At 32.2% G+C, this 127,856-nt stretch overlaps 11 protein-coding genes and 2 long non-coding RNA genes across 17 annotated transcripts; 8 read left to right on the forward strand and 5 right to left on the reverse strand.

Moving 5' to 3' along the window:
- Window positions 1–4,940: 4,940 nt before the first annotated feature.
- On the reverse strand, window positions 4,941–19,633 carry LOC113392253 (serine protease inhibitor 88Ea-like). 3 transcript variants are annotated; one of them, XM_026628575.2, is made up of 8 exons: window positions 19,358–19,633; window positions 11,693–11,993; window positions 10,705–10,872; window positions 9,017–9,278; window positions 8,737–8,835; window positions 7,888–8,018; window positions 6,244–6,370; window positions 4,941–5,706 (listed from the first exon to the last, which is right to left on the reverse strand). In XM_026628575.2, the coding sequence occupies exons 2-8, from the start codon at window positions 11,984–11,986 to the stop codon at window positions 5,546–5,548; spliced, it is 1,242 nt and encodes a 413-aa protein (XP_026484360.2). In that variant the 5' UTR covers window positions 11,987–11,993; window positions 19,358–19,633; the 3' UTR covers window positions 4,941–5,545. The 3 variants fall into 3 exon arrangements, with proteins under 3 accessions (XP_026484360.2, XP_064076934.1, XP_064076935.1); XM_064220864.1 differs by lacking the exon at window positions 19,358–19,633 and adding an exon at window positions 14,733–14,782; XM_064220865.1 differs by lacking the exon at window positions 19,358–19,633 and adding an exon at window positions 14,558–14,580.
- A 6,201-nt stretch (window positions 19,634–25,834) lies between these two features.
- Cndp2 (Cytosolic non-specific dipeptidase 2) lies at window positions 25,835–32,872 on the reverse strand. The gene is made up of 9 exons (XM_026628741.2): window positions 32,465–32,872; window positions 32,190–32,387; window positions 31,854–32,115; window positions 30,613–30,760; window positions 29,729–29,829; window positions 28,065–28,195; window positions 27,053–27,175; window positions 26,787–26,945; window positions 25,835–26,393 (listed from the first exon to the last, which is right to left on the reverse strand). The coding sequence occupies exons 1-9, from the start codon at window positions 32,864–32,866 to the stop codon at window positions 26,343–26,345; spliced, it is 1,575 nt and encodes a 524-aa protein (XP_026484526.1). The 5' UTR covers window positions 32,867–32,872; the 3' UTR covers window positions 25,835–26,342.
- A 427-nt stretch (window positions 32,873–33,299) lies between these two features.
- LOC113392696 (nicastrin) lies at window positions 33,300–39,724 on the reverse strand. Its single transcript, XM_026629237.2, has 15 exons — window positions 39,541–39,724; window positions 39,298–39,399; window positions 38,955–39,150; window positions 38,654–38,866; window positions 38,196–38,297; window positions 37,757–37,847; window positions 37,474–37,543; window positions 37,236–37,340; window positions 36,594–36,829; window positions 36,102–36,366; window positions 35,411–35,565; window positions 34,450–34,680; window positions 34,277–34,379; window positions 33,985–34,207; window positions 33,300–33,735 (listed from the first exon to the last, which is right to left on the reverse strand). Exons 1-15 carry the CDS (start codon window positions 39,590–39,592, stop codon window positions 33,711–33,713), a joined length of 2,169 nt encoding a protein of 722 aa, XP_026485022.2. The 5' UTR covers window positions 39,593–39,724; the 3' UTR covers window positions 33,300–33,710.
- A 2,366-nt stretch (window positions 39,725–42,090) lies between these two features.
- On the forward strand, window positions 42,091–47,904 carry LOC113392697 (uncharacterized). The gene is made up of 7 exons (XM_026629239.2): window positions 42,091–42,277; window positions 43,878–44,093; window positions 44,203–44,328; window positions 45,007–45,144; window positions 45,596–45,716; window positions 46,213–46,325; window positions 46,409–47,904. Exons 1-7 carry the CDS (start codon window positions 42,254–42,256, stop codon window positions 47,354–47,356), a joined length of 1,686 nt encoding a protein of 561 aa, XP_026485024.2. The 5' UTR covers window positions 42,091–42,253; the 3' UTR covers window positions 47,357–47,904.
- A 5,790-nt stretch (window positions 47,905–53,694) lies between these two features.
- On the forward strand, window positions 53,695–60,946 carry LOC113392693 (uncharacterized). The gene is made up of 3 exons (XM_026629235.2): window positions 53,695–53,842; window positions 58,103–58,231; window positions 58,489–60,946. Exons 1-3 carry the CDS (start codon window positions 53,720–53,722, stop codon window positions 60,931–60,933), a joined length of 2,697 nt encoding a protein of 898 aa, XP_026485020.2. The 5' UTR covers window positions 53,695–53,719; the 3' UTR covers window positions 60,934–60,946.
- A 1,715-nt stretch (window positions 60,947–62,661) lies between these two features.
- Window positions 62,662–65,423, reverse strand: LOC113392698 (mitochondrial chaperone BCS1). The gene is made up of 7 exons (XM_026629240.2): window positions 64,982–65,423; window positions 64,692–64,831; window positions 64,369–64,581; window positions 64,163–64,301; window positions 63,827–64,021; window positions 63,578–63,715; window positions 62,662–62,839 (listed from the first exon to the last, which is right to left on the reverse strand). The coding sequence occupies exons 1-7, from the start codon at window positions 65,302–65,304 to the stop codon at window positions 62,719–62,721; spliced, it is 1,269 nt and encodes a 422-aa protein (XP_026485025.2). The 5' UTR covers window positions 65,305–65,423; the 3' UTR covers window positions 62,662–62,718.
- Window positions 65,424–67,111: 1,688 nt separating this feature from the next.
- LOC113392695 (uncharacterized) lies at window positions 67,112–75,153 on the forward strand. Its single transcript, XM_064220799.1, has 8 exons — window positions 67,112–67,402; window positions 67,484–67,705; window positions 71,353–71,505; window positions 71,727–71,886; window positions 72,873–73,016; window positions 73,434–73,590; window positions 73,920–74,106; window positions 74,235–75,153. Exons 1-8 carry the CDS (start codon window positions 67,173–67,175, stop codon window positions 75,151–75,153), a joined length of 2,172 nt encoding a protein of 723 aa, XP_064076869.1. The 5' UTR covers window positions 67,112–67,172.
- LOC135194824 (uncharacterized) lies at window positions 67,846–69,368 on the forward strand. The gene is made up of 3 exons (XR_010309998.1): window positions 67,846–68,080; window positions 68,471–68,608; window positions 69,243–69,368. It is a non-coding gene; the product is annotated as an uncharacterized LOC135194824 (long non-coding RNA).
- LOC135194825 (uncharacterized) lies at window positions 69,977–71,146 on the forward strand. Its single transcript, XR_010309999.1, has 3 exons — window positions 69,977–70,085; window positions 70,616–70,742; window positions 70,871–71,146. It is a non-coding gene; the product is annotated as an uncharacterized LOC135194825 (long non-coding RNA).
- Window positions 75,154–86,395: 11,242 nt separating the features above from the next.
- LOC113392699 (homeobox protein OTX1 B-like) lies at window positions 86,396–91,458 on the forward strand. The gene is made up of 3 exons (XM_026629241.2): window positions 86,396–87,237; window positions 89,420–89,543; window positions 89,687–91,458. The coding sequence occupies exons 1-3, from the start codon at window positions 86,879–86,881 to the stop codon at window positions 90,338–90,340; spliced, it is 1,137 nt and encodes a 378-aa protein (XP_026485026.1). The 5' UTR covers window positions 86,396–86,878; the 3' UTR covers window positions 90,341–91,458.
- Window positions 91,459–92,237: 779 nt separating this feature from the next.
- On the reverse strand, window positions 92,238–98,080 carry LOC113392534 (transcription termination factor 5, mitochondrial-like). Its single transcript, XM_026629021.2, has 8 exons — window positions 97,862–98,080; window positions 97,555–97,792; window positions 97,308–97,468; window positions 96,884–97,224; window positions 96,372–96,503; window positions 95,515–95,633; window positions 94,004–94,234; window positions 92,238–92,570 (listed from the first exon to the last, which is right to left on the reverse strand). The coding sequence occupies exons 1-8, from the start codon at window positions 97,995–97,997 to the stop codon at window positions 92,303–92,305; spliced, it is 1,626 nt and encodes a 541-aa protein (XP_026484806.2). The 5' UTR covers window positions 97,998–98,080; the 3' UTR covers window positions 92,238–92,302.
- A 1,468-nt stretch (window positions 98,081–99,548) lies between these two features.
- Window positions 99,549–103,424, forward strand: LOC113392527 (transmembrane protein 43 homolog). Of its 2 annotated transcripts, XM_026629014.2 has the most exons (8): window positions 99,549–99,567; window positions 99,682–99,786; window positions 99,936–100,162; window positions 100,360–100,553; window positions 100,704–100,879; window positions 101,204–101,432; window positions 101,956–102,061; window positions 102,704–103,424. In XM_026629014.2, exons 2-8 carry the CDS (start codon window positions 99,682–99,684, stop codon window positions 102,831–102,833), a joined length of 1,167 nt encoding a protein of 388 aa, XP_026484799.2. In that variant the 5' UTR covers window positions 99,549–99,567; the 3' UTR covers window positions 102,834–103,424. The 2 variants fall into 2 exon arrangements, with proteins under 2 accessions (XP_026484799.2, XP_064077039.1); XM_064220969.1 differs by lacking the exon at window positions 99,549–99,567 and having other exon boundaries at window positions 99,660–99,786.
- Window positions 103,425–105,088: 1,664 nt separating this feature from the next.
- On the forward strand, window positions 105,089–114,994 carry LOC113392427 (beta-galactoside alpha-2,6-sialyltransferase 2). 2 transcript variants are annotated; one of them, XM_026628857.2, is made up of 6 exons: window positions 105,089–105,500; window positions 105,576–106,035; window positions 112,598–112,695; window positions 113,805–113,950; window positions 114,082–114,212; window positions 114,416–114,993. In XM_026628857.2, exons 1-6 carry the CDS (start codon window positions 105,261–105,263, stop codon window positions 114,655–114,657), a joined length of 1,317 nt encoding a protein of 438 aa, XP_026484642.1. In that variant the 5' UTR covers window positions 105,089–105,260; the 3' UTR covers window positions 114,658–114,993. The 2 variants fall into 2 exon arrangements, with proteins under 2 accessions (XP_026484642.1, XP_026484641.1); XM_026628856.2 differs by having other exon boundaries at window positions 105,089–106,035; window positions 114,416–114,994.
- The last annotated feature ends 12,862 nt before the right edge of the window (window positions 114,995–127,856 follow it).

Below are 127,856 nucleotides of genomic sequence, written 5' to 3' on the forward strand. Positions count from 1 at the left end.
TACATAATTTGTAACAGTATTAATAGTCTTTATGATTTAAAAATAGAGTGAAAGTTTTAACTATTTAATAATTAATGCGTGATCAGCATACGAAATATATTTTAACAAAAACTTAACAACGATGACTTTGCATGAAACATTTTACTAATTAGCTAAATACTATTGGAAGCCAATAGCATCACGAACAAGAATTATAGATAACTACTTGAGTTAGAAAAAAAAAGGTAAAATAAATCGCAAAAAATATATAATTATGGAAGTCATTTTCAAACCATCAGCGGAATAAAACAATCTATTAAGTAAAATGTATAATGATATAACGGTAACAAATGCAAAATAATAACACAAAATTATACAGCTATGTATGGCTATAGCACACTAGTACGTGGATGGTATAAATAATTCGCTTAATCCTATTGTGATAAAAGTAAGACAAGTGAACAAAAGGCGCATATAAAGTCAGATAGCAAGTCTCCGGCGCGGGCGGGCATTGTTTCGGCCGTGTTCCGGCCGCGGCGTCCACACGTCGTAATTAGCTCCATTGTGGGCAGAGCGATGCTATCGACAACGCTTCCGATGGATTTACCTATGTAAGTAACCGCTTTCCACTCATTGTTTCAAGCCTCAAGCTTATTCTATATCTTCGCCATAAGTGAGTAAATAAAAAAAAATGTAATCTTTTAACAAGTATTTAATTTCTTAAATGTAATAAAATGTAAATTAACTTTCATCAAATTGTACGACTAGACTAAAGTTTCACAACCGGTTTTCTTACTTTTGTTCAATTAAAATTAAATTATTATGTTATCTTAAGCCACTAAAGGAGTATCGTGGTAATTTAATGTGTCAATACTGATTTATGTTAATGATCAAGTTATTAGACACATAAGGTGACATCTTCAGGAGTGTCGTCTTCATAATCAAATGGCATTTTACTGCTGAGAATCTACTATCAGTTTAATTTTCCAAGAGTAATTGGTAAATTAACAATGATAAATTTGCTGACCGAAAGGGGTATTTTGTTCATTATGTATAAAATTATACATTTCCTTTATATTAATCGTCAATATAGTATGTCTATGGTCAGACAAAGAATATGTTACTGTTTAATTATGGTTTATTTCTTTTTATTTACACGTATGTAGAATTTGAAGGAGCCGAAATGGCCCAGTGGTTAGAACGCGTGCATCTTAACCGATGATTTCGGGTTCAAACCCAGGCAAGCACCACTGAATTTCATGTGTTTATAATTTATCTCGCGCTCGGCGGTGAAGGAAAACATCGAGAGGAAACCTGCATGTGCCTAATTTCAACGAAATTCTGCCACATGTGTATTCCACCAACCCGCATTGGAGCAGCGTAGTGGAATACGCTCCAAACCTTCTCCTCAAAGGGAGAGGAGGCCTTAGCCCTCGTGGGAAATGTACAGGCTGCTAATGTAAAAAAAATGTAGAATTTAGTATATATTATAATTAGAAAACTATATTTTATGGACATATACGCTATACCCTGCAGTTTAAATCGTATTAAATTGGACCTAAGAATATGTCTGTTTTATATTTAAATGATAAGAGTAAAGACTAATAAATAACGTTGTCATTCAATTGACGTTATATCATTAGTCAAGATCTTGAATAATCTATGGTATTCATTGTGGATTCGTGAAAAAAATAACGTATTGAATGTCAACGAAGTTCTTATCGGAATTTTGGAAGTAAAATTAAATTGAAAGTAAGTATTTAAGTGGAATTGTGTTGTATTATAAATACAGATATATTAATCAAGAAATGTTTCGTGCATAATATACCTAGGAGTGCTGTTAGTAAATCGCAAGGAATATTTAAATCTAAAGTTTGTTTATCTCTACCCATGTGATTGGAATAGGCTATATATATAACGTTGTAGTTACTACTCCTTTAAGTAGTAGCGACTAGGTTTATAAACTGGCTATCCGTCAAGCTTTTGCACAGGTTAAAAAGGGGTATAAGCATTGAAAGTTTATATAGAAAGACAAACATACAAAGCAAAAAATCTTGTTTATTTGGAATAGGAACGTTCTCGTGCGTATAATAATTCAGCAAATTTCACTATAATCGCATGAATATATTAGGAGTGCACAGACAAAGGATAAACTTACAAAGATTCATTCAAAAATCAAAAGTCGTTATTTTACAAAACTATATTAAGTAAAGCTAACACCGGTATAAAGATTCTACCGAGAAAAACCGGCAAGAAAATGAGTTGTTACTCTTTTCTAATATTTCAGATACATTATGTCAGTTAAATACAGTTATAATATATGTATATAGTATATCCTGCCTGAAACGAGTATTAGCTACACGCTTTTTATCATCTATATAATAAATATTTTATTATTGCTTTATTTATTAAGGTTTTTTAACAAATGGTTTTAATTTATATATTGGTAAAGATAAAAATATTTTATTATAGAAACGAATACCTTGCCCTAAGAAGGATTTATTGACTTTGCGGAGTCGGTAACTTGGCGTTATAAGTTTATCTTTACGTCTCGTCTACATACAATAATTTTCATTGATTCTATCAAAGTGATCAATGTTACTGTGAATATACGTAACATATCTATAAATATATTGTGACGCAACTGTGAATTATTTACTTTGTTAAAAACATCCCGAAGAGAGCCCAATTCCAAGAACTTTTATAGACTGGACAGCTCTATTTGTAAAAAAAAACACAGATTCACTATCTGTAGTGTTATCCCAAGTAATATGTCATATGACATAATTCTATGAAACTAAAAATATACTGTTAACTTTTCTAACCGCGTAAGCTGCAGAGCTGAGTCTAAATTTTTAATTTGTATCGATGACCTTCCTCAATAATCCGTTTATTACCGTCTATAAAATAAGACGAATATAATTATTTTAATTACACTGGTAGTAATTGTGAGTAGCGCGTGCAAGTACACAAACTTTCCAGTTTTTAAATGTAAGCAAGCCCACAGTTTGACAGGCGTTAAAGCCAAGTAAAAAAAATGAATGTGCACTGTCCACACAAACCATATGTATATAATGTAGTTTCATGAGGGTCTAGGGACATCAAGATGAATAATAATTTGTTTAATAAAAGATTTTACAAAAAATAATAAACGTTCTCGTCAATTATAGGATGATTTTGGATGATGATAGACTACAAACCTTATCAATAAATGGCTTTACCGTATTAAAATAAACAAACTTTAGCTTTATATATTTATGTATATATGTAAATATAGATCAAACATCCTTTTATCGATGCTTATGCTACCTTGTACCTTGGTGCATGTACCAATAATTATAATGTAGTTTTACTCAGCAAGTGCTAACGCAACGCATATTAGTTCAATCAACTGTTGGAGGTGCTAAGGTATATCATTTGATGCTATTCTAATTGATAATAACTTCAAAATACTCTTAGGTACCACGATAATGTTTGTAATAAATGGAAATAGCGACTTTTTCAGAACATATCTGATTTAAGACCTTGTAAATACATCAATGTATACTTGTCACTTAAATGCATGCCGCGTAATGCATGAAAGCAACCGGAAACGGAACCTTCATTTGTATTTATCTCCTTACGAAGACAGTAAATGTAAATAACAAACAAACAACACACTGGACAAGTGAATCGAGCCACGCACGCTGCATCTATAAGATATATAACCTTACGAATGCTTGTTAAAAGATGTAAACAGCCGTTTGTGATTATTATGAAGCACGCAAACTTTCTAAATGCGATGGGTCGTCAATTTTATAGCAAGAGATTTTCCACTATGTAATCAGTAGTTATTAGTAAGGTCAGCTCCGGTTAAAGGAACATATTTTTTAAAGCAAATGATGAATGATTATCGCATTTCGCATACAACGATGCTAATGGAGTTTAGGAAACTGATTGCTCCGACTCAGTAAGTAACCGGCGAGTTAATTACCTCTTAAATTTTTATGAAAGTCTATTTAGTTTCTCATTCATTGACTTGGGTATTTTTAATTATAATGAGTATTCAAATTATATTTGAATACTTATCTATGTACGTTTAGTAGATTAATGCACAGTACGCCCCTATAATGTACGATTGATTCCAAGAAAGTGTTCTCAAAATGAAATACTATTTGTTCTAAGGTATTTTAACATGGAACATATGAAATATAAGACCAAAAAATATTGAGAAAAAGAAGTCGGACAAGTTATAATTTGGTTTTTTTTTTATAAAAATTGTAGATTTAATTTTATTGTAACTATACACCTCTTTTCTATTTACATAAGAATTAAAAATAGTTTCTGTATAAATCATGACCATGTGGAGTGGTGACAGGAATAGCATTAAATTAGGTTGAATTAATTTCATTATTGAACATCTACCTGATTATCGTGTCATTATAAGATATAAAGGCCTTAGATTAATATGCTAAAGGAGAGTATCTACAATATTTGCATCGCCTAATAATCTCTATGTTTTTAGAATCTTAATCAGAAAACGATAAAACTTCTAAATGCCAATAATAACTTTTAAAATCAAGGTCTACAGATTATAATGTTCAATATATAAGTTATAAAAACTTTTTTTTTTTTATTTGAATTGAATTTACTTTTCAAGTGTTAAACAAAGCCAGAGTGGACAGAGAAATCGTTTTATCTCATTAATGCAATTATTATTCTAATGCGACCAAACTTGTTCTAGTACAGGTAGGCGGAAATTTAAATTTTGAATATTTCTTTTAAAGTGAGCGTGTAATAAATTTAGTTGTACAAACTATATTAAGTTACAAGATAAATATTCTTACAAAACTGAAACGCAATTGTAAAGACTTTTCTATTAAGTATGTCAGTTATATAAATTTAAATGATGAATGAATTTGTTATCTGTGATATGTAAATTGTACGTGTAAAAAAAGGATTTTGAAAAAAATAAAATTGCATTTGTAAAAAAAATAAAATGTCATTTATTTTAGTTTTTAAAATTATTATTTTCTAGTTTATAATCATCGCGTTATAATAATTTACTACACTTAAAACTATTTTTACTTGAATATATTTATAAGATAAAAAACATAATTTTATTTCGTAATTAACAATAACAACACAATGTCGATCGCTAATAAATCCAATGTCATATCAGAGTTAAAATAAAAATAAATAAATATTACTCTCAATCTTAAAAGTAACGAATATTTATTTAACTCGTCAACAGGTAACACTGCTAAAAACTCCAAAATATTTTTCCAAAATTCAGCCTTACAAATATACAGCTAGGTTATATTTAAATTAAATTATCATTAAAGTCAAAATAGCGAATTCTTAAATACGGAAAACTGAAAACCTTGAAACGACGATTAAAATAAGGCTACAGACATGATTAGCTCGAGATAAAATGACTCAGGCAGCAAAAGAACTAACAAAAAATAGGTATTTTTAACATTTTTTTGTTAAGAAGTACCTACAAATAATTCGCACGACATCGAATTTAGTATTAAATTGTGACTACGATAGAACTGGAATGTCACCATCGCCCGGTTGCGTTCGTTTACTTCTTGGGGTCTCGGTAGACGCCCATGAACAACACGGAGTTGGTGGGTCGCTCATAGATGATGTACACGAAGGGGAAGTTGGCGATGAACACGCTCGGCTCGGCCGGCCGAGACGACCGGAACCCGAAGATAGCAGTTGCTGCCGCCGCTACTGTTCCTGCAAATTTTTAAATACACGTTTTATACATGTATTATATTATTTCTTCTACCATTAAGAACGAGTGCCACGAACCACTTGACATGGATAACGAGCGACGCGTTGGCTTCAAAACGGTATATCGGTAAAACTTAAAACGTGGCTTGTAATAACTACGGTGTAGTTGTGAATGTTTCTAATATCATTAATAAAGTTTTTGAATAGCAATATCTGTCCAAAAACTCTATTACGTATACTTTTAGTGCTCAAAATTTGTATTCACATACATTATTTTACGTTATGTTGTTACCAAAATATATCCATTACATTTATATAAAAATAAACGGGTTTTTATGTTTTTTCTTGTTTCTTGATTATTAATCATATAAATGATATTTTCAACATGCAGAAGGACTCATTTATCATTTTTGATGTTAGTAAGTTTTTTATTGTGTCTAATATTGAGCTAAAACTTAGCATACACTTTATATTAGGTAAATACAATAAAAGTTTTCCATTTTTAAATATATTATATAAATAAAATCTGGTACAACTCACCTTCCTCATCGACCTGAATTTTCGCTTTGTGAACGGCGTCATCGAAAACAATGCCGTGGTCATCAGACAGCGTGCTGAAGTCCGCCGATGAGTTAAACAGGTCACCCACGCCCATTGTGTTTAGGATCTGTAAGAGTAATAGTTAAAAAATGTAGTCCTGAACTACGTCATAACCTAAGCACTCGTCATGCCTCGGAAATATCGAAACACTTAAAACACGTGCAGTAGAGTATCCAATATTACAGAGAGTACTGTACATGTGTTGATTATTAGTGGTTCCCACGTGTGGGTTAATGCCCACTCTTTGAGGACAACTTACTGCGTACTTTTTATAGTGCACCTAATATATTTCAAACATGCATTTATCAAGAACGTCTTTGATTCCACAATATATAAAGATTTTTACTTTGACTTTGTTATTTTTTTATAAATTGGTAAAAAATGTTATGAGTGATTCAAATTTTAGCGCTTGTTCCAACGATTTATATCGAGTGTTTTTAAATCTGATTTAAGTGTATCAATTTAAATCCACAATGTTAATAATACTTTTGTAAATATATTTATTATATTATATTGAGAAATTTTATTTAATCCAGAATAGATAAAACAATATTCACAAGATGTGTAGTTTAACGAACGACAAAGAGATAAGAGACTCATTGAAACATATGATAATTATTAAACCGTGACATTTCTTCGATCGCCAGACATCTCATGATGTTTTTTTTTTTTCTACGAACGATTTTAATTCATAAATTAACACAAGAAAAGCATAGATTTGGTCACGTGATCTTCGGTTAAAGTCCGTGTGAAATAATTCAGAGAAAAACATATTTAAATAGTAAAATACTTTTATGCTTTACTAACTTACATCCTGCTTCTGAATCGCGTTTTAATTTTTTATTACATTATAAAAATAAAATAATACGACTGCTTATTGCATAGAAATAGCATTTATAATAGCCACTAATTAATTCAATATCATAATTATGTGTCAATCAATCATTATACATTCATATTCATATAGATATATATATAAATTTATTATGTGTTTCTCTTTACAAATTAGCAAGTCACGTTTTGCAATATATAATAATTATATTTGAGAAAGCATAATACAGGAAAAAATATAGATAAAAATAAAATGATATTTGTTTATTTCCTCTGAATTGTGATTATTGTTTAAATCGTTGTTTACGTTAATAAAACTAGAAAAACATTAATTAAGCAAAACTAATTTTTGGATAAAATTACCGAGAAAAAAATATACATATTTCCACGTCCCGTAATTACGTTTATGTTCGCAATACAGGAGAAACATGCATGTTCGAGTACCGGCCAAGGATATAGGCTTTTTAATTCATAATGGGTTGAGATGTGCTTTATTGCTATTGATAGTTTTATAATTTTCGTGCGGGTAGAACTTTGTATGAGACAAAGCAGACCACATGAAAACTCCATTCAGAATGTCTGACGATACGCACAAAACGAACACACAGACACGATAGCCTTTAGATATATTTCTTATGCGATCCCATAACCTATATTAGTAAATTAAATGATATAAGGTGTAATTAATGAACTAATTACAATATTACCACTATAAATAAATATATATATAACAGAAAACATAGAGGCTCTTACCGATCTTAGAGGCAGATGCCGCTCGATGGTGAACTTAGGTATTTCGACGACAACCTCACGGCCCATGTAACTTTCCTCCACAACTGCTGAGAGACGCTCCGGGGTCAGGTTGGCGATTATATTCGACACTCCTACGAACAAGAACAAATTATATTCACTATTAATTTTGTCGAATTTCAACTTATTTCTGTTTTTTAGATATAGTTAGGCGAACGAGAAAATGGGCCACATGATCGTAAGTCACACACACGCCATAGACATAAGCGCTGTAATAAATATTAACTGTAACTTACATCGGCAAAGCGCCACCAACCTTGGGAACTAAAATGTTATGTCCCTTGTGCCTGTAGTTACACTGGCTCACTCGCCGTTTAAACCGAAACACAACAATACTGAGTTTACTTTCTTACCCATACCATACAATTCAATCTAAATTCGATACTAACCATAATAACATAAATAATTACAACGATAATAACAGGTGAAATATGAGTACATAACAAACAAAGTTGGAAACACGGTACTTTTCGTGTACATGTTTTATGTTTGTAACCAAACACATTTTACGGAAATATAATAAAAATTAAAATGTTATTTAAAAAATAAACACGAAAATCAATAAAATTACATTAACGTAAACCGTCAGGCAAACATATAATTTTTTTTTTAATTATAGTTTATTTGGAAGAATATGTAGCTAAAAAATTAATCCAATACGAATATTCCACATCTAAATAAATAAAAAATTAACGAGCTCTATTAAATAATTTGATTTAAGTTAATTTAACTGAAACTGGAAAGAAACTATGTCATTATTTCATTAAGCACGTAAATTTGTTTGTTTCTAACCTTCCTTCATTGAGTATGGAGGGAGCAGGATGTACATGCTGATGTCGTTGCCTTTGTACGGAAGCTCCAAAATCTGCGCGCCGAGGTCATCGCTAACCGCTGCAAACAAAGTATATAATCAATAATCGAACTGCAAAAACTTTCTGCTTTTAATGTTTAAAAAAAAACTCATACTTAGAAATTGTATTGGCAATAAATAAGGCTATTATTATTCATTAAAATGAATTTCTGCCACTATTCGTAAGTATTAAAAAAAATAATAATGAAAAAAAATAGTTACTGTAATGGAATATCCCTTTCTGCCTCATAAAAGGTACGAGGGTCTGGCGCGTTTCAGACACGAAAAACACTTGTTTCTTCGTCCTCTCTGCTGGGAATTTATATGCCCAAACGCCTTTGAAATATGCAGCGTTAGCCAGAACGAGTTTCGTTGTGTCCATGATACCATCTACAGGTATTAAGTCCTTAATATTGTTCTTCGTGATGCGAGACACCCAATTATTTATATATTGCCGCGACTGTTCAGGACTTTGCCGGAAGTTCTGTAAATAATATAACATACGGGTTAATATATGCCATATTGTCTGCTTTATTTAACACAAGAACATTAAATTCACGCTTGTCACGTCAATAGTATTTATTTAATACTACAATTTAAATATAAATTTTTAAAACATTGCTGTATCTTCAGTAATAAGTTTTATTTATGTTTGTTTGGAAGATATTTCAGTAAGACATCATGAGACGTCTTCTCATTAATTGGTATATTATATACAAAAAATGACAAATGATTACTATGAAGGCATGCTTATCGCTTAAATTCCAGGAAACACAACAAACCAGTCATTCAAAAAGAAAATGATAAGAGATAAACATGTAAAACCATCGATGATCAATGAATCGAGTAATATGAACTTTGATTATACAGAGTAACTTCATTTAAAATAAATAGGATTAATAAAAAAAATAATATCGTTTGATGGTAAAAAGACTTTTGAATTCTTGTCAATAAGTGACGGGTAGGGTAGGTAGCACAAGCTACTAAAGATTTCAAGTAGAAATATCATAAAACAGACATATTGGATTTGAATTGTAATTTTCTTTACTGTAGCCTATGAGTAAAATTAACATTATTTAAAGAGTTTTGCACTCAGTGATTACTAGAAAACAGCTTTGTTAACTCAGCCTAGTGTGCCTTGAGTGCAGTGTGTCGCAAGTATAACGAAGTCCGAATTTGAATCTTTCTTGCTAAAGCAATTGAGATCTAAAGGTCTCTATAGAATAACGACAGATAAAAATTTAATAGTTAAATAAAGTACTACCGATTTCACATTCGACTCTCTACTTATTTCTATATTTATTTAAGTATTTAAATTATATCTCGTCTAAGATATGTATCTAAGGCTTCTAACAACACTTGCTTTTATAATCAAATTTTACAAAACATAGTTGTTTTATATTATAATAATTTGAGTGGTTACACTTTTGCTACTAAAATAAATAGAAGTATTATTGTGGTATAATTGTTTCAAAAGTCTATTAGAACTTTGATAGACTATTTATCAACGAATAAAATAATTATTTAATTCATAAATACTATTTACGATATAGGTACGTATTTGGTACTTTAAATAACCAAATAAAATATATTTATTTCAAGTAGGCTCCTTGAAACACTTTAGAATTCAGTACTTAATTTTTTTCTCAAATAAAACTCCATAGTCTACCACATAGAACATTATAACTATTACATTTAAATTTGTACATAATATCCTGTAAGAGAATCATAACTCCATAACATTTATTACAATTATATTTGTAGTAGTACTAACCAATAATTCATTAAAAAGCTAACAAATTTTTATGGTTCTGTGACTGGATAAACTTTCAAATGAAGACAAGAAGTAATTAAATGTATAAGTAGTTAATTGAAAAAATAGGGGGAACATTTATATATATTTTTATTACCAGAGTCTCGAGTTCCTCGCCAAGTAGGTCAAGCAAGCACTGGCGTAAGTGAAGTTCTTTGTCAACAAACATCTTGTTAGCGTTCGTGAACTCGTAGCTGTCGCTGTTGTTGTTAAACGCGCGCGACCGCTTGTCAACTTTGTATGCCATCAGCAAGTTCACCTTGTCCTGAAAATAAGGCATAGCATGAGCAAACATTTATTATCTTCCATTTTTTTACATTATAGAATTAACTGAACTGAATTGAACATGTACACAACAAATACTATTGTCAATTAACGCAAAAAAACTAAAAGTCTAAAAATATATTTAGGTACTTGTATTCATTCATAGTTTCTACGTATTAAATTTATTTGCACGTCAAAATATATATATCGCCGTAGAATTGTAAATACCGTTAGATTGTAATCTATCTCGCGAGATTGTAAACTGCGTTAATATTTTGAACGGTGATTTTACTCAAAATAAAACATCGAAAATTTCGATAGTTAATGATATTTCAGTTAGGTTAGTGTTTATAATTTAACTGAAATTACCCACTTCGATAGAGTATAATCTAGAGAAAAATAATGCGTTAAATTATAAGCAGTATGTTACGGTTCACAATCTTTCGACAGTTCACAATCTCGCGAGATAGATTATAATCTAACAGTATTTACAATTTTACGGTGACATATATAAATAAATATTGTATTAAAAAATTCATATGTATGAAACAATAAAATAAAAGCTATATAAATACTTGGCAGAGGCCTCATCTTCTCGTAAGAAGGTTTGGAGCTTATTTCACGCGGCTCTAGTGCGGAGTGAAAAACACTTGTGAAAAAATTACTCAGGTTGTTTTCCTTCATCGACCGAGAATAAATATAAACAAATTAGGCACATGATAACTCAGTGCAGGCTGGGATTTTAATCCGCGGACACGACCAGAACATAGTGTTTACTGGACCAGCTCGTCCTAAAAACAATGTAAAAATTAAATAATTACCATTGTATCAGATATGCGTAGAGACTCTTTCAAAGATTTCTCCGTTTGCCCACCCGCGGCGAAATAGCCCAGAAGTAACGCGTGGTACACCGAAAATGGTGAAAAGAAAATGTTGTCGTCAGGAACAGCATTGTTTATAGTATTAAAAAGATTCAGCGTGAATTCCAATTGATTTTTGTATAAACTTGAACGAGCAGCTGGGTCGGGTTTCTTAGCGGAGTCATCTTTGTAAAAACATTGACTGTTTACAGATGTTGATAGAGCGAAAAGCAATAGTACGCCTAATTTCAGCATCTTGGTTCTGAAACAAAATATTATACGTTGATTAATTTACAAACAATAAACATTGTGTACAGATGAAATGAAATGTTATATAATAACTCTCGATTCCTTTACTAGCATAATCCTGTCTTCAAACTCGATACGATCTGAAGTTCAAACTTGAGACCAACGGCTTCAATTATTAGGTCTCCCTAATAATTAAGTAATAATTAATACCTTTCAGAATAATATGAATGTACATTTTATTGAAATTATGTTATCAAATTGCTTATAAAATCGTTAATAGACAAAATCTTATAACAAGCGTTGTTGAAAACAGCATTCTAATCTTATTGTGATTTAAAATACTAAACACTCGTAAGTTTGGGAATATATAAAATCCCCCTTTATTTTTCTACATATTTGAGTTTATTCGTTCAAGTCGAAATATTAATATTCTAGTTCAATAACTCCAAAGAGTTTAAGTGAGAAGAGAAAATTAGATGAAGGCGTTCCCGTATGTATTTATGTACATTATATATATATATTAATATATAATGTACGTAAATGCATGATGCATACTGATATTGCGTAAAATTGCCACTAAAACATTACATTTTAAATAGACAGTAACCATATTATATCTTTAAAGATATTACTAATCGTTTATTTCTCAAAATTCAAAATAATCATAGTGCACTACTACTATGCTTACAAAAATTAGACGTTATCTTAAAAGTATGATATAAGAATACATTGTTTTCAATTACTAAATAAGACATTTCAATTTTGGTAAAGTACAATTCACAAGTTTGGAGATTTTCTGTAACACAGCTGATATGACTTTTCTTTATCTCATTCAATGCAAATATTTTCAAGTTATTTGAAAAATACGAAAGATAGGGAAAATGAGGCTTGGCTGTATAAAACCTTGTTATTTTTACAATAAAAAAAAAACAAGGAAGTGTCAAAATAAGCTTTTGGCTTTTTTAAGTTAGACACTTTCCTTGCGTCTCCATAAAAACTTTCACTGATGCGAATCGCACACTCCTCCGTGCAAAAGCCTTAAAAAGGGGCACCAAGTTATCAAAGTCAAAGTCAAAAATCTTTATTCAATATAGAAGTGTTTACACTTGCTTATTAATAGTCAAAAATCTACCACCGGTTCGGAATTTAACACCTCGGACCTGAGAAGAACCGGCGAAAGAAACTCAGCGGGATATTTTTTTCCATTTTGCATGTACAATATAATTATATTTTACTTATTTGAAACAGCCTGGAGGCGATCATTTCATTCCCAAGGTGTGCAGTCAACTAAAAAGTCATTAGTGTTGTAATATCCTTTAGCACACAAACAATCTTTAACGATTCTTTTGTATTTTATAATTGAATAATTTTGAACGTTTTCTGGGATCCTGTTGTAAAAACGTATACATTGCCCCAAAAAAGAGTTACTAACCCTGTGTAATCGGGTACTTGGAGTAACAAGTTTATTCTTGTTCCTAGTGTTAATAGAATGTACGTCACAATTTCTCTTCACGTATTAATATATAGATGACAAAGTAGCAATGTCAATTAATAATATTAAACCATTTGAAAAAGTTAAAACTTTTTTCCAGTGCCGAATTGAAGTAGTTGTGTTCATCTCGTCTTTAACATTTCATAGTCACTTTCTACTGATGTCGTGTTACGATGCGTGGGGGGCGTGGGGTAGAGACTAAGATACTGAATCATAGCATTATATTAAACATAAAAACGTTGTGCTATTGACGCTTTAACGTCAAAGTTTTGATCATGACCTTTTGTGAGTCGTCTTTACCTTCGTCCCCATTTCTAGCGCAAGGAATAGTTTGGACTACTAACTTCAACAAAATTATATATAAAATGCCGCCTGAACAACCTGAATATTATTCTATATTAGATATAATTACAATAAGGAGTAAACAAAGATAACAGTACAAAACGTCACAAGTAACCTTTATGGTGCATTTGTAGAAGATTTGTCACGATACATTAGTATCGCCACGGTCGCGTTAACCCTGAGCATTACATGGGAAATCCCATCCGAGTCGTGTCCACGTTACGTATGAATTTTTAATTAATTATTAACTATGTCGAATTCTATTTACACTTTACGTACGATACTGACACACAACAGTTTTATTATAGTAAACATTAAAGTTTTATTTTAAAAAAGTACGAGAATACTGATAATGTGTTTTTACAAGGATAACTGTTTTCATCAACAAATAAGCATTAAAATTGTACAAGAATGTGGAGAAGAATACCAGAACGCTAGAACCCAGAACGATCCTGCTACTTTCATCGTTATGCGACAAAGCGGCTCGTGTATAGTTGAGCTATTGAGCGTACAGAATTGATTGTCGTCAAATCAAATTATGTCATACGCTATGATTTTAATTTATTAGATAAATATTAGTAAATTTGTTCCGAAGGTTGACAATAATACATATAAATTATTACACTGATTTAAATGAAATAGAATTACAAAATTATTAAGATTATTGTTATGAGTCGAGCATTATTTATTGTTCCTTATTAAAATACTTAAAATATCTTTTATCCATTCCAAATTATTTTCACCTTCGCATATCTTTATATACGAAGCAAGTAGATCCGGTCAGACTATAATGATACAAGGATGCGTCATTATTTTGAATATTCACGCATGTTTCAACGGAAATAGTACATTAAAAGAAGGACATTTTTAAGTGTTACAATTACTCTTTAATACACTGACAATGACACTAATACAAACAGGGAATCCCAAACATCCTTGGACAATAGCTTCATAATGCACGTATTTCCCTTGGTGTTGCAGATCAGCGCGCGGAGAAAGTCAACACGTCACCGGCACATTCGTTACACAACAACCGGACCACAAAGCGTGTCAATACTTATTATATTCAATCATAACTAGTAAAGGATTTAGCCATTTTCTGTATTAGCAATTCGACATCGAGGAAAAATAAAATCATTTTGTGTATTTTTAAGTAAAATTTTGTATTTCATGAATTTTTTTTTTTATTTTAAATATGTTTCAATTCGCACTAAACTCATTCATTAATACTATGTTGTATACTGATTATTATAAATAACTCTTACCCACCGGCTTCTTTCCACGAGAATTATATTTTAATAAGGTTTCGTTTTATTTAATAATTAAGATTATAGTCTAAACTGTTTTATTCGACGACAACTAGACGTAGCCAAACTAAATCCATGTTTGATAGCCGTTTCGTTTGGTTAACTTCTCTTTTTAAATAAAAATATATTTCTTCTTAAAATACGTTGAAAAAGTATATAAAATTGCATTGAAGTAAACACTTTCAAAAAAGAGAAAAATTATGTTATGCCAGCTCCGTTACAAATTAACCGTTGCTTGTAATGTGATTTAGCAAGTATTAAACTGTCAATAACATACAGTAAAAAAAAAAAAAAAAATTGTAAACTTACTGACACACATACGTATATAGAGAGATGGGCTACTGAAAATAATTAGTTATATATGGTAATTAAATAATATAAAAGAATGATGGCACAAGAACAACTTGCCCTTGACCTATTTTAATTGTGTAAAAAATATGTTTATACTTTAATTCATGTTACATTTCAATAAAACAATAACACCGTGAAGTTTTAGAATAATATCTAGATTATGTCTATATTTATTTTTACTTCACTAATTATATCATATAACGCTTTTATTTTTAATTCAGTAGAAACTAAAGAAGATTCTTGTTCAGCTTACGCACGCTATTGAGTCCGGGCGTGTTTGTAATACTTGCATAAGAGCGATGCCATGGACAATACCTACGCAAACTGATTTACAAGTAGTCTCGATGGGTTTGGTATACGTTGTTGACGTCGAATCAATAGCAGACATAGTTGTTTTTTTTAATTATTACATCGTATGTCGGTGACATTATTATTTTGACTGCTGTCAAAAATGCTGAAAAAAAGTTCGGTACTTAAATTCAAATAGTATTATTTGAATATTTGTCATATGTGTAATTATATTCTCATGGAATAAATGATTACGTAGGTTACTTAGTACAAAACTACCTAGCCCTTAAAAATGTGAAATTCTTGGGAATATTCGTAAATTCAGTGTTACGAAAATCTGTTGAAATAAATGCAGCAGAAAATAACTTCATATTATTTATATTTATATAAAATGCTATACTTAGTCGACCGAACAAAACTCGTCAAATACATAAGTTTTGTGTAAATTGAGCATTACCAACAATTTTTTTTTCTTTAAATATCGATTACATAAAATAAGCTTCGCAAGTGTGTTGGGCGTATTTATGCTGTGTAATGTAAATGTAGTAATAATAACTATAATTATTATTATCTATATTTTTTGCCTTTTTATTTTTACACATTATCGTAAAAATTGTCTATAATAACCACCTTCTTTGGAATTATATAGGTAATCATAATTATAATGGTTACGTACGTAGTCATAAATAATAATATGTCAAACAATCTAATTCAACGTTAGTAGCTATTCCTTGCTCGTGCTTTTCATATTAAAAAATCCGTGATATTTAATACGTATTTTTATCACATAGATGCAATGCATGATGACTTTGATACGTCGATATTGATCTTACCTTTATTTACAATTTACTAATCTTCAGACACAACTAGAAACTGTTAGAATAACGATAAAAATAGAGCAAATAAAATACGACTAAATTATATGCAAGTTCTTCACTAGTAACACTGCATTTTATTGGTTAGGAAGCTGGATAATATTTGATTATAGGATTCGCTCATGTAGCAGTAGAACTGATACTATAAGAAAAACTTAGGACCGCCCCAGCTTCTATAGTAGCACAGCGTTTCTCATAACTGACAGCGCTTCGAATTTGTTTAAAAATTAGCGTTCTATACGATTTAATTATGTCTGCTTCCGAATGTCTTATTTTGTGTTAAAAATCTTCCTGAAAATATAAAAACTCGTAGAAACAATTGTCCCAGAATCTGACTTACTATTGTAGTAAATAGAAATTTCAAAATGTCAACGAATGTTTCGTCTGTTTGTCCAGGAAATAAAAGATTTGTGCTACACCTTTCCTATATCTTATCTTACTTGTAAATTAAATTAAATGTCAATTACGATATTTCTAAAAATCAGTACGCTTCTAATATCTCTATGTTCATACTAATTCATTAAGTTTTCATTAATTAACGGAAAAAGTTAGAAATTCAATTCATAGATAAAGTAATTTTAATATTCTACAAAATATTTGACATAAGCAAGTAACAAGAATATACCTAACTTGTCGAACTGACTATACCTCGAAAAAAATAGCATTTAAGTAAAAGTTATAGTAAATTAATGCCCTACAAAAAGGTTTTAACTTTTTTTATCGTACCACACAGCGCTTATGAGAAATTTGCAAAAAAGCATTTTGGCAAGATTTCGGTTGACAGTTGGCAATCGCTTGACAAGAATTCACGGATTTACACTATCAGGCTTTTAAATTCACCTAAGACTTTACTTGACTGGACCTAATCGATTGATAATAATCTGAACTTTAATCCATATCGTTATGACGAACGAAAGATAAGTAAATCATATACAAATCTTCCTAAACACAGTTTTTTTTAATCACTTAAAAATGTAATACCTTCTTACAAAACGTTTGTTATTTAAAGGGACTAAACCCGTTAATTATGAAATTGCAGATTCTACGGAGCTCAGTATGAGCTTCTGCGTCATCAATAACTTTAGAAGTGTGACAATCACACCCAATCTGTCAGCCTTATAGCATATAACAGATATAACAGAAGCAGCTATAGAACAGCCATGATATGAAAAAACTAAAGGCGCGTGAAGATATTGAATTAGCTCATCAACTCTGCATTTTAATGCGATTGAGAAATTTAATAATAACACTTTTTGCCAAATTTTCCAAAGCATGTCTTGACATGCTTACTTGTACCTTCTTAGAAACTTGAGATATTGACACCTAGCTTTAGCGTGGATATAATGACAGACGGATTTGTGGAGGAACAAACTGGATGATTGTTGTTTTTTAATTCTAGAATGCACAAAAGCTTCACAAAGTTAGCCAGCTCTTAAGAGTATCTGAAATCAAAGAATCCAAAAAACTCCATGATAAAATAGGATAGGAGATTACTTCCCGTTGAAAGGCCAAACCGAATGGCATTATAAGATTACACACACAGATTGTTATATAGAAAACAGGATATTACTCGTTATTATCTACTTATCTAAATACCAAGACATTATACAAAAAAAACTTACAAAGGTAACTATGCATCATGCAAGTTTTGTCGAGAAATATATAATAAAAAAAATAAAAAAATCGTAAATTTTGAACGTACATAACATACTAAATTCCTACATACTTTTTTATTAAAATGATTTATATCGCTTAACACCCAATAATTCGAAATATGTATTATTATTATTATAACTACCTATTACCGTAATTCAAAGGTTTAAAACAGCAAAGTTTGAGAAATGTTAAAAAATTTTTGATGTTTGATTACATACAAGTTGTTTAATATTATGTATATTAAACAATATGTATGGAATAAAATATTTGACAATTAAAAACGATGATAAATCATCTTGATTTATTTTTAAATTGTTTTTATAAAAATCTACTTCGTAAATGTATTATCTCTAAAACTACTATCTATCGTATCCGTGATTGTAAAACAAACTTCAAAGTAAACACAAGTGAAGTATTCAAAGTATTGTTAGTACATCTAATACCTATATGATTAAAGGTATAAAATATCGAGCGGGGATAGTGGTTGCGGCACACTTTCCACTCCTACATTTAACATACATATTTCGAAGAAAAATACAGCTATTTACTGTAACGTAACTCATACTATTACGTTATTAGGCCCGTAACAGAATCCGGTACAAAAACTTCACCAAACATTTGTTTTTCAAAAAGTAATTCGCTCTCTTTTTTTGGATTTCTAATATTTTTGTACTTACACAAAATATAGAATATGTAATATTATGTTGTAATAATTAACTGTAATATAATACGTCAAAGAAAAATAGAAATCGTATACGTATACGGTTAACGCTATCAAACTTAGAAATAAACTATATTTTAAGTAAATAATAATAAGAAATATCAGTGTTATTGTATGGTAGGTTATCTAAACCATTACTTCAATAAGGCTCAAGTGACACATTCTGATAGTGAAACAAGCAGCACAATGACTCAAAATTATAGACGTTTGCCTCATATTTTCGAATAAACAAGCCTCTAACAGATGATATAAAATTATTTATATGGTCTCATATTCAAGTCACATAGTATGAAGAAACTCAATAAATATTTACATAGATATTACAAAAAAAAAAACTGGACTCACCGTTGTGCAGACGACGTTTTAATTATATTACGTTTAAAATAATAATTCCATAAAATGTGTAACAAATTTGTTTGCTGAAATGTTAATCCACAGGTCGGTTAGTTTTTTTTTTCTTTCGATTTAGGATTAGATTTAATGGTACAAATCTGTGATATTTTCGCACGAAATTAACGTCTTGTTCGAGTGAGACTCTGAAGCAGACTAAATGAGGACCAGCCGCTATTCTCTTTTATTAGTGTTGGTAAACTGGTATTGCTCGTGTTCGAATCAACTGCGCTGCGCTGGCTCCAATGGCAACACAACTGAACAGCTGAAATAAATTCCTTTTTTTAATCAAATACTTCAAATAGTAAATATGTGAACGATTATGCACATTTAATATTGCTCACTTAGACACGATATATCGTATCGTATCGATATATCGTGTCTATGTGAGTGATAATCAAGTCCCTTTGACCCAGTTTCAATATAATTCGAGGAAAACCCCTTTAACGGAAACGTATCTTTAATATCATTAAGTATACCTATACTTCATTTTAAGTTTTTGAGTTATTTTAAAATAAAAACAGTATTAAAATTTCTCATAACAAACATTAAATTACAAGATTTATGTTTACATATGATTTTACAATATCTACAAAAAGTTAAGCCTTAACAGTCAAAATCAGTAAAACGAAAACTTAACTGAACTTCTTTTTGAATTAAATAAAAAGCATAAGATTTGAGCATGGTTTCTTGTGACAAACTGAATAACCAAGTAAGTAAAATAACCTCATATGTGAACAAAATATTGGTAGATAAGTAGGTTTAGATAGCCAGTTATTTTTTCTTAATTTAAAAATCTCCATCTTTTTTACTTTATAAGCGTCTTAATACAAATATAAATCAATTGTATGAAAAAATCAAGACATGAAATTCGACCCCCTAATGATTTAAGTATTCGAACTAGTAGGTCATCGCGGCCAAACAAAGCAAAAAACGATTGAATGATCTGGACGTGAAAGTACGGTAGTTATAGCGTAAACAATAACATAGTATATTTTATTAAAGTGGATTAAGCCAATCAATAGGTCCAGAATTATAATTTTTTGATTTTCTTTTTGTGATTTTTTTACTTTAAAAACCACCAACAACAATATATGTAACATTAGTTGTTTTTCTAAACTTGTGTTTTCGTGGATAAATCTCTTTTCACAGTATTTTTTTCATATATATGTAAATAGCAAAATAAGTAGCTATTATGAGTGAATTCTTTAATAAGGATAATTTTAAATTGAAACTAACTAACCATGCATTTAATCAAATAAACAATGAAACGCTAAATTAATTACATACAAAAAATCATAAATATGTAGAAGAATATTTCCATCATTACAGTACCTACTGTATTCGGTAATATTAAATTCGCATACCATAAACATGAAGAATAGATCGTCTTACTTCTGACCTTAGTGTTAGTGGAACGCTGACATTCACTTAGAAAAGTTAGAAAGTCCGCGATATTCGCGTGATTGATCTATTGTTAGTTCTCTTATCAGACTCCAGGTTAACAGCGACCTCATTGTAATTACAAAAGATGCAATTGTGTTGCCGTTAAATAATATTGTTGATTTTACCTTAATCATGATAAACTAACCCCCGTTGAGATATTGCTTGTTAGTAATTAGGAAACTAATAAGTACTACATGTTATCCAGGAAAGATAGCACTTAGATATAAAACCACATAGCAGATTCTTTTTTTTTGTGACTTTGTGTTATTGTAGGCGAAGAATGTTTTGTATTAATCTAAGCGTAACACCAAAATAGAGAAAAGCGAGAATTAGCCACCATCTTAATAAACGCCTTTATGAAAATGTTGAGTAATGCTTTTAATACTTACTTTAAAGGAAAAAGTTATCAAACATTTTCTGCAAAAAAAGAATTTTATATTATTTTTTTTTCTTACGATGCACCGTTTATTTTATATTTTAACAGGGTCACCTAATGTTGAGTGATCACTACCGCCAATAGACGTATCTATCTACGGTATAAGAAATATGTATTAATATTCCTTATATTGCCAATGCGCCACCAACTTTAGGAGCTAAGATGTTATGTCCCTTGTGCCTGTAGTTAGGCTGGCACCGCAAATTGAGTCTGCACAATTGCACTTATATATTCCGATGAGACAAGAATACATTACGACCGTACTGAGATCGAGCAGGATTGCTCTGGACAGCTACTGAGAATTTTTTGCCAAAAAAAATCAATTGGTTTGACCTAACTTTAATTTTGAACCCATGACCTTGTGAAAGTTCCAAGACCGATAAAAGATTTATTCAATTTCAGCCCATTCTCTATAATTATAATAAGTATATAATAACGATTATAATCGTTGGCATTGCTATGTTTTTAGGGTAAATATGTCTCTGATGCCGCGACCAGTTTTTTATCAGCCTGTGTCAAAGGAACTTACGTTTAAGATATAACCACTTCTGAAATAGGCCAAAGGGAAAAAAGAGTATACAAGTATGAAAAAAAAGTATTTATTACAATTAAAAATGCTTTGTATTTGTATAATATATTGAACTATTTATTATTCGTGTTAATTTGTTATTAAATATGCGTTTGTTTATCTTAATGCAGCTGAATTCCGGACAAACAAAAAGTAAACGCGGATATTGCGAATTAAATCTTTATTATAATTATCATCAGTATATAGTAGTAATCTATTTATTTTTTATGTTTATCATAAAAATATTTTATCAGTTACCTAGATCTATGTACATTAAATAAGACAATATATATATATATATATATTTATGTATATATAATATCGTAAGTACAACGTTTCCTACTTAATTTTTGTGCTAATTTATTTGATGTAATTGAAATATTCAATTAAGCCTTACTGTACTTATTTGCTTAATAAATTTGTTAAAGGAAAATGATTGCCCAGACAAACATAAAAAATCCTATATCCTTATTTTATTCTCGTATTAAAATACTACTGTATAATTTATATTGTTTCCAAGTACTGCAACATGTTTTAAAAATAACATTGAAGTATGTTGGTATGCAATTCACTAAACTTATAGATAATAGTCGTTCTAGTTATTCGGTATTTCCCTGAAAATCTTGCCATACATCAACGCCGCGTAATCGTATACAGTAATAACCACAGAATATGTATGAACTAATGTTCGCTATTTATGATAAGAAATCTTATTTTGAGATTTTACCTACGAAATGTTCATGTAAATGCCATATATATAATCTATCGTATTATTGGTCATTACTGTCGCTACACTTAATTAGAAATTAATTGATGATCTACTATTAAAATCATATGAAAGGCATATCTAACCGCCTCATCGGATTTCATCGGAAATTAAGAAAAAAACTGTTAATCTATTGTACCGAGGTTTGGTAAGTTCCGCGTCGGAGTTTCCAGTCCTTAACATGGCATTGTTGATCGAAGTTATCAATCCATTCAATAGTTTTAGTTTGGTCCATGGAGCGGAGTGTTGACGAACCTCGTCGTGCAGGAGTGAACAATAGCAATTCACAATTACGGTTGTTTGACAGTGAGCTTGAACATCATCATTTGCAATTCTTCACAGTACACTTTTGAAGACATTGTTATGTCAAGTCTATTAAGCCAGTACAGGTTCATCAAATAAACTCATCTACTAACCAATCTGTTAATATTAGGGCCCCGTTGTAGCTTATTAAGCTTATACTAAGGAAAGGAATACTGTTGTGTATTCGTCAATAATGTCTAGTGCTTCCTTATTTAAAAGTTTTTCATTCGCATTAACACAATTATTGTTACTATCTATTTTTTATTTAAGCTTACATTTATTTATGCATTAAACACTGGCTTAATGTAAGAGCCCCCGCAGACCACCGATTACTTATCGGCCGATAGTTTGGTCGGGTGCTTAATGGTACTTGGTGCAGATGTAGGCAAGTGCGCACACTACGACGATTTGGTATCGACCGATAAACAAGTTTGATGGGCTTCCCGATTCAATTCAAACTAAACTATCGGCAAACTATCGGCCGACTTTATAATCAGTATTGGCTCCCTACCACCCGCGCACACACGACGATTTTTCAGTCGGCCGACTAAGCCGATAGTTCACTTCGCTCCGAGCTTTGACAGCGAATGGTCGACAGCGGCGAGTGTTTTGCAAAATGGCGTCGCCCAATTCTCAATCACTTATTGCGGAATCTTCGATATTAACTTTGATCGAGGAAGTCGAAAAACGTCCTGCACTTTACAAAAAAAACCTCAAAGAGTACTCTGACATAAATGTAAAGAAAAAACTGTGGGGGAAGTTTGTGAAGCTGTTGTTCCTGATTGCAATGAGCTTAGTGCCCAAGATAAAATAAATCAAGGTACGATACATTTTTTAGTACTTTATTGACGTGGCCAAGAAATAGGCAAATAATGGTAGAAGTGGTAGATTATTGGTTTGAATTCAATAATATCTCCATAGTTCTTTTCTCAAAAAATGCATCGAAATAATATTTACTTACGGTAGATAGATACGACAGCAGAATTTTCAGTTCTGGCGCCATTCGCGCGTTCCTTTTCATGGTGATACCCGATCTCGTGATGGTCATTTTCATTGAGAATGTTTGAATTGTAAGGTTTTTGTAATAATAAGTAAAAAAAGTAAATACTTACAAGAATATTGAGTCATTTTAGTACTAAAAAAAATATGAATGTAAATTTTTAATCCGAAATAAATGATTTTTATTTTATGCAGTTATTTATTTCATGCGTGAAATGGAACGCGCGATTCCCCTGTTTGTTCTGATATCAGGTGATGACGCCATGTATTGCCGCACATTATTCATATTATTTCTTCCTCGGTTATTTCCATTTGTATTGAAGTTATTCATGGTACAACTGTAGAGTGACTCTAAAATGTATTCCATCTTTGATTCGTACATAACTGTGTAGGACACAACAAGCTTTAATAATTTTAACACAGAAAATAATATTTACGTCAATTGGACGGTGAAAAATACGCCATTTGTTAGCTAGAATCCCGAAAGTACATTCAACAATGCGTCGAGCTTTTCTATGTCTATAGTTGAAAATACTTGGTGTAGTTTAAATTTATTTTTGCATAAGGGCGTAATATATGATTTCCAAGTCCAAACGCTTCATCGCCTACGACAGAGAATGGAATAACATCTCCGATATCATCATTAGGCAATTGCCTTCCAGAAGGAAAGCCGTTTACCCATTTCTGATGTTTTAAATATTTCCGAATCACTAGCTGTTCCATAAGAACCAACATCAATGTACACAAATTTATAATCGGCATCTGTCAAAGCCATCAAAACGCAGGAGAAGAACTTTTTGTAGTTAAAATATGATGAACCGGAATGTTCTGGCTGTATCATCCGTATATGTTTGCCATCGATCGCTCCAATAATGTTTGAAATATTTGTGCAACTGTAGAATTCGTCTGCTATTTTAATCCAGTCATCTCCTTGTTTGGTTGGCATATATAACGGTTGAAGCATATTCCATATTTGCTCACATGTACTTTTTGTAATATCAATAACAACAATTACAGGCTTATACACCAGATTCTACACCGTCCCCCACCATAGCACAAACAACCATTCAAAATGTTTCATCGCCAGCTGATTCCAACATATCAGCCCAGTCATATTAATCAAATTTTTCAGAAGATTCCCAAATATACTTGTAAACTTGGCATTTGAATTTAAAATAAAATTGAAAGTATGTTTTGTGGTTTATCTTACCTTATCGTAACGCTCAATCTCTCCTCCACAGGTATAGATAGTCTTAATAGTCTTTGTATCCTCCTTCGCTATTCCTGGTCCAATTAATTTGACAAGTTCGTTGAAGCCAGTTATGCTCATTCGATAAAAGGCGAAAAAAATTTTCGGGTAATCGAGTAATTTGGAATGCATAGTGTAAAACTTTCCGTTTAATAATCTATCACTAAAGATAGGATGCACCCAATACTGTCGGGCTCTCTTTTTAATTTTCCTCCTCCGGTGTATGAGAGCAATAATAACAATTCTATGCAATATTTTATTAATTTTCATTGTGCGGTGCGATGCGACCATTCTTTTCAACAGTTGGTTAGAAACTAGCAAATAGTTAAAGAATAGTCGGCCGACTGTTGGATAGTTTGCGCACTCATCACCGATTGAACTGTTTAGTTGGCTCGGTGTGCGTACTAGCAGGCCAACCCGACCAAACTATCGGTCGGTATAAAGTCGGTGGTCTGCGGGGGCTCTAAATGTACGCTTTTGTAGTACATTGATACTAAAAAGCAGAGTATTGTTAGGATTGGCTCATTATATCGATGGTCGTCTTTTATCAACTAGTCAACCTGTATGTAGAAGTGGTTTGAACGAAAAGTACCACAAAACGTTAATATAGTGAAGATAATCTTCTAAGAGTTGTTGTCTAATGTCAAAAAATAAAATATCATATCTAAATTAACAAACTTTATTATGCAGAATAAAATAATATAAAAATACAAGGTTCTTAACCAAGTAAAGCGAAAATCATAAAAAAATATTATGCAAACAGTATTAAAACACATACCAGTGGTCGCTTAGACCAAATTATTCAAATAAGCCTTTTTAGACCGAAATAGTAATGCTCGCCTTTATTATGAAGTTCGAAATTACAAACAATACGTTAGATTTTAAAATATTAATCGAATACAGTCTTAATGTCATGTTTATATTATGCTGATAAATAAGGCACTCCGCTTTCCGTTTGAAAGTAAAATGCGAACAGAATTTCTTGTACTTAGTAAGGAATGTTAAGAACATTTCACGGTATATATTTAAAACCTCCACGGTATATGTAAACTGACACTAAATTGATACAACAATAATCATAGAAATATCAAAGTATTGGACGAAAACACGATATTTATATTTAAGTGTTCACCGACTTCAATACAAAATGATACGAAGAGAAGATCTCTTCGATTACTTTGGAAGAATTCCAACTTCGTACAGGTAAGCAGCAAAAAGTTTGATCTGAAAATAAAAATGTCTGTATGTATTATGAAAACGTTATTTTTATACTAAAATTTAATGCGTATAAAGGAAGATTATCGAATCGGTTTCTTGCATATATGTATATGCAAATTTTAGTGTAAGCAAACAAAATGTGCATTTGCGTGAAGTCTCGATTACGATGGCACAAAGATTATTAAAAAATATTTTTAAAAACTAATCTAACCGTATATGTAATAAATGTCGAATTGAAGTGGATGTAAAAAATTAATAAAAAAAGAAAGGGTCATTGACTTTTATTTGATAGCGACGTTAACTACTAGTCATCTCTACCGATATCGCTGTAAATAATCCACAAGGGTCAAATTAAACAGTAAAGCATATTATTAATGAAGTTATAAATATTGTACTCACGCCCTCGATGTAGTTCCGCACATTGAGTTTCTCGTTCTGCGAGTGCGCCATGTCGTCTCCGGCGCCCATGGGCAGCAGCAGCACGTTGCGAGAGCTGGCCTCCTGCAGTGTGATCGTCACCGGGATGGAACCGCCCTCACGAGACATGTCGGGATCCGTCTACATGGTAATATATTTTTTTAATTTATAACAGGAATACCAGAGCAAACGCCAAGTCCCTTAATGCAAAACTTTAAAATATCGACGAGAGTTTAGTCGGCACTGACCTGGTAGATGAGCTTGGTGGCACGAGCGGCGGCCTGGTAATGCGGATGGTTGGGGTTCTCGGTCCACGCGCGACCACTCTGCGCCGTGATGCGCATCTTGTTGGGCGACCCACGCTCCGCCCACTGGTCACACCAAGCCGTTTCATAATCATGTTTAGTGTAAAGCGTATCGAAACATGGAGGTTCATTCCATGCATTTAATCATACTTTACGACGTTCGAAGGTATTGTAAGTAGTCGGTAGTTAGGTTCACCATATTTTTTCTTTATTTAATAGTTATTTTAGTATCAGAAAAAATGAAGCTGAACATAAATAAGAGAAACATTTCAGGAAGACATTTTTATATCTCGCCCTGGCTGATTTATGATGATGACTTGTAAAATAACGATAAAAGTAGTTAAGCTTGTAATAACGGGTTTTTTTTCACTATTACTAAAATTCAATTATTTATTAAATTGTTACGGTCCATTAATGTTTACCATTGTTTTTATTCAATCCATTGTATATAAATATTAATCATAAATAAGTATTGAGTAGTTTGTTATATTAAAACAATTTATTGTCTTGTTTTGTTCATTGAAAGTTAGGTATTGTTCGATGTTTTATGACGCCGTAAAGGTTTAAATGACGTAGTTTTCTCGACAGCATCGATGAATTTCCGTCGTGTATTGCCCATTCTAAGTGAAAATGATGAACTAATGTTCGTTACGCACAAATAAAAACCGATGAAGAAATACGTAAAAATGAGATAACTCCTATTTCGAAATCGTACCATTTGTACTAAGTACTGATGGCCCGTGGGACCGAAAGGTTTTTGAGTGTCAACCACGAATCGGAAGACGCTACATCAGAAGATACCTACAAAGTTGCCGTTGGATATGGGTCTGGCCATCAGCGACCGGCCATCGTGGAAATCCGTGGGGATCTTTGTCCACGAGCGGACGTCTTCCGGCTGACATGATGAAGATGTTGCTAAGTACTTTTATGATACAATTAAAATAAATAATTTTACCTTTTTGTTGATATAATCAAATACAAGCTGCTCGATCTCTTCTGGTTCCTGATTCGGTACAATACGAATAGAGAATTTTCCAATTACTTTTCCTGGAATAACAGTCTTCGCTCCGGGCTGGAATGCGGCTCCTAAAATTAAATTAGTAAAGGAAATAATGTTTGAATTTAAATTCTATCAAGAGATAACATGAGATATTAAAATTTTATAGAAACAAGAATAAGAGAAATGTACAAAAAACACATGGATTATTCAAATATCACAAATTTGAAACTAAATGCTAATATCCATGTTTAGAAAAGTACCTCCTCTCCTTTGTTATGCTTGCATGAAAATTAATTATCATCATCATCCTGCCCTTATCCCAATTTTACTTGGGGTCGGCGCAGCGTGTTCTTTTTCCATACTTCTCCGTCGTACGTCATCTCACAAGTAACATTCTTTCTAACCATATCGTCTCACACAAACCATCCATCGTTTAAAATTATCGATTAAAATTTTACGTTGTGATTGAAATAAATAAGCTGTCTATTGTCATCGCTCCTCTGCAGAGGCGGTTGCAGGGTTGTCGTATGGGATTACATTGCCGCCGCCAAGGGTAGGCTTTATCAAATTCATTGCAGTCAAATATTATTTATAAATAATTTTATATATAAATACCATCGTTTTGAGAGGGACACTTTTTCCAAGACGGATTACACAAAATTGCGCTTTCAATTGAATATATATTGAACTAGCTGAATACGCATCATTAACCATGTGAAATGTATAATTATAACGTACACACTAACTTTCATACCCAAATTTAAACATTTGGGTTAAATGAAAAAAAATATATAGCCTCTATCGTGTCTTGTGGTTGAAGCTTTCTTCGTACCAAATTTCGCCAAAATCGATTCAGTGATTTAGTCGCGAAAGCGTGACAGAGTTTACTGTTCCACTTGTAGCATAAGTACTATATTATTATTAATAACACAATAAAGCACTCAATCAAGACTCAATGAATACATTTAATTTTTATATTGTTCAATATATTAATTTAAAAAAATTTAAAACGTAATGTTTTTTAAATTAATTTAGTTATGGTGAAAATATTACTGACATGGAACAAAAACATCATCCTCAAACTCATTTATTTAATTGATTAACAATATATTGTTTCATATGTTCCTTATTTAAAAAGTAACCGAAGTCGATTTAGAGAAGACTCGATTCGTATTCGGTCATTGAATTCAATTAAATTGACCTTGTACTCGCATTTCAAACACATCACAAGCTACTAGTGTTATTGTTGTACTGTGTTTTATTCTTATCGTTGTGTAAAACCTGTTAAATAACTGTTTTATCGCTCTACACATTCTATAGATAGTCATTTTTAACACAAGATATTTTTTTATTAGTTTAAAAACTAAAGTCATAAATATGTTTTAATTAAGAATTTAACTAATTATTCCAATGATTTTTAGTAAATATTTCAAAATTTTCTGGCAAGAGGTGCTAGTGGTGGTAGAAAGTTCCACTGTTCTGATAGTGTTTTATTATGATAGTGGCCGGAAATGCCTCTGCCAGTACTGATTACTTTATTGTTGCGATCTAAAATGCCAAACAGGCCCAACATACTAATTAATAAACATATATCAAAACATATTTGTTTATATTCATACCTTCAATTCCATGCAATGATAAGCTGGGGTATCTCCAGCGGTGCATCAAGAGCTGTTCCTTGACCCCGTTATGTGCGAGTTTATGAGCCGCAATTGATTGTCTGAAAGGCATACAAAATCCCTGTATTTTTCAATAGTAATAGCATAATTGCATTACTTAGTGGTACGGCCTTGTGCGAGCCCATTCATCATTTCTTCTACCGCCAAACAGCAATGCTTAGTTTTGTTGTACTTCGATTTGAAGGATGAGTGAGCTAGTGTAACTACAGGCACAAGAAACATAACATTTAAGTTCTCAAGGGTGGTGGCGCATTAAGGATGTAAAGAACGGTTAATATATATTACAGCACCAATGTCTTTGGGCGTTGATGGGCATTTACCGTGACAATATCCTATTTGCTCGTCTACCTACGTAGATAATAAAATTAAAATAAAAAAGAATTATTTTTTGGCGGGAAGTGAGTTCTAAGGTCGATTTTGTGTGAAACGTTAAAAATGTAAAGTCGGCGTGAAACGCGAAAAGGTATTATTAGTTCAGCCACGTGTATCATCCATAAATCTTAGTGTATTTTGATTACAATATCAAGTGATTAGATAATTTTGTGTAATTTACAGATAGCTTATCTTATTTAGTTGCTAACATGATTACACACAATCAATGATAATGTGTTCTATTATTTATTCGATTTCTTTAATACATACTCAAAAATAAATATTTACATTTTAATATTATATGTAGAGTATGCTTTAATTTTTTTTTAGTTATTTATTTTCCAGATCAGGCCAATAAATATTTAACTGTTTCTGTAAATAAATTCTTATTAATTACCATTTCCAATTGAACCTTATTGTAATGGATCATATGTAAAGCTAATTATGCAAACCTGTATGCCTCAGGATCAAAGTCAATTGAGTTGTATAATTTCTTTTCACTTTCAACCAACGGAGCAACAGATTTATAGACATCAGTGATTAGGATCTTGCCGTCTTTGTCGACCAATGTGTTCATTAAATAAATTAAATCCGACATAGCTAAAAATAAAAGTATATTATAATATAGTAGAATAATCAAATTTCTCATCTATGGCCTATTTAAAATTCAAAATAGATAGAGAAAAGCATATTAAAATAATGAAAAAGTGCACCAGAATGCACAACAAAGTACAATAACCATGAATACATTTGAATACAACTCACAGTGATGATTATTAACAAATTCATTGCAACTACTCATACTTTTCATCCCAACAAATTAATAAGCTTCTGGATGAAAGCCAAATATATATATCTTTCTGTTTAAGCTGAACATTTCCTTTGTTTGAATGCAGCTATCAGGATCTACTAGTCTGATTTGAGGCAATATTTTTGTATGCCCATTAGGTAGCCTTTTCATTGAGAAAGATTACACCATGACTCACAGGGACATAGCAGTAACATATAAACAAAGGTGAAACCTTGTGGAGCAACTAGTGTGTATTAAGTATTCATATAAATCTGTTCGCACACAAAAGTGCACCCATCCAGGTGAAATTATTGGCATGCATTTGTATGTGTGAGACTCTTGCTTACAAAATGTCTTAGTGTGCATAATAACTAATATAAAAATTGGAACAGCAGATAAAATACAAATTAGATTATATTTTTTAATGCACACCAATAAATAATTGAATATGGAGGCATCAGTGAACAGATCTATAATAGCTTTTTATAATCATATGTCTCATTGTTACATTTTATTTGTTTATACCATTCTACATTACGAGCGAATGCAACTGATAATACAAATATGACTTGTGACACAATATGTATGTATATAATTCAATGAGTAACTCGCATGAAAATAAAATTATCATTATCATTGAACAAATATTTATCGCCTATAAAGGAAAGACTGTTGCAATACATTCTATATTTGAATTATTTTCCAGCTTGTACATTAATTATCATATCATTAATGCTGTAATCTATGTAAATTGAGATATACAATGATGTATGTATTCAAACCTGTAATTAGCTTTGCTTATTTGAAAATAATTCTGTAACTCAATGCTGATATATAATCAGAGTTAAATTATTATCTCTTTAATGTTACAGGAATATCAATTAAGAAATATTGACAAAATACCTTCATGTACAGTGCCTCCATAAACACCACTGTGTAGATCCATTTTGGCACACTCGACCTCGAGGAAATAATAACTTATCCCTCTCAAACCATATGTGATACAAGGTTTGGTAGTGCCTAACCAGTAATTATCAGAAATGCACACATAGTCCACATTATCAAAGAAACCTTCTGGTTTTAGTTTTTCCATTAGCAATTCATCAAGGCCTTCAGATCCAGATTCTTCCATACATTCAAATATGAATTTTAAGTTAACTGGTAGCTGTAGATGAAATATATCTTTAATTGTTTTTAAAATCAATCATTTTATTATATTTTATTATCATATATACATACCTCTTCACCAATGCCTTTGTATGCATTGATTGCATGTAGCCAGCCCAAAACTGGTCCTTTGTCATCAGTAGAGCCTCGCCCATAGAGCTTACCATTTCTTTCTTGCAGATCAAATGGCTCAGTTTCCCAACCATCAGATTTAAGGGCCGGTTGGACATCCAAATGTCCATACACACAAATTGTGTTCTTTGTAGGAACCTTGAAATATTCAGGACAGTAATAAGATAATGAACAAGATAAATTAGAAGGTTTGATGTGATAAATTAATAACATACGTTTCCTAAGCTACCAATAAGAACAGGGGGTAGTTTTATTTGTTTGTCATCAATCGTTTGATAACCAACGTCTCTTAGTTCCGTTGATGCTCCTACTTCCTGTAATTTATCCTGCATCCAATGAACCATTCGTACACAATCATCTCGATATTTAGGATCACACGACACTGATGGAATAGCAACAGCTTCTTTTAAAAGAGCTTTGTAAGATTCCGCATTCTTATCAACAAACTTAAATATTTGAGGCAACGTTCTCTCTGCTGCCATTTTCTTAGGCACTTGTTTCTGTGTGACTGAATATGTACGACAAAAGGGGCGGAATTTATTAGCAGTCGATGTCAGTGCAATCGCCGGCAAACTGGAACCATAGCAAACACGTAAGCCTCTTGTAATCAAAGACATTTCAAGTTTCAAATGAAATTTGACACGTGACAGTTGCCAACTATGAAAATGACATTCGTATTATAACGCAATAGATTTTAGTCAATTGAGTCTACACATAACTGTTACATAATTTCATCAATACTCATTCTTATATTTATCCGTTTATTTTAGAACATAATATGAATGTTTCCAAACCTATTTTGTTTAAAAATTCAATGGTGTAAAAGCACTCCTCTCGTACTCATACTCGTACCAGGGAAACGTGTTGAATGCGTTGACAATATTGAGACTTATCGTCAACGCCACCGTTTGCTCTGACTGAGACTTTTTTTTAGGGTACGAGGAGAGGCAAGATTCGCGTGTAAATATTAAAACAACGACGTCGTGCGCTTTAATGACATAGTATGTAACTATAATTAAGATAATACCAGGGGAAAATAAAACAAAAAGGTTATTCTTATAATTTAATTAGATTGTTTTAAATAAATTCGGTACAAACTAATGCAATTTACAAAATAATTATTAAGGCAATAGACTTTCAAGAGATCAATAAATATGTTTTTAATTTAGTTGGGTGTCAATGGTTTAATTTTCAAATAATTGGCTAAAGACACTGCAACTACATTGAGACTAAGCCTAAATTATACTGAAATAATCATAATTAATCTTTCGGATATGTCAACAATTAGCGAAAATAAGCATTTACCATGTGAAATTGTGGTCTGACTAAATTAGTTTTAATTAATTATATTGTGATCAGTTGATTGTATTATTTAAAGTTAGTATTGTGGAATTCTTTATTCTTTGCTAATTTAATTATATACTACATACAATAGTATTGTTCCTAGCATCCACATTCGTCTTAGCAGTTTACTGTCCTTATAATCCTGAAACAATACATTAAAATTACAATTAGAACAATAAAATAACTTATAATTACGTCACACCACAACACTTATATTGGTTATTTATTTCCAATATATTCTACAGCCAAACAGAAATATTGTTGTGTTCTGGCTTGAAGAGCGAGTGAGTCAGTGTGCACCATGTCTCAGAGCAGTGGTACCATCAGGTGACCCACTTACCCGTCCGCCTACACACGCCGTACAGGACAGTTTAGAACGCGAGTGTCATACCCCGAGGCGTCGCTGTGCATGGAGGCGGGCGAGTCGAGGAACACGAGCGCGGCGTGTCTCTGCAGCCAGTGCGTGACGAGCGCGGCGGCGGCGGTGGCGAGCACGCCGGCCACGGCCGCCGTGATGGCGCCGCCGCCGCCCGCGCGCACGAACACGCGCACCCACATCGCCTGCCACACCGACTCCGTCCACGTTGAAAACTCGCCCGACGACATGTCATAGTCTGAAACGTTACAATTAGATCAGTCTCGACCCAAAATTACAGAAAGCGAAACTCGTCCAATGAAAATACCTGATTTATCAAAGGCCGGACTGACGGCTTGACTGAAGTTCATCGTAGTCTGGATGCAAATACCGCTGTGATTCCATCCTCTCAGCCAGTAGTATGAGAAGCCCTAAAAATATTTGTGAATAGTTAAAGAAGCAGGACGTCATACTGAATATCGATTTAATTCATATCCTTACGGGTTCGTCAAACTTGTCGCAAGCGGTCCTGTTTACGCTGAGGTGCGTGCCCGTGAGCAGCGCCAGCAGGTGTCCGGCGTACACGGCGGGCGTGCTGGCCCACGCCGCCACGCCCACGTACAGCGGCGCGGGCCGCTCGGCCGGCGTCTCCTCGGCGCTGCTGGCGTAGTCCGCCGCCGCTAGCAGCCGGCACGCTTGGCTCCGGAGGAAGCAGTACAGCATTTCGTCAATCTGAATTGTAAATCGACGATATCTTACGACCTTCTGGTGTTATTGTGTGTTAAATAAAAAACAATACATAGTTACTTCGTGACCATTCCATTGTAAATTATATTAACTATTATTGCAAAATCAAGTGTAGACAAATAGTATGCATTGCAATGCAACTCAAAACAAAAAACTACTTAAAACATTAGAATCCCATAAAATATGAATACTTATTTAAACACTACAAGTCGTAAAGTGAAATAACATATACGAATTATTATGCCTAAAAATTATGCATATTGCACAGTGATAGTGGATTGAATGAAGTTTATGATCGAGGGGCTTCAGCACTCCCTTAAAATCATAATGCAAAATATATTCTTAGTCTGCTTTCCTTTATGAAACAGTGTCTTTCAAATTATGGTTATATTATTTTTTATACTGTGCGTTGGTAATCAATCATTCAAGAATCAAGACACTAATTACCGTTTATATAACTAAAACTTTTCTCGGCTTCACACGGATACAAAAAGGACTATATTATAATTAAAAATTAAAGTATAGACGTAAAAAGAAAAAAATCTTGTCTTTTCCGGCTAGGAAAGTTGGAAATCTCGGTTTTTCTGTGATCTTGTGAATCACTGTATTTATTAATGAAAATCGCATTAAAATCCGACCGAACCCGACGGCGAGAAGTGACTTCATTTTATACTATGTAGAAAAGACAATATTAATTATGTGAAAATGATCTTACTAAGTGAGCCGAAGCTGATACGACACCGTTGTAAGGTTTCCCTGCGACTTTTTGATAAAGAGTGCGTGCAAGAGCCGTCGCGACTCTGGCTATCTTTACTTGCGCATCACTTTCTTTCATCGTCCCATTTGCCAGCAACTCATCCGTCGATAAAACTAAAAAAAAAAAACAATAATCTTATTTTCTTTAAGCAAGCAATTCTATAAAACTTCATCAATCAATTTTAATTACAGCTAAAATGCATATCGTTATATAATAATGGATTTCACCCGAAGCTTGACTATTCATTTCAAAATAGTAATACTAAAATTGATTTTATGAAAAAAATATAATTTTTAACATCAGTGGCCTATGTCTGTTTGCCTGTCTGTTGCTCTATTTCTCTCACACAGTCAAACCGCTGAACCGAATCAGATGAAATTTTATATGAAGCAAGCTTGAACTCCAAGCAAGGGTATATCCTACTTTTTATGCATAGCACCTGACGACCATCCCCTAAAAGGAGCGAATTAGCGAAGCCGCGGGCGATAACTCATTATGCATTATTGATAAATATAGAGCATATTTTAAATACCGTTAGATTATATTCTATTTACAATTTTACGGTGAAATATATATTATCTTATATTTAAAAGCGCCCACGTAACACCTTAGCTTAAATGAATTCTGATTTAAGTAATTCCATACTTACATTTACCATCACTGCTTATACTTATATTGTGATACATGTATCCAACATTTTCATAATCATCCAACGCAGATTGGTAGAACTTGTTGGAGAAAGTCTCATTATGATCAACAAGCAATATTTCAGGCATGTCATTGTCCGTTATATTACCGAATATTCTTCGGAACGAATGTAAAGAGGACGGCGGTAAATTGGGTGTAAATATTGGGGCCAACGTCATATTATTTAGATTCAAGTTATTTACCATTTCAACTAAGAATGCCGTTATCTGAAATCAAAACAATTATAATGCAATCATTTCGAATATTCTAGAAAATTTAATCAAGCCTGCTTAATATTATTATAGCTGCGAAATTGTGTACGCCTTTATTTTTTAAAGAAATTTCTGAGCAAAGAATCGTAGTGGCCCGATAAGTGACATAACCTATTTCTTTACATTGAAGGAATGTAGAAAGCGAGATAAGCTTGTAGATCAACAAAATAAGTGTACAATACCTGTTCCGGTAGAACTGAACCATATGGCGCAAACGCATATAACGGCCAAGACGAGTTTTCTTTGAATAGCTTCAGAGATCCCCCCATTTGGCCGAGCTCGATATGCAAGTTAATGTCTTTTGGGGAGAGAGGAGAGATCGGTGGCCAAGCCCCTTGGGCTATGTCGTAAGCGATCCGCTGAGATCCAATATAATCAAAGGATTCACCATTGAATAAAGTCCATAACACATTTTCATCTATAAAAAAAAATGGGATTATCTTCATAAATATTTCTTTAAAAGATTAATTTTTGTTGCTTGTTGTTTAAATATGGATATAATTTAGACATTATTACAATGGAATTTCAAAAGTGTTAGAAGGAAGTATATTTGCGTGTACACAAATTCAATAACAAGAGATTATTATTATTTATTGAGACATTTTTTTTAAGTTCTTATATTAAAATTTTCATCAAAAGCTTATATATGTATTACAGCATTTTATTTAGCTTAAAATAATATACAAAGCCAGTTCTACTATTATTATTATAACTTAGATATTTATAATCATAACAATACTTTTCTGCTTCATACAAAATATGCACTATCGCAGTTACATTGGATATTGGAATTTAATTAAAGATAAATTTTATTAGAGATTTACCATATAAACTGGCATCAGCCAAAGGAATTATCTGCGCTAAAGTCGCCGCAGCGACGATATGCGCCACCATCCCCACCACTGAACTAGCTGCACCAGGAGCAACCCCTAAAAAATATATTTAGAATTCAAATAATATACTACCAAATGTTATGTGAAAATAAAATATTTTACTTGTCTATTTTGTCTTGCCACAAATACTAATAAGTATTATGAACGAAAAAATTATTGAATGACTTACCATCAAATAGAGATGCTGAGTCTAATCGTGCTGTGACCAAAGTGACAGGTTTCTTTTTAGTTTCAGATTCCTGGAATAATTTATCATTTTTCATACTAAAATAGTCTAATATTGTTAAAAAATTAAAACAACAAGTGTTTTTTCTGATAATTTTCTAAAGTTATATTTTCAGCATGTAATAGTTTTGAAATTGTTTATGTGCTGCCCTTCTAAAAATATTTAATATCTGTTAAAAAACACTGAAAAAAATGTTTAGTAATGTTAACATAAATATAAAACATACCTTTGCACGAGGAAAAAGAGAATAGTAGACATTGTAATCACCAAGTGGATCGCATACTTTAGTTGGTGTTAAAATAGCGGATGATGCAGACCTGATGGACAAAACATTTGTATTTATTTTTTGTAATGTAAAAACCAGTACATTACACTGTATATGAATATCTAATTTTTAAAACATTGGTAAACATAAAATTATGATTATTTGTAAAATCAAAACATTTCCTCTGTTAGTCAACAATCTTTCTATTTTTTTGTGTGAGAGCTTTCCTCCTATAAATAAAAAACAATGGAAATAAGAGTAAAAATTATATTTTTTCAAATTTTCAATAATGATTATGCTTAACTTTTTATCGTTTGGCTCAATTGATCATTTATGTATATTTTTATAAATTTCTACACAATTTTAAACTTCTCTAGGCTTAAGATGATGATATGCTAACCTTCTCAAACAAACAACACTGTTGACTGCTGCATACATAAATGAATTCAACTGCAATGAACACAGAGCTTGACCTTTTTGGTTTTCTTTATCGATGTTAAATCTGAAATTGAGATTGTTATGAAAATTTATAGCATGAAGCATTAATTCTATGTATATTTTATTTCTATTAGGTAGGAAGACTGGCATATATGGACAGGTATCTGATTTTAAATTGTTGGCACTATTTATTTCCACTGTAAGGATTAATAATTTCACCAATGCACCATAACTTAACTAAGAATTTATGTTCCTAGTGCCTGTAATTACACTGAATCACTGACCCTAACCCTTCAAACTGGAAAACAACAATACTAAGTACTGTTATTGCTGATTTGGTAATACCTACCTAGTTGGGCTTACACCTGAGTTAACAAAAGCAGTGCTATACCTACTAATTATTTACAGTTTTTCACTTACTTGTTATAACATTGTTCAATTTTAGTTATTTCTGTAATTCGAGTCTGTGGTAAAAAAAATATAGGGAAAGGTATGTCTCTCCTTAATAGATTTGTGCCTTTCTCATTCCATACCAGTTTAGAACCACTTGATGCTTGAGTTGCCGGACATTGACTCTTAGACCATGAAGAGTATTGATTTGGACAACGAGATTCTTGACTAAAGGCATCAGGTCTGAAAATGAACACAACAAAAGACATTAATTCCAGCTTTTTCAACTTGCAACAATATATATATAATTTTAATTGCAAGTGTCTCTTACCTCGTGGTTGCATTGTCATATAACAAGACTCCAGCAACATTATCTGGTTGCTGCATGAATAGCTCTATAATATCATAGAACAAACTTGTACTGACAACTGCCATGTAAGGTCCAGCTGAAGAATTGTATACTAGCCATTCTGCATCAGTTATATTCTGAATCATATGTACTACTCCAACTGCACCATTGAGAGAAGCTTTAAAAAAAATACAATATTTCTTTTTTATTTCACAAATAGCTTATTTTATTAAAATTATAAAGCTAAGAGGTATATTCATTATTATATGCTGTGAAAAGTTATTACGATATGAGAGAAACAATATCTGTAAAAAAAAAAAATTACATGAACATCCTGCTTGGTGAGTCCCATTTAGTCTTCTAAAACAACCAGCTCCACCTTCGATCGATGAGTAAATTTGTTCATGAAGCCTTTCACATGTAATCACTGAAATATTCGGTTAAATTTTAGAGATAAATAAACTAATAACACAATAGTTAAGCTACGAATGCTTTAAAAATAACATCATTTTATGGTCTAACTAATTTTTCAAAGTATATTAAGAAATAAAAAATTAAGATAACTTACCGTTGATTCCAATGGTCAATATAACTAGAAAAATCAAGTTTCTAGAATCCATTATTTAAATTTGCATAACTCAAATAGATTTTAAATCGTCTAATTTTAATATAATTATCCTTAAATAATTGTACTTAATCCCATTATATTTATTTAAAAACAAATAATATCAATATTTAAAATGACAAATGACAACTATCTGACTTAAGAAATTGAGTCACGAATACGCCACTATATATTATGTCAGTTGTCATGTTTAAAATGATATCAACAGAAACAGATTGACGCTTCTGTGTCTTATCCATAAGAAAATTTTGAATAAAATATTCTTATTTGCGTTAACAATCAGCTGATATGTATTTAAAGTTATGCAAGATATCACCAGTTGAAGGTAGACAAAATAAAATTAAAGTAATTCCGAACATGGGGACACGATGAGGACGAGTCTGTAACAAATAAATATTTTTGAAAAAAAAAATTGAATAGTTACACTTATATCATATACAAAAAAAAAACAGAGTCGTCTGAATTTGTTTTGACGAGAGGTAAAATAGTTGTTACATGTCTACGTGAATAAGTTCATTTAGGAAATTATCGACAACTAACTTTAATTATGGTATACTTCTTTTGTAATATGTTATCGTTATCTTTTCATTAAACAATTTGACTTCCCACTCACTCAGGCACTCCTTTAGGAGTTGTGATATAAAAGTTAAAACGATAGTTCAATTTCTTTGGAAATTGTATTTGTTACTGCCAGCGGTCTACTATATTTTGGCAGAGTTACTTCGTTATTTTTGAATAACAAAAGATAATCCAATTATTTTCTCGTTAATATAAAATTATAATTTCATTTCAAAGATTGTTGTTGTATTCGAAAATATCACCACATCTAAAAAAAAAATATGATCCCTTAAATATATTATGCTTATAGATGGAATGAAATTATAGAATTATTACACCCGTTGTTTGCCCTACACTTTCCGCAATAGTAGAGGAGCGCTGGGAAGGACATTTTGGGATTTACTCAAACGCATAGTGTACCTCTACCGTACATGAGCCGTTTATAGAAATCGGAAATACTCAAGTGCCCATCGGTGGCAAGTCCCAGCCCTGGTTTGGTCGTTTCTGTAAAACGGCTTCACGCCGATCATGGGAACGTTACCATGACTGGGCTAACGCATCGGCGTCTCGTGATGTAAATACCAGCGCATTCAAAAAGAAATATATCTCTGACTCTAGATCCTTCAAAAACGTGATTGCTAAGGCGAAGACAGAGTACATTGGTAGAATTGGCGAGAGACTGGTGCGCCTCCCTTCAGGAACACGTGCGTTCTGGTCTCTCGCTAAGGCTGTCTTAGGGAATTTCTGTCTTCATCTTTGCACAGAGACGGTGAGTCATTGGCCCATACAGCGAAGGAGAAAGCTGATCTTTTAGGCTCCCTCTTCGCGGCGAACTCGACTCTGGATGACCGAGGAAAGTCACCATCAACAATCCCGCGATGTGATACCACGATGCTGGAGGTCAAATTCCGGCAAAGTGCAATTCGTAAAGCACTTCTTTCCTTGGATATTCATAAATCGAGTGGCCCCGATGGTATCCCTCCAATCGTGCTACGGACTTGTGCTCCCGAGTTGGCGCCGGTCTTAACGCGTCTTTTCCGGCAATCCTATGCATTCGGCGTCGTCCCGAACTCCCGGAAGACTGCTTTGGTGCATCCGATCCCTAAAAAAGGCAACCGCTCAGACCCGTCCAATTATTGGCATATAGCCATCACCTCCTTGTACTCCAAGGTAATGGAGTCCATTATAAACTGCCAGCTCCTGCGGTACCTTGAGGAGTACCAGCTGATTAGCGCCCGTCAGTACGGTTTCCGTCGGGGTCGCTCAGCCGGTGATCTTTTAGTTTACCTTAATCATAGATGGGCGGAAGTAGTTGAGAGCAAGGGGGAGGCATTAGCAGCCAGTCTGGACATAGCGAAGGCCTTCGATCGCGTGTGGCACAAAGCGCTTCTTTCGCAGCTTCCTCATAATGGGCTTCCCAGAAAATTCTGCAATTGGATTACCAGTTTTTTGGCAGATCGGAGCATCAAGGTCATGACGGTGCATGCTCCGACCAAAAATTAGTCAATGCTGGTGTTCCACAAGGCTGCGTTCTATTACCCACTCTGTTTCTTCTGCATATCAATGACTTGTTGCAAATCAGTAACATTCACTGCTATGCAGACGACAGCACCGTAGACACCTCATACACCGGCCGTGTTAATATTTCTCGGGAAAACGTCGAAGAAAACCGGAACAAACTTGTGTCTGAAATCGAGTCTTCGTTAAACAAAGTCTCGAACTGGGGTCGGCTAAACCTAGTCCATTTCAACCCCAAAAAGACGCAAGTTTGCGCGTTTACTGCTAAAAAAATACCATTTGTCTTATCTCCACGATTCGAGAACATTCCGTTAGCCGCCACTGCTAGTATCGGAATACGTTTGCTCGTTTGCCAACTCTAATATAAAAAAAAAAAAAAAGCTTAGACTTTACAGTGAAATAACCCATTAGGCAACACTGGCCTAGCTATTGTAATATTTGTAATGTATATCTCACGAATTGTCGAGTCGGCCATTTGTATCAGCCACAGCTGTGTTTCAATATATTAACATCGTGTTTTCTGTTCATAGTTTAATTGCGTTTAATTTTAGTTAATGCATAATAAATATAAACTTATAAAATGGTAGAAAAGGCAGAGATAAAGGTTTGTATAACTTGTTCATATAAAATTGAAAATCAGAAAACTTCCATTGTTTCAACCTTGTCGGTTGGTCGATAGTTTTTATATACGTGTTTTGCATAAACGTGTCCTTTCATTTAAAATTGTTATTCATTAATTTATTATTCCAGTATATTATATTTTCTAAATATCCATTATTGAGCGTGGCTCAAAATAAATAGCCACGTAAAGATCTCTTAAATCAAATGGTATTTATGTTAACATCCAAATGTTGTTTTTGTCTTAAATATACAAAGTTAAAAATACTATTAATGGCTACTTCAATTTGTAAATATTTCTTCTATGAGGGTAAATTAATATTTTTATTTAAAAATAAACGATCAAGTGGACTATTGGTTACTAGTTTTAGTTTTAATAGGTAAAAATGCCCACACGCAAAGAATTATATACCCTACATTTTAGTTATCATAATTTATAGCATTCAAAAAATATATAAAGTTTTATACTACTTTCATCATTTTTATGAGTTGATATCTTCTAAATTGCGCAATTAGCTAAATTTGAATCCAACTTTTAGTTCCCATTAATGAATTATTAATCTTATTTTAATCATAAAATTTAAATATTCTACAGAGTCTAAAAAGAATGCTGATTATATTTAATACATTTCAATTACATGTGTAAATTGATACCCATTTGAATTTAAATTATTTTGTTTCCTTGAGAAGATTTTTAACAAGGTTTTTGCCTTACAGTGACTTGTTGTTGTATTTCAACATACACTAAGATAAAAGATAGCTAAAAAGTTGCCATTTTCTTTTATAAGAATGAATTATTATAATGTGGGTAAATTTAAATTTCATTAACTATGGTGTGTAAATTTAATATTATGAATTATTAGTGGATATTAAACCTGTTATTATGTTTAAATGTAACAATGAAATTAGAATTTTTATATTTCATTCTTATAATCTTCCAATTATTTAATAATTTTATAAAATTAAGATTTTGATCAGTATACAGTAAAAAAATACAATGAAGAAGCTCTGTTTTCTTAACTTTTCTTTGTTTCTGTAAAGAAACATTTTACTTTGGCATTGGCTTTCATTATGTAATACTTTCTAGTTAAGAAATTTTTATGTTAAGATTTTATTTGGCTTTATCAAGCTCAAGTTGTTATTCAGAACAATTGAGTTATTTTTCAATGCTTTCACAATACAATAATTACAATGTGTATAACTTTATTTTAATTACTATTATCATATATCTATTAATAATCGTAATGTCGGAATAAATACTGTTTAAAGTAATGATAGTGTTATTTATTTAGTTATATATAATGTTATTGTTATTTTACTTAAAATTTGTGTAAGTAACAATTATAATCCACTTGATTATAATTTATTCATAGTGGATGTTTAACATAATCTGTTTAGAGTTTACTATGTGTTAAGGGTTTCAAACTTATAAACTATTTCAACATTTAAACTGCAATTTTGTCATTAAACAAAGTTGAACCTAATTAAGAACTTATATATACTGTTTGACAGTTTATTTTGATATGCAGAAATAGGTATATATGTTTTAATAATATTTTCACTAACAATTTTTATTTTGTTAACAGCCAGAATCTCTGCTGAATCTTGATGACCTTTTACAATGTCCAGTATGTTACGAAATACCTTCAGGTCAAATATTTCAATGCAACGAAGGACACCATGTTTGCGGCCGATGCAAGATGCGTCTGGACGTATGCCCTGTATGCCGGGCACTGTTCTTCGGCACACGCAACTATGCAATGGAAGAATTAATAGCTAATTTTAGAAAACTACGTGCTTTTGTATGTTAACTTTCTAAATTTATGATATCTTTATGCTGTATAATAGTAAAGTGTGACTTGTATAATTACATTTAGTTTGCATGCTCTAATGATTTCAATGTATTTTTAGAAATTAGGCAGTAAAGGCACTACAGGCTCTTCAGAAAGCAGCACACCAGCTAAAGAAACAACTTCAGGGGAGTGTGAAAATGAAGTCAATGATGATGAAGAAGGAAATAATCCTACTGTTACAAATGTTAGTATATTTTAAATAAAACTAAAATTTTTAATTTTAGAAGGTCACTTTTAAAACTAACCCTTTTATTGTCGCTGATTTGCCATCACTCCTTAGTTATGTGTTCCGGATTAATTTTATTTTAGAAATTAAACCTTTACGTTGTCTAAGATGAAAGAATAATGTTTTAGTGTGAGTTTGGTGTGTGGCAAACTTGATGGCTTACAGTTACCCCTGACTGATTATTATTATTTTATGTTTATAACTAAAGAATAATGTTTATTTTATTTCAATTCTTATTCACTTCATTTGTTGTATTTATATATAGTTTGATATATATTTATATTAGTTTTATAGCGGATAAAACTATCAGGTAAATAATTGACTTTTAATAAACTTTGTAGCTTGGTCGGCACGGGTTGCGATCATGTTAAAAAGATGCAATTACATATGAGCATGTTTTAGCAATTATAATAATAAAGGGTATGCATTACGAAATTAAAAAATTTTTTTTTTTTGTCATAGAAGGGACACCCTAATATATATATATTTTTGTGCAACATTTTCGTTATTGGTTGAATAATTTTAAAAAACAATAAAAAAAATTGATTTTTAAAATCCAAACATTTTTGAATATTCATTCTAAACATTGATTTCTTTTTGTTAGTGCGTGAATGATTTTGTTTTTTTAATTCATAGGAACCAGCTCAAAGACCACCACAAGCCTGCAAAGGTCTCTTTCGTTGTCTCTGTTGTAAAAATGGCAATGGAGAAAGATTACCGAGTGCACGTTTACTTAATCATCTTCGTTATTTTCATACTCCAGATCTACTTGAGGTGAGGTGTAATAACTGTGTTATCTTATTAATTTAGTATCATTAGCGTGTGCTTGTTTTTTATTTATGTGGTATGAATGGCTGCCATATTTGCCTTTTTATCTAAGATTATTCTAGGCTAGTGGGGTCAGTACCCACACTCATACATACCATATAGGTTTATGTGCAAGTTGATTTTTTTTATGTGCTTAACACAAACATTACGTATTCGAGTCTTAGGCATAGATATTAAAATTTATTTTATGCTGCACATGCAAAACACATATTTTTTATTTAAATAATTTTCTTTTACATATTGCATGTTATTAATTATCTCGTTTTTCTAGCAATTTCGAAAGTAGCAATAGTAACAAAAAACAGTTACACAATATTACACATACACTTACACAATATTACACTTAAGATCTAATTCTTAACTAAAATGATTACTTAATTCTTAAAAATAATTTTAGGGTCGGTCTGAAAATGGAGAGTATTTACAAGCATGGCAATTTTCAACTGTGCCTGGAAAGTTAGTGACAGCTGTCAGAGTGTCTGACATGGGTATATTTTTTCTGACTATAGAAATAAGTAGTAAGTATTATTGGTTTTGTTTGTATTGTTATATTTCCTGATCAGTAGGAATAATGGATAGTAGGGTTAATATATTAAGATGACTAACACAATTGTTTCAATAAAAAATTATAAGTCTAAATTGGACAAAGTTGCTTAAAAAACGAATCGTGTTTGAAATATAGTAACTGGACTTAATTTGATTTCTATCTTTATCTTTGTTCAACCTCCTGTTCTGATTTTTGATTACTGTCTAAAAATTTGTTTTGTCATGATGCTTGCAACAAATTTTTCGTGTAATGTACATTTTTTATTTGATAAAAAACTGTGCCATACCTTAGGGTCATTGCCCAATAAACTAGCTATCTCACACATGAAATATTTTTTAAATTAGACCGGTAATTTGTCAAAAACATTGTTCCTTAAATAAATATATAATTATAACATTAAGTATAGGTTATGTGACATTGCTCCCAAAAAAAAAAATGATTATACTAATCACTTGTTACATTTACAGACAACGCAGTGTACGCGTGGTTAACAATGGCCGCATCCCCCTGGGTAGCTCACGCGTTTAATTATACCATAACCATTTGTGGTAATGACCGTGAAGCTATATTTTCAGATTGTGTAAGTAAATATCTCTTTAAATAATGCTCTTTTAAAACATTCATAGAATAAAAAAAAAAAACATTGTGTTTTTTGTTATTAAGGTATGGTCAGTAAGATCCTGTGAAGGTTCTTTGAAAAAGCGTGGAAACTGTTTAGTGGTCAAAGAAATGGACGCAAGAGCACTAATCGCGCCCGCCATGATCAGTGGCAAGCTGTCGGTGCGACGCACGCCGCCCGACCAGCTCGCCAACCAATCGCAGCCGAGAGCCGTCTTAAGGATCGCCAATCGGAGCAACAATCAGAACAACGCCAATAACTTGGAACCCTTTCTCCAAGACTTGCAGAACGACGTGGCGAGACTCTCCCGAGCGTTCGCCATGCTCGGACAGGAGGCGAACGCTCTGGTTCGTTCGGAAGCCGAAATACGAGCAAGAATCGAAAACTCATCGACGATCAATCAGAACTCATCCGGGCGTCGAACATCGGAATCGTCTGAGCCCGAACCTCAGCCTACAGTTCAAAACGATCAGATAATAAACGAGCAGTCTCTCTCGCGAAACGCGCGTAGACGCATCCGGCAGCGTCTGAGGGCGGCCCTGAACGGGCCCATCCCGCCCGTGCCGCCGCCGGGACCGCAGAGACACAACGGACCCATGCCGCCGGTGCCGCCGCCGGGACCGCAGAGACGCAACGGACCCATGCCGCCGGTGCCGCCGCTGGGACCGCAGAGACGCAACGGACCCATGCCGCCGGTGCCGCCGCCGGGGCCGCAGCGACGCAGCGGGCCCATGCCGCCGGGGCCGCAGCGACGCAGCGGGCCCATGCCGCCGGTGCCGCCGCCGGGGCCGCAGCGACGCAGCGGGCCCATGCCGTACGTGGCGCCGCCGGCGTCGCATAGACACAACGGCTACGCGTCCGACGCGTACACCGTGGTGCTGCAGCCCACACCGCCCGTGGCGCCGCCGTCCTCGTCCAGCGGCCCGTCGCAGTCGCAGGCCCCGCCCGCCAACGGCGCCCGAAACAAGAAAAAGCGTCCCCATCGCACATAAGCGATTCTAGTTTTTAATACTTATAATAAGTACATATTTGAGAATCATTATGTAATGTTATTCGTTACTCTAATTTAGAGTCTCAGACGTTTCCTCTGGGGTTTCCTACTGTGCATGAACTGTTTTAATTGTAAATATTTTAGTCTTTTGACATTGCAATCTTTGCAAGTGCTGTGATAAATAGTGCATACTGAGTTTTGTGCAGTATGCATGAGATACTACTTAATGTTTCATTGTGCGAAATGTCCCCAGAGTGAATATTTTGTGATTTAGGAAGACCATAATTATATTAATGAATTGTTATATTTCACGAATGATTAATTACAAGAATTGTATTATTTTAATGACATGAGGCATCATCATCCTTATTGGTAAATATTATGACTAGTAGATTAATTATTATTATTATGAATTTGCTTGTTTTTGGTCATTATAATTGCAGATTCGGATGTAGAATTATACTCTGTTTAATAAGGTGTTAATCACTCGATAACAAATAGTTATAATTTTAATATAAGTAATTACAAAAATAAACACTTTTTATTTCACTTAACTCTTTAAAAGTTGGAACATGCACAACAATCATTAAATAAACATAAAATCACCATATTTTACATAAAAAATGGTTCGCCATACATATCGACATATTTTTATTTAATTTTTTATGATATCGGTAGGCGGACGAGCAAATGGCCACCTTATGGTAAGTGGTCACCACTGGCCATAGTTAATGGCGTTATAAGAAATATTAACCATTCCTTACATCACCAATGCGCCACCAACCTTGGGAACTAAGATGTTACGTCCCTCGTGCCCGTAGTTACACTGGCTCACTCGCCCTTCAAACCGGAACACAACAATACTGCTATTTGGCGGTAGAATATCTGATTAGTGGGTGGTACCTACCCAGGCGGGCTTGCACAAAGCCCTGCCACCAAGTAAATCTATATGTGAACTTATTTATAATAGGAAGAGGTGAGACAACACCCTCTCCTAAAATCATGAATATAGCAGTTTTTAAATCATTTTCGAAAACATTTTCGGAATGATAAAGGCATATATGTAATAAACAGGAGCCTTACATTTTTAAGGTTTTGAACATGATGATGATGATTGAAAAGAGCTGATTCAGTGAACCTACTATATTAACCTACGACAGAGTTACAAACTTAAGCAAAAAATAAAACAATAGCAGTGGAAGGAAACCCGATTGAACGTGTACCTATAAAAAATTGGGAAATTATTTTAGCAGTGAAGCTGACAACAATATAAATGTACTCGAACAAAACTAAACTCTCAAAGGAGAAAAGTCTAAAGATGAAACGATAAAAAAACGGAAAACAAAATACCGACATGCCAGTTTCATACCAGCTAATATAAGGTTACAGATCCCGAGGTTCTGGGTTCAAACCCCAATTCGAGCCGTTAAAAAGATATTGGGGTTATTTATGTCGAAAAATTATCAGTAACAATACCGAGTTTGGAAGTGTGTAGACTCCCATGCTTCACAAAGCACGTAAAGCCGCTGGTCTTGCGTCTGCACTCTTTCCGACCGTGTCGGATTTGCTGTCCTATCGGATTATGAGAGTGAACTTGTGTTTTCGCACATACCTGTGCACTATAACATGTTATGCGTATTTAGTCTCCCTTGATTAGCCGCCGTGACCCAAATCGGCCAGAACGCCATCATATGTATGTTACAGACTCAATATTATAGAAATAACTCTGGAGAATAAAAACAACAACTAAAGAAATCAATTAAAAGAATATACCTATTAAATTTAATTTGAAATGGGAAATAAAGCTCATTTAACAAATAAATATATGGACTAAGCTTTAAAACCGTAAGAGCAGAGGCGACATTAACCCAGCACTCGGATTTTTACATGCTGTTACTTCAAGAAAACCGGGGGATATACGATATACCTTTTTTGTTGTTTGCATCGGTACTGTGTGTAGTATAAGAGTAATGTTTTTTAGAAATTGTTTGGAAGTGTTTAAAAGAAAACGAGTAAAATCTAACACAAATAGCGGCATAAATGTAACTCTTCGGCTCAGGGCCCCATTCCATTTGAGTCGAAATTTTGGAACTTAATATTGCTCCAATACAGGTGATCAGACAGAGGTAGATATTTATCCTAAATATAAAGGCTTTCTTTTCTCTCCATGTTTCCCTTAACCATCAAGCAGGATATCAATTACAATAAAAAAACAATTAAAAATGCAGTAGCGTCCGATTTGTACCCGAAATCTTCTAATTACTGTGTCATCTCGGAATATCTGCAGGGAAGCGTGGAAACTGATTATTTCTTCTCGCTGGACGTATAATAAGGCACAAATTCGGGCATAAATAAAAATTCAGAGTGCATTTGTATTTATGTCCGAACTTATGCCTGCTATTTCCTTACTCTTAAAAACCGATAACACGACAAATTCGACATGATCGAAAGGGTTCAAGCGTAGGAACAACGGCTTTATTTTCTTTCCAGGCAAGGAACTATGTCACACTTCGTAATTCCAGGTTAGACTACTGAGAATTTTTCGCTAGAAAAACTTTGAGTCTCTAAGATTAACGAGGCAGTCATTCGATGAATTAAAATTGTAGTAGTATGCTACTTTGGTTTCAAGATTTTTGTAGTACGGTCATCGAGTATCCGGTGAAATTAGTTACTATACGGCATAAACGGCTTTTCATCAACTTCTAGAAACTGTAACAGAGACGAATTGGTTATTTGTATAAAACAGTTCTTTTAAAACTTTCTTTCTTTTTCGAAACATGGACCAAAAAATATATATTTTCTAACAGACTTCTGAGAAAGTGTTTTTGGAAAATAATAGTAAAATTCGTTTCTATTTGGGTCTTAAAATTATTCTTAAGTAAATTTCAGGAAGGCAGAAGGCATAATGAGCCTGATTTCGACTGATATAATTTGATCATAGGTACTAGCACTAGGAAATATACGCTTCTCCTTACACCTGCAATGCACCGAGATGGGCATCTCAGGTTTTGCTCCGTGTGCCTGTAATAACATAGACTAATCATTTAAACGGAACAACAATACAAGGTATACAATAATTGCTGTTTGGAATTTTAATTGTTATTTTCTACTGCGTTATATATGAGATTGATGGTTTTATGCATTAGAATAATAAGTAAAAATATTGGTAAAAATTTTAAAAAACCAACAACACCACATTACGCTTACAGTTGAATGTACATCCAAACACCTACATAAATACCAATAAATATATAATCGCAAAAGTCTTATTACACTTTTGGTTTACCAGAGTTGGTTAATTTTTTCAAAGAAATTTTTCCTAACGCCTCTTCGCCTAGAACTGTCTTTTTTGTGTTCTTGGACAAAATTCTGTTTTCATTTTGATAGTGCGGGACTATATCTACGTCAATTTTTATCAAACGACCAGGACAACGCCGATTAAGCGATATGCCAATCTGTGAATAGTGCTCTCATAAATAATAAGTGTATGGCGTATGCCGTCGGTCAAACACACTGACCACACTGTCCTAACGTAACGTGTACTTTAGGCCTTACTTTTTTTTGCAATAGCTCCGTTTCAATTTTTAAGACTCATTGGATTGGTCAAAATAATTTGCTAACAAAGATATTCCTCTCAAATACGTACAAATGTCGCTATACTATTGGTTACTATATTTTACTACGTAATAATTCTTAATAGTGTCGATAGATGGTGATACGTCATCAATCATACGTCTCCTCGATACAAGATGGCGCTATTAGAACTATATATGTTATATGGCAACATTTTATTTTGCCATGTCGTTGAACGTTAAGTTTCATAAATATGTGTTCTCATTTTTAAACATTTTCTTAATCTTATATTTCATAGATAGCAAAGTAAAGGATTTTCATAAAATTCAGATCAAGAATTAATTATTGTCTTCTTAAACGAAATGCAAAATAAAAATATTCACTCAAAAATATATTTTAATAGATCTATAATATTTAATAAATTATAGGCATAACGGCAGTTCTATATATTTAATATCATACTATACTATAGATATATTATATTATAGCATTCAAAAATAAATATGGTAGTAACTTTTTTTTGGGAGGTTTCGAAATACGACTTCTCCTTCAAGAAAATTCTACACATATATTAAAGTTGACAAGCAAACCTTCCAGTGTTGCAGATGTCTACGGGCGGTGGGAGTAATTTCTCAGATGAGCTTCTTGGCCGTTTGCCTGTATATAATTATCACAAATTAGCAGCATTTGTGTCTGGATAGGCACCAACTGTCAAACAGCAATACTTAGTATTATTGTATTCTGGCTGAAGGGTGAGTGAGCCAGTGGAACTGTCAGTATTTCCGGTCTAGCACTTTCAGTTTTTTTTTACATATTTTTTTAAACGTCTTAATATTGTGTATTTGTTTTTGACTTAAAGTCAACTGAAAAGTGCGTGTCAAACACACAAACATTGAAACAATGTATTCTTCTGTTCTAACGTACCTTTTAGCTGGTTATGCAAAATCTTATTTTACACATTAAAGTGGCAAATTTTGAATTAATAAGTTTCCATTCAGCTTATTATATAAGAAAGGTTCAAGAAAATAATAGAAACAATTAGTAAAGATAAATATCAAAGTATACATAAAAATTTTAGTAAGCCAGAGATGTTATTTTTGTTTCATTTGACAATATGGCATTGCATTTGTTGTAGTTTGTAGTACTCGTTAAGTAATATTTTACAGTACGCTAGAAGGCTATGTAAGGATCTATGCCAAATAATTCTGTAATAATATTTACGTACATAGTGAATAATAGATAATCATGTCTTATAAATAAACTTAATAGTGATAATAAAACAGACCCAAAATACTGCCCTGTGGAACGCTGTAAGAAATTTACAGCTCCTCAGTTAGTCAGTTAGATAGTTGTTGATTTCGGTTATATTAGATCGACTAGTAAGATAACTGCAAAAGAAGATGTTTTGTGTACCTGTGACCTCTGACATTGTAAGTTTGAGTAGGAGTGTAACAATAGGAACGGTGTCATATTTTAAGGAATGTCTTGAAATATATCATTTTTTGTCCATTATCAAAATGGTGGGAAACAATTTATTAATTAGATAAATCTTTTCATTTGAATACTAGCACCATATGTTTAAAAAATCGAAGTTATCTTGCGACATATGATTTTCTCGTTTCAATTTTTAAATAAGTTTTGATCTCTAAGATTTTTCTTGCGATACTACGAGTCTTCTATAAACATAATATTTTTGTGCTGAGTGGTTGTAGGTAGATCTTGCAATATTATTGCGAGTTTTAGGTCGTATACAATCTTTAGATGATATTGTGATTGTCTCAAATGGAGATCAGAAATATTTTGTGTTTTAGGCATTTTGGGTTTGACGAGGGTTATATTTTAAAAACTAATTTTAATAGAAAAACTAACAATTTTTGTTAAAACTTGTATATAACCACTGTAGAACATAGTTCTAATGTTATCTTCGAAATTTTTATCGGATCTTGTGGAGTCAATTTCTTAAAATTTAATTATATTCTATGTTATTCTATTGATACTATTTTGGGATGTATGCATCTCATTTTTAAAACGCTGTTCCTTTGATTACAATATAAAAATATTGTAATCAAAGGAACTATTGTTAAAACTTATCAAAAACTATAATAACACTATGCTGGACGCTATTTTATTTGTGAAATGATAACTTCACACATGTGTGTTCACACTACTTCTTTGAGGCACAGTGCGTTCACAGCTTAATAGTGGACAGGGGTATAATTTAACAATACACAAAAGAGTACTTGGCAGTTTTGCTACTCGTCGATAGATGGCATTTTTGTCCATTTGTCTATATATTCTGACAGATCAGAGATTTTATTGAAAATACATATCTAACAATGTGAAACTGAAATGTTTTGTAAATTAATTTTATTTTGTTAAATAGTATCGGAAGTGTTATTGTGGCATGTCACAAATGAAAATATATACATTTTGATTTGTTATCGCGACGTAAATTTAATAAAATAAATATAATTTACATAATCTTTTAAAATATTTTGAATCTGAGATAGTAAAACTGGTGAGTATATTTTAAAGGTTACAGTAGTTTGAAAATACTACTACTATTTAATTCAATATTTTTTTAATTACAATTGTGCATCATTTTATTTTATGCAAAAGATTTAAATGAAAATAATGTTCAATTTATATATTTTTATATTTCTAAATAAACTCACGGAAATGACTATCTCATTATCTGCATTGATAGATCTTTAATAATACTTATAAAGAACTTTATTTTCATAAATTAAGCTTATGTAGATTTTAAATTTTGTTACAGATGTGAGTTAAAATGAGTATGATAGAGGTAGATCCGAAACTATTCATCACCTGTCGACTTTGTCTGGATGAAATGGGGCAGTACCAAATAGTGCCTCAGGTACAGGTGCAGATCAAATACTGCTTTGACATTGAAGTAAGTTCATAATTTGTGATTGATCAAAATTAACTATTTAATTATTATTTCCATTGAATATGGGGGTGTGTTTATTTCTTGGGGATATTTGTATTGTACCTAGTATGGCTATGCTTGTGTAATATGTAATAGTTAGCTTAATATGCTTTATAATTGTTGATTTATATGATTAAATCTATATATATATATAAATAAATATAAATATAAATATTGGACAACATCACATACATTACTCCGATCCCAATGTAAGTAGCTAAAGCACTTGTGTTATGGAAAATCAGAAGTAACGACGGTAACACAAACACCCAGACCCAAGACAACATAGAAAAATAATGAACTTTTTCTATATCAACTCGGCCGGGAATCGAACCCAGGACCTCGGAGTGGCGTACCCATGAAAACCGGTGTACACACTACTCGACCACGGAGGTCGTCAAATATATATATATATATATATCTCTATTTATTAGAAGAGGAAATTGTGCAAATGAATAAAAAATAAGTTCACTCTGCTATGATATATATATATATAAGTACATTTTCTTTAAGTAAAGTAATTAGCAAATATTTTGCAGATATAGCAATAAGTGTTGTGCATAAAGTATAAATGTTGCATAGCGAAATATTAAACATACAATTGAATATGATGTTATTTTGTAGATGAAGCTTAATTGAGCAAAACTATTTATTCAATTAAACTTATCACCAAATACATTCACATAATATTAATACAATATTTTTTTATATGAACATTGTAAGACTAAAAGTTTTTGATTTAGTGATTTTATCCATTAAGAATCAAATCTTGTATTGAAAACATTAACATAATATCTATAGTAATTTTATATAGATGTAAAATTTGTTTGTTTGTATGTAAGGTAAACTCTGGAACTAAAACTCCAATTCTCAAATTATTTTCATTGGTTGACAGTTACATTGTTCCTGAGTGCTATGTGGTTTAAATTATATTTATATCATATCATTTTCTTTATTAATAAATGCACCAATGTGAAGTTGTGGTGAGTCACTAGTAGAAAATATAAACATAGTAACAAATAATTATCTGATATATATTTGCATAAGTCTTTGAAGAAATATCTTCCATGACAGTAATTTTTTGGGTAGAATTTTGCGAAATTTGTTAAATAATATATCTCACTGTTTTAAAAAAATTATAAGTACAATTTTTAAATTGATTATAAGTACACTATATAAGTTCTGTAGGTACAATATTTGAATTAAAAAATATTTTGTTCTTCCATAATATGATACCAACTCTTTTTTTTTTTTAAACTATCAACAAAATGAAATTATATTTTGATAAATAATTCATAAACCAAAACTGTCATTATACTATGTTTTATCAATGTAAGTTATTGTGCGTTCATTGTATCTTTAATGTTGGTCCTCATCGAAAATAAGCTGAGGTCTTTCACTTGCTAGTTCATGCCTATGGGTCAGTGCAGGCACATCACTACTGACTAGGGAATGCAATCCCGGTATCCCGAAATATCGGGATCCCGTATACATTTTGCGGGACTTTGCGGTTATGATACGTTCAACCAAGCTGCAACTGGATTGTTAGTAGAGTAGGAAAACAGCTAAACAGCAATGATTGCGACAAAGTGATAATTTTTTAGTAAAATTGGCGCCCAGTGGCATGCGTTAGTTTGCCACATTAACACCGATGATATAAACTAAAATTATATTAATATTCCCACGAATACTTAAATCTTACTGTACTCCTATGCATAGAAATCATAACACGGTATTCTACTATGTTTGAAAAAGTACAATAAAATGTTGATTTCTTTAGATTTAGATTTCTTTAGAGAATAGATTCTTAATAAAAAGCCAAAAAATATGATCCGAGCGTTGTTGCTGACTGTGGCCGATGTGGTGCTTCAGGGTATGGAGCTGTTCATTCCGTATTCTGCGGTCCCCATCGGTGGCAAGTCCCAGCCCTGGTTTGGTCGTTTCTGCAAAACGGTTTCACGCCGAAAATGGGAACGCTACCAAGACTGGGTTAACGTATCGGCGTCTAGTGATGTAAATACCAGCGCATTCATAATGGAATATAACTGCCTCTAGGTCCTTCAAAAACGTGATTGCTAAGGCGAAGATGGAGTACATTGGCAGAATTGGCGAGAGACTGGTGCGCCTCCCTTCAGGAACACGTGCATTCTGGTCTCTCGCTAAGGCTGTCTTAGGGAATTTCTGTCAGCCCTCTTTTTCAGCTTTGCACAAGGACGGTGAGTCACTGGCCCATACCGCGATGGAGAAAGCTGATCTTTTAGGCTCTCTCTTCGCGTCGAATTCGACTCTGGATGACCAAGGAAAGTCACCATCAACAATCCCGCGATGTGATACCACGATGCCGGAGGTTACATTCCGGCAAAGTGCAGTTCGTAAAGCACTTCTTTCCTTGGATATTCATAAGTCGAGTGGACCCGATGGCATCCCTCCAATCGTGCTACGGACTTGTGCTCCCGAGTTGGCACCGGTCTTAACGCGTCTTTTCCGGCAATCCTATGCATTCGGCGTCGTCCCGAACTCCTGGAAGACTGCTTTGGTGCATCCGATCCCTAAAAAGGGCAACCGCTCAGATCCGTCCAATTATAGGCCTATAGCCATCACCTCCTTGTTCTCCAAGGTAATGGAGTCCATTATTAACTGCCAGCTCCTGCGGTACCTAGAGAAGTACCAGCTGATTAGCGACCGCCAGTACGGTTTCCGTCGGGGTCGCTCAGCCGGTGATCTTCTAGTTTACCTGACTCGTAAATGGGCGGAAGCAGTTGAGAGCAAGGGGGAGGCATTAGCAGCCAGTCTGGACATAGCGAAGGCTTTCGATCGCGTGTGGCACAAAGCGCTTCTTTCGAAGCTTCCTTCATATGGGCTTCCCGGGAAATTACTCAATTGGATTACCAGTTTTTTGGCAGATCGAGCATCAAGGTCGTTGTTGACAGTGCATGCTCCGACTTAAAATTCGTCAATGCTGGTGTTCCACAAGGCTGCGTTCTTTCACCCACTCTGTTTCTTCTGCATATCAATGACATGTTGCAAATCAGTAACATTCACTGCTATGCAGACGACAGCACCGTAGACACCTCATACACCGGCCGTGTTAATATTTCTCGGGAAAACGTCGAAGAAAACCGGAACAAACTTGTGTCTGAAATCGACTCTTCGTTAAACAAAGTTTCGAACTGGGGTCGGCTAAACCTAGTCCATTTCAACCCCAAAAAGACGCAAGTTTGCGCGTTAACTGCTAAAAAAACACCATTTGTCGTATCTCCACGATTCGAGAACATTCCGTTAGCCGCCACAGCTAGTATCGGAATACTTGGCGTCGATGTTTCGAGCCTCGTTCAGTTCCGCGGTCAATTGGAAGGCAAAGCCAAATTGGCATCAAAAAAGCTCGGTGTGCTCAGCAAGGCAAGACAGTATTTCACGTCGGCCCATCATCTAAGACTATATAAGGCGCAAATTCGGCCTCACATGGAATACTGCTCTCACCTCTGGGCGGGTGCTCCCCAGTACCAGCTCCTTCCATTTGACCGTATCCAACGTAGAGCGGCTCGAATTATCGACAATCAAGCCCTCTCCGATCTGCTTGATCCTTTGGCTTTGCGTAGAGATGTTGGATCGCTCTGCATCTTCTACAGAATTTATCACGGGGAATGTTCCGAGGAATTGTTCGGATTAATCCCGGCTGCTGAATTTCACCTTCGGACATCTCGTCAAAATTCCAAATATCACCCGCACCACCTAGATGTCCGAAATTCCACAACAGCGCGATTTTTAAGATACTTTCTGCCTCGCACAACCACTCTGTGGAACCAGCTTTCGCCGGCGGTTTTTCCGAACCGATACGACTTAAAAACCTTCAAGAAAAGAGCGTACTCTTTCCTGAAAGGCCGGCAACGCACCTGCAAGCCCCCCGGTGTTGCAGATGTCCATGGGCGGTGGTAGTCACTTTCCATCAGGTGAGCCTCCTGCTCGTTTGCCACCTCTACTATAAAAAAAAAAATGATGAATATTTTGATATAATTGATAAAATTTTAGCTTTAGTAATTAAATAATAAAATCGCTCCAATATTCTCAGTAATATAAACTCACTTAGTTTGTTGAGTCGATTCATTGAGATCTCGGTTGTTTATATTACAGACCTAGTTTTACAATATTTAATATTAGTCAGAAATGAACTCTTACATTAATCCTATTTTTATTTGGCGTTTATATCATTATTTAATATTTCAGGTGCAGCCTTTCGACGGTCTCCCGCAACTTATTTGTAAGAAATGTGAATCCATTTTGAGTCAATATGCAGAAATAAAAAAAAATTTTCAAGAAAAACAATGCGGTCTAAAATCAAACATAAAAGGAATTGTAAGTATTTTAGAGCTAATTAAATTTAATTAATAATATTGTTCTGTAATCGTTTTTTTTTTTATAAAATTGAAATTAATGAAAGAGATTTGCGAAATAATCTGTATCGTCACATTGTATGCATAGATTGATTTGTTTAGAAAAGTTTGGTTTCTACTTATTATCATAATATAGCTTTGTTGCAATATGCAGAGAGATAAAATTTAACTGAATACGTATATTGTTTTTCAATTAATTAATTATATATTGGTTTTCAGAATAAACCTATTGCACCCAGTATAAACCAACAGCAAGATACTGTTAGTTCTACTCAGCAAGTTGATAGTGATAGTAATAATCATATCAGTAAAACAAAACAGAAAGACAACCAGATAATCGTATCCACTAGCCAGAATTCATCTTTAGACAGAGAACCTGCTAAAGATAATAGGAACTTGTTTGGTGTAAAAAAAAATGTAGGTAACAAATCCAAGTCAGTTTGGAAGAACGATTATGAAAAAAATTTTGTATGTAGACTTTGCGCCAAATCTTTAAAAAATAAAAGGAGTATTGTACATCATCTACAGCAGTGCCACTTATTAAGAAACTACTCAAATGTCCTTCGAAGGTGTATTATTAAAATGAATAAAATTGATTCAATACCCAATTTGACATTTTCAAATGAAAATGTTGTATACGGCAAAGATAAGATAATTAATTGTCAACTCAAAAATTATTACATCCTATATACGCGTAAATTAAATGAGATAAAAAGTGTATCTTCGGAATCATCCGATGAAGACTTTTCTATACCTCGCAAGAAACGTAAAAGACTTCGACTGTTTTCAAAAAGTTCAAATGAAACGCTGGTTATTGATAATAATAGCACTTCCCCGAGTCTCATACAATCACATAGGAAAGAAGAGAAACAAAATTACACAAAGAGTAATGAAAAAGAATTAACAGATGTAAGCGAAGTTGAACTCATTAACGTTGATGATTCAGATAGTGCATCAACAGCGAGCCAAACCACTTTGAATAAAACAGAAACTATCGAAAATGTAATTCCTCAAAAATCTACTATTGAAAACGATAAGGTTATACAGAATATAATATCAATGTGCTACAACAAATATTTAAAGAGGTTAGATATGAGTAGCAAGGATTCGAAGGACACAGGAAATGGCGAATCTGTCTTGCAACGTAAAATTTTAAGTATGGGACGAAAAGTAATCCACAAAAAGGGTCTAAATTCAACTGGACTTATAAGATACATGGTACAAAAAGATCTTGATGTTGATTGTATAATAAAATGTCAAGCGAATGTTACTATAAAAACAACATTAAAAGATAAACAAAATAACGAAAATAGTACTCATCATACTTGGAAATGTTTAAAAGATGTTGATAATACTTACACGGCAATTGACTTTGTAGATCTTTTTGACAAAATAGTTAAGAGTCGAAATGTAGAAGAACAAAGTTCACAGCCAGAATATATTAGAGAAGATGACAATGATGTAACACTTGATATAAATGAAGGTGTACATTTAAATAAACAGTCAAATTACGATAATAGTGCCAAATTAACCGACAGTTCTTTGCCTTTAGTTGTACCATTCGATAACAATGTATATGAGAGAAAAGTAGAAAATTCTGTCTTATTCATACGCACTACTCAGGAAACCGAAAAAAACACTTTTTTGAAAAAACTCTTGAATGAAAACCCTGTTGCTAATCCAAAGCAATTACCAAAGAAGGCTACTCCGGTGGAATTGTTTACATTGCTCACAAACTCTAGTTCTCCATCACATACTGAATCTAGGCTTGAAGTGTCTAACTTTGAAAATAATATGAGTGGAAGTCTTCACATGCCAATTATAACTTCAACAGTTTCACTAGCTAATACATTAAACGAAGATAAAGAAAGCAATAATGAAACTGCTAACAAACCTGATTCAGAAGCTACTCAATCGCAATTACCGCGAATAAAAGTTAAGTCTGTAGCTGATCTTATGCCGCAAAATGCCGTTCCAAAAAGTCTTATTGTTCCATCAACAGCTTGGGCCACTCGTTATAGCTGTAACGACAATCAAAATAAGTTTGTACAGAAAAAAAATACTCCTAGGATGTTTGTGACAAATGATGAAACAAGTTACACGAATGTAAACTCTCACTCCGTTAATACAGGCAGTTATTCACAATATAATATAAATCAAAACACTAATACAAGCGCGTTAGTTCCAACAAATTCAAATGTATCATCAGGGAACACACAGAATAAAGAGCAATATGTCATATTGCATACAGTTGAAATACCTCATACCAAAACAAAGTCACCATTTCGGTATCTTCAACAGTTGTTACAAATCCATAACATTGTTTTATTAGATAGTATTGATATTGTTTCAGTTAGTATGTCGTGTCTTATTAAATTCAAATTAGTTTTCCATCAAGAATCTAGTGTTGCCGTTACACTGTGTTTATCTTTCTATTGTAAACAGAATACATTCTGCATTAGAGTAATGGATGTTAATTCAAAACACATAGACATTGCTAAGCTATCCGCATATTGGCAGTGGGAAATACTTAAGGAATTTAAAGGAAATGTTGTTCCTAAGCTTTATGAAAATGCCAGTAAGATTAGTCGAGATATATTCCAACATACTTATCATTTTGTAAGATTTCTCAGTTCTATTGAATTTTCAAAATGTACTGTCTGATTTTAATAATTTTTGTACATTTTCTTTTTTCGTTTTTGTGCTAGATAAACAGATTGGATGTCGAGCCTACAAAAACGAGAATTACATGTTAATCTATAACAGTGTTTAATGTAAAAAAAGAAAATAAGTTTTTGTTACAAAATGTAAATAAATATCGTAGAAAGTTATTTAATAAAATAAACTATTGTAGTTTATGTTGGACTCGTTATGAAGTATTAGGGAACTTTGACCATTTCTAAAGAGATGACAATTTTGAGATAAGATTTGTGAAAGAATCCTGCTGTATAAACTTAACCATTACTGGTTTAATATTATGTTTTAAATTAATTAACCTCGTAATTATAATGTTTCATTATTTTCTCTTATTTATCTTAAATATTTTTTAACATTCATCATAATTTAAGTTAAATTCCAAATTACAAGTTTATATATCAACATAGGTACCTACCAATATGGTAGTAAATTATTAAATAGAATTATGTTTTACAGTACAGGTCCGTAAATCCCAACTTCTATCATCCGTTTATATTGTGCGGAATTAAAAATAGTAATTAAGTTCAGTAAGCTATTCAAATAAATTTTGTTTTGTTAACCCGAATAAATCGAAGGAGTGAAGATTAAAGGCATCCTAACCTTTACATGTCCCGTGCATCAGCTAATAGTTCTTTATTAATATATCTTTATTTAAAATACAACAATATTTTACTCAATTACTTATATAAACTTTAATTTTACTTCCAATGTTACGTTAATAACGTCGTCGTGATAAGAAACGCCATAATTTTATCACGTTAATTCGATTTAAGTTGTGTATTTGCTTTTACTTATTATAGGTCAAGCTGTAACGTATGAATGTTATGGAATTGGTAGATCTTGGGAGTAATTATGTGATACAAAAATTATAATTTAGGTACGAAAGCAAAATGATTTAAATGGTCGGACAATGCATAACTTATATAATGGTTGTATTATTTCAAGAAGAAAACGAACTTTAATTTAATTTTATAATATTAAGGAATTGAGAAAAAACGTTGATTTGTTCAGATAATAAAACCATGACTGCGTAAATTATAGTCATTTCTTTACAAACTTGTGTGGCTTGTATGTTATTATAATTGGTTTTAAAAATTTATTAAATTTAACTGCTGTTTTCTAAGAACCCAAGTCTAAATATTTTCTAGTATTTTGTAAGTAATAAATATAATTATACTGATTATTTTCACTTTGTTTTATTATTAATTTTTAGCTTTATTTTATATTGAATTACACATTGTATCGATTTTTTTATGGCAGTGATATGTGAGTTACCTAATATTGAAATTGTAAGTTTATATTAAATAAATAATTTATAAAACTTTAACCTCAACCTCTTAAACGCGAGTTGTGCCAATATTAGCAATGGCAATGGATTGGGATCGGCTGATTTGATCATTATTTATGTGACGTTCTCTCCAGGCAATAGACGCAGTTGTGTTAGCTTGTATAGAACAAAATCAATAAAAAAGTGCCCGAATCAGCCGGATATTCGATCGATACAATCTTGCCTCATAGCGCTTTTTCAAATCTCTGCTAGAGTTTGACATATCTAAGTCTTCATTATCCAAGTTGGTTTAGATATTCAGTACGGATAGATTGTTATTAATTAGACTCGCGACTCTATCCTTTTCTAGGTCTCAAGCGGTTAGTAGCGATGTAGTAAAATTCATAGTATAAACAAAAATGAGATGATTTAAAGATATTAATAATTTTATTCACACTAATGACTAGTTCTAAGGTATCACAGTGTTATCCAAGTGTCCAGATTGTTTCTACGTTTGATAGCACTTCATCCGGTGTTGAATGTTTGTGAAACATGAAGTAACCTTGAATTTGTGCCGGACTAACATTCTTTTGCTTTTCCATTACTCTGAAATTATAGGTTATTTTTAATATATTATGTAGATACATAAAACAAACTTCGACAGTACAAAGAACTGTCGATCATTAGTAATTTAAATTGTTGCTATTTATTTATGTTAAAATGCTTGTTGGGAAAAATTTACTTGGTGGTAGGGATTTGTGCTAGCCCGTCTGGGTAGGTACCACCCACTCATCAGATATTCTACTGCCAAACAGCAGTACCCAGTATTGTTGTGTTCCGGTTTGAAGGGTGAGTGAGCCAGTGTAACTACAGGCACAAGGAATACAACATCTTAGCGCCCAAGGTTGGTGACACATTGACAGTGTAAGGAATGCTTAATATTTCTTACAGCGTTTTCTACTATGGGCGGTCGTGTACATGACCACCTGATGCTAAGTGGTCACCACGGTCCGTAACGTATAACCGTTCTTAACATCGCCAATGCGCTATCAACCTAAGTAACAGTTGTAATGTCCCATGTGCCTGTAGTTACACTCACTCACGCACCTTGCAAATCGGTAAACACCAATACTAGGTATTGTTGATCAGGGTTAGAATATCTGATGAGATGGTGGTACCTAGATGGGCTAGTAAGATTTAAATATTGATACTTAGTGTATAGAGGAATGTTAGTTATGTTATAATATTTAAAAAATTTAATTGGGTCTCAACCTCTTAAACGGGAGTTGTGCCAATATTAGCAATGGGAATTGATTGGAATCGGCTGATTTGATCATTATTTACCTTGTGGCAAAAGTTCTTGCATGTTCAGCAGCATCTTTGTAGAACCTTAAGAACATTAGTTCTACTTGTTCACGATCACAGTAACCAACAAATTCCTTCATATCGACACGGCCAGGTCGGATTAAGGCTGGATCAAGTCTGAAAATTTTGCACATATCAATATTATATGTCATGAAAAATAAATCTGATAGAGTAATACTTAAATCTATTTAAATGTTCCAAAAAATTTATAAAAGTTGCAAAAAATACCTTTCTAAATAGTTTGTAGTCATGAATACTATCCTTGCTTCAGTAGATGCTACACCATCTAAACAGTTTAATAGACCACTAAAGGTAACACGATTGAGACCTTCATATGCGGCTTTTTGTGTCGGCGTATCCTCTCGTGAGATAAACGCTGCATCAATGTCTTCGAGCAATATTATTGACTGTTGAGGGGCAACACTGCAATGAGCGACATATATAATAATACTTTTTCTTATATACTTGTCAAAAAATTCTGTATAATATCAATTATGTTAGTGTTTATTTTAAATAAGGTTCGATACTGTGAGATGATATAAATAAATACTGTATGCATTTTACCTTAGAAGATGATTAAGCCTGTCATCAGTCAGACCTCGTTCAGATAAATTGAGTACACAAATATTATATTCAAGTTGTCCAGCTAAAGCCATTATAAAAGAAGATTTACCACAACCTGGTGGGCCATGTAGTAAATAGCCTAAAATAGAAAGAAGAGGTTTTTATTGGTCCATTCGTATATGAATATTTTTGGTTGTATATATTACCTCTTCTATATGGAATTCCTCTATCTGTATACCAATTTGGATTATCAATAAAGTCTAGACAGTCCTTAAGGATACGCTCAATGAGACCAGCTCTGAGCACAACACTTTCTAAAGGACGCCTTCGTCGAGGATGACCAAATGCCCTCCAATCTGAACCCATTGCTGTGTACATTATTGTCATACCTTCATGCTGTTTGAGAGCCATAGTTCTTGCTAAAATTAAATATTTGGAAAATAAAATTAATTATATAATAATAAAAAAAATTGTTAAATTTCTACAAGTATATTATTTCATATTAAGATGTATAATTTTTAGTACATACCTTCTTCGAGTATATTATAGTAGATCTGTTTGTTTCTCCCAAAAGCAGTTAGGGTGACAGTTTCCCAGGGAATACCCAAATGTAGGTCTAAAGTTTGTTGTTCTCTTGTACGATCAACCTTTATCCATGTGTTACCATATCTGTAAAGGTTTGAAATGTTTGTTAATTATTCATATGAAACAACTTTACAAAAATACTATTTTAATTTGGTATTATATTTTGTAAAACTTAGAGCTCACTACATATAAGGTAAATTGCCTGTATAAGTATGTTTTTGCATCAATTATTACCTAAAGAAATGCTGTCCTACACTTGGTATAAAATCATATTTCGTTTTTATCTGGCCAGTATCTTTTTGAAGAAATGATGTCTCGACACTTAGGTGCTGTGTGTGCCTTGCGCCCTTTTGAGTTATCCATTGTAATAGCCATTGGTAAGACTTATCACGACACGGTACTTCTAGTGTTATCATGCAGTGCCTGCGAAATAATAAGACAGAAGTTTGGAAGCTTTTGCGTAAAATTGCTGCTCCGGCTCCAACACCAAATAGACCGAAACCGGCACCAAAATATGGGTTAGCTGACAAAGAGGTAATATATTCAGCTAGTGTCATACTTTCGTTGTTTATTTTATTTAGAAATCTACAGAATTTTATTTAACGAAATTGTTCAACCAACTATTGCTACGAATTACGACACATTTATTTGACATTGTCAACTTGTTCTCTGACAGAACGATACAAACGTCTAAAAGCAGCTGTTTTTGACATGAGTAACATTAAAGTCCCGATTACCAATTAAAAAATTCAACTTTCGTACAATTTTGACAGTGTTTTGTAAAACCAGTTTGTTCTTCATCATAATCAAATTTTACTATAGTTGTGGAAAAAATATAAGCTATTATGAAATTAAATTTTAATCAGTGGGCCATCTCAGCTGCGATCCTACTGAATTAGTGGTCGAAAACCTTTTCGTAGGCAAGAGTCACATTGTTGAAAATTGAAATAAAGGCACTTTTCAATTATTTTTACAATAGCTGATTATTTCTAGGAAGCGTTTAGTATATAAGGTCACATTATACACAATATCGTTGATGATTACAGTTCCAATCAAAACGAATCCATTTAATCCAGTTCATCAAAGTCCTACGTGGCTACCTTTTCGAGATACATCACTTTAAATATGTAAAGAAATGTAATAATAATATAGTAAAATGTTATTTTATACGTAAAATTTATTATATTTACCTTTAAATATTTTATTATTATAAAAAAGTATATAGTGATAACAATATAGTATGTATAATATTATATAAAAGAAAATGCATATTTCTGTACCGTAAATGAATATGATTTTACGTTTTCCAGAGCCGAGTTGGCCCAGTGGTTAGAACACGAGCATCTTAACCGATGATTTCGGATTCAAACCCAGGCAAGCACCACTGAATTTTCATGTGCTTAATTTGTGCTTATAATTCATCTCATGCTCGGCAGTGAAGGAAAACATCGTGAGGAAACTTGTATGTGTCTAATTTCAACGAAATTCTGCCACATGTGTATTCCACCAACCCGCATTGGAGCAGCATGGTGGAATATGCTCCATACCTTCTCCTCGAAGGGAGAGGAGGCCTTAACACAGCAGTGGGAAATTTACAGGCTGTTAAAGTAATGTAATAAAAAATGTACGTTTTCAGAAGCCGAGGTGGTCCAGTGGTTAGAACACAAATCTTAACTGAAAATTGTAGGTTCAAGTGCCCGCAAGTATCACTGAGTAATTAAGTATTTTATTTGTGTATATAATTATCTTTCATGCTGGGCGGCGAAGAAAAACATCATGAGGAAATCTTTCGTATTTCGGATGAAAACGTCAAACTTACATATTTCAGTCATAATAAACGTGAGCATGACATTATGTATAATAACGACTTCACTTCCCACTTTCATCGTGTTATTATTGTTCATAATAATATTCCACACGAACTTTAAACTGAATAAAATACAAAGTCAATTGTAATAATGTCGGTACTGAGTGGTCTGTCCCCGTATAAAAACTATACGCTGCGGGTCACGCGACCCCTATCGTCAGCGGCTGACGTCATCTTCTTAATTTATTGTTTGAGTTTTTCTAAACGTTCAAAGTAATTAAATTACACAATTGCGATTATTACTATCATGGTTTTAAGATTAAAAATATCTATACGTATAATATTTTAAAGAAATATTGCTTTTTTTTTGTTATTAATATGTATGTTACATACTCGTAACCTTACTCATTGTACATATAAGACGCCTAAAATAAATTTAATAAAATCATTGTATATTTTGAATTGTATGATATATTTATTTTTCGTAATGTATATTCATGTGTAGTGGATAGGTAACCTAACTCATTTGCTTTTATAGAAATAAGATGTTTAGTCTAATAAAATAATGACATTGGATAACCATATGGCCAAGAGTGCGGTCGTGTATCGTATGTTATTATGGGGAACAATATATTTATTCTTACGCTTATTTTAGTTCTTTATATAAATCATGAAAGCGATTTAGCAATTATTGTACGTAGATTCGTACATCAAACGGACTTATCGGAGCTTTGCAAGAGACGCGTGATGCCGTCCATATTCTTGGGTAATCAGGTAATGGAGTCTAGCTCGCACGTCATGCACTTTTCACTTTTAGAAGTTCCTTATAGCTGTTTTTTGAGCGTCAGGTTGGTTTATTAATCAATGTGTACGATTCTTGTTGTAGAAATAATATATAAATTCAATATTGTTATTTATTTTGCATACAGAGCTGAATCCGGTTACAATATAATTTTGGTAATTGAACTGCTGTCGGAGAATAGTTTAGCGGAAGAATGTGCTAATAATCGAGATCAGTTTATCGTTTACGAGCTGGGCGAAACATTTGGGGGCTACTGGGGTTCACACTCGGACGCAATGATGAAGCCACTAACCAGAAATTATACAAAATATTATACATTAAAAACAACACCCAGTAAAAATACTAAAAGGTAAACAATATGGACTTTTACTTTAACATTTACACTGTCAAAATATTATAATCTTAGTATACATTTCGATGTGTTTATTGTATAATAATTTCTGCGGTAAAACATTGTAATTTTTTTATGCCTTGAAGAAATCTTTGTGTAAATTATTTGTGCAGTTAAGAAAATATGCTGATACTTTAGGTCACATAAATATGAAGATGTTACTCAAAAGGTTCTGAAGCAAACGTTCCCAGAACCCACGGACAAAGAGCCAGACTATATAAGAATGGAAGTGCCGTTAGTGAATGTGTCAGGAAATCTTCAATTAGGTGGACCGCTGCGTCATACGTACAATGCTGAGGAAATATTCGACTTTATATACGACGTCACTCCTAGGTTATTTATATATTAATAATTGTACTTAAATGTTAATTATAAGGCTGCCGATGTCGATGACTTTGCTTCAAATCCCGGGTCGGGATGATAAAAAAGTTTATTGGGCTTAGTGGTAAATTTCCCTCTGATAATGTCGGAATTTTGTCTTATTGCACTATGTACCTTTTATCAAGTATAAGGATGAAACGATGTAAAATTCCATATTTTATTGTGTGAAATTATTTTTGAAACTAAAATATACAATGGGATCATTAATTTCAGCTAGACAAGACCTATCGCAAAATAATAATATACTAGATATATAATAAAGAAAAAATTGTTTACATTTTTATTTAATTTTTATTTGGTCTACCAATAAATTAATTATTATTTGAGTTTTCACTCAAATAGGAATGGAGTGGAGTACGAAACAAGTATAATGCCTTTGGTTCAGTTTTCAATAAGACCACAAAACAGTGACAGTTACAACGACGGAACCCCTCGCTACGAACTTGACTACAACTTCCGAGGGCTCACAAAAGACTCTAGGTATACCTTAACCTACCTACCTATTTTATCTGGTATCTTGATACCTTTTAATCATACGATATTATAGGCAGACGCCTCCTTGGTTTAGTGGCCGACTTCAAGGGCTCTTTACCCTGGCTTCAAATCCCAGGTCGAATCAGATATAGTTATTGGATTATTCTATCAAATAAGACTCAGACTCAGGAGGTTGACAGTGTTAGTTTCGCGTGCTTTAAAAAGCTAGAAAAGGCGTTAGTGAAGCAGTTGATATCATTCGTGTCCTGTGCATCTGTGTTTGTACACCCATTTGTACACTATAACATCTCCTATGCACAGGGCAATGCGCTGTTGAGAACGGCTGCCGTCGGTTATGAGGACTTAATTAGTTCGTATATATATTTTAATTAAAATTAGTTTTTTTTTTTTATTTATTAACATAAAAATTGATAACATTAAGTGCTTAAATATATATACAAATATGAATTAAAAATAGTTATTGTATAAATCTTACCGCGTGGAATGGAATGGTGGCAAGAATGCTAGCAGCATTTCTCCGTTGAATCGCAATTCCGATCCTTTGGGCTAAAACCGAACCAGCCCTCCTGTCACAATTAATTATCAAATTAGATGAATATCCCAATTATTGCAATTACAGATTGATATTGAGCAGTCTTAACAAAAAAATGACGTCTAGAAAAGGAAAATGGTTTGATAATAGAAAATATAATTTTGGAATGAAAAATGCACCGTTTGCGAGAAAAGGAACTGGTCATAACTATCATAAGTAGGTATTCATTATCAATTTACTTTTGACTGTTGAAGATCTGGAGATATAAATTTTAAATGATATTATAAACACGATACGCGTATCAAAAATGTAAATGTCTTGGTAGAGAAAATTGGTCGTGATCTGATACCCGTGGGATGCGGATGGAAACCTGCTGTATAGCAATTTTTAATATAATTACAAATGTCTTATGTGAATATAATAACATTTTTATTTACACATTTAGACATACGTATACAGATAATTAAGGACAACATTAAAGCAAAATTTTACATATATCCAATAGTAAAAAAACACCAATGAGTGAGCTGACTGTTAGGAATACATTCGACATTTACGATGGATTGTTTGAAGGCATTTTTAATTCATTTATCTTTGTTTCTGTGTCTTAAAATCTCTCTTTGTCAATATAAGATAATAGGAATAGAACTTCTACCTACTATTAGTTCAAAAATTAGAATAACAGAGCTGATTCTAATTAATGTTTTAGATTTTTCAGTCGTTGGAATCCTTTGTCTTCGAATACTACTAATATTATAAGTAGTACATTTATACCGACATTCGATTCAAAGCGTACCGCAGCTCAATTTAAGTACATGGATGATATAATGAAAATTTTTAATGAAACTTCTACGACAAATACAGACGTGACAAATGATGCATTGCGGAGTATTTTACACCATATATCGAACATAGACCATAACTCAAGCGGTAAATTATTTTATTAATTTAAGAGTTTCCTCTTTGGTAGATTAAAAAAAAAATGCTTAACAGTTTCAATATATGCCGTTTCTCCTACGATGTTTTTCATCATCGCTACCATCGTACGGGATAAAAAAGCTTTGGGGTTTATCCATTAACAAATTGTCCCTTTATCATATACTAATTTATTTCGTTTCGAACGTCATCGTTTCCTGCAGCCGTTTTCCTATTCAAAAAACACAACGATCCAGTTGCAGTTCGATCGATATTGAATTGGAAAACAATCGGGATTGTATCATAACCGATATAAATAAATCGAATTTGGTCTCAATCACGATTTCATTTTTGTGAGGAATAGGCGAAGTTCGATCGCAATACAATCAGGAACGTATCTTAACTGTCGTATGTTGGTGGAATTGGCCCATATCTTGGCTTCTTTAACTATATTATTTCGCCTGTTTTTATTATTTTTCATGTTTTGCACAAAAGTTATTGCAAAATTTATATCACGTATATTTATTTCTCTGTATTATTTTCAGTGTATTTAGTTCCAAATATATCTGCGTATAATATTAAAAATAATTACGTACTAAATAATAATAATTATAAAGAAATCTTGAATTTAAATTCGTTTACAAAAAAAGACACACTACCAATTTTTTTAAGGTATGTTTTATATTATTACTTCCTGAATGCATCCAAAATCCAAGAATACCAATACATTATTCAATAGCGTTATATTATTGTACAACACTCAGTCATACATATTTTTCCTAACATACTTTATATTACAGTGCACGACCATTACAAAATTATAAAAAATCGCAAAACCGGTTAAACATACTATTAAAAGAATTAAGTAATAATACATTAAATATAAAAAATATCAAATCAGAAGATTTTTCTACTACAGATAGTTTAAAAGAATTCAATAATCTTGAAGATAATAATCATACGAAAATAGACATAGAATTTGAGAATAAAACAGATTTTAACAAAGGATTACAAAACGTTATTAAGATAAATAATAATATTAAAGGCAAGTATTAATAAGCGCAATAATTTCTTATATGTACTACAAGTTATTCAATTATGTTATTGGTTTTTTATCCATACAAAATCTAAGTTTCAGGAAATTCTGTTTGGAATACGGAATCACCAACAACATTGAGTTTAAAGAATGATAGTGCAGTAACAACAGTACGACTGTGAGTTGCTTTAATACTATGAAGTATTTGTCACAATAGATGGGTATATTATATTATTATTGTTTTAGAATTGAAACAGGAACTATGGTTGATCATGAATCTTGGGATAATATTGTTCAAGCAGCTCCCGCGATGGCTGTTGTTTTAAATAAGACTGAACCATTCCTTAACAGTAATAAAATTAATAAAACAAATGTAGAAGTAATATCAGATAAGAAAACGTAAGTTTTTGCTCTTGTATGTCCGCAAAATAATGCATCACATTTATATAAAGTTTTGGGGAATATACACGTGACAGCTTGGAGAATGTACAAAAGTTTCCTCACGATATTCTTTCATATAACCGCCGAGATCACGAGTAAAAGGATTTTTAGCGTAATTTTACTAAGAAATACATAACGATTTTTTATATCATTTTCGAATTATGTACTAATTTTAATAGCAGTAAAAGAAAAAAGCGTTACATCCAATCGTTGCTAATAGAAAATTCTCGTCCGCGGAATTTGACAACAAAACGTCCAGTGAGGACTGACACAGAGCCGATGTTCAGATTATCTGATGTACAGGATCTAGCTCGATTGGTTGAACTACAGGACGATGAGGTACGGATACGTTAGGAAAGTTTAATAGTATTTAGATGTCATTATTTGGAAATACGAATAACTTTACTAAGAACTGTTTAATTTGAAACAAGAAGCAGCATGTGGTATCATTTGAAACACATTTAATGCTCTGAAAAGAACTATTTTTTACAATATATCTTCGCTTCCGTTCCATCTCACAACACTGATGACGTACAGCAACACACTGCTTGCCTTTTCCAATTTGACTTCATTTAATTAATTATAACGATACTATACAATATACATGCATATAATACCCCTAACTTTCTGTCTGAGGTTGGTTTACTCCACATTTAATCGTGTTTACCTATATAACTATGTTTCTATCGTAATGAATAAAAAATAATACCATCACGAAATTTTATTTTAAAGGTAATAAATGAATATTAAGTAATATAAAGTATTTTTTATTATTTGGAAACATTGGCATAAGTTAAAATCACGATTATAGACCTTGATTAGGTACTTTAAGTCCCTTGCTCCGGTTTGTGGTGGTCTTGTGACTCGGTACATTTCACCTCACATCTAGAGGACAAAAAATCTTTAAAATATTATTACATCGTATGTATATATCTATATATATGTTATTCTTTGTTTATGTTATTCTGTGGAGTAGGTTATTTCCGATGAGAATGTCGTGCCGGAAATCTAGCAGTAATATAACGTAATTTTTATAACCATTTTTATTAAACAATTGAGTTTTTAAATATTAAATACGAATGTTAACGCAAGATAGAAGCTGTTTTCGGTCCAAATTAATTTTTCCAATGCGTTAAAATTATCGCCTCCTAACGGGAATACGTCGAATTACCAATAAACCTGTATAATAACAATAATAAATAAATAAATAATAAATAAATATCTAATTATCATATCATTATCTCGATTCGCATACAAATAAATTAAATTGATTGTATATAATATATTCGTTGTATTAAAGTTTATTAACTCTAATTTTATTTCAGATCGAGGGTCGCGTGGCTTTACGTTATCTTAGAAATTATGTAGGTGCTGTTTTGTTCAATATTTGCGACTTCTCCGAAACGAAGTCACGACAAACGTTCCTGTTCAATGCCTCACGGATTGTTATCGCAGTTAGCAATTTTACAGTATGTGGATATAAGTAACTTAATTAAAAATATTCGTTTAGAATTTCCTTTGCTTATGTACAAAAATACGATTCGCTTTCGAAGAAATGAGTCTATTTCATATCCATAAATATGATGTAAATATTGTTTTATATTAACTAGTGAAATGCGACATCATATTTATTAAAAATTTGAGGAAAACATGCTGAATTATTATTTTTTGTGTTACACTTGTGTACCTTATTTTAATCGGTAATATTGACAAAAAAGTCGTTCGATTAAAAGTTAACAAAACACTGAACAGTTTTTGTTTGCCATTTAATTATTGATTTCACTTATAATTTTATTGGAAAAATAATAAATAGGTATATAGGATATGTGAAGTTCAAACTCAGAACAAACTTGTTTTTTGTGTAAAAAACGATGAAATACTTATAGCTGGATCGTATGATGCTGGTTACAACTCCGGCGCAGTCTTTACTTAACAGCGTGTCTCGCTGTCCATCAGGATATCTGGAGTGCCAAGTAGTCGGTACTAGAGTGTGTATCGATTCTACGAATGCATGCGATGGAGTGCCAAATTGTGGTTCTTATGGTAATAAAAAATGTGTGTTTTTATATATTTGTCATTAAAATGTATAATTTTAGTTTCATGACGACTATATTCCTTTTTAAATTATTATATTTCTTATTGCATTTATTTTCGTCAAACTAAACGATATTTATTTATGGGGATTCAGATAAGAGAAAAAAAATAATAAAGAAGTATTAATGTCATGATATTTCGGAATATATTGATACAACAAGTCTTATCAAGTTACAAAAAAATATAGTAGATTTTAATTTTGTCAAAACATACTAATCACTTAATAAATTGTTCCTAAACCATCAATCAGAATATAATGGTCGAATATGTTCTTTTAGATATATATGACGAAGATAAGCTCCTGTGTGGCGCTTCCAAGGATCTCCAACATAATGTATATCTCGCCGCTTTCACCTTCCTAGCCGTGCTTCTCACGATGATCTACACCGTTCACTATTGGCTCAAGAGATGTGTGCCCGGAGTCTCCGAAGCTTTCTTCGTCTACACAGACACTTCTGAAAATACGTTAGACAGTTTTAGCCAAATACATTTTTATCGTATTTTTTTTAAGTTTTTCAATTTAATGCAAATTTATATTTGTATACGGTTTTTAAATTACGTTTTAAAATCTAATTTTTAATTGTTAATTATAGATTGTTTTTGGATTCTGTTATGAGATCGCCAATGGATGTGGATGACGCTTCATGTAACTTAATGTTTTCTGGACATTATTTCGATGATGACATTCTATACGAAGACAAAGAAGCTAACGTCGATGGGAATGTGTGTACAAAAATCTTTAGAAAATGTATCGAACTTTGTTGTTGTAAAAGAAAACACGAAGATAGGTACTCTAAAGATATTATTAAGGAATATGATTTAAAACCAAGTGGCTCAACGTACATGTTTCCCTTCACTGAACTAGAGTTACGAAAATACGCGCATATTAATTCAAAGGATGAAGCGATTCAAACTGGTGAGAGTTGTGACCAAATTAACCCCAAAGAAATTAAAAACGAACTGCAATACGTGGATGCTATTAAAGATTCCCTAACTAAAATCCAAACTAACAATCACAACGTAGACTACGCAAAAGAGCTGAGTCTAATAAAGTTTGCCAAGGAAACGAGATCAGCGTCGTCGCAAAGCGATACAATTTCTGATGACCTGAAAGATTTCAAAACTGATAGACGACATGCAATAATTGCTGGCAATGAAAAGGAGATAAAAAGTACCATTTATGATCATGGATCAAATAAGATGGCACCTGACAATATTCCTGTTACATGTGAAGTTCATATTGAAAAACATAACAAAAGAGAAAATGTAAGACGCTTACGTTTCGAAGATGTACCCATGATGATACCTGAATCAGAAAACGACGAAGACGACACAGTAAGCACAAGTATCGCGAGGCGTAATGTGGTGTTCGGAGTAGGACATAAAAAACAAGATCTTGAGGCTATTACTGAAACTGACGAAGCGGGTAGCTCTAGCAAAGATTTTATGCGGTTTTGGGGAGGAAAGGGTAAAAAGAATAAAAAGAAAGAAAAAAATCTTTCGATGCGTTAAATCTATTACTATTTAATTTGTATATATTTGAATGCTTTTGTTTTATTATTTCTTTATTAAATAAAAGTATATTTCATAAATCTAAAATTTGTAAATTATTATTACAATACCATATTAATATAATATTTATGTTTGTATGTAACGTCAAGTTATATCATAATAAGATTTAACACCATCTATGCTTTCATTGCATATGCATGCATTGTGTAAAGCACAGAGTATATTATGAACTTCCATCGAAAGGAACATATGAACGACACCTTATTCTAGAGCCTAGAGCATTGTGTCTTGTATTACTTACTTGGGATTTTGTTCTCAAGTCACATCCACAGTAACCAAGTGAGACATAAATATATTATCAGTAGAAAGTTAGTTGATGTACATATATCAGCTAAGTTGTTGTTATTGTATATGTACGTGTTATCTCATTGTTTGTTTCCCTAAAATTAATAAATAATAATGTAATTGAAAAAGTAATTTATGACTTAAATAGCTAGGAAATAGTGTGTACGCAATAGAAAGTGTAAGCAGAACATGAGAGCGGAAGGAAGAAACATGATCGTATTCTTAAATACCAGGCTGGAGATGAAACTTATAAATGTTCTTAATACAACGATTTAACTTATCTAAAAGTTTGCATTGTAAAATGCAGAGAATATGCGTGTATAAACTAATAAAAATCAAGTTTCAAAGTAAACTTTAATGGCTGGTTTTTAGGTACAAAAAACGATTACTATTAATATTATAGCTGATTAATAATAGCAACTGCATCCATTGTATTCTTTATATCAGTGTTTACATAAAACTACGAATCATTGGCACAAATATATTCAAATTAAAGAAACGCGTAGGAAATTAATAAACATACAGAAGAGTAGTTGAGATAGAAGACCTTGAATGCCAGCTTACGATGGTTTGAAAAAGACTGGTCAACAAGTACTATGTGCGATTAAAGATCAGGACCAAGAAGGACCAGTATTATCTAACTCCTCTACATTATTCTATATCATACATATATAATCATGTATGAAGACTCACAAATTCTAATTCCACTCTTTTTATCACCTTTTTTCATGTATAAATTAAAACGTATACTTTTAAAAAGGGCATACTATTTACGCATATATAATTAGATACCATGTTAAAATTAAAATAGTTTATTAATAGTAAATTTAAATCCTATTATTCATTAAAATAACACTTTTTGAAAAAAAAAAACTTGGTTTCAAGGCTCGGGTTCCATCACAAGACTGATTGAAAAATAATTGTGGATAACATAATTGTATGTCTGTTCATTTGAAAAGAGCAACTATGCGAGTTTCTTGCCGTTTCATCTAGCTAGCTGAAGCTCGAAGCTGCATTCCGAAAAGGCGGTAGAGTTGAAATATTGACGATTCAAAAATGCTTTATTGTAAAGTTTACTTGATTAAAATACATTTGATTTGATTTAAGACAGAGATTTAAGCTTTAAATATAAGTTTTATTAATGGCCAATGTAAAATTACCTACTCGATTTTTTAGGTATAACTTTACGTTTGAAAAAAAAGTATTTGAAACGATTTTGTATACTTATCATTTTTGTTTAATAATATATATACCTGTAATTTCCACATTCGGTTATTCAACGTGTTTATGTTAACTGAATGTTTATCTATTAATATCTAACTAGAATTCGCTCAGTTGTCGAACTTCGATATTTAATAAGTAAGCATTGAAATTTGACGTATGAAACGTATATTTTCCCCAAAATGTTTGTACATAAAAATATCGTCTACCAAAGAAAATAAACGATTGACAAACAGCGCAGTATAAGATATCCATTCCATTCGAAATAAACATGAATTTGGATTGCCTATTAAATAGATATTTTACAGACGATTATTTCATTTTAGAACACCTGTTTTATTACCTAATTCTTGAAAACGTCAGATTCCATGCGTTTACCATTAATCAGCCCACACAGTTCAAGACATTTGCGCTTTACCACCGCTCCGCGCGCCATTTCCTAATTAACGCCAATTGAGGACCGGACAGAACACGTGCCAAAAATGTATGTAGTCCTTTTGGGATACTTTGTCATCATTTGTCCATTTTATTTTTGACTACAATGTTTAATTAGCATTCTAAATTTTGTTTATAACGTGATAATAGGAAACATATCCTATTATCACGTGTATACACTGAGTGTAAATAATTATTATACGAGTATTATGTAATATATTATTAGATAGGTCCATAATACTCAATTTAATTGTATGTTTTATTTAAAATTAATGTTTTTTCTTAAAACCTGCTTGTAAAGTACTTAATCGTATGGATTATTCTCAATAACATCAACATTATTCTTTTGATTTAAAATTCATCGAAATTTATTGCTGTTTCATTTGTTTCTGTTTAGTAAATGTGAGCAATTTCTTTTAATATTCTCATTAAATTAAACTGTTTTCTTTCAAATATTTTGTTCAATAATAAATAATTTAAATGAAATCAGTAATAATAATGTCATATTTTTATAGGAATGTCCTCTTGCATAAAGTTACTTATCATAAACGTCAATGGTATTATTTTTTAAATAATAATAATTCTTCATTGTATTAGAATCGACAAAAAATATAAACAACGCAACGCAATTCTCAACTTCAAACTAACTGAAAAACATATTTTACATAACGTCATATTTAGATTTTTTATAAAAATATTTGCCATAAAACAAAGACAATCGTTTATGTAACAACGAATGTTTTATAAGTACATATTACACACATTGTACGCAAGTGGCTTGTTTTATTGGGTTCATTTAGGGGCACTGACGTATATCATCGCTTTTATGTCAGCTCCAAAAAAGATAGATGTAAAAGTGTCAAGCTAGAAGTGGGAGCCGGTGCGCGAGGTCATTTCAATTGAAGTCAATTAAAGCAATTGCTTTCAATTGAACGGGCGGCAGATTCAGCGTCGCTGCGTCCACAGAGAGATTTTATGTGAAGCGCCTACGCGCCGTCACATGACTCATCACTCTCGTGTTGTTTTACAGATATCCTTGTATTTTGACAATTGGTACATGAAACTAATTTGAAATGAAGTTTAGCATTAAACAATATTTCTATGAAATGTATCCGTTTCATAATTTAAATTTAATTCTAGAATAAACGTTTGATTTACTTACAGCAAATTTAAAAGGTATATTATTTCATTTAGTAATTCCTAATGGACGAATAACTAATTTGAAATAGTACCAGTACTGTTATAGCCCTTCAATTTCCCGCCGCTGGGTCTTCCTTCCCGTTATTCGGTGAGGTTTTCTCTCACTACTCAAATACGAGATAAAATAATTAATTATGCCAATTCGGTGCTTTGTGTTTATAAAACACTTTGTGTTTATTAGCTGAAAGGAAAACTCACAAGAAAGGTAAATGAAAAAGAAGGATTTAAACTTTGTGTAAACTCTGACAGAGTTTGAACTCATGTTAAGGTCTCCCGCCATTTTGGATTCTGGGGGAAAAGTTCTAAGTATCAATTGTTTGTTTGGAATCAGCCTCAATATGACTAATTTTTTTTAAAAAGTTGTTAAAGTAATTAATAAAAAGCAATAAATCATAATTGTACTAAATGAATTAACGATAATAAAAGTTTTTATATTATTTCAAATGTTATACTTCTAATAAATACGTTTATTGTTAGAAGAATGTTATATAACCACTTAAATATTAAAAACATATATATTTTTAATTGGTTATATTAGTGATGAGGTATGGTATCGCGGGTGTAAATCTAGGCAAGAACAGTTGAGAGCTTATGTACTTAATTTGTGTGTTGTAATACATCTAGTGATCGACATTTAAAAATAATACCGCGAGGAGACTGGCATTTGTCAGATGGAATTTCGTTTTATGTACACCGAACCGCAGTGGACCTTGGTTAACTTGGTGGAATGCTGTCTTAACTTTCTCCTTAACTTGAGATGAAATATTTGCCCAGCAGTGGGACATACTAGCATTAGATGAGAAAAGCAATATTAACTTACGATTAATTTAAAAATTATATATTATTTATTAAGGCTGTGCTAGTAGGTCTGGCACAGTCTTTGCTTGTCGTATTTGTATAAAATGTAAAAAAAATAATGGTAGGTATACATCAAGTAATAGTAAAAACTATGTCGTGTGATGTCGCAAGATGTTAAAAACCGCCATTTAATTGAATGCATGAAACATTAAACCAGCAGGCGACAGTTGAATGAACGGATAAAACAGACAGGATTATTACGTATAATCTTCAGTAAGACGATAAAATATCGCATAAAAGTTATTGGCTGAAAGAAAACACTTTGCCTATATTTGTTATCACCGAGAATATATTTTCGATATCTAAATAAGATAAATAAAAATATGGCTAAAACGTCAAAATGTTTTAAACATAATGATTTTTTTCTGCAATATGTAACATTACATTGATTTTGTATTGATTCATTAAATAATTTTTATTAAATACATCAATTACTTATTTGATGTGGTAGTATAAACTATGGATAGTTATAATTATAGGTTGTTTACAAATCAAATTTGAAGATGACTCACTGACAACACTCAGCCTAAGCCGTCTATCAGAATGAAATAAAAAGAGTTCTTTATGAAACGTAGATAAGTACAAACTAAGAGAGGATTTTTCAAAATTCATCTCCTAAGAGGTTTGTATAGAATGTGCCATTTTCAATCCATACTATCCATACTAATATTATAAATACGAAATTAACTCCGTGTCCGTCTGTCTGTCTCGCTTTCACGCTAAAACTACTGGACCGATTTAAATGAAATTTGGTACACAAATAGTCTAGAGCCTGAGAAAGGACATACTTTTTATTTGGAAAAAAGTGCTCTAAAGGGTTGAAAAGAGGGTTGAAAGTTTGATAGAAACATGAAACTTTATTTTTGGGATATTGATCTAAAATGAGTAGATACGTATTTAAGCGTTTCTAGATAATCTAAAGCACTAAGGGGGTGAAATAAGAGTGACATTTCGTATATAAGATAGTCTGGAAGACTGTCATTTTTGAAGTTAGAAGCAGGGAACTTTTTTTTTGGGCTACTGATTTTAAAATGAGTTGATACATATTTAAGCGTTTCTGGATATTTTACGCCTAAAGGGAAAAGTAGGGGTTGACATTTCGTATACAGATTAGCCTAGAAGTCCGTCATTTTGAGATAGAAACAAGAAATTTTATTTTTGGTCTACCGATTAAAAATGAGTTGATTCGCATTTAAGTGTTTCTGAATATTCTACCCTAAGGGCTGAAATACACACCAATGTGGTTTACAAAGAGGTATTACATTAACGTAATATTTTAAGTTAATTTGTAAATATATTCATATTCTACGCGGGCAAATCCGCGGGTAACAGCTAGTATATAATAAACCTACTACTATTTAGATTTATGTTAACGAGTTAAAGATATTAAAGGTTTTTGAAAATTCATCACCTCTCTAATTGCAATTTAGTATAGAAGTTCGTCATTTTTTCAATTTAGAAATATGGAAAACTGTATTTATTAACGTTTTTCTGTTTATGAGTAAGATAGAGCTATTAAAGCGTTTCTGATAATTCATCATCAAATGTAAAAAGGTTAAATCGTGTTATAAGTTTTTACAGAAATTTGCCTTTTTTTAATGTTTGAAATATAGGAATTAATGTATAGGCTTTTGTTTATATGTAACAGACCAGCGTTACAGTGTTTTCCGATAGGATATGCATGATGCATCGGGTATAAAGCTAGTTTTTTTATAAAGATTGAAATAGAGCTTCTACTCAATTTCAATTTTCCATAAAGGTACCATTTTTGTATAGAGTTGTATTTCAGTTGTATCGAGGTAATAATTGTATCATATTGTAATAATATTTTTAATACTTATATTTTTTTCTGTATAACAACAACTACATCACATTAATATTATTTCAGTTTAAAGTTACAAGGCGGGAATAGGCTATATAGTATATTTATATGTTGCATATATTTTGAGATGTCGGTAGCTTAATATGTTAACTTAGTCGGTGAAAAAATGCTGTTGACTAACGCGACAATTAGTTTGTTTATAAATGAATGAATAAAAATATTACGGAAAAGTTGCACTCGTTCAAAAAAAAGGACTTGAAGTTTGCAACGTCTAACTAGTTTTAATTATTCATATAATCTTGTATGAATTTCATCGGTACGAAGTCGGGACGGAGATCTAGTAAATTATATACCTAAAGTTTTCCTCTGAATAATTCTGTATATGGGTGAAACGGTGATCGTTTCAAATAGAAATATTAATAATTGCAAATAATATTACTAATTCTTTTCCGTTTTTATTTGTTTCCGAACCAGTGGTATATTTTTTTATAATCAGTATGTAAGTCCATTAGTTCTTTAATGAATAAAGGAAGCTTTTTTGTCTTTGACGCTTAATTCCTAATTCCTGCAACTCATCTCTAAAAGTAGACAGGCTTAAACTATCGCGATAGTTTAGAGATGAGTTGCTCAACAAAGTACGCGGACTTTCTGTAAAAATGTCTACATATATGTAACTCTTAATTTAGTTGATGACTTGATCACGTTTATCAAATTAAGAAAATCTAGTTTTACATGTTGGATCGACACTATCGGTGAGAGTTCAGGCGAAGGACGGTTACAGTTACGGTTGATATAGGTACTATTCCAGTAGAAGAAGGAGTAAAGATAAACTCACTTCACTCATGCGATTTCTTAATAGTGTGCTCTAAAAACATTTCTTGATTAATTTATCTTCACTGCGTATTATAAAATCCCGTCACGTTAGCACGCGATAAACTCAAAATCTACCAAACGGATTTTATATGATTTTCATTAATGTAAGGAGTGTTTCGTGGGAAAGGCTTTGGTGTATAATGCATAAAGGCTTTGTTTAAGTTTTCCGATGTGATATGATGTCCGAAAAAATATGCCAACCAATAGAAATGTATGCTATGATATAAAGGTTTTCTGTAGACCCTTATTCTTCCCGTAAGAAGCCGGGACTGTTAGGTAGTTATTTATAACAGAACACTATTGCACTTAACTACTCCTAGTAGTTCCGATGAAATAAATTAATAATAATATATTTTTTCTCGACATTGAAAACGAAATTTTTCAAAAATCCATAAATAATGTCTTAGATTATTTATTAACCTTTCAATCGAAGATATGTCTCTTTCGAGTAATAATATATGTAAATATTTGTCGTAATACTTCTTGTGGCTGCAATTGGCTATACATGTTTACCTCCAAGGCAGTGTAAAACTACCATCTCCTATACACCAGACTGCTTTTCGAAATACCCAATAATGTTTTTCGTAAAACTTAACGCGATTTGGATTAAGGATCTTTGATCTTTATCTATAATATCATGAGCTTGCAATGAGAACAACGAGAACTATACAAAACAAAGCTTACTATTATTTAGAAAATAATGACCATCATAGGCAATTTCAGCGTATGTTGTAGTGCAGATAATAATAGTTAAGTAAATATAGATATGAATATTTTTTGTTTGACAGTTTGAATAAAGCAATGTCGATTTTCAATGTTACGTCTAGTAAAATTTATTGTTTTTGTGCAAGTGCCACTATCCGTTATAATTGATGAATTCGTAATACCACGGGTCCGCCGGTATCGCTAACTCATCACCCATTAGTTGTGAAATTACAAGTACAAGGAACATAATGTCACTTGAGATTGATGATATAAGGAATGGTTTTTATTTCTTACAGTACTATGGGTAGAGGTAACATCGGGTGACCTGGCATTGGATGACTTTCGACTTTAAATTTTATAAAGTAAGAGTCTATTTTTAATGTTTACTTGGTGGTAAAGCTTTGCGCAAGCTCATTTGGGTACTACCCAAGCTCACTCATCAGATGTTCTACCGCCAAACAGCAATACTTGGTATTGTTGTAATCCGGTTTGAAGGGTCAGTGGGCCAGTGTAACTACAGACACAAGGGACAAAACATCGTAGTTTACAAAGTTGTTGGCACATCGGAGATGTGAGGAATGGCTAAAATTTCTCACAGTGTCAATGTCTATGACACCAGCCGTCACCACTAGGTAACCAATTACTAACAGTTAAAAAAATGTATATCAAGCGATATCGATATCGATAAAAATAACCGACTTGTTATTGTAAAAAATCGATCGAACAAATGGATCGATTAATGTTCCACCAAAGTAAAAATTATCTTTGCATCAAAGTGCTCCAAATAATTTTCTTTTACTTTTTTAACACAGTATGTGTTTGGTAAAACGATGCGGGTAATTTTAGGGAACGCATTCCTACAATATTCTACCCCTAATCGCTAAATCGACTATTTTTTATGTTATTGATAAAATAGATTATAAAAACAAAGATTTATGCACGTTTTTTTCAAAGCTTTTCACAATAACATATACTGAGAAAAAAAATGTACACGGTACGATTCATCTCATAAAAAAAACTTTACCAGAAACTCTAGATTTAATCTTTATTTTACAAAGTTTTAACCCGTTAAGCATTTGCTATTTCACAGTTTTGAATAATCTAATATTATTTTAATAGTTAGACTACCTAGTGATAGTAAACTGTGTTTGATAACAGTTAACATCGTTTCAGTTAATCAGACTGTATTCTGAATCCAAAAGTTGTTTTCCGTGCGGAATAATTAATTTTCAAAATTATATTCATATTAACTTTTTAAATCCTATGAAAAAATGTACACTTATAATTTGTTATAAATATATCGGATGTCTGTTTTTTGTGTATTAAGTATTCAACTACACTTTCACCTTGAAAATTTGCTGAACACTATAATGCATACCATTAAGCAATCATGATCTGTAGTTCTTAGTTGTCCGTCCCGAACACGCATGGGTAAAACTCATACAAAGTCTCACGTCCCAATTCCCCCATTTTATTTGAACCAAAAATTCTTCCTTAGTGAGCGTCTACGTCGCAAAAGGAGTAACTATGACGAATTTCAAGTCAATTGAATGAGTTTCGGATATCTCATGATGAGTTAGTCAGTGGTATTTCGCTTAAATATTTATAGATTAAGCTAGATATAATATTTGCTTGCTATAAGTAAATTAAAATTAGTAACTTATGCTTATAAACCAAGAATAGATTAAAAAATATCCCATGTTCTTCTTTTTTCAAGACAATATATATTGTAGTAACTGTTTCATTAAATAGACATCTATTTACTCAACTTTTGGGTGTGATTGACCGCAAAGTTTTTTTTTAAATATTTTATAAAAATCCTTACTCAGAATAGAAGGATGATGAATGCTTCTAGCATTAGAAGCATTACTTGTAGTTCGTCGAAAATGCCTACTCTTTCGAAAAATAATACATCGTGCATTCTATTAATACATATCTATGGGGTTTTCATTTTGATTTAATTTCTTCTTTGTTTGTTTAACAAAAGCCGAAAAGAGGTTATAATATTAACTGTTAGAAATAGTATATTAATTAAGGCTAGAATAATGTAATATTATTTATTTAATTGTGTTATATTTTTAGAACTATGTCTTAACTGAAATACTCAATCATATCACTCATGTAAGTATTTATATAACACATAAATTATTATTTTAAGTAATAATAAATATTGTAACAGGTAGGGGATAACTATTATTATCTAAATACAAATGGCCAAATAAAATCAGTTCTGTAACATTTTTTGCTCCGTTTGATAACGGATTTTCTTTTATTGAAATTTTAAAGCTTTTTGACAGGAATTATCAATAAAAAAATGGGAATAACAGTTAGGAAATGTTCAATTATGGTTATGGTTAGATTTAGATTACAGAGCAGTCACTGTTTTTAAGAATTAAAAGATTTATTTAATAGTAAATTCGTACGAATAAAGATCTACGTGATATCGTCTAGATTTTAATAAAAGTAATAGTTATATGTTAAATGATAGTAAAATAAATTTAAGTTTGAAGGAAAACTATCGAAATCATATTAGTTTTTGAAACTTTCGCACGTAATCGTTATAAGTCACTCACCCCGATTTTGTTAAAGGTTTCATTATAATTAAGAATCTAGATTCCATTTCAAGCAACACTATGAAACAATGGAAGAAATTGTAAAATTTCCTTCGTTTTTTACGTTCGTATATACTTATGTATCAATACCCTAAAAATTACAAAACAATGTCTCTTTAATATTTATGTAAGTAAAAGAGCGACCATTTAAGTAAACATTTTACCGTAGATGTATTAATTACAGTACTTTATATAGTATTAGTAAAATATGATTACTTACGATTAATATTAAAGCCACTTCAATTCCAGTCGATAGTCGACACTTTAACTACACCAGCACCAGTGGTAATCATACTCTATGCTCACAGAACCCAATTTAGGCACTAAATTTAAAATTCACATATTTACATAACTATACGTCACATTGGTCCTTTTGCTATGGTTCATTTTCGAGTACAAGTAAAACGATGTCTAATTCACATCTTAGCGGTTACGTATCCTCGTGACCCATATTTGGGATCTCGCACCGAGTGCAAATGCGTCGAAAAATGCATCAGCGAGTGCAATTCGTGCTGCCTGAAAGTCACCAATGAGCCCAATGAAGGAGAGATCCCGCTGGCGAGTGCCAGCACCAACCTAAATAGACTCTGATCATCTAAATTGACTTCAATTAAATAACAACCGAAATTGTTGAAATGCGCCATTACTCCCTCAACGCTAATCTAAGTGCCAATAGTCAGGGCGAATGTTTTATTAATAATCTCCAGCAATAACTGTTAATTAATAATTAAGCGATGGAAGCGTCGATCGACAGCTTCAGTTAGCATGCACCGCGTCGCAGCGCGAGCTTGCTCTTCACGTTAAGATAAGGTTTTCAGGCGCAATTCTTCTGTAACGACGCTTAAAACTATTCAGATTACTAATAATGCTTTATACTAACACGGTAAGTAGGAGCTTCAGCGATTAATAAGTGTATAATTTTTACCAAGTTTCCCACGGCTATAAATCATGAAATAGACATGTGAGTGGTATTGATACGGATTTACAATGAAATACTATGAACTTCAAAATAATTATGTGGGCGTTCGCACCCTAACGTGGCATAGAAACAAACAACATCTCGCGCCACTTTGTGGGAATCCCGCATGGTGTGTATGTCAGGAGCTTGCGGAACGTCGGTGCCCGCAGCTCGCGCCGCTCCGCAGCGAGGGAGATGCGACTCAACGCGGTGCATCGCTTCGGGGGTGTGGCTCCCGAGCGACGCCATTGGCTCTCTCTCCTCGCTACACTATCGTCCTATGCGCCCGCCTCGTCCGATCTAATATCTCACTTCTGTTCATCTACTATAAAATAAAATAGCACTTCGCCTCGTACGCTTGTCGAGTTCGGTCACATCACTCATTGGCTCATATTCTTCTTCGAACGTCGTATTATGGTAATATAAATTGACCAACCGTGGAGCAAATTTGGTTAGTTCGTTAAAGTTGATTAAAGCCATTTAACCGGGACGGACACGACGAACCGAACGGCGCGAGCGTCAATCCCGCGGACTAGACTAAATGAGCTTCAATTGTTTAATATCGGAATCGATAATTCGATCTTGAGTCGGGCTCGTGGAGCCCGAGGTCCGAGCGGCAGGCAGGCGGCCGCGACGGAGCCGAGCGAGGTTGGTGCGGAGGTAGCGGGTGCGCAGCCGCCCGCCACCGACGGCTACATGTACGTGTGCGGAGACAGCGCCGGCGGTGCCGGACCGCGCTACGAGTGCGCCTTCGAGGGCGGCGGAGGCATGGAGCAGCCCACCTTCGAGGAGCATATGTTCAGCGAGTTTGGCAAGGATCGGCAAGTGCAGGTGGTAGTGGGCGCAGGCGGTGAGCTGCAGTACCGGGATGACCTACCCGTGTTTGCCGGTAGTGAACAGAAGCGTAAAGAAGAACCATTACTTTTGCAAGCGGTAGAAGCAGCCCCGACTTCGCACACTCAGCATCCACCACCGCCACCCCCTCCAACAACTACATCTAAGAAAAGTGACAAAAAGAAAAGCGATAACAATGGAATCAAGAAAAAGAAAACAAGGTATGTCGTAAGATTTATATTATTTTTATAATTTATGCTTTAATGCCCATCTAAATGATTATTACTCAAAACATGTAAGTCAATAAATTTCGATAATGTCTACGAATCTTTTGCTACAAAGACGTAGACATCTGGTGCTACGGTACCTTGAATATTTGTATACATAACGTTTTACAAAGAGGAAAATAATGAGGAATATTTTTTAAAATAAAGAAATTGCAAGGACTACGCCGTTCACAGATATCATAACGCGAGTTTCTTTAAAAAAATTCTTAAATAAACCTACCGCGCTTATTGTTGAATATTTATATTGATGTAGTTTTATTTCTCTCCATTAATATTACAATATATTAATAATTTATTATATGATAACAAGTCGGGCACTTAGTGAAGGATATTTGAAATCATACATAGATTATGTTTGAAAGACGCACCTGTCGTGGTCATCCTCTGACTGGTAGCACCGCGCACTTGTTATGCATGATTTTTCTTTAGGTAACGACCAAAATTGATGTTTGCGGCAAAATTTTGGAAATTTTTATAAACTTGGTTCCACATAGTCAACAAATTAATCAATCGACGTTAAAACGTCAAGCATAATATAAACATTAAAATCGCTTTAAGATATGTAAAAATAATAGCTTTTAGGATTATAATAAAAATAAAATATTAAATTTAATAAAAAATAATGGATATGAATTTTTCTTTATCTTAAATGAATAATGCCAAATTGACACCATTAAACAAGAATACAATTGACGGTATGTAAACAACAATGAATGATTACATTTTAAACGTACTTGGCGGTACGGTATTAAAGTAAAGTACGGTACAAAAGTACTACAGTATTTTTGTGTTCCGGTTTGAGTGAGCCAGTGTAACTACAGGCAAAAGGATATGTTCCTTGTGCCTGTAGTTACACAGGCTACACACATCTTAATTCCTAAGGTTGGTGGCGATGTACGGAATGGTTAATATTTCTATTTCTTACTATTGCCTATGGACGGTGGTGACCACTTACCATCAGGTGGGGCCCATTTGCTCGCCCGCCTACCTATAAAAAAATAAAAAGACTTATGTAACGTATTTTACTATACATGCATATAATATTTTTAATTTTTTTATTATATTTTTACAGACTTAAAACGTTTCAGACTTAAAACATATAATAAAGAAATTAAAAAATCAATACATTAAAACTCTATATTATTGTAATTAATATAACTATACTTAAAACAGTTTATAGATCAAATTAGCTACTCATACATTTATAATAGACAAACGGTAAAATACCCTACGTGCATAAATATAAATTGCAACACGCAAAATATAAACCTTAATTTATGTAAACAAACATAAATATTGGCATTTGTACTACGTATTTAAGTTATAAATTAAACATAATAAAAAGTATAAAACTTATAAAACATCACCCTCTCCCCATTGCATAACTAATACGATGATTTTAAATACGCGATATAGACGACAGATGGTTTCGCATTCCATTACTATATTTGTCCATTATAACCATCAGTATATGAGTATACCTAATTTAGATTTTAAAATAAAATCGTATTTGAATGGAGAAATATATTAAAATACTGTTCGCGACTTACTGAACGTTCTTTCCGTTGCAAGTTATTTAAAAAATCTGTGTTTTTTTTTTCTAACAGCCCTCAGACGATGTAACAAAACATTTTCGCGCCTTTAATACCCATAACGATAATTACCCGTATCACTCCAGGGAGCGAATATGTCTAATCTTATATCTGGATGATGTGATACGAAGAGAGATCTTAATTTTTGTTATGCCGATAAGATTTCCTTTATTAGGGTGTTAGCTTAACCCTCCACTAAAGTGTTGACTGGTAAAAAATAAAAAATATAAAAGTTTCACACTTTACAAGTATTTAAAATAATATTTATTAATAACATTCCGCCAGTACTACACTACAAGTGCCGTCAATTGGGAAGCAATTAGAGGTGCTCACGCGCAACAGGGGTGAATTTAGTTTCACGCTCAATCAATTTCCGCGCGTGCGCCCGCAGCCATATTGCACGCGTCAGATGGTAGATGCGCCGCGGGATGATAAGAATTTTATTTATTTTTGAATATGTAATTGTATACGCTACATAATTGTCTCCGTTAATAAATTAATATGTGCTTCTGTTTTGTTTCCAGAACAACGTTCACTGCTTATCAATTGGAGGAACTTGAACGAGCTTTCGAACGCGCACCTTATCCAGACGTTTTTGCTAGAGAGGAATTAGCTCTGAAATTGAATTTATCTGAATCACGTGTCCAGGTAAATTTTCCTTTAATGTTGTTTATAAATACTAAAAGGGTAACTCTATATATGTATATAGATACCTACTACATAAAACAGTCAATAATATATTTTTTATGAATTATGTTAAAGTTATAACGTACATATTATTTTTTAAATAGGTATGGTTTCAAAATAGAAGAGCAAAATGGCGTAAGCGTGAGCCTCCACGGAAGACAGGTTACATTGGTTCCAGTTCTCCGAGTTCTACAACATTAGGCGGCGGTTTTTCAAGTATCGGAGGCAACTTACCCGCTTTTCCTCAAAACGGTCTACCAGCGCCAGCAGATTCGTGGTCCTACCAACATTCATATGAACTATCTTCACATCACTTGCTATCTTCAGGGAGTAGTGGATATCCTGGATTTAACACTCAGCCAGCTGCTTACTCATACACTACAGTTCTTAATGGACACGATGGACAGATGTTCGCTCCAAGACATTCATACGAGTATGGCGAGGGTAGTCCGCCTCCTCTTGGCGTAAGAGATTATCCTATGATTGCTGCACATTCACCGCAAATGGAAACACATGGTCATGAAGATAAGTTAGACTATCGCACTCATGATCACGAGGATAAGTACTCGTCGTGTGCATTACAAGAGGAGCCGCCTCGATACGCCGCACCGCCAGAAGATTACGACAAATGCGGTATGGTCCCGCACGAGAAACACTACGAGATGGACCGCCATTCAGAACTCTCACAGCCAGTGGTTGTCAAAATGGAACCAAGTCCGAGTCAGCCGTATACGTCGCTGCCCCCTTTTTTGAATTGAAATACTCTTTTTCGAAATTATCATAGCGCGTAGATCAATTTCGAAAAGGAGTATTATATAAAAGGGACGATATTTTTATTTTATTTTAATAAAAGCTTAGAATAGAGATGCATAAATTTAGAATGCACAAAAGTAGATTTAATTTTGACGGTGTCATTATTAAAATGTACACCTTACGCGTTATTTAAAATTATCACTTAGTTTTATTCAAGAAAAATCTTAAATTTAGATGTGTTGTTTAGTAAGTGAGAGGATGATAAACGAAATGTAATAAACAATAGATTTTATTTTAATGGTATTTATTAGAGTTGTATTTGTACATAAACAAATAGTTATGTTAGTCTGTTTAAACTGCCAATTTGATACAAATGAAACGTACATAATACCTATTCGTTTGAAAATTGGTATTTAACCAGAGTGCATTCCTTGTGCCTTATTGTTTATAGTTTTTATTAATTCAATTAAGGCGATAAATTAAATAAAAGTATATCTACGGGTTCGACCCAGCTTACAAAATATATAGAGATTTAAATTATAAGATAACTTAGTTGCTTTTAGTGTTAAAATGCTTATATTTTGATACTAAAACCATTTTCTTAGCATTTAATAGTTTTTTTATATAAATATAGTAGGTATGTTTTTTTATTAATTTTAAGATTTTGTTACGTAGCTATAAGATAATAGGTTAGTAATAGTTAATATTATATATCATAAAGACCTTTGTCCGGCTCGAAGGACTAAAATATAGTTAAGTATATTGACGTGAATGATGTGCCAAATAATACATATATTAACAGTAATAATATTATTTAGATAGCTATAAAGAATAATATGTGGAATTATTCACGTTTAGAGTATTGATTAATGTCAATAGTTGAAATAATTCATTACTGCATTTATTTTTTTCATATGAAAAAGAACCAAAGAGATGTATGAGGTATCTAATAATTCAGAGAAAAAAATTTTCACGCTCTCAGGGTATTTATTGCTACAGCGGTCTTTATTAAAAAAAAATAGTTAAGTAAACCCATGAATATTTGATAATTAAAATCTTAAAGCAATATTTTAGTGTAGGCAGAATAAGTTGACGAGTAATAATAATACAATGTGCTTATTGACCTCTTTTATTTTCTTTCGAAACCTTAACACGTTTTTTTTTCAATATTCCTTATTGATAAATAATTAACGATTGTTCTTTCATATACATTCAAGACGATTTTGACTCTACAACTCTCAAGAGAATATTGTGGACGTAACTACTAGTTCATTGGTTCTATTTTGCCTCTGAGAGAATTTTTAAATCCCTCGAAAGGATATTTTTCTTTAATGCTTGGTTACAAAAAGTTAAAGTTCACAGTAAATACAGCAACAACACACAGCCACATAAAATAAAGTATTTTTTGATGACTTATTGTCTGGTATTCTCCTCATTTTACTTATTAACTTGATAATGGGTTATTGGTAATATTTGTTATGTCAACATGCGTTGGCGAAAATAATTACTATAATTAATTGTTCCCAACGAAAATTCATAGAATATTCTATTTTTCCAGTAGATGTCCAGACGCTTTATAAACACACAAAGCACTAACTTTTGTGTCAAATTATGACATATGTACAGGGCTAGACAAAGACAATTCGACCAATTTTGTCGACATACATATTTCGCCTAAATCGTCTGTCAATCGCTTAAAATACGCCATTTTCGACGTCATTTTCCAATGATCAGTAGTAATTGGTCACGTGATAAATTGAATACATATATCGTTGCAACAAATTAAGGTCTTCTCTAGAAATAAAAAAATCAATCATTATGGAATTTTGTCTAACTCCGCTTTACATACAACGTAACAGAATCAGACCATTTTTGTGAGAGTGTAATTAATTAAAACAACAATATTTCAACAGAGATAAATAATTTATTGTTACAACTTAAAGTTTTGTATATTTATAACATTCCATTTAATTCGTTGAGTTTTGTTTCAGTTTCTGATTTAACATGTGTGTGTTGATTTTGCTACCATCCAATTTATTCCAAATACCATCACCACTAAAGTGATATTTCTTTTCAATTTCATACAAAACTAGACTTAGTATCTGGTTGTCCGTTAATATGTGCCAGTTCAAATTATTGTAACTTGCGTCTACTTCAACTTTGCTTGTACCTTTTATAGAAGCGTCGCCATCGCGAATTTTCATTAAAAAATCTATATATTGCTCGACTTCGTAACTGTAAATAGCATAAACATAATTAAAAGTATTTCTTATGCTTGTGCAAGACCATCTAGGTAGGTACCGGTACCACCTACTCATCATGTCATATTCAACCGCTAAACAGCAATGTTTTGTATTGTTGTGTTCCGGTTTGAACCAGTGTAACTACAGGCACAAGGGACGTAATATCGTAGTTCCCAAGATAGGTGGCGCATTGGTAATATGAGGAATGATTAATTATATTTCCTACAGTACTAATGTCTATGGGCAATGGTAACTAGTTACTAGGTGGCTCATTTGCCAGTCTGTCTACCTATATGACATAAAAAACACATAGTACATATTTATTAAATAATATTTCTAAATCAAAAGTAACAGCCTGTAAATTTTCTACAGCTTGACAAAGATATCTTCCTAAGCAGAAGGTTTGGAGCTTATTCCACGACGTCACTCCAATGCTGATTAGACAGACATACACACGCGGCGGAGTCTTTCTCAATACATGCAGGTTTTACTGTTGGATTATTAACACAAATTCCTTATAAAAACGAAGACTATTGACGAGGCAGACATCCAGGCATTTCTAATATTAGTATTAGTAAGGGCGAAAGAAATCTTTTTATGAATAAAATCGAAGCTCATGCTTTGGTTTAAGTAAAAAAATCTATGTCTGAAAATATCAATAGATATATTAATGTTTAATAAGCATTCGATGGGAGCGTTTTCATAAACATGAATCTAAATCTTTCTTTGCAGCCTGTGTAGAGAGAAATATTTGATATTTTTTTTGGAAGTCAAGACCACTCTACTGACGCAATTACACTGTGAGCATATGATCTAATAGAGCTTATTTTTTAAATATTTCCACAACTAATTACTACATCTCAATTTCACTCAACAGCTTATATTAAAACTTTAATAATTTATTTTCAAAGTTCCGATAAAAACATCACCGACATTTAAAACGCCAATTTCTTGCGAATCCATAATGAGTACCATAGATTATTCAAGATCTCGACCAATGATATCGCGTCAATTCAATATCAAAATTGTTTATTTATCTTTACTCCTACTGCGGCTGCAATAGGCTGTATTGCTATTACTCTAACGATTAAGCATGGGCGATATCCGATTTTTGTGACATCGGTCTTTGTTTAACTTTACGTTGTACGGTTTGTGAGAAAGAGATGAAACGAACGTGATATCGGAATCGGTTTCACATTCGTTTCTCACAGAAGAGTAACCGTAAATTCATTTCATGTGTTTAATGTTATCGTACTTTGAATGCATTGGCGTACCAGTAAAATATTCATAGTTTTTTTAGATGTGTTGAAAACGGTTACCCGCCATCATCAAATCGATAACATCTGATATTTCGTCGACATTCGATTGTAGATGTACTTAGATATATCGAACACATGCCTACGAATATGTACAAATATGACTTACACGGGATACAGGAGTATTTGACAGTTTTCGAATATGACGTCATCCGCGAATCCCTTCTTCAGCATTTGTATGTTCTCGCCAACTACGTTCAAAGCGGTGTGAAGCCAATATTTGTGACGTTTCAATTTATTTAGCACCGACTTATTAGTGATTCCTGCCACGCGTAGGGACGAACTTATCAATACCGCAACGTCTCGACTGCAGACCTTGTTGCCAAAACTGTTTATGTACCTAAAATTTATATTGTGATAATTATAAACTGCTTTCATATATTATATTAAAACAGGTATCTGTTTAATGTAAAAGTTGACAATAAGTAGGGATGGAATTTGATTTTTTGGTAATATAAGGCAGCGAAGGGATAAATAGGTACCACCCTATATACTCACACATGACGTATATGAATAATTAAATGAAAAATATGTAAATAACTGAATATTTTACTATTAGGTAAAAATCAATTAGTAAAAAATTGTAAATTTATCTATGTTCGAATCTCATATATATATCTATATTTATATATTTCGTACTAAAGGTCGCTCTTCTTTTTGCTAAAAAATCTTCGTAAGCTGTAGTATTTAGATTGCTTTTTTCACTCCAATAATGTTTATTGTGGTAGTTAGTAATACCATCTTGATCAAATTTGAATTTGTCGGTCCAGAGGATTTTTTTAAAAAAAGATGCATCTTCTAAATCCTCATTAAGCGTGAATCTACAGAAAGCAACTCTTCTTTCAGCATCCTCTTCGTAAATAACGTGCACAGGATTAAGGATAAGACAGGATTAAAATGATAATACAAAATATCTTAATTGTAACTTAGCTACTGAACTGTTTATGAATCTAAATCTAATTTTAAATTTGTATTAAGTAAGTAAGTTCGTTTTTTTACATTGGTTATTATTTTAAATTGATTGATTTGTGGGAATTTTAAAGAGCAACCTTTAGTACGAATTCGGTCATGTTCGAATACGAATTTCCACCAGCGTCCATTCTGATCATTTTATTTCGGTTGCTTTGAAATAAATTCCTAGTTTTTATACATTTTCGGAAAGCTAATTAAACGATTATATTTTTAAAATAATCTGCAGAACAAGTTTCATAATGATCTTTTTTGTTTTTCAGGCATATTTGAGGGAAAAACATAAAAAATATATTGAAATAACATTGTTTTCCGTCTCGCATTTTTAAATTTGGACCGATAATTATTGTTTAAATATTGAAAAATATCCAGTGTTTAATCGTTTTTATAAATCAGAAGAAGGAAGTAGATTTTAATCGAAACTTTTTTTTTAATACATTTTTCAAGCTGCAATTTAGACTTGTTTTGAAAAAATCTAAAAAACGTGTTTAATTCAAATCAAAAATGGTTCATTTTTGCATCATGCATATGGGGATTAAAATTATCGTAAATAGTCACCCCTATCACCTCCTAACGGGAATACGTCGAATTACCAATAACCCTGTATATAAGATAGACTCAAGAATTTAACAGTGACATTTGTAAACTTACGTATTGAACACTTTAGTGGAGGAAACAAGGTGATTGAGGCTGTAGCATTGTTTCTTAGCTGCTTGGATTTTTGCTAGGCGATTCATCATCTTCCGTTCATGTACAACCATGTAAAGTACCTGGAACAGTAAAGAGCTTAAATAAAGTTATTACTCAAGATCTGTGTTTATCAAACTTCTTAAATACCAAGCAAGCAAAAAAAATCTGGTGGCAAAGGCAAAATATTTTTTTTAACACCGCATATTCATTATCTTACTGTGAAACTTTTACCTACACTGATAATGGACAAGATACGGCCGTATAAGTTCTATCTTCTGGATCAGACGGTAACGCCTTTTGAATTTAACTGTACATAGTAAAAACAGGTGTTCAAGATAAATGTTATAAAATAACACCTTCAAACACTTGTCTTTTTCTTACTCACAAACGCGCGAGTATCGCGACCCATAGTTTGAAAACCACTGCTCTAGATTTCCATTTATTTGGAAATTATTTAATTAAATTTACGGTAGAATTGAGAATTTTGTTAACTATAGATAAGTAAATCATGTTTTATTTACAATAAAATTATATTTAAATTAAAAAAGTACCGAAAAATGGTGTTTTATATTTCATATGAAGAAATTAAAAAGGGGAACAAGAGATGTCCATGGATAGCCTAGATTAAAGATGGATAACTAACTGGACACCATTAATTAAAGAAAATAAATAATAAAAGAGACTGTTTTGGAGGAGGTATTTTATCTCATTTGACTGTTATACAAATACTAGGAGTGATATAAATATTTTCTCATGGCCACATTTTTTATTTTCATACATAAATTATTAAAATAAAATAATTATAAAATAGAACTCACTCTTGGATTTGATGATAACACTTGATACTCCTTCAGCTTTACAAGGTGCTCCAACCGCTCTTGAACCGTGTTAGGCCGCATGCAATACACTTTAAGACAGAGTCTTTGTGCTTCATTTGAAATGTTGAAATCCTAGAAAAAAGAAACAATATTAAATAAATATTCAATCCTACTTACAATTACTAGAAATATATTAAGATTTCATGATATTTATTGTTATGATATTCATTTAATATTAGTTGTTTAATGTATCAACTCCAAAAAGAGGTCACTTAGAGAGCATTTGCCAAACATACCCAAGTTTGTAGCTTATTCAAGAATTGGTAAAGGAAGATTTACATGGAGCAAAATATCATATGACTAGGTGGTAGAGCATTGTGCAAGTCAGTCTGGGTAGATACCACCACTCATCACATATTCTAACAACATACATAAGTTCCCATGGTTTGTTGGCTCCAGCACATGCATGTTGCTTAAGAATTCTTAAATACAACATAAAAATAAAAACATACCTCCAATATATTTTTTATTTTTAAAATTGCTTGATAATGGTTTTTCAATATAGCAGGTTCCACTTTTATCGCTTCTCTTATATCTAAACCACCGATTGAGTTAACATGCTCCAAGATAAGTTTTGTATTCGCTGGATCAGATGATATGATAAACCCATTTCTCCTTATGGTATCAATGTTAAATTTAATGTTGTTCTGTGCTATATTTACTGCTTCTTTGATATCAGACATTGGTCTGTGTTTTAAAGGTAAATAGTTTTTACAGTACTTTTGAAATTCCTCATGAGTTATGCTAAATTTATTTTGCAAGTATTGTTCCAATATGCTCATTCGTATTGTCACTAAAAATATATGAATACATTCAATCAAATATTTTTACTTATGTCTTTAGAGCATTAAAATGATTCTGTTAATATTTACTTACAAATATTGGTACTGGAATCTGGAAAATTCATCAATTTTATTCCATCTCTCGGCCAATCATTAAAGCTATTGTGTAACAACTGTTCTAGATTAAGTTCTTCTTTTAGCAAACCTTCTTTTTTTAACTGTGATATTGTTCGTGATTTCACCAATGTGTGGTATCTAAAAATTAAAATGGTAATATACAAATTATCATAAATAATAAAATATAGAGATAAATGTAAATGTATTATATATGTTGTGTTCACCTTATTATATGTTTAGGGAGTATAACAGTGAAGTTACATTCTCTTAAAATCTCTCCATAATTGTCTAATAATAAATGGTTCATGCAAAATACATGTGGATCAAAGCATGCATCTTCAGCAGTTATACTAAATTTCTTTAATATCTGTAGAGTATATTTTATCTGCTCATCAGATAGGTTAAAAATTTTTGGATTCTTTTTCTGTAGTTCAAGAAGAAAGTTTTCAGATACTGATTGACCTGCAACGGAATTTGAATATTCAGTACGTTATCTACTTTTTAATATTATTATACGCAAATAATGTTTACCAGAAACTTCTTTATAGAGATTTATAAATGGTGCATCATGGTAAAATCTACGACATTTGGAAAATATTGATATGTTTGGTGAAGCACATACATATATTGTTTTTTTAAAAGTTTGTGCTATTATTTTATAATACATTGTATTTTCATTATGTTACATTTCAATAAAATCTCCCCAAGCTCTTCATAACGTTTGTTTATTTACAAATTATAAATGACAAACCGAAGTCCGAATGTCAATAAAAACGTCAGGTGTCACTTTATTCAATTCTTATTTCAATGCCGACTAGTAAGAGATTATTTCGCTAATGTCACGAAGGATAGAGAAAAAAAAGTAGAATAAAATATGATACTCGATTAGACTATTCACAACATAATTTTATTACATTTATCATATTTATATAAGAATGAACTAAATTGACAAAACACAAATGTCAAGCAACATTCAATATTTATAAGACGAGGGATTTTAGGAGGGAGAACGTCGTAAATGGGATGAATTAATTTAGGACAAAGGAATAGAATATGGGTTGCGGAACCTTCGTCTAGGCTACATTCACACAGCGAGTGATCACAAACTCTTGTCTCAGCTAGTTGAGTAGGTGTGCATGAATGTCCGAAGCATACCCGGCAAATAGTGGCAGTGAACGCCTCCAGCATATGCTCTGCGGTATGGTATCCAACAGGCTGCATCAATGCAGCCGATTGGTGAGAGTTTCGATTGTTGTTCAATTTTGACGAAAAGTTTATTGAAATTAGACAGTAGCATCAGAGAAACCTTTAATACTGTTTAATAGTTATGGGGATATCCGACTGTTTGGGTCGCAAAAGTGGAATAATTTGTTTAATCTGATACAGTAGTAGTAATAAGTGTAATACTGACAATAAAGAATATGAGGATAGCCGACTTGGTGGTAGGGCTTTGTGCAAGCCCGCCTGGGTAGGAACCACCCACTCATCAGATATTTCTCCGCCAAACAGCAGTACTTAGTATTGTTGTGTTCTGGTTTGAGTGAGCCAGTGTAATTACAGCCACAAGTTATGTAATACAATGTATGGTTAATATTTCTTGCAGCGCCATTGTCTATGGGCGTTGGTGACCACTTACCATCAGGTGATTCATTTGCTAGTCTACCTACGGATACCATAAGAAATGATGGAAAAGCGAGCACATAAAATCTGTCTCCTTATTTGCTGATGAGGGTCAACACACTTAACCTGAAGAGCAGTAGTAGTGGTTAGTAGGGGTTGATTTAATCGGACCCAAGATTATCCGTAGACACTTAACTTATCTGAAGCTGATTTATTAATAGATTTATTAAACTATTTGGATTTTAATAAAATAATTAGACGTGAAAATTTGGTTTAACTAGTCTTATTACATATCATATCATTGATTAAACTTAATTCTGACGAGGGTTAATTAATTCTGAGTTGAAATAAGATGACAAGGCTGTATGTAACTATATCTTTGCATTTTCAATAGAAAATTAAAGAGCACAGAGTACATAACCAAGTTGATTATTGGAAATTGAAATGCCAAACCAAGTTTTAATAAAAAAAACACATAATTTGTTTTGATATTGTTAATAATACACTAATTGAAAAAATGCTTTTATTTTTAGTTGAAGGTGTTTAAAAAAGTATGAAAGTATTTAGTAAATTTTGAATCGAGCTTATAATTTTAATTTTATTTTAACACAATGTAAGTATGATCCCTTAACTGTATATTTATTGCTTAGTTTTAAATTGTATTTGTTAAAATATACTAGCATATATATAGTATATTTTAAATGTTTGATTATCTTTTTTTTAATTCGTAGATGGGTTGGATCGCTGTTGTTAATCAGTTCAAGCAGACTTGGCTCACTACACTTCTCAGTCTAGTTTTATTCTCTGGTGTTACCTATTTTTTAGTTTGGTCTGAGGTATGAATTAGTTGAACTAAAAAAAAAGCAATTGTAACATATTGTTTTATTACAAATATTAATCAGAGTCTTGTCTTATTATTTATCACATCAGCACTTTCATAGAACACTTTTATTTCGTGTCGTGATTAAAAATCTTATAATTTCAGTATCAAACTATTCAAAGTAATCTGATGCTCGATGAGGTGATATTTGCAGCTGAAAGTATTGATGTTCATACTAAAGATGAAGCTGAGCGTTATGAAGGTCGAGTAGTACATATTGTAGGACCTCTAAGAGTACTGGAACCTATATCAGAACCTGATTATAACATTCACGTACAGGCTGTGAAGTTGAGGAAGAGAGTTCAAATGTACCAGTGGATTGAAGAAACAATGTGAGAAACTAATCCAGATACTAATTTCAGCCAATATTAACAGCCAAAGCTAAATTGTGTGTACAAGTTTAAAATGTTATCTCAATTCACTAAAGAATACATTTTGACTAACATTCAAAAAATTACTGGTAACCTATTATATAGTCAACTATAATGGAATATTTAAGAGTAATATAATCAACTTTTTCAAACAACAGGGAAACAGATAATTTCTTAAGTGAGCCAGCAGAAGAAACTCAAAAGACTTATTGGTATCATAAAGATTGGAGAGATTATGTGGTGGACTCTGCATTGTTTTACATTAGACCTGGTCATCATAATCCAACTTCTATGCCAATGTTTAGTGAAACACACATTGCTGAATATGTTAAAATTGGATGGATGAATCTGGGTAAGGAGCCAAAAAATACAATAATTGATTTATTACTGCAATCATCATTTTTACCAGGAACTTATTTGTCAGGAACTCTAGTTATAAAAGTTATAATAAGTACATGTTTTATTAATATTAAAATTTTAACTAACTACTGAACTATTTTAGGCTTAGATGTAAAGCGTAAAGTAAATGATTACTATGAAATATGGTCCGATTCTAGACCTGATCGAAGTGACATCAAACTGCATTCTGGATTCTACTATCACGGGAACAGTGCCCTGGAGCATGAAATAGGTGATCTACGAATTCATTTCTCTTATGCGGGACGAGAGGATGACATTGTAAGTCTTCAATATTGCCCCCTTTTCTTGTCAAAATATATATTTGTTTCTTTATACAATGTATCCTCTTATCCATTATAGTTTTTTGTTAACTTTTTATACTTACTAGTTCAGTTATGATTTAAAATATTATAAATTGGTTCAAATTCTGTTGGACACTGTTGTGTTTTTATTCAGTAGTATTTTGAGAAAAGACATGCTATCCTTTTTAAAACCACCCGTACGAAAGAGCAGTATTTTTTATTTTCGCTAAAGTTAAGCTTAGAAATTGGGTGAAATAGAATTATAACTCAAAAAATTTAAATATGTGTAATAAATTTACAGTACACAGCAGTTGGTTTGGTTGAGAGAGGTGTTCTTCAACCGTACAGTCCGAAGAATTTTCCAACTGCAGACCCATTGTCCCTCATGAGGAAAGGCTCGTATAGCTTGAAACATTTGTATGATCTAGAGAAACATCATGCAAACACCCACACTTGGAAATACAGACTACTCGGTTTAATACAAGTTTTTGCATCAGCAATGACATTACATCCAGAATGGCTAACACTTTGTAAGTTAAATGAATAAGTTATATGTATAGAAAGTAACTAGATTATTAATTAATAATATCTTTACATACTGATATTATAAAAAGATAAAATACATATTTTATTTTACTATGTCAAACACAATGGGATCCTTGGACTGAAGTTTTCTCTTAAGATTCATATTTAATTCAAAGACAGCATAGTAATATTAGTAGCTCCTTAGAAATGACTATACAAAATATGACCCATAGTACTAGTTACTAGTATTAATAAATGAGTTAATATTAGTAACTAGTACTATTGGTATATCATTCAGCACATTCATTTGAAGGGTGAGTGAGACAGTGTAACTAGAGGCACAAGAGACATTTACATAACATTTTATATCCCATGGTTATTGGAGAATTGGTGATTCTTACAGTGTCAAAAACATCAAGTTGCCAGACTACCTATATTATAAAAAGAATCATAGTATTTTTGTGTTCTCACTCAAAAATTATCTTTTAAATATGATTATGTGATTTTAATTAAAGTATTTTGTTATAGTCATGCAATGCAAGTGGATTTCAAACAGTTTAAGACGCTGCACAAGACTTTGGATTAATTTAGTTCTATCTTTTTCATATACACTGCTAATAATATCAATACCATGGTAAGTTCTGGTAAATTGTCTATTAATATATAATTAATTATACAATAGAGACATAATGTTATTGGTACAGTATTTAATCAAAAGAAATCAAAATACAATTTGTGTAAATACTGTCTCTCTGGCTACTTTTATTTATAACCTATTTATAGTAACAATTATATAATTTTGATACTACATATTTCTTTATTGGGTTTTTATTAAACAACATTTGTTGTAAGTTTGTACTGTTTTAAGAGTATATTTAATAACTAATAACATTTTTTCCTATAAATATATAAACATTGTTATTATATAACAAAAAAAAAAAAATATTTTGAACTTTAAATATACATGTCATTGTTATTTTATACACAGAACCATATCATATATACGGTTATGGCAATTTATAAAACTGTATAATAAAGATTTCAAGTACAATCTGTGCCAATATTACTGACTTATTAATTACAATTATAATTGATTCTTGTGCATAGCGGTGAAAGTTATAACAAAATATTAACTAAATATACAATTCTCACAATTAAGTTGACAGTATCGCAGCATTGTTTAGCATATTCTAGATAGACAGTTGGTATTATCTATATTAATATTATATATTAATAAAGTATACATTTTATTAACATATATTTAATTTTTTCACAGGTTTCTACATAAACCGTCGTTCGGAGCTATTGTGCTCGGTGTGGCTTTACTGCCCATACTTCACTATTCGAATTTGCTTACACGTGACCAGCCTGGTTCTGTAAGATATTCAAGATGGGAAGATCGTTAACATGAGAACTAAACAATTAAATTATTTTGAACTCTTCAAGTGAGCTATGATTGATTTGTAAATACAACTTTAAGATCTGCCAACATCAATATCATAAAATTAAAATGAAGATATTCCTACTATGTTGTGGGTTAATTTTTCCGCATACTTTAATTGCATTATTACTTACATATGAAATATATCATAAATATTAAAGAAGGGTAATTTAGGTAAATTTAGTGTCAAGAGTATACAAGTATTAGTCTAATAGATATTGTATATGGCGATATGGCGTTATATTACCATATTTAAGAACTTTTTATCTTTTTGCATTTTAATAAAAATATGTAATCGTTCCGTGGACGGGTTTTGTTTGATTTAATTAATAGATATTTGTATAAACTATCGTTGGCTGAACTCTAGAAGTAACTCTTTGGCTGATCGGATTTATGTGCCTGTGATATTCCAATAAATATTTTATGTCAATTGACATTCGAATCAATTATAGATATACACATTCGCATCAGATTAAAAAAGAATCGATCGAAATTAATTTCGATTATTTTCTTTTAAATATTGATATCATTATCATGTAATTAAAAAAAGTTATTATATATGAATATAGATTATTAATTATAATTAACAGTCATATCAAAGACAATAATTTAGCACATAAACCACACCTATGCAGAATACTTCACATTGTCTTTTGAAATTGAGCAAATGATGGACTGTATAGCCCATTCCAATCGAAGGGAATAAAGATTAACGAACCTTAGATTTGCGTCTACTTTGACGATTTTCTAATAGCTCTGCTATATACAGAATGTTCTTTAATTAATTATCTTTATGTATAATATGAATAAAATAGTGGTGCTATTACACTTAAATATTTATATCCACTTTGATTTTATTCAGTTCCAAAGTTCCGATAACAGCTTCGTCGGTATTCAAAACGAATCCATAATGATTTTAATATTATTGAAAACTTTTTGAATACTGATATCGCGTCAATCTCTTTTGTCTTTTTTCATCTTGTGGTTGGAATAGATTATAGCCTCGAAAATACTTGCCATGTATGTAATTGAGAGTTCGATTTGAAGTAGAAGTATGTATAATTATATTGTTTTTAAATAATTTTCAACCTTTTTAATGTACAAAGTTAGAAGTTGAATGATTCATTAATTCTTAGATTCAGCGTCACACAAAGGTATATATTTAGAATATAATTTGTATTAAACGTATTTCAACTAAAATTTGTATGAATATAAAAGTGAATCAAATATGTAGTTTTTTACGGACCTTTTTATCGGACCCGGGATTTCTTTGATATTAAATATTTAGACATAAACCATTAATATTACTATCATAACGCACACTCTTAAATATCTTAACAGTCTGAAGCTTTTTTGATACATTTCGAATGATTTTGTACAAAGTATGTTTAAGTTTAATTAATTTTAATAATTTTGACTAACTTCTAGATAATATTTTGATTCTAGTCAGTATGTACATTTTTAATATAAGTTTTTGAATACTTTATAATGGCGTTTTATTCTACCTACCTACTTACTCACCTTACCTATTCTACCTACCTACCAAATAAATATCTTATCATGTGAAATTAAAATAAAATCAATGGCTCAATTACCTGCGGCATATTTTCCATGGGGTCTGTGTTTATGTTTATCATGATCATGGGATAACATAAGATTCTTTTTTGCGGTTGGTTGGCAGACTATCATGGAAATCTGGCACGTGCAGGCTTGACCACCATGTTTTCCTACACCATCGAGCTAGAGATGAATTATTAATTGAACCCGCCATCATCAGTTAATAAGCATGTGTTTTTAACAACTGGGCCATCTCGGATCAATAAAACATTTTCTTATAATTTTATATACTTACTAAATTAATCATGTTCACCCAAGTTTATTGAAATGCGCTACAAACAACATAATCAATTGCAGGCATTACAACATTTATAGGCATTGAGTAAATACTAATGTTACGTTGTCTGCGCCATTAATGTTTTAAAAACTCATACTGGAGTGTAAATTAAATCGATTCAGAACCAATACTTGCATTTCATACAACATATAAAATAATGAAAATATAATTATTGAATTTTTAAGCATAAAAGTCTTTTTTTCCATGTAGTTATAATAAATATAGAATATATTTACAACCTTTAGAGATTTGGCAAATCCAAGCCTTGTACTGCAGTTATCTCAATTTTTACAGCGCATGCGTGAATTTCTTTCGGAATCTCTCAGCTGATCGTACTCCACCCATTGACTTTAACGCTGGCTTGCTAAATGAATGTTTTCGTATTTTTATATAAACATTTAAATAGTAATTCGTCTTGTATGTGTAGTTAGTATCGAGACCTGGAGAGTGTGTAATTGATCGGTTTTAAAGGAAACTTACGTTCGTTACGATATAAACATGAAAGCAGCGGCGATGTCAGTTTGGATTTTTATAAATCTTCTTTGTTTTGGAATGTGTGGTTATTTATACTTGATATGGTCTCAATATTGGATGAGCTTAGAAAAACAAAGACTATTTAGTAAATCTCATATAACTCCTCAGAAAAATGGCATATCAGGAATAAGTTATCAAGATAATTTTTCAGAAAACATGATTTCCAATACAGTGTTAAATGTATCGTTGTTGAAAGTTGATTCTGTACGTAAAAGATCCGTAGTTGCTTTTAAAACTGGTCAAATGTTACAATGGTCTAATAAATCATATGGGACGCAGGTTCGTCCGTCCAATAACATCGTGGTGAAGAGTCGCGGCAGTCCGAGATTCCCAAATATACATAAAGCGATATTGGAGTTCGATAGCGACAAATACGTCTGTAACGATCTGACTACAATAGAATGCGAGTCGAAAACGGCTGAATTCAAGGAGTTACTATTAAAAGAGTTCCATCGAGTGTTGATGAGTGACAGCAAAGTGTTTACATCAGGCCTGGAGTCGCAGAACCCTTACGATGTCAAATACGACAGAGGGTATGTCAAGCAACTTTCTAGGGGGGAAATATTGTGCGCGCTTGGGAAAGTTGCTGTGCGAACAGTTGAATCAGAAGATGAACCCTTCGCGAGCTTGGGTTATAGAATTCCGAAAGATCCGTTACAGAAACATCGTATGTTTAATACGTGTGCGATTGTGACAAGTGCTGGAGCTCTTCTTGGATCACGTCTAGGAGAGTTTATTGGTGAGTATAATGATTGATTAACCGAAAATAAAATTTAAATACAAATTAAACTCAAGTATTGATTAATATAATATTTAACTGATATTTTTTTTGTAACTAAATATCATATTTGGTGATAAGTTGCCGTTAGCTCCATTAGCGTAGACCGAAATATGATTTATTAAATAACTTTGTGCATCATGTACGTAAGCTGAATCAAATATCAAGTGTTCCATATTGAGTTATTATTTCCTTTACAGTTATCGACACCAAAGTCCAATTGGTAACAAGCTTTACTAATTCATTTTTCTCGTTATGCAGAGTGCAATAACATAAAACGAGGACAAATAGATTATTTTAAGTTAATGTTTTAGTGACGGTTTTAAAGTACCTACAGCTTCTTTAAAACAATATCAAGGTCGAATTTAAGTGGAATGTTTCAACAGACAACGTTTGACGATGTAACGTTTTTGATGTGTCCATTTTGCTATGTAAACGGGGTTGTATGTTTCGTTGGTTTCGCGTAAATTCTTCGACTCATTGTATGATATACACCTTTGATAAAATCTACAGGATGTGATCGGTAGTACGATGTTAGGTGATCGACCGGTATTGTTCAGCTATCGTATCGGATCTTTGCTTTGTGAACGCATTGTCATGCGCAGGCGGCTCTGTTCGACGAACGACCCAAATCATATGCGAATTACATGAATTATTATTGTTCACGGGACTTCACTTATTACTCACGGTCGCAAATCACAGTAGACAACTAGGTACCTTTATTATTTACCGACTATTCATTACAATAGGAAATTGTGGTTATTAAATATATGAATCAACTATATGTTAAGGAAGCATCATAAGGTTCAAATGTGAATAAAGTATTAAAAAATATATAAATGAGGAAATCATATGTCTAATACGTACAATAGCAGAAGTCATCACGTTTGTTGATTTGCTAATTAAACAAAATGCTTATCAAGGTCCCTACATAAGTAGTAAGTATTTGTAATTGTTAGTGTTTTTAATTTGATCAGCAATTTAAGTTTTGGATTTGGTTAAGTTGGTTGTTGGTGGTATTTAGCAACCGCAGGGTAGAAAGGTAGTAAGCGGGAAGTGTCAAAAAAAAAATTAATATTGTAGAAAAAAGACAGCAAATAAAATTGTAGTAAATGACAACGGTATAACTAAATTAACATATAATATTGAAAAAAAAAAAATCGGTGTTAGTCGTCATGTGGAGTTTTTGCAACCTATATTTTAAACTGGAGATTGTTTGTGAGTTTGAGAGCACCAACTTTCTTACTGCTCGGAACCTTCATTTCACTTGACCCTCCTTGAGCCACTGATTGTACCTATTATTAATCTAATTTGAAATTTGTCTACTGTGACACAAATTTAAACGTATTATAAATACTTACCTGTGTCTAATTTAGCGATCATTCATGTCCGGCTACCATTATGCATGGTTGTCAGATAGTGATCATACCATGTAAGTATTTTATTATGCATCGATCACTTGATTTATTCATGATCATCGCAATCTAAGCTTGCAGAAACAACGTCTCGATATGCTGATATGGTTGTTTAAGCGATGTTATGGCGCCGCCAGCCGGCGCCTCTGCATTGTATCTGTAAAACCCACGCGTCCCCACTGGAAAATTCAATGTAAACTAAGAAAAAGCTTCTATCTTGATCTGGAAAGATATAGCTACTAGGTAAATCGGAAATCAAATTTGTCTGACAATTATACTTTCATCTTCGTCTGCATTATTTAAAATAATTTATGATAGTTTTTTCTATTTAGTTGATAATTTATATATTTAGAAAGTTTATGAAAATGTTGCTCACAGTGCTATTCATTAAATAAATAGTTTATTTTTCAATTAGGGTTCCCGGGGCTTCGCTCGCGGTTTAGGGGTTGGTTGTCATGTGCTAGGCAAAAAAGCTCCTTCCTTGGAGTCCAAGTTAGCTACATACCAAATTTCGTCAAATTCGGTTCATTGGTTTGGCAGTAAAAGAGCGACAGACAGACAGAGTTACTTTCACATTTATAATATTCGTATAGTATAGAATAGACGACCTCCGTGGTCGAGTAGTGTGTACACCGGTTTTCATGGGTACGCCACTCCGAGGACTTTCGATTCCCGACCGATTCGATGTAGAAAAAGTTCATTAGTTTTCTATGTTGTCTTGGGTCTGGGCGTTTGTGGTACTGTCGTTACTTCTGATTTTCCATAACACAAGTGACAACTACTTACATTGTGATCAGAGTAATGTATGTGATCCTATATTATAATCTATAATCTTATTATATTAAACGAATCTTCACATTAATTTGCTCTGCTAAATCAGAATAAAAATAAAAACTTAATATACTCTTTCAAGTAAGCTCTCTTTACAAAATCTTTTGAACCGTTATCTTACTTTAAATTAAATTTTATATGGAGGTTCGAAGGAGGTTATATCGGGAAGAAACTCAGTAGTTATTCTAAACTAATAGAAATGTAATGATCTCATGATTTAATTAATGTACCCCGAATGAAAAATAACAATGGTAAATGTAAAAATATATCTTAGTTTTTGAATATGTTTAAATGTATCCTAGAGATGGCGCAGCAGTAAAAAGCGGTAAGAGGGCCCCTGAGCTCCGGGGCCCTGGTGCACTGCACCACCTGGCCCTACGAATTGTCCTCTAAAACACTTAGTTTAGGTTTCATACATAAATAAATTAGCAAAAAACTTTAGTCTATTGATTTTACTCTGAGGGTGTACATTATTTAATAATTTCGTTGTCTTATACACTTTCTTTTTAATATATTTTGTACTTATATTAAATTTTAATATGTAAAATTTATGATCGTGTCGAACGGAACGTGAATTAAGGAAAAAACTTACATTTTCCTTGACCTAAAATATTTTTTGAAAAAATAAAATAGTGTTATTTAATTTAAGTATTTAATTTTCCTTATAAAAAGATTTCCATCTATAATTTTACGTAGGAATACCATTAGATTTTTAAAGTACTGCGAAACATATACCGTAAAGACGACAAAAGATGATTCATAAAAAAAGTCCTTAGGTATATTATTTTAGTTGGATCGTGTTAGTCATTTGCACATGTCTTTGTCCTTAGTCGAAAGCTGCGACGAACGTACTTTGGAATAAACAGTCGTATTTGTACAATTATAGCCTCTATTTCCAAACAATTAGGATTTATAGAAAGATGTTTTTATTTTACATATTACACAGTACACACCTTAGATTTGAAAAAGACAATGGATGAGACGACCAAAACATGTGTAATTCCTCTTACTCCTGTAGAAAAAACCCACGGTGTGCATAAGTTTACAGTCACATGTATGTATGTATATATATTTTTTGGTTTTTTCATCTACAGTTAAAGACCTTTCGTCAGTGTAGTGACGTTTAAATTTATCGGTCGTTTGAATAATATACATTTGTGCTGGATGTGATTTTAAATGTATCTATTACATGTTACAAAGCTTTAAATATTTTTTTGTTAAATAACTAAATGTAAAATAAAAAAATATATATAAATGGATCTAGTCATAAGTGCATTAATATTGTAAGAATTGTTTTGAGCACAATAGGGTTATTTTTTTTAATGAATTAAACTACGATATATTTTTTTGAATGAATATGTTAAAATAAGTATACATAGGGATAATGAGGGAGAGAGAGAGAGAGAGAGATAGATGACATTTCATTAAATCAAAATAAAGATTTCAAACATAGAGCGTAGGTCACAAAATTACATTCAAATCTCAAGTTTTATACTGTTTTATATGCTCCTGTGCTCCTTCAATTATAGCAATTTTAGCAGCATGTACTTGGTTATTTGCATAACTACGTAACTAAATATTTAAAATAAATTAAAATAATTATAAATTTATATTAAACTAGTTGCCACGTTTTAGGGGTTGGTCGTCAGGTGCTAGGCATAAAAAAGTATCCTATGACCTATTTCGGAGTTCGATCTTGCATTATACCAAATTTTATCAGTTTCGGTTCAGTGGTTTGACCGTGAAAGAATAACAGATAGACAGACAGACAGAGTTACTTTCGCATTTATAATATTAGTATAGAAGTAAAGACAATTTTACTAAAGCGACACCTTAATAGAATCATATTTAAGCTAGCTACGTAGTTGTAGCAGAAAATGACAAAAGACCCATAGTTACTACCGGTCATAAATTATGTACATTGTAACCTTAACTGCAAGTCATCAGCCCACACGTTCATAATCAGTGCATAATTTATAGTTCGTTTGCTATCGTGCATATATTATTTATATAGCCTTAGCCATGAAAAAATACTAAAGGATATTGTGAAAAAAATCAAGGAAATTTATTTATAAAATATTTTATTAATTTGTATTTAGATCATCTTATATCTATTATAAAGAATAATTTGTAATCGATAAACTTCGAAACTGCTGAAACGATATATATTAATAATTAAGAAACTATTTTATCCAGCAGTAAGGAAGGTATGTTTCAGTAATAATATCATTTCAGTATTTTTATATAATTTCACGTGTGTGAAGCTGCGGTCAGCCAGTATTGTATAACCATTTTTTGTTCACTTGTAGTACCTATGAAGTTCCACAATGAAGTCTGTGCGAATAAATATATTTAGAAAGGTAACAGTTGCGGATCAGGTCGATATAAGTTAAAAGGTATTTGTTTAAAGAAATTCTCAATAGCGGCTACGGCCGAAACCACGAAGTCTTATTTATCGCTTTTGTTAGGGAAATAAATAGTATAAAGATAAATGGTATTAATTAAATTATACATTAACAAAGTTTCTAAAAATTTCTATAAAGCAAAAACCATAGAATTTAATTGTACAATATAAAAAATAAATTGAGCCAAGATTCAAATTAATTTACATTTTATTTATTTTCTGCTTGAGATCTGTTTCAAAATGTCATAAACAATTAAAATTCCTGTGTCATTTTTACAAAAGCTAATACGTTATTAGCATTTAAAGAATAGGAAAATCTCGGATGCTGTTGGAAATTTATAACCAGATAATAAAAGATATATTTTTTGTTATTCAATTAGTATTCGTTAATAACAGCTTTATAGAGCATATTTTACAGAAACAATAGGTAGAACATCTACATGTCAACGCTCAGTTTTATCTATTATTAAATATGTTTTTGCTCACGCGACCGCTTTGGATAACACGAAGTTTTCAATAACGCGCGTATTTAGTTTTAAAGTTATTACGGTTTTTAAATCTGTCGGGTATTAGATATCCAGCAACAATTACGCCGGGTTAAAAAGAAAAAAATGTATAATAAAATCTCAAATGAATAAGACATTGTATTTTGACATATTTGGGGTTGGTCCACACACGGTGTATAGTGGCCCATTGCTGAGTGTATAAAGTTGTTAAAAACGACATATATATTTACAGAGCGTAAATTAAATAAAAAGTTAACGTCAAATATATAATGTTGTGATAAGAACTACATAATATTTAATTATCATATTATTAAATATCATGTTAAAGTTTTCGATAATTTTCAGAAAATAAGAAACTTATGGGACTTAATGGAAAAGTTTGAAGGTTTAAAATTACTATAAATAATATCAGATAAAAATTGACTTACGTTAAGTTCTTATGTAAGTGTTCTTGCATTGTACAATTATAACATAAAAAGTACATACCGCACTTAAAATAAAAATTAAATTTTATAAAATATTGTAAATTTTCATGTATCGTGACGATCACGAATAAACACATTAGTTTAAGTTTATGTTAAAAAGTAAATGTAAACTCAATAATAGATAATTAGTTACTGTTTTTTTTTTTAAATAGATTGTAATTATCAGACGTTTATCGCAAATAGGTTTGTTTACTTCCATTGTTCGGTTTCTTAATATATAATGAGTAATAATCATAATATTATGTGTATTTTTATTTGTCAAAGGTGTTTCGGTATTTTCAATGTTTCCTAACCGGTGTAATGTAGCGTAAAATTAAATAAGTTATCGTCTTTCAAGGTCTTTAATGCTTTGTATGATAGACATAGAATTGCAGTGGCAGTAATCGGACGGCATTGTATCAGAATATACAAAGACCTCGAAAAAAAAGTATTACAATTATTTTATTTAATAGTAAAGTATAATAGTTACGGAATACTTTTAGAGTATTGCTTGTAAATATTTTGATTACTATGTATCTAACACCTTACGTAAAGAACAAACAATTTTTATACAATTTCATTTCTAATGATATTGTCTCGAATTTTAATAACGTTTCTGTCTCAATTTATTGTTTAAATCGTAGTTTTTTTTTAAATAAGTAGTTCGACTTCCAATTGTCCGCTGAATGGTAAATGTATAGATACATACATACACATTCGCGTTATATGAAATATGAACTGTCTTAAATAATCAATGTGTTAAAAATCTTGGGAATAAAAAATAAGGTTTATGTGTCTATATCCTTCAAACCGGAAGACAACAATTTATACTAAGCTATTTTTCGGTCGAATGTGTAATGAGTGAGTTCTCTCTCCAAGTGAATTTATCAATTTTAATTTCAGATTCTCACGATATGGTTTTGAGATTCAATAATGCGCCGACAGAAAATTACACCGAAGATGTTGGATCGAAAACAACATTCCGTATTCTTAATTCACAGGTAACTTAAATTACATACAATATATTATTTCAGCTTACAAAAAAAATCTTAACAAGATATAGTATAGAAAAGTTATATTTTTAAAATTTGGCGTTAAAATTTTAACTGATTAAGATATTTTAATACTCCTATTTATTTTTCATATAAAATAATCTTTATAACCAAATAGATGAAATAGACACAACTGTTTTATACATACACAGGAATTAGTAACAAAACTTTTATTATCAACATAAAGTCACTATAAATCGTTAGGTTTCGTTTATAATTCGATGCAGATACATTGCAATATTTAAATTATAATTAATATATATTAAGAAAAAACATCATTAATCATAAATAATTGTTTTAATGGTTTTTACTTTTCATAATTAACTTTAGCCTTCCATTATTTCCATAGTTTTTATTCTATAATAAAAGTTAACTATTTAATAAAAAAAAATCGAGTTTTCTTGGTTTTGTCTGAATATATTATATATTATATTTCATAGTAGCGGTTGATTTCATGCGGCCTTACTGGCTTGAACAAGTTGTCGCCTGTTCTGCTAACAATGATGCTTGAATGCTGCCTTCCCAGAAGATCGAGGAAAATAAATATGATATGCATACAGATCGATTCCTTAGTTTTTAAGATTATTGGTAACATAAAAACAAATAAAAAATAAAAACGACTGCCGTTATCATTATATCGTTTCTTTTAACACTTTAAGTATTAAAATATGATTAAAATATTTTTTATCTATAAGTGCGTTCTGTTTTCAATGATATTGTTTTTTTTTTACATAAGTACGTAAGGCTCAAAGCGCATAGATATTGGAAATGTAATAAATATTAATAATTCGAATCACCAATAAGGCGTGAAGTATAATTTACACGCTATTTCCCTTGAAATTACACTGGCTCACTCGCCCTTCAAACTGAAACAATACAAATTATTGTACTAAGTAATGTTGTAAGGATTGTTGTTTTTTTATTAGAATAAAGATAGGAAAAGGTTTATTCAGAACACACATAAATCGGAAAGATTAAAAATATAATTGTTAAAAAAAATGTTTTAATTAAAATCACATAGGGAAAAAAATTTACTTAATCATTTTTATCATTTTCAGGTCGCTACTAAGCCAGAATACAAATTTTTAAGTGATCCGATGTACAAAAATATTTCCGTAATGATATGGGATCCTGCGAATTATTCATCGCCCCTAGACGAGTGGTATCGTCACCCAGATTTTCCTGTTTTTCGAGTGTATAAAAAGTAATTTCTCGTTTTATGTGTTAGCAAAAATTAAATTCCAGTCCACATTAAATATCACACGAAAAAAGTTAATCCGTTATCGTAATTAAACAATATTCACAATTATTATACGTACAGGTTTTGTATTTCAGCTTGCTGGAAACGCAACTGGGAGCTGATGTTCATCTTCTGTATCCGCAAGTTTTATGGGATCTGTGGACTGTACTCCAAGATTCATCACCTTATCGTTTAAGAAGGAACCCTCCTTCATCTGGATTTATAGGTGACGTTATCTTTTGCAATATGTTCGCTTTAATAAAACACTTTAAATATATATATATAACATCTAGCGATATTTTTGCTTTATAGTGTAAAGGTACTTATTTTTTTTAAATCAAAATATGGCGAATTAAATTAAATTCCAAACTCCGTTAATTTAGACAATAATTGAATTAGTTACAATCGGTTTTAATGATTACTGTTCAGGCTTATGGTTCGCCATACACCGTTGCAACCGCATTCGTATGTTCGAGTACGTACCGTCGGTGCACGCAACGCGTCGCTGTCACTACCACGCGAGTGGCGACGACACCGGGTGCACGCTCGGTGCCTGGCACCCACTCGCACAGGAGAAGGCTCTAGCGCACCGTATGAGTGACAACGCCGATCTCGACGTCTTTCAACGAGGCTTCATTGACGTACCGGGAATAAAAGCTGTCCATTGTTGAATAAATAGATTTTACTAACATATCTATTGATGTCACGAATGCACTGTCTCATACACCTTGCTAAATTGCTGAGACTGATATCTATCTACCGAAAAAGAAATATTTGTATTGTATTTTTTCAACTGTGATCGTAGATAATCAAAATTGCTCGGACAAACGATCGGTAGCTAAATTGTTACTACGGATATTACTGGCCTATCATCGTTGGTTTGTGACATGCGTTCTGACATCGGTGTACCCCAAGATGTACTTATCATCGTTAAGTGCCAAATTAACTACCTAAACTGTGTTCTTAATTATCAATTGCGTGATTGAACTTGTAAAAGTATTTTTTTGTGTTATTTATTATATAATTTATACAATAAGGTCGCGGCCTACAAGGGTTATATTTACAGTGCTTTAGATAAAACTCTCGCTTGTGGGAGTGCTTAAAGGTTAAAGATACATTAAAAATAAAACTTGATTTCCCAATTTTCTTATTAATCTTTAAGATTATTAAAAATATAAATCATTCATTGTCGATTGATTTTTGTGTATGTCGGAATATAAATGAATAAAATTACTTGCATTTAGAGGTAAAAAGGCTTATAATATTTTGTAAATTAAAATACGAGCTAACTATGATAAGATTTAATTTGTCGAGGTCATTATCTCATTAGTCATCAATTGCACGTATGTCGTAGGTCTATTTTAAGATTTAGATTTCTTATTTGGTGTAGAATATGTTTATGTACACTGCCGTAATTATAAGTAATGTAAATGAATATACATTCTGAGACAATAACGACCAGTAGAATAATTGGGAATGGAATGCCTAAACACGAAAGAAAAGTAACGATCGGACAGGTTTTTTTTACAGTATGAGATGATCTAAGTAAGTTTTATTATCATACGTAAGAAAGTCCAGTTTAATATTCTTACCGTTATATAAAATAATCTTAGGTAGGAATAAAATGCTGTTACTTACTGTACAACGTACTTAACGCTACCACAACCTTATAAAGATTAATCAAAAGTTGGCGTTTCATTTCAAATTGTTTTTTTTTTTTTTCATTAATTTGACTGCAGCATAAATTTTATAGCATGTAAAAATATTTGACATTCTTGCTTTTCATAAAATACTTTTTAAATTATTTTTTGTAGTATATGTATATCATAATAGCTTTATTAATGCAATATTAACTTTAGTACTGTAAACTAAAAAAAAACTCTGTCTTCCTAGATATCATTAAAGGTGCTTAAAGATAATAAAATACATATTTCATTTCGCTATAATAAAACCTTCTGAGTAAAACTTTGTTTTATTTATAAATCAATTATCAAATAACGTTTTCCGCATTACCTAGGACTCTACAATTATGACAATAGTTGTTTAAATTATAGCAACAGGAACAAACATTTTGTTTTTTTATGAGATTCATGTAAGGTTATATCAGCCATGAGATGCCCTTGTCTTATCTTATATTTTTAGCGATTTGCCGTCGCGTAGTGGTCAGTAGGTGCTGGCGGAATACTGATGGGTGCTAGGTGTCACTGATTAGTAATTCAGTGCGGGCTTACGGAATTAGCGACATCCGACTTGTGCGTAGTGTGTTGTAAAGACGCGTTATCGTCGTTTTTTTTATGGCGAGCCTTTTAAATATTTATTTTTTTGTTTATAACAGGAAGGTAAGCAGTCTAATAGGTTTTTTGATGAGTGAACAATTCCATTTGTAGATTCGCACTGAGACAAATGTCGCCAACTATGGTGTTATGTCCCTTCTGCCTGTTATGACACGGCTCACTCATCCTTCAAATGAAAAAGATCCATGTATTATCAAGGCAAAGCAACTGCTACAACATTTATTGACACATTTTCTATAAGATTCTTCTCACTCTTCGGTTATTCTTTTTTCAAATACATATAGTTTATATACATATGTATTTAGTTAGTTAATATAAATTTAAAAGTTCTGACTACCTCGTTTGCCTAGTGGCTAGACATAAGGCCAAATATCCTGAGTTCAAACCCTAGGTCGATTTAAAAGTGATTGGAAGTTAGAGGCGTGGAAAGTGTGTGCCTCGGAAAACACGTCAAATGTTGGTCCTGCGCTTGAACTAATTCCGGTCGCGTCGGATGTGGGAATAGAGAGTGCACCCGTGTTTGCAAACTTGTGCACTATAATTATGTCGTGTGTAGTCGGTTGGTACTCATGGCCGAGCCATGGCCGAGGTCGGTCAGGTCGGCATCATCATTATAAAGTTAAAAGCTGTCAATTGGTCATTGTGACGAAATTGAGCAATGTAGGGGTAGTGTAAGTTTGATTATAAATAAAATTTAATATCTGGAAGTATTGAAAGCTTTATAATTATAGCGCTACATTTATAAAATTAATTGTTTTCGTCTTCATTAAAATATAACATATCGAAACGCGCCTTAAGTAACACAACGCGCCTGCGCGGGACGAAAACAATGCTTCCTCAAGTCTAAAGTCTTATTTCTTTATATTTTTTTATTGAGACGTATTTTGTGTATTATTTATATGCAGTACACAGTTCATTATGTACTTTAACTGCTAATTACTTAAAATTATAGCGACATCGGAACCATTGTATTTTCCTCAGGGTCTTTGTGTTATCGGAGATGAATATGGGGTCAACGGCTCACGGTTTCGTAGAAGAGGCTTCGCGACGTTCCGAGTTATCGGTTACAATACGGCACTGGGAATCATTTGAAGGTTTGTAATTAGCATGGCGGGCTATAGTACTAGGAAGTGTTGGAATAATGCCTAGGCACCTTCTAGCTGGCTTTCATCCAATGACGAGATAGATAGTCATAAGATAAAAGACAATTATATTTTATGCATGGAAACAATAAATTACGGCTTTTATTTATATCTGTTTTGTTTGTTTTCTATAAGAAATATATGCAAAACATATGCAAGTTTTTATAAAAATAGGTATATTAGATACGACTTTATATTTAACCAAATATATGCTGTAACAGATTTACTTTAAGATGCTATTTTTTTTAATTCGTATCATTGGTATTGTAACAAGAGTAAGTCACCTGTACCATCTATGTACTGCGATTCATATGGTGTAATAACGGACATTTCTTTTGCTTCTAATGAATCTAGCTCACTTAGAGTTTAATTGTGACCAAGATAATTGTGAAATTTATGTTCAGCGAAAGAATATTTGGTGAGTGGGTGTCATCATAAAAGGGACTTGCATATAAATAATCATAACACTAAATATGGAAGAAACAATTGCTTGGTATGATTTTCGATTAATATTTATATAACCTCTAAAATAGTTATTCATAAGACAAGAAGACCATCATCATTTTTATTGTCTTCAAAAAAGGCGGAAATGGAGAATATTCGCGTATATTTTATTTTATAAACCGATTTTGATAATTAGTATAAGTTGGTTTCAGTATAAATATTATATGTCCATGATTTAAAATAACATTAATTTATATTAATTCATACTGATTCGCTATAATTCCCAGTGAGAAACAGTGTACCTGGCATTTATATGGAGTTTGTTACTATACTTTAATTCTACGGAACACTGGCTCTCAGTCTATCATGCCATTTGCATGAAGTATATTTACATAAGTGCCATTGAAGTAGATTTTATTAAATAATATCTGTAGTATTACTACATTATTAGATCCGTTTATGAATTGATTTTTCGTTAAGCATTATAATATATAAATTAGTATTATTCGAAAAACGCTCGTGGCTTTACAAAAAGGTAATTATAAAAAAAATGTGAATGTTAATAAACAATAGTCTTACACGTGTTGTTAATAAGCGTGCGGAGAGCTACGGAAATGATATTAATTATATGAATGTAGGTACAATCGAAGGTTGTGATGCTTAGGATGCCAATAGTTATTCTTGCATAGTCTTTACGAGAAGACATTCGCAGGCAGACCTGGTAAGCTTCATGCGCATAAAAACAATGAAATGCCACAATGAATACAAATTATCATGATTCATTTATTCCAGACTTGTTTTCAGTTTTTTTATGAATATGGATTTCACTAATTTACTAGATTTGTAAACAAAATTGAGGCTTTTTTTTAAGATTTATAATTAGATTCTCGTATTTCTATTGTAATTGTGATGTAATATAATTGTTTCATTATAATTTAATTTCATTTTAGTTTCCTATATAATTATAACAAAATGGGGAATATATATTTTTTTATTTACCGAAAATATATTATTCCTAGCTATTACCCGCGGCTTTGCTCGCGTAGAATATGAATGTATTTACAAATTAACTTAAAATATTACGTTAATGTAAGACCTCTTTGTATACCACATTCGTGTGTATTTCAGCCCTTAGCCATAAAATATCCAGAAACGCTTAAATGCGAATCAACTCATTTTTAATCAGCAGCCCAAAAATAAAATTTCGAGCTTCTATCTTCAAAATGTCGGACTTAACAGACTAACCTTTATACTAAATGTCAAACTCTATTTCTCCCCTTAGGCGTAAAATATCCAGAAACGCTTAAATACGTATCAACTCATTTTTAATCGGTATCCCAAAAATAAAAAGCTTAAATGAGTAGATACTCATTTTTAATCAGTAGCCCATAAATAAAGTTTCATGCTTCTAACTTAAAAAATGACGGACTTCTAGACTAATCTATATAAAAAATGTCAACCCCTATTAAACCCCTTAGTGGTAGAATATCTACAAACACTTAAATACGTATTTAATCATTTTTAATCAGTATCCCAAAAATAAAGTTTCATATTTTTAGCTTATAAAATGACGACTTCCATAAAAACTTTCAACCCTTATTTCACCACCTCAGTGGTAGAATATTAAAAAACACTTAAATACGTATTTACTCATTTTTAATCAGTATCCCAAAAATGAAATTTCATGTTTGCAACTTAAAAAATGAATGACCCCCTTATTGATAGATTATCTAGAAACGCTTAAATACGTATCTACTCATTTTAGATCAGTATCCCAAAAATAAAGTTTCATGTTTCTATCTTATAAAATTACGGACTTCCATATAAACGTTCAACCCCTATTTTACCCCTTTAGGGGTAGAATTTCGTGGGTGTCATGATATGTTAGTTTGTAAGTGTACAGACTAAAATATAAGTTTTATACTTCTAGTTCTAAAAATGACAATCCTTTCAACAACTTACAACCTTTCACCCCCCTTTACAACCCTTTACAGTACTTTTTTCCAAATAAAAAGTAGCCTATGTCCTTTTTCAGGCTTTAGACTATTTGTGTACCAAATTTCATTTAAATCGGTCCAGTAGTTTTGGCGTGAAAGCAAGACACAGACAGACAGACAGACAGAGTTACTATCGCATTTATAATATTAGTATGGATAAATATTATTGATAATATACTAATATAATAAAAAAAACAGTCTATATGTTTTTTTTAATTAAAATACTTAATTGTTCAAAATTTACAACTAATATGTTCACCAAAGACTTAAGAAGGATCTGTGTGGTAGGGTTTTGTGCAAGCCCGCCTGGGTTCGTACGACGATCGTGTATTCTAACCAACCTGCAAAACTTAGTATTGTTATGTTTCAGTTTGAAGGATGAGTGATCCAGTGTAACAGGTACATCAACAAAACTTCTTATCTCCAAAGGTTGGAGTCACATTGGCGGTATAAAGAATGATTATTATTAGTATTTCTTACAGCGCCAATGTCTATGAGCAGTGGTGACAATTTATCTGTTATTTACTAAAAAACTTCAAGTTGAAGGATAAACGACAAAAAAAAAACAGAATCTAAATATTTTTGTGTGGTTATGTTTGTATGGTCTTAAAATTTCCGACATGATTATGAGATGAATTAGTATATAGTAAAACTATATTCTTGAAAAAACTTATAAATTAAGTTTTGTTTAAGCCGTATACGAAGAATAATTAAGTTAAGCTGAGTTAATTATTTCGTTATTTGGTTTAATGGCTTAAATTTAATTTGCAAGATTAAATCTCAGAGAAATCCCTTTTTTCTGTAGAGGGTCTTGAGCCGGGAGCACGTTATGGGAGAGGAAGCTTGTTGAAACAACTCGCAGCCTCCCCGATCCGTGTTGACTATCTTAGGGATTTTATTCGGTAAGAATCACAATATCCGACTCCCTCTCACAATCTATCTTACGAAGATATATCCTGCGAAAAAAAAGAATAAAAAACTATTTGACGAAAAAGGACGTACATTTCTGGTTCGATCTAGTATGCCTGAAGTAAAGAAACGCATTTTTGTTTTATCGAAGTGAAAGTAACTTTGACGGTCATTAACATTCAACTGCATCGTGGGTGTACAACCGATGTAACGGCTTGCGTTCATATTCTTATTAATTCCGACACAAATCGGATAAAACTGTGAGTCATTCTTCATCTAGTCATTTTTCGCTACATATTTATTTTAAAACTTATACAATGCTTTCTCCAATTGAGATCAATTGGTTGCCATTTTTGATATTGTATCATACAGATCTGCTCACCTATTAGTGAAAAATTTTATATTCATATCCCCAAAATATTTTAATAAATAGTTTTTATCTCTGATCTATAATGATAGAGGCATCTCTTATATGAGAATACCAGTTTTTTTAATACTTTAAGATGTCTAATGATTAAAATAAGTCAACATCTAAATGACACTTGAAGTAAAAATCCTTTGAGTAAGTGCTACTACGTTTACTTCTCAGTATCAACTATCATGTGGGTCAAATGTATTTATTTTAATATCACTGATTCATAAAACTAGTCTTCGAGGTTTCCGTACTGACGCAGTTTGTTACTCACGTCATAGAAAGCATAAAAAATAATTGCAATTGAATGTTGATTGGGATAAAACCAAAACCAAATTATAATTCAATAAATTTAGTATAGTGACTGTATTTATGTGTCATTGAATGTGTAGCGCTTATAACACAAAGTAACATTTTGAAAATATGTCACTGCTGGGCAAGAGACTCCTTTAACATGTTTGCTGGTGAGCAATACCATGCATGAGATGAATTATGCAAATGAATCACATTAAAATGGTTTGAAACCTCTATTTTATGTTAGAATAACGTTTTCTTAAAACTGGACGAACTCAGATCTAAGTGTGTGATACATATGGAAAACTGTTTGTGAACTTAATGTGATTTTTGATCTACTATAATACAAGAGTGAACCGCGTCCGAAAAAAAAAAAAATTAGTTAGAACATATAAATTATGGTATTGTGGATAACAAAGAATAAATACTACTCTAAAACTGTCGTCACATAATTTTGTCATTGACTCTGTGCCATACACTAATTTTAACAAAATACTTTAAGGCTTGGGGTACATATAACCCAACAAGTTCAGTTGCATAGACCATTGCAACCGCAACTTCGTTGCTTATCATTAAACTAAAAATCATTAAAACAATGTTGTTAATTTGGGTTTTCTCTAATTTTTAGTCAATTATAATGGCATAAAAACAGTTGTCCTGGTCTTTGACATTGCTTGCTTGTAATACACACATGAAACACAAATATGATAACAATAATATTTAATTAATTGACTAACGTACATTTAAATTTGTCAATTATTATTAATTTATACATTTATTGTCCTCATCCTCATCAGCCAATCTTTATCTACTGCTGGGACACAGGTATCTCGAGATGCGCCTAAGTAAGTAGTAAGTTTTTCCACCTTCACCTATCTAAATCATAATATTTTTTATTCAAGTAAGCTCGGTAGATACTATCAAATAGAAAAGCAAGTAACATTGTAGGCACTGTTTTTCACCACAAATTCAGCCCCTTCTTCTTCCCCATCTTCTTCAGGCCCTTCGAGTACTGGGTTAGAAAAGCCCTTCTCCGCCTCCGCTGCGACATCCCGCACACACTGCGCTCCCAAACACACCTGCGCAACGCGAGGATTGTGGGCCATACTTTCCATGGCAAGTGCGCACGCAAAGAGGTCTCTCAGTCTTAACCACATTTATTATTATAATAATTGAATATTATTTAAAACTCTTTTACTTATGACTTGCGTATCCCATCGATGCTTAAAACGGAAGATGCATTAAAAAAAGAAAATATTTCAATTCCTGAGTACCAGTCGCTTCTCACAAACTAAACAAAAAATTCTGTTGAATTTAATCGAATCTGATTAAAGAATGATTGTACTTATATCGCCCCTATTATACATATGTATATATTTTTGAGAGAACATTAAAATTTTCATTTAGGCTTTTTCATTATATCTGGGATTAGTCATAGGCGTTTTTACAATTATTTTATAACTCGAAATATAGATTCACGTTAAAGCTCGAAATCGGTTCTACAAAACGTGTTTGTGTTTATTCAATCTCGGCCAGTACAGACGTAATGACCTTAAATTGAACTGAACAACTTACTGTGAAACCACTTCATTATGACTCATTGCTATTTAAGAATAAATAAACTATCATGGTATGAATGAAAATTATTGTGTATTAAAAACATGATTTTGACATTATTTTGTCTTTTTACTCTAACGGTTAAAAATTTGAAATATGTTTTTGTATATGCAATGGAAAATGCAAAATATGTGTACAGGAAAAGAAGAATTTCATTAGAATTTATATTATTTGATTTTTCGCAATCTAATGCGGCTCAATGATTCATGTATTTTTTGTAAAGGCGGTGAATGACATTTTTACGCTTTATACTCCAACTACAATAACTCACACGTGGTTTTGGCATGCTTTTTGGAAGTGATAAAATCTCTTGAACATTGGTAGAAACAGTTACACTCAACAACAATTTTCAAGCAGTTTTTGATATTATTTGTATTAAATAATTTATTATTTTAATTATACACTACCACAAGTAGCGTTTTGTCAAACCTTTTTGCGTAGAGTAAGTTGCATCTTAACTTGAGGTGAAGGTTTGAAACTCTACCAGGGTGCTCCAATGCGGGTTGGTGAATTTAATCCGACAGGCATTCCTTTACCGTTGAGCGCAAAATAAATTGTATGTGCTAGAACTAGCATTCGGGTAAAAATTACATGTTTCAACTATTTAGTATTGGTGTGTTCCGGGTTTAAAAGGTGAGTGAGCCAATGTAATTACAGGTACAAGGGACATAACATCTTGGCTACCAAGATTGGTAGCGCATTGAAGAGTACGGGGAATTTTTATTAATATTTCTTGACATTTGCCCATTTGTCGGTCCGCCTACCTATGACGTAAAAAACGTCTCGGCATCAACGGTTTACCAAGTATTTATTCATCCATTAAACTTTATTATGTGTTCTGGTTTAAAGCGGAGACATAATATATCGCCGTGCCTGTAGTTACGTTGGTTTACACCTTAGATTATATTAAGTATCGGTGGAGCATTATTGGTTAAATGAAACTTCTTGCAGTTCGAGTTTCTAACGCTAAGGTGACCAAGTTCCAAACTATCGACCACACGTTAAAAACTATCGGGCAGCTCATTTTCTTTTGTCGCATTGCTTTTTTATAAAATTTTAACTAAAAATAACCATTTCACATGTTATAGTATCGATAGTAAAAAAACGTCTTAATACTCTTAATTGTCATGATACTTGCGCTAAATTTTTATAACGGCGCCATATGATTCACCGGACGTCACAAAGTGCCTATTATTCACTCTTTATGTAACACTACTGTTACAAAATTTACTGTTAAAGTTTTGAGCGTAATAAGCATAGCTCCTTTGTTTCAGTCATCAAAACACTGAAAATAACGACACAAATACCATTGTGATTGTTTTGAGGTCATATTTTTGTGTTAAAACTTGTTTTAACTGTATGCAAATTATGTTTATTTCCTCCTGTAACATTTTTTTTAATGATACGTGGGCATTATTTTTTCTTAGTGCTGTTACCTGCCCGCCTTAGCCAGATAAAAAATATTTTATTGATATTTTGTTGTACATAAATATATATTTTTATACCGTTTTAAATAAAATACCTACTGAAAGACAACAAAACCGTTACTAGTAAGAATCCTAATAAAAACAATCTGTGTTAAAATCATACCTTTTATCTTATTTCCGGGAAATAAAACAAACACAAAATATATTATACTCAAGTGTACTTCTTATAAGCGCTTTTGTATAAGATTAATGAACTGTCAAGGGAATGAGTAGCTACACTTTTCCACCAATTAGTGATATATGATTAAACACTATTATTAAATAATCTTACGACATGAAGAAGATGACGGAACTTGACCGGAAGCGAAGGATAACCGGGGTTATTGGTGCACTTCTGGGAGAGTTCTCTGTCTAGAAGTGAAGAAGGTTGCGATTCGCTGATGTTTGCTTGATATAAATTATATGAATCACATCCAATACTAACTGTCCACCTGTTTATGATGTACATAAACTGTTCCCGAATAATATTTCATATTTTATATTTTATCATGAGATATTAATTTATTAATTGGTAAAGCTAAAGGTATCTACGAGATTATTTAAAAAGCGAACGTGTTGCGATAGGAAGGATGAATTGGCAATGCAGAGAAGGAAAGCTTAAACTCCAAGGAAGGACAAAGGGTTCTTTTTATGCCTAAGAGCTAACGACTAACCTCTAATCCGCGAGAGAAGCCGCTAGGGGCAACTAATTCTTTAATAAATAAGGTTTTTAATAACTAACATAAATTTTGGTGCTCTCCAAGACTTTATCTTTGTATCAAGCCACTAAATATCGTAGTGGTACTCTGCTATTAGAATCGTTGATTGAGGTAACATACAAAAACATACATTTTTCCTTATATTAATTACTAAAACTATGTTTAGTTAAAATAAAAACATGTAAAATACTAGAGCTGAGATGGTCCCGTGGTTAAAACGCGTGCATCTTAACGGATGATTGCGGGTTTATCCTAGGAAGTTTCAACTAATTTCGTGCTCGCCGGTGAAGAAATCCTGCACGTGTCAGATTTCAATGAAATAGTACCACATGTGTATATTTGTTTACAATTGTATGACAGTTGTAGACACATGCTATCTGTTTGAAGTTACTAGTTAAAAAACAGATAGCCTTTGAGTAATTAATACGTATATAGTTTCATAAGATATATACGGAATAATAAAACTAATTAAGATAATAATATAGTTGCCACTAACCATAAATACTTACCAACTTATCTGTAAGGGTTCACTTCCTATTTCACTTGTGTGAACGTTGAATGTTGAACACCGACTTACGATGGTATACTATTTTGAATCATTTATTTATTTTTTATTTATTTCCATCAGGTAAGCCTCCTGCTCGTTTGCCACCACTAACATAAAAAATAAAAAAATTATCCTTTTAATAATATTTTAAAAGTGTGATGTCGCATATTATTTTCTTAAATTTCACAGTCGTGTTCTGAGGCGAGTATTGAATTCGTTATTACAGAATGACTCTATAGATTTTATATATACATTAAAATAGTTGACGTGTATAATATAATCTTTATGTGTGTATTTGTGTGACAATAATTATTACGCAAACTTGATGCACGAGGTTTATTTAATAATATAAATGGTTAATATAGGAAAAATTGCTCCTTATATTTTTTTTAATTATCAGTTATATAAGTTATAATTATCGATAATTATTAAGAAATGCTATTTAATAATTGAAAATAAAAATAAAACTTTTAATGAATTAAATTGCACAGAAATGTTTTTTTTTTTCTGACATGTGTGAATTAATTGGTATACGTAAAGTAATATACCTATTAATCCAATCGAAGTAGGTATAAAGATAAACACACTTTAAATTTTCGTATTTCATCCGATTTGCTAAGCTAGCTAGCTTTATTGGGCCCTACTAAGAAATTTGATTAATATATCTTTATTTATAATGATTAATATATGTTTACGACACTGTTACACTTAACTACTTATGTCCTTTTGAATTTTACTTCCAAAGTTCCGATAACAGTTTCGTCGACGTCCAAAACGACAGTTTTTCACAAATCATCTTTATCTTCTTGTGGTTACAGAGAATAAGGATAAGTAGGTTAATGTGATTCAATGCACAACTTGTAATTTGTGAAAAATTGTCTTCATAGCAGTTCCCTTGTCAGGGGGCCAATCCTTAGTGCAATAGTTATATCACTTAGAACGCGTCTATCTTAATTGAATGCGTATTTTGAGAAATTTAAGGACTGAGCTGCTAACCGTTAAGGAGTTAGATTCTAGAATCAAGTTATGCTTACCATGAATAAAAATGCATTGTCATGGTCAACTAAACCAACATGTAAAATTTCAGATCCGTAGGATAAATAGAAGTGGTTTTTAATCTGTTTTTTTTTATCTCGCTGGAAAAATACGTGACGCGTTTCCCCCACATGAAGTAGGGGTATGTGGAACTCGCCAATGCCCATGGCACCTAGCGCGCTCTAGTACACCGGAATACCCACTTATAAACAGCGGTACCTTCAAGCCAAATAAATCAATTCACAAACAAGATTGGCATGATAATTACAAACATTGTGTTTGGGTCTGGCCGATATTGTCCAATTGAACGGTATGGAACATGATGTGAGTTGCGACTCACACCAACGAGGAGAGTAAAATACCCTTCTCAATAAATAACAAAACTTTCTGTTTTAATCAGTTCAACGGTATCAAAGTTTATTAATAACTGAGAAATATATCAATATTCATTTTTATAAGTTGCATTATTAATTATTCGTAATATGCTGTAATAACTTGTTATATCGATATATAAGTAATAAATTAATGATGTCGTCCCGACTGATTTCGATAACGGCGGCTGATCTAAAGGGAGACCAGATACGACTATTATGTTAAAGTGCACAAGTGTGTACACAAACTCAGATAACTATTCACCCAGTGTCATAATCCGATGACAAGACAAATCCGACACGGCTGGAAAGAGTTCAGGCACAGAACCAACGGCTTTACGTCATTTTCCAGGCTTCAAGCTATTACTTAAAAAAATTCGCTTAAAAACCCAACAACTTGTTATCGGCCTTGACTTGAGGTTTGAACCTAAGACTTCCGCATCTGCGGCCATATATCTAGCCACTAGATCAACGAGGCAATCAACCATAAATTATTTAAAAAAATAATACAAATACTTGCTACAGTGTTTGAATATACACAACATTTTAGTTTTAATCATTGAGCCACGTCAATTTATGATAAAGTGGGATTTTCCTCATCTAGTTACTCCCTAATTATGTTT

The sequence above is a fragment of the Vanessa tameamea genome, chromosome 5 (assembly GCF_037043105.1).
Source record: "Vanessa tameamea isolate UH-Manoa-2023 chromosome 5, ilVanTame1 primary haplotype, whole genome shotgun sequence".
Taxonomy (NCBI): Eukaryota; Metazoa; Arthropoda; class Insecta; order Lepidoptera; family Nymphalidae; genus Vanessa; species Vanessa tameamea.

Coding starts and splice junctions, on each gene's coding strand:
- LOC113392253 (XM_064220864.1), bottom strand. CDS start 14,767: ATGAAGCTATTGTCCAAGGATGTTTGGGATTCCCT. Junction 10,873..11,692: donor TACGCATATCTGATACAATG/GTAATTATTTAA, acceptor CCTTATTTTCAG/GACAAGGTGAACTTGCTGAT. Junction 5,707..6,243: donor AATTCAGGTCGATGAGGAAG/GTGAGTTGTACC, acceptor AAAAATTTGCAG/GAACAGTAGCGGCGGCAGCA.
- Cndp2 (XM_026628741.2), bottom strand. CDS start 32,866: ATGTCTTTGATTACAAGAGGCTTACGTGTTTGCTATGGTTCCAGTTTG. Junction 32,388..32,464: donor TTATTGGTAGCTTAGGAAAC/GTATGTTATTAA, acceptor GAATATTTCAAG/GTTCCTACAAAGAACACAAT. Junction 32,116..32,189: donor ACAAAGGCATTGGTGAAGAG/GTATGTATATAT, acceptor TTTCATCTACAG/CTACCAGTTAACTTAAAATT.
- LOC113392696 (XM_026629237.2), bottom strand. CDS start 39,592: ATGGATTCTAGAAACTTGATTTTTCTAGTTATATTGACCATTGGAATC. Junction 38,298..38,653: donor ATTGAACAATGTTATAACAA/GTAAGTGAAAAA, acceptor TCTCAATTTCAG/ATTTAACATCGATAAAGAAA. Junction 34,380..34,449: donor GCGACAAGTTTGACGAACCC/GTAAGGATATGA, acceptor AAATATTTTTAG/GGCTTCTCATACTACTGGCT.
- LOC113392697 (XM_026629239.2), top strand. CDS start 42,254: ATGGTAGAAAAGGCAGAGATAAAG. Junction 45,145..45,595: donor ATACTCCAGATCTACTTGAG/GTGAGGTGTAAT, acceptor AAATAATTTTAG/GGTCGGTCTGAAAATGGAGA. Junction 45,717..46,212: donor TCTGACTATAGAAATAAGTA/GTAAGTATTATT, acceptor TTACATTTACAG/ACAACGCAGTGTACGCGTGG.
- LOC113392693 (XM_026629235.2), top strand. CDS start 53,720: ATGAGTATGATAGAGGTAGATCCGAAACTATTCATCACCTGTCGACTT. Junction 53,843..58,102: donor AATACTGCTTTGACATTGAA/GTAAGTTCATAA, acceptor TTAATATTTCAG/GTGCAGCCTTTCGACGGTCT. Junction 58,232..58,488: donor AATCAAACATAAAAGGAATT/GTAAGTATTTTA, acceptor ATTGGTTTTCAG/AATAAACCTATTGCACCCAG.
- LOC113392698 (XM_026629240.2), bottom strand. CDS start 65,304: ATGACACTAGCTGAATATATTACCTCTTTGTCAGCTAACCCATATTTT. Junction 64,832..64,981: donor GTAGGACAGCATTTCTTTAG/GTAATAATTGAT, acceptor AAACCTTTACAG/ATATGGTAACACATGGATAA. Junction 63,716..63,826: donor ACTACAAACTATTTAGAAAG/GTATTTTTTGCA, acceptor CAAAATTTTCAG/ACTTGATCCAGCCTTAATCC.
- LOC113392695 (XM_064220799.1), top strand. CDS start 67,173: ATGGGGAACAATATATTTATTCTTACGCTTATTTTAGTTCTTTATATA. Junction 71,887..72,872: donor TTGAACTACAGGACGATGAG/GTACGGATACGT, acceptor ATTTTATTTCAG/ATCGAGGGTCGCGTGGCTTT. Junction 74,107..74,234: donor ACAGACACTTCTGAAAATAC/GTTAGACAGTTT, acceptor TGTTAATTATAG/ATTGTTTTTGGATTCTGTTA.
- LOC113392699 (XM_026629241.2), top strand. CDS start 86,879: ATGTACGTGTGCGGAGACAGCGCCGGCGGTGCCGGACCGCGCTACGAG. Junction 87,238..89,419: donor ATCAAGAAAAAGAAAACAAG/GTATGTCGTAAG, acceptor TTTTGTTTCCAG/AACAACGTTCACTGCTTATC. Junction 89,544..89,686: donor TATCTGAATCACGTGTCCAG/GTAAATTTTCCT, acceptor TTTTTTAAATAG/GTATGGTTTCAAAATAGAAG.
- LOC113392534 (XM_026629021.2), bottom strand. CDS start 97,997: ATGTATTATAAAATAATAGCACAAACTTTTAAAAAAACAATATATGTA. Junction 97,469..97,554: donor CTCCCTAAACATATAATAAG/GTGAACACAACA, acceptor TTTAATTTTTAG/ATACCACACATTGGTGAAAT. Junction 96,504..96,883: donor AAATAAAAAATATATTGGAG/GTATGTTTTTAT, acceptor TCTTTTTTCTAG/GATTTCAACATTTCAAATGA.
- LOC113392527 (XM_026629014.2), top strand. CDS start 99,682: ATGGGTTGGATCGCTGTTGTTAATCAGTTCAAGCAGACTTGGCTCACT. Junction 101,433..101,955: donor TCCAGAATGGCTAACACTTT/GTAAGTTAAATG, acceptor ATTTTGTTATAG/TCATGCAATGCAAGTGGATT. Junction 102,062..102,703: donor CTAATAATATCAATACCATG/GTAAGTTCTGGT, acceptor ATTTTTTCACAG/GTTTCTACATAAACCGTCGT.
- LOC113392427 (XM_026628856.2), top strand. CDS start 105,261: ATGAAAGCAGCGGCGATGTCAGTTTGGATTTTTATAAATCTTCTTTGT. Junction 106,036..112,597: donor ACGTCTAGGAGAGTTTATTG/GTGAGTATAATG, acceptor TTTTAATTTCAG/ATTCTCACGATATGGTTTTG. Junction 113,951..114,081: donor GTTTTTCGAGTGTATAAAAA/GTAATTTCTCGT, acceptor TTTGTATTTCAG/CTTGCTGGAAACGCAACTGG.